The sequence below is a fragment of the Melanotaenia boesemani genome, chromosome 12 (genome assembly GCF_017639745.1).
Source record: "Melanotaenia boesemani isolate fMelBoe1 chromosome 12, fMelBoe1.pri, whole genome shotgun sequence".
Classification (NCBI taxonomy): domain Eukaryota; kingdom Metazoa; phylum Chordata; class Actinopteri; order Atheriniformes; family Melanotaeniidae; genus Melanotaenia; species Melanotaenia boesemani.
The window spans coordinates 9712863-9826834 of NC_055693.1; the positions used below are offsets into that span (position 1 = coordinate 9712863).

At 38.5% G+C, this 113972-nt stretch overlaps 5 protein-coding genes across 23 annotated transcripts; 3 read left to right on the top strand and 2 right to left on the bottom strand.

Moving 5' to 3' along the window:
- The first annotated feature begins 822 nt into the window (after positions 1 to 822).
- arl5a (ADP-ribosylation factor-like 5A) lies at positions 823 to 10147 on the top strand. 2 transcript variants are annotated; one of them, XM_042002314.1, is made up of 6 exons: positions 823 to 1162; positions 7338 to 7398; positions 7551 to 7698; positions 8347 to 8430; positions 9568 to 9719; positions 9903 to 10147. In XM_042002314.1, the coding sequence occupies exons 1-6, from the start codon at positions 1117 to 1119 to the stop codon at positions 9949 to 9951; spliced, it is 540 nt and encodes a 179-aa protein (XP_041858248.1). In that variant the 5' UTR covers positions 823 to 1116; the 3' UTR covers positions 9952 to 10147. The 2 variants fall into 2 exon arrangements, with proteins under 2 accessions (XP_041858248.1, XP_041858249.1); XM_042002315.1 differs by having other exon boundaries at positions 825 to 938.
- A 6513-nt stretch (positions 10148 to 16660) lies between these two features.
- On the top strand, positions 16661 to 74199 carry neb (nebulin). 17 transcript variants are annotated; one of them, XM_042001278.1, is made up of 139 exons: positions 16661 to 16730; positions 19717 to 19758; positions 20534 to 20641; positions 20747 to 20854; positions 21087 to 21191; positions 21305 to 21409; positions 21525 to 21629; positions 22735 to 22839; positions 23372 to 23476; positions 23569 to 23676; positions 24122 to 24238; positions 24492 to 24593; positions 24686 to 24793; positions 24893 to 24997; positions 25110 to 25208; positions 25701 to 25805; positions 25892 to 25999; positions 26088 to 26201; positions 26283 to 26480; positions 26594 to 26701; positions 26814 to 26912; positions 27007 to 27111; positions 27334 to 27441; positions 27593 to 27904; positions 28026 to 28232; positions 28335 to 28439; positions 28527 to 28634; positions 28721 to 29032; positions 29137 to 29343; positions 29449 to 29553; positions 29693 to 29800; positions 29940 to 30251; positions 30394 to 30600; positions 30697 to 30801; positions 30917 to 31024; positions 31121 to 31432; positions 31523 to 31729; positions 31839 to 31943; positions 32037 to 32144; positions 32322 to 32633; positions 32748 to 32954; positions 33060 to 33164; positions 33359 to 33466; positions 33552 to 33863; positions 33953 to 34156; positions 34512 to 34616; positions 34734 to 34841; positions 35024 to 35335; positions 35425 to 35628; positions 35983 to 36087; positions 36206 to 36313; positions 36496 to 36807; positions 36920 to 37123; positions 37290 to 37394; positions 37599 to 37706; positions 37915 to 38226; positions 38414 to 38617; positions 38805 to 38909; positions 39011 to 39118; positions 39222 to 39533; positions 39617 to 39820; positions 39956 to 40060; positions 40154 to 40261; positions 40365 to 40676; positions 40768 to 40971; positions 41084 to 41188; positions 41314 to 41421; positions 41571 to 41882; positions 42138 to 42341; positions 42460 to 42564; positions 42705 to 42812; positions 42893 to 43204; positions 43351 to 43455; positions 43573 to 43671; positions 43813 to 43914; positions 44047 to 44154; positions 44243 to 44554; positions 44644 to 44748; positions 44852 to 44956; positions 45050 to 45154; positions 45259 to 45366; positions 45463 to 45573; positions 45800 to 45997; positions 46162 to 46266; positions 46352 to 46456; positions 46573 to 46677; positions 46785 to 46892; positions 47006 to 47119; positions 47260 to 47457; positions 47758 to 47862; positions 48042 to 48146; positions 48271 to 48378; positions 48574 to 48681; positions 48770 to 48877; positions 48985 to 49089; positions 49178 to 49282; positions 49378 to 49476; positions 49562 to 49666; positions 49808 to 49912; positions 50001 to 50105; positions 50196 to 50300; positions 50489 to 50593; positions 50701 to 50805; positions 50906 to 51010; positions 51130 to 51234; positions 51507 to 51608; positions 52105 to 52209; positions 53641 to 53742; positions 53838 to 53945; positions 54043 to 54147; positions 54245 to 54349; positions 54435 to 54539; positions 54646 to 54750; positions 54839 to 54949; positions 55043 to 55153; positions 55277 to 55378; positions 57156 to 57260; positions 59326 to 59439; positions 60763 to 60867; positions 61387 to 61491; positions 62015 to 62119; positions 62760 to 62870; positions 63506 to 63616; positions 64360 to 64473; positions 65116 to 65220; positions 65300 to 65404; positions 65752 to 65856; positions 66292 to 66384; positions 68010 to 68102; positions 68942 to 69034; positions 69359 to 69451; positions 69846 to 69938; positions 70686 to 70778; positions 71251 to 71358; positions 71926 to 72112; positions 72387 to 72479; positions 72800 to 72940; positions 73072 to 73175; positions 73335 to 74199. In XM_042001278.1, the coding sequence occupies exons 1-139, from the start codon at positions 16665 to 16667 to the stop codon at positions 73506 to 73508; spliced, it is 19095 nt and encodes a 6364-aa protein (XP_041857212.1). In that variant the 5' UTR covers positions 16661 to 16664; the 3' UTR covers positions 73509 to 74199. The 17 variants fall into 17 exon arrangements, with proteins under 17 accessions (XP_041857212.1, XP_041857196.1, XP_041857197.1 ...); XM_042001262.1 differs by lacking the exons at positions 16661 to 16730; positions 19717 to 19758; positions 20534 to 20641; ... (9 more) ...; positions 24686 to 24793; positions 52105 to 52209 and adding an exon at positions 57775 to 57864 and having other exon boundaries at positions 24925 to 24997; XM_042001263.1 differs by lacking the exons at positions 16661 to 16730; positions 19717 to 19758; positions 20534 to 20641; ... (10 more) ...; positions 51507 to 51608; positions 68942 to 69034 and adding an exon at positions 57775 to 57864 and having other exon boundaries at positions 24925 to 24997.
- Positions 74200 to 75084: 885 nt separating this feature from the next.
- On the bottom strand, positions 75085 to 96266 carry LOC121650470 (TBC1 domain family member 8). The gene is made up of 20 exons (XM_042002005.1): positions 95908 to 96266; positions 91321 to 91431; positions 91087 to 91205; positions 90786 to 91014; positions 90308 to 90548; positions 86385 to 86592; positions 85655 to 85852; positions 83908 to 84057; positions 83657 to 83807; positions 81549 to 81763; positions 81201 to 81318; positions 79706 to 79991; positions 79402 to 79537; positions 79127 to 79225; positions 77945 to 78013; positions 77590 to 77860; positions 77415 to 77480; positions 77234 to 77317; positions 76174 to 76283; positions 75085 to 76082 (listed from the first exon to the last, which is right to left on the bottom strand). Exons 1-20 carry the CDS (start codon positions 96032 to 96034, stop codon positions 75678 to 75680), a joined length of 3393 nt encoding a protein of 1130 aa, XP_041857939.1. The 5' UTR covers positions 96035 to 96266; the 3' UTR covers positions 75085 to 75677.
- A 3091-nt stretch (positions 96267 to 99357) lies between these two features.
- On the top strand, positions 99358 to 105426 carry pdcl3 (phosducin-like 3). The gene is made up of 6 exons (XM_042001729.1): positions 99358 to 99462; positions 100962 to 101082; positions 101326 to 101416; positions 103349 to 103492; positions 103790 to 103998; positions 104864 to 105426. The coding sequence occupies exons 1-6, from the start codon at positions 99457 to 99459 to the stop codon at positions 105007 to 105009; spliced, it is 717 nt and encodes a 238-aa protein (XP_041857663.1). The 5' UTR covers positions 99358 to 99456; the 3' UTR covers positions 105010 to 105426.
- A 58-nt stretch (positions 105427 to 105484) lies between these two features.
- Positions 105485 to 110771, bottom strand: nms (neuromedin S). Of its 2 annotated transcripts, none has more exons than XM_042001731.1 (7): positions 110684 to 110771; positions 108973 to 109019; positions 108487 to 108543; positions 107120 to 107146; positions 106971 to 107024; positions 106580 to 106651; positions 105485 to 105823 (listed from the first exon to the last, which is right to left on the bottom strand). In XM_042001731.1, exons 1-7 carry the CDS (start codon positions 110754 to 110756, stop codon positions 105794 to 105796), a joined length of 360 nt encoding a protein of 119 aa, XP_041857665.1. In that variant the 5' UTR covers positions 110757 to 110771; the 3' UTR covers positions 105485 to 105793. The 2 variants fall into 2 exon arrangements, with proteins under 2 accessions (XP_041857665.1, XP_041857664.1); XM_042001730.1 differs by having other exon boundaries at positions 105485 to 105826.
- Between the last annotated feature and the right edge of the window lie 3201 nt (positions 110772 to 113972).

A 113972-nucleotide genomic window follows, 5' to 3' on the forward strand; every position in this document is an offset into this window, starting at 1 on the left:
GGCTTCCATATGTAAATATTGTCAAAATAATTAAAGAAAAGAAACTTTAAGTTAGGTGAAGTTTCACTCAGTTAAACAAATAACATTCCATTTATATAAAAGGGAATCTTGCATTACATCAAACAAAAAAGATGATTTTCATTCATTATTAAACTTTTATAAAAGAAATAAAACATTTTCTTAGTGTAGCACCTGATCATGCACCTCCTCCATCCTTTCATCTATAGCCTCTTTGTTAATGTTTTTATTTAAATTTATTTAAGGACTCCAGATTTACTAAAAATTGTCCAAAAGCACTTGGCTGTACTGGGTTGCCTTTGACACATCTTTTTCATGTTACTTTCACGTAAATGTAGACCACTTTTCATATGTATGCTGCCAGCTAGTTAATTGATAAAATATTACCTCTTAGTGAAATGTTATTGTATCTTGTAATTTAATATACATTTGTTTTCATTTCATCTGCCTTAGTGGTCTCAGTGTACAGGGATTCTGGAGGAGATACTTTTGTTATTTTTTGGCCATATACAGTAGCTTTTGTTGTTTCAAAGCAGTGGACTTTTAGCACCAATCTAAAGATCTGAATACTGTCTGTGAGAGAATGATGCATTTATTAGGAGTTTGTGTGCACTGTCATTTACAGCTCTATTGAAATAAATTACTCTGATGCTGTTAAGTGGATATATTTGATGTTTTTTGGTTGTTTGTTTTTTCCAAACCATACATACAATTTTTTCATTTTTCCTCTATATTATATTATATTATATTATATTATATTATATTGAGGCATATACAGGTCTGATGCGCATGCGCACGTTTGACAGTGCAGACAGCCCATAGCAGCCAGCTGGTATGAACCACTTAGCCAGTGGTTAACATTTCTTATTTTTTCATAGGAACATATTAACCGCCATTTACATCCACACCCTCTTTGACAGGTATAGTTCATTTTCATTTATATAGGTATGGCGGTTATACGCTTTGACAGTATTTTGTCGGCGTAGCTAGCAAGGTAGCTAGTTAGGTGAAGTTGATAGCACTGAATATCATCAACGCTAGCTAGCTAAGTTACAGCGGATTCTTACAAGCTGGAATCAAACAACCTCACCGTCAGCCATGGGAATACTGTTTACAAAGCTATGGAGGCTTTTTAATCACCAAGGTAAGAATGGTGCCGTGAAAATTTCGACGACAGTTGAGCTAAATGTGCTTGGTGGGTAGAGAAGGCCTACCGATCTGCTCTTTTTTATTATTAACCTAGAAATCTGCTTTATTTCCATTTGGGTTTAAAAGTTTTTTGTTATTCTAATGTCAGCGAGTGTGTGTCATTATACGACGCTCAGTCCAGGTTTATAATGTTAATGTTCCACCAATTACCTGCTAATAAACACGGTTTTGGACTAACTCAGGGAGCTGCTTGTAGATTAACTTTGTGTTAGATTATTTATGATCTCAGGTTTTTGGGCACAGGTAAGAGAATCCACGGCTACCCACGGCTGGTGATGTTGAATCAGCAAATAGGTCGTTTCGAAACCCTTGTAACATGAATCCTGACGTCCAGCGTTCAGCCCGGGTGACTGGTATTATGACTGGAGACGGCAACACTAACAGAGCACTCTGCAGTCTAATCAGCAGAAAGCTCACACCAGTAAGCATCAATGAGTGACTTTATAATAAATCACCCTGGCTTTGCACCGTCAGTATAATCTCATCATTTTATCACTGTAATGTCAAATTACAGATTACCCAAGTTTCATTGGTTTGGGCTCTTGAAACAAAAGAGTCAGATGACTTGGAACATTCATGCTCAGTGGTTGTCCACTGAACAAAACTGCTCGCAACTATTCACAATGCTACGATATAATACTTTTAAGATATAATGTTCCTTTTAGTACTGTGATTCATGCATGCTAAACGGTGCAATCACTCAACTGATATTACCAGACAGAAAGATCTGATCATCTTTGAACTTTGCCCCTTTTGATTCCACACATCCTGTTCATGAGTCTTAAGGTGTTAATTGTCACATTTCTAGCCCCAGTTGCATTTCCACGTTCCAAGATGCCGTACCCAGTTGAAGCCCTAGACAGAAGTTAATTAGAAAAAAAAGACATGAATAGGCTTTACAAACTTGGTTGTCCTGATGATGTTGGTAGCAGAAGTTGGGGCACACTCTTTAGATACAAGCTTATTTATTTTAAACTTACATTTGTCATGTTTTTAGTAGTGAATTGTTTTGCTTTGCACTGTTATCCTAAAAACAATCTAAAGAGTTCTTCCTAAACGCTGAGGAAGTGTGATGCATATTTTGTATTATTTTTGGAGATTCTGAAATAAACTAGTTAACATAGATTTGACAGAATAATTAAGAGAATAGAAATTGGGGACCCACTAGGGATGATGAAGAAATCAATGAAACCACAGTATAGCCCACATTTAAAGATGTTGACAGTTGCTTCACACTGCCTGCATGCAAACAGGGAAGTCACACCTGCATGGCCTTTATGTTGTACACAAGTTTTTTTTTCCCCCTTCAGATGCAGTTTTGCAGACAATGTCATAACCTTTTTCCATTTAGTCTGTTTTGTTTGCTAAAACTAGATTATGTATCTTTTTATTTAAAACTGTTTAATTTTGTCAAAGGTTCACATGGTAGAGTTGTGTAGGTAAGGCTCCTATTATGACCGTTAGTAATATGTTTGCAGCTGCTTTTGCTTTCTGTTCTAAGGTTAGGTTTTCTTCTACCAACTACAGCTTCACTTTATGTAGTAACATAATAGAAAATTGCGTGAAACAACAGTTTTGTTTTTTAAGGTGGGTGGAGAGAGGGGGAAACATGTAGGTAAAGGCCACAGGCTGGGACTCCATCCTGAGTAAGGTCCATAGATGACATTGAGTCTTTCATGCATGGGGGTGGCAGCTCTACCAGTTGAGCTGCCACAAAAGCTCAGCTGGTAGAGCTGAGCTGGAGACTTTCCATTTTTCTCACCTGATGATTACATCTTCACTTTTAGCCATATAAGGTGCTCCTTCTGGGTGGAATGTGCAGAGACCTTCAGGCATTTGGGACAGTTTGATTCATAGTGCAACCCCCAATTTCCACCGGGTGCGTGTGCGCCGTGTTCTGGCTGCGCTGTGTTTTCGTTCTGACCTCCGTGGCTGGTCAATTCACACTGGGAGCATGTCAGATGCGAAGCACACTTCGAGTGCAGTCCACCAAACATTGTCATGCATCATTGTCCTCATACTTCCATGTGTGTTTTGCGTTGCCATGGTGAAGTTAATTATTCCACTAGTGGGCAGTACTAAGTTCAGAGTTCACTCCCACGAGCCGACGTGAGTTTCAGACACTGTTTGGTGGCAGTGGTGCACCACTAACTGCCCAACACACCCCAAACACTGGCATACAGTCTTTATTCAAAAGCTCGAGCAATTTCCAGAGTTGCGTTCATCTTCATTTTTCTTCTGCTTTTTTGTTCCCTTCGCTGGTCGCATGTCAGCTATTCTGCTCAGCACTGCCTCCGCAATTTCTGGTGGTATTGCTTTGTCTTCTGCATCAAGTGATGGATAGCTAAGCCCCTTGAAAATGGACCAAATTACAAGCGTAACCGACAAAGAGACGGCTACACGAGCATAAATGGACCTTAACATGGCGCCTGCACCTGGTGGAAATTGGTCTTAAGGCAGCTGGAACGAGAGTTAGCACCTCTATATGTCTGACGCCATTGTCTGTTAGAAAAGGGTGGATACCCCAATTTGCATAGGCGGTGAGTCACTGCCTCAAGGGGTGTAGTTGAAGTATCTTAGGGTCTTATTCACAAGTCAGGGTAAGACAGTGTAGGAAATTAACAATCCACTTGGTACAGTATTTACAATGATATGGACATTATCCCGGTCTTTTTTGGTTAGCAGAGAATGGAGTAAAAAACCAAAGCTGTTGATTAATTAATCAGTCTTAGACCCTCCAGGTTTGTTGATGAAAGATTCTGCTGCTCAGCAGCTTGGGAACTCCTTAGTGTTTCCCTAGAAGATGAAGGTGATTGCTGAAGGTGTTGCTTGGGAGATGGAAGTCTGGGGATCTCTGCTCAGGGTGTTATTCTGAAAAACTCATCCTGGATGGATGAATGGATGGATGGATAGATAGATCGATCTTTTAAGAAGAATAAACTGGCTGATACATGGAGAGAGGATGGGTCCTGCTCCCCAAGCTCTCACAGAGCTGGTTTACAGAGGGGCCTGGCAAACAAGCTCTCGGAAGATCCCACCTTGAACATGGATGGAAAATAAGGCTGATCCATTAGTAAGTTCTGCTATAGCTTGTGTTAGATTTAAAAACTGACACCTCCTTTCAGTCCTTTGTTTATTTTTGCAGCCAAATCTTTCTTTTAAGAATTTTTTCTGTTGCTTGATAATTTTGCTATGGCATACAGAGCTTGTGCCCATCTTAATAGCAATAAACTGTTTACTTAATAAAGCTAAAAAAAAAAAAAAAAAACTCATTGTATATTACCCATTAATTCTGAGTAAATAATGAAATATGAGAACCCTTCCACTTTTCTCTTTTGTATCACACAGGGAAAAAACTCTTATCATAGCTCAGTGGGTATTACATTGCACTTACTACTCTGTGACTTTACCTCGTATACAGAGTTTGGTGTTAATATGAATGAAGACGTCATACCCTCTAATTTATTTATTTATTAATTCAGATTTTTTTAACTGTACCCCAGACAGGTAAGCCAAGGATTCATTGGTAAATTTTGCAAGAGGTCTGGTAATATTAATTGTGTGATTTTGTTTTTTAGGGTTAGGGTTCTCAGAAGCTAATGAATAGAGATTTGGCAGGCTGTGAAAACAATATGTAAGGAATTGCATGACATTATTAGGGAAGATTTTACAAATTAAATATCCAGACAGAAAATTATTGGTTTTAAAGGAACATTATGCTGTTAAAACCTTTAAAAATGTGAAAACAAAATAAAAACTAACAAAAAAAAATTTAACTAAAAAGTAATAGTCCTCACTTTTAGTAAAGTCGCCGACCTGTTGTCCCTTTTTCCAGACATAGGGCGCTATGATTTCTGATGCGGAAAACACAGACAGAATCATGGAATTTGTCATTAAAAATGGAATCCGTTGTAAAACATGGATACTGTGAAATTTGCTCATATGAGGCTGAACTGTTTGTTTTTCCTACTAAAATGAGTTTTTCACACTGAGCCAAGTGAACAAAAAAAGCAGAACGATAAACCACATCTCCCCTTTTCTCTATACTAGCTGTGTCATAAAGACCTTTAGAGCTAAAATAATACCTTTAGGAAAATAGTATTTTCCTATTGGAACTGTTAAAATTTTATATACATCCACCACATGATTAGACACATTCCCCATGGAAAAAGTTAGGTTACAGACTAAAACACAGGTGGAAACAGAATCTGGAAAAAAAATAACAGATTTCATAGAGCCCTACTGACAGTAGCTGCAAATGTGATGCAGGTAAACACAGAAAATGGGTTGATTGTGACAAGCAGACATGACTTGTAGCTGACCTGCCTGGGGTCCGTTTGTAACAATCCTAGCAGCAGACTAACAATGACATTTATTTGCCAAGCATTTTTCTCATGCTTTTGCCAGCCTCAAGAAAACAAATGGCTCTGTTCCTCCCTGGTTCAGTCGTCAATGAGAGAAACATTTCATTTTGCAGACCTTTTTAAGCTTCTACTGCAGATTGGTTTTTACCGGCTGAGTAGTGCTCTGCTTTGTGATTGTTTTCTGTCTGTGATGTGGAACAGGAGACATTACCAATCCATTTTAGACTTTTCCTTTAGTGAACAAGTAAAAACCATTGGAATTTAAACATTCTAGTAAAAATGTATTTAATTTAAGTGGTAAGAGTGGAGTCCTTTATTTCAAAACATGCTATTCTTGTATATTTTTAAAGATAATATCTTTACTATAGATGTGACTAAAGTGGCTCCATAAATGCCCAATTTAAAATGCTCTTTTGTGTGTTGTTTGTTTTGGTTTTATTTATTTATTTTTATCACTAAAGCTCCACTACTGAACTTTACCAGATGTTCACACCGAGGCTTCCCCTAATGAAGGCTGATTTGGCTGATTTGACATCCGTCTTGCATTCTGTCTCCTTTTCTGAGCTCTTTCTAGCCAGTAAAAGTCAGTCTGAGGTTGGCTCTAGTCTTATCTCTTGCTATATCACTTTCTTTTCCTTGTTTCCTCCAATAATGTCCTATTGGGTTTCTTTGCTCAATCAGCCATGATGTGCATTCAAAACAGCCAGTGTGTTGATATGTAGTTGCTGGTGTGTGGATTACAGCTGCCGTAAAGCAACAGGCAGCTGTAATGGGAAGCTTGGAAAAAAAGTTGTGGCTTCTCAAGCTCGGGACGCTCCAAGGCTATGACGGTCTCAGGAATGTACATAATGAATGTCAGTGTGTGATCATATAAAATTATAAATTCTTTATTGCTACTTTAACACAACGACTGTATGGTTGCAAATTGACATGTAATGTAATAAACCCTTTGCCCTATAAAATCATACTGTATTTGCAGAAGATCAAATAAATCTGTACTGTGTATGTCTTTGTGTGTTAAATATCTGCTTGCTTTTTACTTACAAACTTAAAGATCATGCCAGCATCATACTTAAAACATGTGTAGGACCAGAACAGTGTACGTAGAATACACGTTTTATCTCTTTTTATGCTCCACTTTTTCTTGATTATTCATTTGGGCATAACTAATAACTCCAACCAGTCTTTGTTCGTCATTTTTGCTAATCTTGTCACAGGATCTGAAATGTGGCAACATAATTAAGTTCAGCTTTTGAAAAGAGCCCATGACTCTGTAGATGCTTAAAGCTGGGTATTATGTTGAAAAAGATTTATAGAAGCACAACCAGCACTTTCATCCCTCCTGCTGTGCCTTCTTTTACAATGGTAAGACGTTCTATTATTAACACATGAAGCGAGCAATCAATCCTAGTCGTCACATCTTGTTTGTGATGTTTATAGGTGAAACTTTCTTGTGTGGTCACTGTGTTGCCTCCTGAACTGCTGCAGGTTATGGCTCAAATGTATGAGCTTGAGAAACTATGCACTTTATCTGTGACACTACACTGTCTGCAGCACCACAACGCTGCATCTATTGTAAATGTGTGAAGCTTCGCAGTTTGCCACCAAAGAACAGGGCTAAACACAAAAATGCTGTTGTTTGAGTTGCTCAGTGCATTTCCGAAAATTACACAAGGGCCATACAACAGTCACCAACGGCTGAGCCCCGTCACTGTCAGTGTATGATCTATCTTTTGTGTTTTTCAGAGCACAAAGTAATTATTGTGGGCCTGGACAATGCAGGAAAGACTACAATTCTTTACCAATTGTAAGTATCCAAATGTAGCACTTTCATCTAGCTTCTTTGTACTGGCATCATTTTAAGCAGTATAAAGGTTAAGAAATATATAAGACAATTTTGTGTCTCTTGTTTATACTGGGCACATCCTAAAGGCATTTTTTTCTTTTTATATTTTTCAGTTCAATGAATGAGGTAGTACACACGTCCCCTACAATTGGGAGCAACGTGGAGGAGATCGTCGTCAATAACACCCATTTCCTCATGTGGGACATTGGGGGTCAGGAGTCTCTTAGGTCATCGTGGAATACATATTACACAAACACCGAGGTGATTATTGTTCTATCTTTGACTAGTTATACTGGCTCACTGCAAAAAGCAGACTGTAGCAAGTCCTTTGCCATTATCAGCAGATATTAACTTCTCTCAGATGTTCAGCATTCGCATTTAGCCATTAAACCATGACCACTGATCCTGGTACAATGCAGTGCTTTGCTTGAAAAACCAGCATTCTTGCATTTACATGGATGTTACTTTGACACTTGCCGCCTACTCACATTTCTGCAGACCACTGATACCCACCATCTCAGCCTTCCTCTTTATAAGACATTTATTATCCTGGTCAAAGGTGTCGACTGTCATCATCATCATGCTGTAAACATAGAGCTGGATCACAGTAAAGACCTGCAGAAGTTAAATGCAGGCAATGTTTGATTTTTTTAAGTCTTTGCTGTAAAATTGCTGCCCAAACACTTCAGGTCATCTTCCAGTTTTTATTTGTCCACATCCTACCCGTCAGAGCACGTTTGGCAGCATTGAAAGGACCTTTTCAAAATATTGACCTAAGTTAGTAGATGTCTGTTTGACGGTAAGTGAGAAGTTTGTCGTTACTGTGACTGATTTTTGTTGTGCATTGACTGGTCTGGAAAGTTAAGATTAAATGCTCTTTTGTCATTTTTCCTTATCCTCTCTGACTAGTTTGTAATTGTGGTGGTTGACAGCACAGACCGGGAAAGAATCTCTGTGACTAAAGAAGAACTCTACAAAATGCTAGCACATGAAGTGAGTGAAACTGATCATGGTGTTTGCAGTTGCATCATTCTAATATTATTTGATTTACTTGTTGTTATGAGTATATTGTTGTTCATGTCAACAACTGGTGATCACTGTTCCTTTCAGTAGACAGTCACCGGTTTTTGGCAGGGCCACACATGAATGCTGCTGGCTGGTTACAGTCATAACAGTGGTCAGCCATTCAAAAGTTTTTTCTGTTGCATTTTCAAAATTATATTGTGCAGTATCTCCTTTAAAGAATGCTGTCTGAGGAGCAGTGCTCTCTTTAGCTCTGTTTCGGACATTATGAGTCATTACTTTTAGTTTCACTTTGGGAACTTTTTTTTTTAAAGGACCTGAAAGATGTGTCATAAACGCTGCCTGAAGTGATGAAAGCTTTATCTGAAGAACAGAGAAGTTAGTGATTTTTGTGGACTGTTTGTGTCATTTTCAGTCCTGGCATCGGCAGATATAGATTCATCAAAAAGTTCTAAAGTAAAATTATTAAGAATTAACAGTAAAAGTAAAATCAAGAACTTGTGTTTAATTAGAGCAACACATTGCATTTGGCTTGGTGCATAATCTTTGGTAAAGTGGATTTTTGTTTGTCATAATGGAGTCCAGTTTTGATTAATTATATTGTGGGTTTTTTAATATATTGTGGAGGCACACCTCTAAAGTTACAGATATGCATTTATAGGCATCAACTGAATTTGAGTTATACTGATCATTTTTTTTCCTCAAATTATTTCAAATTATAGGTGCTTGCTGTCCCTGTTATAGTTTGCCTCTTCTTTGGTATAGTAAGCAAATTCACTTAAAACCTAATCTGTTTTTACCAAGTTACACTTGAAATAAATAAGCTCAAAACTCTTTTAACCACACAACTCAGAAGATTTATACTGATTTTATTTGTTTAATGTAACCTTTTAAAACATTGATTCAATATATACCAGCATATTGTCAATTTATAAAGCATGAAAAGAACAAGGAAGTAAAAATGTATTAATTAAAACCCACTAAAAGGGGACTCATTATGTTCTTTGTTGGTAAATTCACTAAAAATGTTAAGAAAAAGAAAAATCATGCTGTTTTCATGTAGTCATTATTATGTTTTTCCTTACTCTGTTATTATTTCCCTTCCAGGACTTAAGAAAGGCAGGGCTGTTGATTTTTGCCAACAAACAGGATGTAAAAGGCTGCATGTCTGTGGCTGAGATCTCCCAGAGCCTCCAACTTACCTCCGTCAAAGACCACCAGTGGCACATCCAGGCCTGTTGCGCCCTCACAGGAGAGGGGTGAGAACTGCATTTCCTACTCAATCTTAACCAAAAAAAAAAAAAGTCAAATTATTTTTATTTAGCTATAAGAGCAGAGTTTATATCTTAACACTTATCTGTCTGCCTTTTGTCACTCTTTCTTCTACTTCCCCATTCCTCTACGCTGTCTTTCTGATCTCCTGATGTCTTCTTTACCTCCAGGTTGTGCCAGGGTCTTGAGTGGATGATGTCACGGCTGCGTGTGAGATGATGACCTTGATGACTTTGTTTAGGACTGCACTTTGTTTTTGTTTTTTTTTCCCCCTGCCTCTTGACATAAGAATGGAGGTGAGGTCAGGTGATGGACGGCCCTCTCCTCTTCATTCTTTCACGTACAGCTGGTATGGGCAGACCGCTGGCAGGACATATTCTTTTGTGATAATTTATTTTAAAGAGACATTTGAACTCTAAACAAAAAAAAAAGATGATCTTTCCAGAAAGACTGGACTACAAAGTGACTGAAATTATTTAAAGTGAAATTTCTGCACGGTTTTCCTTACAGCAAAACACAGAGGTCAACACTGTCTTGCTTGGAACTGTATATGGACTTATACTTCAGCTGTGTGTGAGTTTAGCCCACTGTGGCCTTGCAGTATTGCCGGACTGGCTGTGGTGGTTTTTATTGACCCCTCCCCACCCTATGTGTACAGTCCAGTATTCTCGTACAACTTGGTGCCTGCAGCATAATGTTCAAGCGATGATGGTCAGTGGTGACTGAGGCATGCTTGAGGGAGGGTAAAATCAAGGTATGCCCTCTTCCCTTCAGTCCCAATGAGTAATCACTGAAATAAAGTGTTTTTATCTGTTTCAGGTGAATTGCATCGTGTCATGAATGAGTATTTCTTTCAGCTGACTCCCTGAATTCTTCCAGATTCCTCTTTACTTTTCTAGCCACAACTTTGATCTATATCGAGTTTTGGGTATGTCACTGCACTTATTCTTTTTTTAGTCCTTTAGGAGGCAGAATGTGTCACCTGAGCTCACGCTCTACAGAAGAAGAGTGGAGTGAGGCGTAGCACAAGAAAGCAGATGGATTCAGGAAGAGATAAAGAGACCAGATATAAATGTAAGGAGCACACAGTGAGTGATTAAGAGGTGCAAATTCATCAGAAAATTAAGGACTAATGAGGACTAGATTAACAGATGTGTCTCAAAGTGCCAGTAAATATATATTGGAATGAGTCCTCATGCTTTAAAATGTTTTCTCATATCTGTTTAAAATGGCTCAAATTTATCCATTTTCATTGAGGCAGATAAATTGAATATGCCATCATTCCATTGCACCAAACTTGGTCTGGCAGTGTTTTGTAATAAACTAGCACATTATCAGACTGAGGACATTGACTTAGTTATTTATTTTAATTTAAAGATTTTTTGGCCCTAGTAGCCTTTATTCAACAGTAGCTTGATAGGAAAGGGGGTCAGAGAGAGCAGGGAATGACATGCACCAAGGGGTCCCAGGCTGGGGCTCGGGCCTGGGCCGGCTGCTCTGAGGAGCTGTGGCCTCTGTACATGGAGCAGCTGCTCAACCAGTTGAGCTAAACACCATCCCGACTTTAAGGATTTTTATTATTTATTAGCAGTTAACTGAAAAAAATGCCTTCCTTCCTAAGTGAGAAAAACAGTTTCATTCTATATTATGCAATAAACATGTGCAGAGTACAGTATGTGTACTCTTTAGTTTTCAACTTGTTAGACACTGTAGTCACCATATTTATTGAAACACAAACACACACACACACACATACATATATATATATATATATATATATATATACATATATATATAAATAAATGTGTGTGTGAAATGGGTCCGCCTGTGGTCATCCTCTAAATATAAGGATTCAAAATTATCAGAATCTGTATAGATAAAGAAGGTAAAGGGTTTTTTAGTGCATTATGTTCACAGCTGTGACAAGGCACCTATATGCCATAAATCAGCTTTTGTCACCGATGTAATGCCAAATTCAGGTTTTTTTAAAATAGTATCAGTAATAACTTTGTTTCTGGACACCTGATAATAAATATTCTAAATGTAAGTCTTAAAAACTATGAGAAACTTTATAAATAAGAAGGATAAAGTGGTTGTGGTGGTGGGCGTGGCTCCAGCTCAGCTGTGGGGAGGACGATGAGACTGTGGTTCAGGGAGCAGCAGGTGAAGCAGGTTGTGGCACAGCTGTAAATGTTTAATCAAGAACTCTATCTGCAGTAGTGTGCTGAGGCCTCGGATGGATGAAGAAGGCAGAGTGGAGAGATGTCCTGGTTTTGCTACCAGATGTTTGACTAAGCAGAACCGAGCCATCATGTTTGCTGGGACGGGTGAACCCTGACGTAGCGACATTGCTACAGTGGTTTTTGGTGGATTCGGTTCACCACTGTGACAAAACACCCACATGTCCAAAATGAGGTTTTCTCAGAGATGCAAAATTGGGATTTTTTTTTTTTTTTTTTTTACATTGGTATTGAGCTCTGTAGTATTGAAACACTTTTATGAATACTGAGTATGAGTACATGCACACAGTATTAGGTCAATACTGGTATTGGTATCTGTTCATCCCCAGTGATTTGCAAATATTTTTCCTCTATTATAGATTATAGCTTTTGATTAAATAAGGTTTATGATTATCTTATATTTATTCCAAAATGATGAAACTGAAATTTAGTAGGTTTATAGGTATTCACTCTTTGCTATTAAGTCCTTAATTACAACCTGGTCCTGCCAGTTGCTTTAAAAACTTACAGGATTAGTTAAATTCACTTTTGTGCAAAGTGTCACATGATCTCTCTATATCTGTTTACACACACAATGAAGACGAGGGAGTTTTTCAAACAAACAAGAAGAACAAAAAAATAAGGAAGTATGTCTGGAGTTAGTAAAAAAAGTACCTAGGTTTCAAACGAAACTGGTGTTGAAATTTCTGGTCATGGAAGAAAATGTGGCATCACCATCCTACACAGAAGCATCATGATGGTGTCATCATGCTGTGTTTTCATCACCAGGACTAAGAAGTTAGAATAAAAAGTTTTCTGTGTGTGTAGTAATTCTTATTTCTATTTTAACAATTAAAAATATGTTTAACTTGGTAAGAATGTGATGCTGATGAAATGAAAAACAAGCAAAAAAAAAGTGAAGGTGGTGAGTGCTGTTTGTGATGAAAACAGTGAAGGTGTGTTATTGTAGAGACTATTTGTCAAAATCTTGCAGTAATGGCAGAAATGATCTTTTTTTTTAAGTTACTTTCATTTTTATTTCATTCATTCTTGTGACAAAGTAATAAACAAGATAATCCCAATAAAAGAATTAAAAGGAGCTGAATACCAACTTCTAAGTCCTGACAAACCCACGTCACAACTTTGCTTCTCAAAGACTTGAAAAGGTCGGTGGCAGCTGGTTAACAACAGCTAATCCTGTTCTTCTAAAGTTGCTCTTTGGTTGACTAATTGATTTAATTTTAGGCTTCTTACCTCAGTGGAACTATTTTCTTTTATACAGGTTGACGGACTAAGACTGGCAGTTGGCAGTCCTTCTGTTTTGGTTGCCATAGCTACAGCTGTTGTTCTGGTCTGACTGGTCATCACTCATTTTTTCCAGTGACTAAGCATCATGAACTTTGCATATCTCTCTCTTCCCGCTGTCATTGTTTTGGTTGCTACAATCACTCAATCAACAATAGGGATAAACTACAACATCTCAGTTTGAAATAATATTTCTAAAAACCTTTTAAATGGACTTTTTAATATTAAAATATTTTCATGTCAAAATGTTCCTCTTAATTTTGGGGACAGCAGAAATGTGTGTTTAAAACGGAAACCTTTATCATGACCGATATTAAGTTTCCATCTCAGTATAGATTGTTGGATTATAAACAGGGAATAAATCATGTCAGAAGTAATGAGCATATTACACCAGGGTAAATGGCAAAATAATGACAGAGAAATCATAAATGATAGTTTTGACCAATTTAAATGTTTCTTTTCTAGTTTTTCAGGTCAGATCAGAACTTCAGGGATGTTTTAATGTGACCAAGCAGCAGTCATCTGGTTCATGACGGACCTGAGCGTCATTACAAGGTTCAAGAGGGGAGAGCGAGAGAGAGAGAGAGATTCAGCTGCTGCTGTCCATCTTTTTTCCCAGGTTGCACCCTTAGTGCCTCTGACACAAAAAATGAAAGTGTAGACATGCCACAGAAATACAGACACATCATTCAAAGGAAAAATGTGCATCTATTTTATATTCACACTCTTAATCTTGTTTGTAGAAAATTACAAATATTGACTGCACACATCTTTATGAGGTACATTAAAAAAACAACCACAGTCCTTAATATATTTATTAAATTGAGATGCTTTTTACGTACTTGGGTCATATAAAACATAAATGGCTGGCTGCTCAACCAGATGTAAAAAAAAAAAAGGATTTTGAACAGAGTCTCGGCCTCTTGTTCTTTGAAGTGTTGAATTGTTCGGATGTATTTTATATCACACAGATAAAATACATCCATAGCTCATCTAATAATGCCAAGCAGTGTCTTTTCTTCTCCATTCAAACTTTGTCAATGCCCTCAAACATTTATATACATTTTCTTTTTGCTTTTCTGAGGTATGGGAGCCAGAGGGCAAGAGGCTACGTACACCCTGGACAGGTCACAGTTCATCTCATCACAGGGTTAACATCCCTGCATGCTCACAGTCAGACCCTCTGCAACATCTGATTCATTCATTCACCTAAAATGCATGTGTTTGAACAAGAAAGATAACATGTAAAGAGAGACTTGATTCTGGCTAAGCCAACAAACCTGACAAGTTTTCAAATTAGGGTTCACAAGTTTCCTATGATATGAAATAAATTAAGCTGAATGTTGGTGAAATGGCTCAGAACTTGCATGTTCACGGTTTGTAAATACAATTTAAATGCTTAAGTAATAAAAATCTTGATTTGATGATGTGTTCTTGTAAAGTCAAAACAAATAAAAACAACCTAGAATAAAGAATAAATAAAAACAAACAATTCTTAAAAATAAAACAAATAAAGCTTCAATGTTCAAGACGACTCATTGATCCTCAAATGTGTAATCTATATCCGCTCGAAGAGACACATTTACAAGAGCCTTATCTCAAATCTAAAGGGTTTACAAGATAAATCAGACTTAATCTTTTTTTCTCTTTCAGATACTTTGAAAGCATCAGTTGATTTACATTAAAATGAATGGGGGCTTATACGTCCTTTTAGTCATGTTTCACAGAGTCTTTAGTTTGTTGACCTGATTTTTGACAGGACGTAGCCGGCTCAGGGTCAGCTGACTGACAACCTCCGCAGGGCCAACACAATCATTCTGGCCCTGAAGCTAGCCGGCTCCTTACAGACCACACCCATATGTTTAGCTGCTGACAGAAATATTTTCAGATCTTTCATTAGAAAAACGGCAAAAAAACAAAATGTCGCTCGTATCAGTATCATCTCCACAAAGACATTTGCAGTGGGTGGTATTGTTGTCATTTGGGTTTACTCTTGTGTTCCTAAGACCTCACCACTCACTTCCCTGGCTTCCTCATAACTGTACCGCGAATGTGTTAGCCTCAACAGGTGCTCCCTTCTGAAATGATCACTTAGGTATATTTAGATGTTGAAACCTGAGAGCGCTGGCTGCTGATTGGCTGTTTCATCCACATGATAACCTGGCTAGAAAGTGCAGCTGTGTGCTGTCGCCCAGCGTTTCTCTGGAGGGAGGCTGGGGAGGCTTTGGCGGCTTGGGAGACCTTTAAACTTAAAGATAACTGGTAAGCAAGGAAAGGATAAAACCCTCAAATACCCATGTTTTCTACATCCTGCATGGCTTTCCATCTGCTCGGACATCCTTAGTCTCCATCCTCTGCTGCCATCTGGATCTGGGAGGAGCTGACTGAGGAATAAAGAGTTTGGACGCTTTGTTGCATATTAAAGGAATAACTAAACGATCTAAAGCTTCAAGACTCAAGTTGAATCAGACCAGACCCGGCTGCTGTGGATGTACCTGAAATATCAGGACCAGGCATTTAAACCTCAGCATCTGTCTTGACTATTTTATCCCTCTGTGTCAACTTTTCTGCATATTTCTTTCATTGTTTTACAGATTAAATTTTATTTTATTTCAAAGAAAAGGGACTCAAGTGCTAAAAAAGGTAGTTAGTATGCCATCCTATATTTAACCTGCAACCTCAGAAGGCATTGCACCTCCATTTGCTAAACAGAGTCAACCAATCAGGCTGTGGCATTAGCTTTCATGTCAAATAGCTGGAGCACTGTTGGGCAGCTGTTGCCAACCTTCAGCCAGGAGGCACAGTTCACTGAGCTGTGTTGTGGCATGTAAGGGGGAGGGGTTTCTGTCTCACACTCAAAGTCAGGGGCCCATTATACTGCACTCAGCTTGTTAATCTAATTTTTCTATTATTCTTATTCCATGTTTTAGTTATTAATAATGTGGTGTTTCACACATGTTATGTTGTTTAGGGTTGGGGCAGATTGAGACCCTAGTGGATGGCAAGTGAAGCTTCCCTACAGTCGGGAAATACTGCGGGGAATCTTTTGCTGGTATGGCAAGCACATTAGTCAAACATCAAATTGCTGGTGTTACATTTTTTTTGCATAATGTTTTTTTTTTTCTTTTTAAATAAGGTAATTGGGTTCAACAGGGGATGGTTGGAAGCATCCTAAATTAACTGTGGTGGAGTTGTTCTTTGATGTCTTGCCTAAGTCTCAGTATATGCTGTTTGAAACTGTATTTTGATGTTAATGATTAAGAAAAGAACATTCAGAGCTCTGTATGCTTCCCTCTTTAGATATGCCCTTCAGTGTGTGAAGCCGAATAATGCTTGTTTGGTGTTAGAAAGAAGGATGCCTGAAAATGTAATCTCTGTTTTGTGTAGAGCGTTTAAAGCTGTGCCAAAATGGCAGAAATTGTAGAAGAGTATGAAGAATTTGAGGAGGAGGAGGAGGAGGAGGTCGTAGAGGAGGTAAGCAGATGTCTTCTCACCTGTCTTGATATGATTTAGGTAGATTAAAGATTTGAATCAGTAAGTAGAAATTATTTACTGGCTCTACAGGTCCGGCAGCAGAAGCCCTATGAATAAGTTAGTGATGATACCCAGTCTAGTTAGCAGTTCATGGAATTGGCCCCCCAACTGATATATCCATTTTCAACTATCTAATCAGTTTAAGTCCTCTTTTGCTCTTAATGGACTATAAATCAAATGATATTTTATTGTACTTGTTAAAGTGTAGATATTTTGCCTTTGTTTTATGGCAGACAGCCACACGACATTTGAAAAATGCAATCTAGTGATGTTATTATTAAACAGCTGACGTCATTTTTTTTTGCCCTGCAGACCTCTGCATATGACCCAAGAGTTTAAATTAAGTCCATCAGTGGCATAGTTTCCCAAACCACTCATATAGGAAGGTGGTATCTTTCCTTTATAATTAGTGCTAAGCTTGTATTACAAGGATTCTGGGGCTCTGCCATTTAAAACGACCCATTCAAATTCTTCATCAGTGACTTTGCAGTCATATTTTCTCCAGATTATTTAATTGACCTTCATTTCTTGTGATGTTTCAGAATATTTATGTCTTATTATGATTTTGTGTGTGAAATGTTTTGTTTTAAGATCTCCGTGGCAGTGTCTGATGGAAGAGTGAAAGCAGAAGGCAAACATTTAATCCCATGTTTCCTGGTGAAACAGGGTTAAAGTTAGCCTTGTATTTGTTCGTACTGGTGATATCTTATAGTGGAGCTTGAATGATTGTTCTTCACCATATTACCTTAACATAGAAAGATATTTTTTGTAATCATTTAGCTCCCATATAACATATCAACAGTTTAAAGTAGATTTGCCATCTTTACTGCAAAGATGCAAATCGTTTGGGAGGTGGGACTGATGAATAGATACCACATCAATACACTCTGATTTCACTAGTACTTTCATCTGTACTGTGGAGAAAAGTTGCATTGTTTTTCAGTAAAAAAGTAAGATGGCTTGTTATCTATTCTACAGAATGGGGAAAAACATAGTGCTTTTCAGGTAACACATATATTACATAATTGACAAAGTCCTAGTTTATATATATGTTATTTTTATGAAGTGTGTTCTTATTTTTATCTGTAAACATCAGTGATTCAGATTTTCCGCATTATTCCTTTTAACTTAAAAGTTACTTGACTTCTTTGTCAGTAATGAGAGGAGCGTAAAGTTCTGTCTGGCATTCAGACAAATTTAGAAATTGACTTCTACAGCACATAGAGAGATGGAGGGGAGGGGGAGGTAAAGAAGGAATGAGAGATGGAGTGAAAATGAGACGAGCCACTGTGCTGTAAATCACACTCCAGTACCCTCGAGCTTGTTAAATTTACATAGCTGGAAATTAGCTTAAGGGAGGCAGATTCATGGATGAAAATGCAGTGTAGAGAGGGGTTGTTGTGCACTACATTGTAGGGATGTGTAGTTAATACTGACTCAGTGCTCATCTACACCTATGGTTCTCTCCTGTCTGATAGATTTGGATATTAAAGCCTCTTACAAATGTTGTTTAAAGTGATTGAGATGTTCTTTCTCTCAGCTCTGGCTAGCATACTTTTAGATTTTTTTCAGGCTTAAAGGATCTTTGTAAGCTTCTGGAGTTTCCTAGCTCATAATAATCACCTCTGTATGATTCCCAAGAGTTTCATTGTTCTATTAAGAAAATTGAAGTGTATTTTAGATATTCTGTGTGTAAGAAATGCTATTGAGCAGTACATATGTAGGAATGTGGTTGGTAACTGTTATGTAACTAAAAAGAACAAGTTTTATTATTTAGGTATTTTTAAAGATCTATAGTAGATTATCTTTTCTTAATTATACGTCTTACAATATGCTTTTCCTCAGTAATGTGACATTATCTTATCTTACCTGCCTTTATAGCAGTTTTCAAAGATTAATTTTTAAATGCCCTAAAGTTTATTTTCTCCCAAAATTAAGGTTTTATTTTACTAGTTTCAAAGCAAGCCTAAACAATTTGAGGCCAAAATAGTCTGGATCTTGATGGATGAGATTTGAAATATATAATGATTTGGACAACCTTTATAATAATAAGATAATAAAAAGATAAAGTCACTCCCTTTATTTAAAACAGTTCATTATAGAGCCTTTAAATAATGGAACATTTTGATAATTGCACACTAAAGTTGTCTACCTAAAATCTACTTAATTAAATGAAACAGAAATGAAGCTCAACTGATGCTGCAATGCATTATAGCCTCTGCAGCCACATCTGTCACATGAACCATCCTGAACTTTGTTGGGCTGAAAGCAAAAATCGAGAAGCCAAGAAAAAAACAATCAAGCCAGACCTACCTGAAAGTTTAAGTTTTACTAAAGAAAATATATATTTTTTTTATTTGTGTGAACCAGTCCTTTAAAGCCATGAAAGCTGCTTGTGAACAGACATGGGGATCATGAAGCTGTCTAAACTGCTGTTTACTGCTGTAGCAACTGATAACAGCAGCAATGGTGCATGAAATGACAATAAAAATAGAATTATTGTCATCTGGTGTTTATAAATTTAGTCTGAGGATCAAAGATTCTGAGCGGCCTGGTTCACATAGCACTGAGGATATTAATGCTTCTTTATCCTCTGTGAAATACAAGCTCAATTTAACTGCTATCACAATGACATCATAGTGTATTCCTGTCTGGAGGTTTCACCCTTCTTTTTAGACACTGATGAGAAAAGTCTTCCAGTTTTAGGAACTTATTGGATTGTTTGGTCATTTTATAGAACAGATGCTAATCAGGCGCATTGCAGAGTGATACCTGATTTTACTTGAGGAAGAGTCAGTGGTAGTGAAACCAGAGCTGAGGAAAAATCACCCTCAATCTAAAAATACTGTGCTGTTTCTCCCGTAACGTTCTTTTTGGAAGTTCATAAAACCCAGAGTGTGTTTTATATTTGATATATGTTGAGCAGATCATGACGACTCACACTGAGCACAGGACTCAGTTCCTTCAGGTAAAGCACCTCCTCCCAAGGTACAACAGTTCAAGCAGGGCAGAGATCCTTGTGTCCCTTGTCTGCATGACTGAAATGATGATTTACTCTGTGAACACATTGTGTCTTTAGCTTTCTCAGCGGTGTATGTCTTCTTTTTCCACAAATAAAGCTTTGTGATGCCATTAGATATCAGTTTAACTCAACATAAAGACCTGTAACAAAAAAAAAGCTCATTTTTAGGCAGTTTGTGCCTTTTTTTCAACTTTGCCTCTCTGTAGCTTTAGCAGCCATTCCACAAATAGAGTGTAGTCTGTGTGTATATGTGTTGCTGAGCTTGCTACTGCATGCAGCAGAATTAACTCATGGATATTGTAGGAGTCTCTGTGTACTAAAGTCCTTTTCTTTGGTTGCCTTGGATTTGTCTGTCCTTTAGTTACCCTTCTTCCAGCATGGTTTAAGCGCTCACTGACTCACATGTAGAATAAATTAGTGCTGAATAAATCTTAACTAGCATCACATCAGTTATTGAAGGTGAGTAATTAGAGTAATGGCTGTTCTGCAGAACCACTATGCTTATCAATTTTGTAGGAGACTTACATCATTTTAAATGTAGTGTAATCCTTATTTAATAATAATAAAAAATTATGCTTCATACAGTATAATATGCTTTGTGTAAGCTCTTCATCTTGGTGGATGTATGCTTGGTTTCCTTCCATTATGTTTCTTGTAATCAGTTAACCTTTCTCAGCTAATTAATTGGATTGTTGACTGTTTTCTATCTGTCCATTTCCAGTCTGGCTTGCCCACCAGGAAAGTTAGGAAGAAGGTGAAGGTTGATACTTCCAAGTTTATGACTCCATACCTGGCCCACAGCCAGAAGATGCTGGAGCAGTTCAGCCATGTAAGAAACAAGAGTTTTGCTTTATGGCCAAATAAAGTCTTCTTTTTACTTCTGTTCTCCAAGTCATGTCTGTGTAACTTTAAATAATGCTGTTGCCTGTGACAGAATAAGTACCGCCAGGCTTACGACTTGTCCAGAGGGACGCCTCCTGCCATTACAACTGAAACACCCGAAATAATCCGCATCAGGAAGGCCCAGGAGCAACTTAGTGAGGTAATGCTGAGAACTATGGTTCTAGGGTCCTAAGAATGAAGGTGGAGGGCCTATGAGATTGGAAAATTGCTGATTTTAATCCTTTTGTTTTGAAATTTGTATGAATTCTGTATGAATGTCAGCATGATAAATTTGAACAAAATTATGATGGAAAACTAAAGCTCACTTTCTGAAACTTGCTTTGATCTTGTTGTCATTACGAGTAATATTAAATTACATATATTACCATTAGGTTAAATACCGCATGGAGGGAAACAAGGTCCGAACTACAAGCTTATATGATGGCGAAGCAAGAGAGGTTGCTCACGTCAAGCGTGTGTCAGATCTGATCAGCAAGGTAAATTACTTAAGCTTTTACTGATAGGGAAACATTTTGAAATAGATTATTATCATCATTATTGTCATTAAATCTGTCTGTTTACCATCAATGTTGTTGTTAATCTCTTGTAGGTCCTGTACAGACAGAAGTGGGATGAGACTAAGGACAGGTACCTGCTTCCTCCTGATGCTCCTGAGCTGGTCCTGGCTGTAAAGAATGCTGCTAACTATAGCAAAGTAGGTCCAATGTGGTATTTATGTATTGAATTTCATGACCAAAACATGGATAAACATAAATAATTTTATAAAAAGAGCAATAGTTAAACACTTGTTGTACATCTTTCCTTGTCAGAAACTTTACACAGAAGCCTGGGATGAAGACAAGACCATGTACTACCCTTACAGTGATAGCCCTGAGCTGCGCAGGGTGGCCAAGGCTCAGGAGGTCCTCAGTGATGTAAGCTGAATAAATTATTAATACTCATTTATCAGCTACATAAGAATGTATAGTGTACTAACAATCACTTTTTGAATGTAAGTGAGACTCTAGGTTGGGTAATGTGGCACATTACACAAGGGCTTTCAGGGGAGCCTTATTATCAGCACACAAATGTACAAATCACATGGATGCACATATATATATATATATTAGGGCACGTAGCGAGGTAAAAAATATGGTTATTACCAAAAAACCCTTTGCTACTACTGTAAGCAAAGCAAGCATATCAAGTGTTGTACAGCTGTATAGACGCCCACAGCACACAACAAACGAGCGATGCTCCTGCAGGAAACAGGACAGATCACCTGCGGCGTTTGGAAGATTTTATTAATTAGATTAAATAAATGAAAAAAACAACGCTAACAAATTAATATCGTTCTTTAGGAACCTTATTAAAAATGACATATAACCTCAAAGTTTATTACTTTTTTAGGGCTTTCCCCCTTAAAGTAACAGCTGAATGTTTTTAAAACAAACTTTGCAGAGAGATTTTTTTTGTTATAATATTACACTGTATGATGTAATAAATATCAGGCATACAAATATGTGAACAAGATTCAACTTATGAGACAATGATTACAAGCTAAATGTGCATTCTGTTATTTGGCTATTTTTTAGGGTTTAACAAGTAAAAAGCTCCATAGTATAATGCAGATATAAAAATTATTCGATTGTGATTTTAAACTTTATATGTAATATAAGATAAGTAGCAGGTATTGCTAAATTATCCCCCAAATTACAGTATATCGTTCATCCGTAAAGCATTGTTTTCTTTGGAGTTAGTTGGGTGGATTGCTTGTATACATCAGTCACTTCTGAAAGAAAAAAATACACCTTTTATTTCAAAGTCCACTTGTTTGTGTTGAGACAGATGGATAATCAATAATTAATCCCTTTAACTGTTAAAATGAACCTTTTTCCTCTCCCTCTTCTTGTGGCCCCTAGTATTTGACTTTCTGCTATTGTAGGTAAATCCCAGTGAGACTGTGCATTTAAGACAACTGATGCTAAAGAATTAACTACACCAATGAATTTTATTGCTTCCTGTGTTTTCCTTTAACAGATTATCTATAAGAAGGGTCATGATGAGCGCAAAGCCAAGTACACATCCTTGCCTGATCCTCCTGAAGTGGAGCTGGCCAAGAAAGTGGCCCATCAGCGCAGTGATGTAAGTCAAATTGTCTTACAGACACATTCTTTAATGCCTTCATGCTTTCAGGATGCATTAGCCAGACACTTGAACTTATGAATAAATATTTACTGAAGGCAATAGAAAATTAGAATTAGTGCATATGGTGTTATCATAAGTTCTCACTTTACATATTTATAAGAGCACAATAAAATGCTTCATGGACAGCAAATTCTGTCTAATTGTATGGCCTTTCCTATCTTCTAAAGCTGCATTTTGAATACTCTAATCTGCGTACACAGTGCGCTTGTAAAAAAAAAAAAAAACCCACAAAAACAGTGCCCTCAGACACCAACTAACCCCAAGCAACTGCTAGGAATAACTCACCACCTGCTCTGTGACATTATTGGCCGCACTGAGCTGGAAGGGACATGCTAACAATAGGTTCAAATTACTGGGATTCTAAATGTGTGCTGATAAATATGTGGAGATATTAATGGACTGTCATCCATTTCTACAAAAAACAACAAAACATGTCTATTAATGTTTTCACTTCTTTAATTTTCCACAGCTTAAATACAAGGAAGATTACAATAAAAATGTGAAGGGTCAGTGGTGTGAAACACCCTACTTTGATGTCGCCATCGCCAGGATGGCAATGGATAACCTCAGCGATGTAAGGGCTAACTACCACCAAGCACAGGATTTTCAGATTTATAGGGCTGTGTGTGGTTGCATCTGATTATTTTGTTTTTTTTTTTCTTCCAGAGAAAATACACTCAACTTTATGAGGATTCAAAAGACCAAATTTATTTCATGCAAACGGACACACCCGTTTACAGCACAAACAAGAAGGCTCGTATTGCTGCTAGTGAGGTAAGCACACTAATACTTAAATACACAAAAGGTATTAGAGCTTTTAGAAGACCTGTGTCATGTGCATACACGTCGGAGCAAAAAAACATGTCTCAGAGAGCAATGTGTCTGCAGACTGAGTACATGGACAAAGAAACTGTTTTGTGCTCATACTACATCACTGCTGCTGCAAGGATTCAGTGTGTAGTGTCAACAGTACGCAGTAAGAACAACATATGAAACTGTTTGAAGAGGCTTTTCAGTTCCTGTATCCCTCATAGCCGCCCACACATTCACACACAAGGAAAACATGCATCCTGTTAGAAGACAACGAAGATGCACTTCTTTCATCAACTTAACTTTGTGAATAAACCTCTTTTACCCATTTTCTTAAATTTTGTTTTGTCTGTTTTTTTTTTGTTTGTTTGTTTTTTTTTTGCTGATACTGATCTGTTTATGTGTTCAGGTCCAATACAAGAAGGAATATGAGAAGTCAAAAGCGCAGTGTGACTACAACACACTCCCTGCCACAGAGAATCCACTCCTGAGACAGCTCAGATACGCTGGCACCATCCTCAGTGATGTGGGTGTTGTTTTACATTTTATAGAAAATATTATTGCTATGCTGCATCAACTCAGAATAACTGAGCTATGTAAGAGTTTGTCTTAATCAAAGAATGAGGTGACTACTTCAGTGATTGAAGTGGGTGTAATATATGATGTTTCCCAATGTGGGTTATTGAATTAGTGGCACTATTTGTTTATTTTGCTTTTTTAAATCTGAATTACTGATCAGCCTTTTTTCCCCCCATTACTTTTTTCCTTAAATCTTGCAGAAAGTGTATAAGGCCAGCTATGAGAAAGCAAGGGGTTCCAGCATCAACTACTGTGACACACCAAAGTTTCAGATGGATTCAGTCCTCAAACAGTTCACTGATGTAAGAAAACGAATTCACAGGTTCTCACTTAAAAAACACCTGTTGTTTTAATTTTTAATAATACATGCATTTTATTATTTTAATATCTTTAGACACATTACAAAAACAAGTATGAGAATGAGGTGAAGGGCCATTACATTGGCAGCTATGAAGACCTCTATATGCTTCACTGCCAGAAAGTTGAGGAAATGAAAAATGAGGTAATTCACAGCACACAGTGGTTTCCTTTTTCAAAATTTGTGTAATTTCTTATTTTCTTTATCATATATTAATCAAAACTTGTTCTTGTCTTTTCACAGCAAATGTATAAAGCAGATTATGAAGACATAAAAACCAGATGCTTCTTTCCTCAAACTATGACACCTGAATATGAAGCAACGAAGAAGCTTCAGCAGTGTAAAGATGTAAGTTGTTATTGCCAATTAAAATATCTGTTTGCTGAACTGACCTGCCATCAATGTTATTTTTACATACTTATAGGTATGATACATTTTTTTTCCATTTTATGTTTTTCAGACAGTTTACCGGCACCATCCAGACACTGTGAAATTTACACAAGTTGTGGATTCGCCAGTCCTCGTTCAAGCCCAAATCAACGCCAAACAGCTAAGTGACGTATGTATCTTTTTTTTTAATCACCTTTCCACTGATATGCATTCAAACTCCCACTGTAATATGATGTAATAATAACCCACACCAATATATCTGTTATTTGGTTATTATGACAGTGATTTATATCAGCTTCTTCATAGTGAAATTATGTTTTGTTTTGGACATGTGTTTACTGAATTTGCTACAATCAGCAACTAATCCTTCAGATCAAATTCTCCTAGAAATGCAGATCACTAGTAAATGTGCCCAATCATCCACGCAGCCCAGCTGTCTTTCTATGGGCTCCATGGAAACTGGAGAACCATTTCAATGCGGTATAAATAGAAACAAGCATTCAGTTGGCCCAGAATAAACCTTGTGATCAGGCCCAGGGAAGCCGAGAAAAGGTTTAGTCAGAATTTCCAGCCAACACACTGCTGCCCTCTGATGTCAGGAAATCAAACAGCACTTTACCAGAATATTTTAAAGAAAATTTATATTTATTTTTTTTTGCAGTTAAACTACAAGGCAAAGTATGAAGAAACAAAGTTCAAGTGCAGTCTGCCCCCAGACTACCCCTTCTTCATCCAGTCCAGAGTTAACGCTTTTAACCTAAGTGACGTAAGTACTGATTTCTGTCAACCTCTAACATTTGACTGAACTTGATTCTTTACAGTTACACGAATGACATAATTTTCTCATTGCAGAATTGTTATAAGTATGATTGGGAGAAGTCTAAAGCGAAGAAGTTTGAGGTCAAGGGAGATGCCATATCAATCCTTGCTGCTCGTGCTCACACAAACATTGCCAGTGATGTAAGTGTGCTAGGCTTAATAGACTTAATCATTCTTTGCCAGCTTTTTGTCTACACAATTTAATCTAAACTTTTCATCCTCTTTGCAGGTCAGGTATAAAAAGGAGTATGAGAAGAACAAGGGGCAGATGGTCGGAGCCCTCAGCATTAATGACGATCCCAAGATCTTGCACTCTGTTCACGTGGCAAAAATCCAAAGCGATGTAAGTTGTTGGCTCCTTCATATTTTTTACAGCTGAGCGAATAGGGCACAACTGAACAATATCTCACTGATATCTTCACAGCGTGAATATAAGAAGGACTATGAAAAAATAAAGACCAAGTACCATACACCACTGGATATGGTTTCAGTCACACTAGCCAAGAAATCCCAGGCAATTGCCAGTATGGCTGGGTACAGAAAGATCAACCCCAACTACTTCCTTCCTTATGACAGTGTGCTGCTGGATCTGGCCAAGAAAGCCAATATCATCCAGAGTGATGTAAGTAAAGGCCAAGAAGCTTCAATTTTGTTTTCAATCATTTTATCAAGACACATTCCATGGTTATTATTTTAATTGTCTATACTCTCTCAATATGTTTTCCTTTCACAAAGAATGAGTACAAGGCTGACTACAACGCCAACACTAAAGGTACTCCATGGGTCCCCTTTGGCTCCATAGAGGTAGAAAAGGCAAAGAAAGCCGGTGAGATCCTTAATGAGGTATGCGTGTAACTGGATCACATTACTTTTCCTTTAATCATAAAAAAGGTTATATTTGATGGCTTCTGAGACATTTAACCGAATAATGCATTCATTTCATTGCTTCCTTTAGAAAAAATACAGACAGAACCCAGACACAATCCGCTTTACATCTATTGATGACCACCCCGTTATGCTGCAGGCCAAAGTCAATCAGCTTCAGAGAAGTGATGTGAGTTCACCGTCATTCTCACCATCAGTCATGTTGAGCTTATCAGAAAATGTTTTCGTGTGATTTTTTCTCCTTTGGCTTTCTGTCCTCATAGCGGTTCTATAAGAGAGGTCTTGAGGAGATCCATCAGAAGTACTCTCTGCCTCCTGATGTTCCTGAGCTGCTCCAGGCCAGGTGCAATGCCTACAATGTCAGCCAGGTGATGCATACAAAAACTGAGAAATGATATGTTTCTTATTTAAAAAAACTAAAAAAAAATTCTTCTGGCTCACTTTGATACAGTAACTTTCTATAGCTTTTTAAAGTATGCCCCCATACTGTTGGTGCAAAGGTGTACATAGAAATATAAGAGATTCATGGTATTGTATAATAATTTTTTTTTATTTGTTTCTCTGTTTTTGTCTGTAAACTGTGATTTCAGAACTACTACAAGCTTGCCTGGCATGAGATCATTGCTAAAGGTTATGACCTGAAGCCTGATGCTATCTCTGTTCTTGCTGCTAAAGCAGCCAGACATGCTGCCAGTGATGTAAGTCTAAGTGATGTTTGCCCTGTGATGGAGAGGCATCCTCGCAATCCATTTTACCATACAGTTTGGTCTATGTTGTTCTGCTTCACATAATAATTAAAACTCTTTGAATGCCAGACAATCAGAAACCTGTGTGTGTCTTGACCACCAGGTCCAATACAAAAAGGCCTATGAAAAGGCTAAAGGTCACCACGTTGGCTTCCGCAGCCTCCAGGACGATCCTCTGCTGGTTCACTACATGGCAGTGGCCAAAATCCAGAGTGACAAGCTCTACAAGAAGGACTACCACAAGGCCAAGCTGAAGTATCACTCTCCAGTGGACATGTTGAGCTTGGTTCAGGCTAAACATGCTACAAAAGTGCAGACCTTTGCTGGCTACAAGCAGCATCACCATAATTACTGTCTTCTGCCTGACGCTATGAATCTAGCACTTGCTCGCTCAATGAACTACAATTCCAGTGATGTAAGTTGAAATAAACCCTTGTTGGGATGTTTGTGATATATAGTAGGTAAATAATCATAGAATTTGTCTGAACAGTCCCAAATGATCTGGTGATAATTCTTTGGTAATCCTTGTTTTCCAGTACAACTACAAACTGGATTATGAGACCGGAGTAAAGGGAATTGGCTGGGTCCCAATTGGTTCCCTGGATGTGGAAAAAGCCAAGACGGCAGCAAAGGCCCTTGATGAGAAAAACTATCGGCAGCACCCCTCCACGATCAAATTTACCAGTGTCACTGACTCCATGAACATGGAGCTGGCCAAGGCCAATGCCAAGATAATGAATGCGGTGAGGATGGGAAAACAGACAAAAGCTTTAATTTGGTCAAAAAAAGTCTGATAATTTTCTTCAGCATAGTCATAACTCTATCTCCTCATTGTAACTACACAGAAAGAATATAAAGCCAGTGGAGAGAAATTCATGCACACTTACCATCTTCCACCCGATGCCCCTGAACTGATGCAAGCCAGGTATAATGCTGTCAACATCAGCCAGGTTAGTTGCATACTTTTGTGTTTATAAACAGTTATAGAGAGGAAAGTATTGCTATATTCGTGAAATAACTCATTCACTTTCATCTAGAATTACTACACCCACTCTCATCGTCAAGATTTGCTAAAAGGACATCACGTGAAAGAAGATGCAATTCCCATTATTGCTGCAAAATCTTCAAGAGACATTGCCAGTAATGTAAGTTGTGATTGTACTAATGTAATTCAAATTACATTTAAAGAACATTCAAGGATGTTATTTATAATACTTTATCTTTTATACAGTACAAGTATAAGCTGGCATATGAAAAGGCGAAGGGCCACCACGTTGGCTTCCGCAGCCTTAAGGATGATCCTCTGTTGGTACACTACATGGAAGTGGCTAAGATGCAAAGTGACAAAAACTACAAGAAGGACTACCATAAGGCCAAGCTGAAGTATCACACCCCAGTAGACATGATGAGTGTCGTACATGCTAAGCATGCATCTACCGTGCAGACTATGACTGGATACAGAAAGATCCCCCACAGCTTCTTCCTTCTTCCGGACAACATGCACCTGCAGCTGTGTCGCGGCATGATGACCATTCAGAGTGATGTATGCTTTCACTTGTCGCTCACATGTTACCAAAATATAATGCTAACACAGTACAATGAATAAAATGTTAATAAGCATGTTATTTGTTTTCTATATGCCCAAAGAATGTCTACAAATCAGATTACAACAACTACTGCAAAGGTTTAGGATGGGTTCCCATTGGTTCTGTGGATGTTGAAAAAGCCAAAACTGCCAAAAATGCATTAGATGAAAGGGGCTATCGCCAGCATCCCAGTACTTTCAAATATACAAGCAAGACTGATGCCATGAACATGGTCCTGGCTATGGCCAACACAAAGAATATGAACCAAGTAAAGAAATCCCCTTTGTCCTTAAGTATATTATAAAATTTATGTATGTCAGATTAAATCTCATCTTACATTTTTTTTTAAATGCACTTTCCTTTTCCCCTCTAGACTGCTTACAAAGCGTCTGGTGAGAAATTCATGCACACTTATAATCTACCAGCTGACAGTCCAGAGTTCCTCCAGGCTAAATTCAATGCTCAGACCATGAGTGAGGTAAGGGCACAGATTATTTAACTGAACATTCAACTTTGACAATGTTTAATAACCACATATGCAAGTTAAATATGTAAATATGTGTTTATGTGAATTACTTTTGTACAAAAATTGTGGTAACACTGTTTTTTATTTGCAGAGTCACTACAAGCACAAATGGCTGGAAGACATTGCCAAGGGATATGATATGAAGCCGGATGCTATTTCTATTCTGCATGCAAAACAAGGCAGACATATTGCCAGCAATGTATGTAATATATATATATATATATATATATATATATATATATACATGTTTAACAAAGAATGCCCTTCTGCACTTTTTCTTTTTAAAGGATGACCTAAACTGGCTCCTCATAGCTACCTCATTTCCTTTTTTATTTTAGGTCCAGTATAAGAAAGACTATGAGAAGGCCAAGGGCCACCATGTTGGTTTCCGCAGCCTCCAAGATGATCCTTTGTTGGTTCACTACATGGAAGTGGCAAAGATACAGAGCGACAAGCTCTACAAAAAGGACTACCATAAGGCCAAGCTGAAGTATCACACCCCAGTAGACATGATGAGTGTAGTTCATGCTAAGCATGCATCTACCGTGCAGACTATGACTGGATACAGGAAGATCCCCCACAGCTTCTTCCTTCTTCCGGACAGCATGCACCTGCAGCTGTGTCGAAACATGAATTTCCAGTCAAGTGATGTGAGTTTTAGTGACAGTTATAGGCATGGATTATTCTTGGATCAAAACCATGTTTGAAATGTAACTAAATTAGAACTAATTGACAGATTCATTTTAACTTTGAACCTGGTGTGTGATAATACTTTATTACTTTGCTTTTCAGGTGAATTACAAATCTGATTGGAACAACTTTGTCCGAGGAATCGGTTGGGTACCTATTGGCTCAATTGGGGTTGAAACAGCTAAAGTTGGTGGTGACATTCAGAGTGAGAAGAAGTATCGCACTCATCCATCAACATTTAAGTTTAGCAAATTGATGGACTCCATGGACCTGGTTCTGGCTACTGCCAATAACAAGATCATGAACAAGGTGTGGCATATTCAAGTATATAAAGTTACAAAACATGAATAGTAAATTTGAATACATGTGATAACTCATTTGTTTGTTTATTCTCCCTATTGACAGCAAGCATACACTTCAGCTTGGGAAAAGGACAAATTGACGGTCCATGTCATGCCAGATGCTCCTGAGATTGTGTTGGCCAAGGCAAATGCACTTAACATGAGCAATGTAAGACATTCCATTGTATTATGCTGCATTAAATAAATATTTGGTATTTATATAATTTTTTTCCATATATTGATGTTTCTGTTATAATGGTCATTTGCATTTTTTTTTCTCACAGAAACTTTACAAAGCTGGTGTTGTGGAGATGGCTAATAAGGGCTACCACCTCAAAGCAGATGCCATCCCAATTCTGGCTGCAAAGTCTGGTACCACTATTGCTAGTAATGTGAGTTAGCAATAAATTCCTGTACCTAACGAAGACTTTTATTTTATACTACAAATCATATACAGTTTGGTAAACAGTTAATTTCTGTTATTACAGTACAAGTACAAACTGGCATATGAGAAGGCAAGAGGCCACCATGTTGGCTTCCGCAGCCTCCAGGATGATCCTCTGCTGGTTCACTACATGGAGATCGCCAAACTGCAGAGTGACAAGCTCTACAAAAAGGACTACAACAAATCCAAGCTGAAGTATCACTCCCCAGTGGATATGATGAGTGTAGTCCATGCCAAGAAGGCCTCTGTTGCTCAAACTATGGCTGGATACAGACAGATCCAGCACACTAATTCTCTCCTCCCTGATGCCATGAACCTACAGCTTGCACGCACCATGAACATGCAGTCTAGTGACGTAAGTTTGAAATTGTGAAAATATCACCTGTTAACACTGCTGCATAATTGTTGCATAATCCTGATTCACAAGGTCTTACTTTCATTTCAGTGGAACTACAAGTCTGAATGGAATAACTATATTAGAGGCATTGGATGGGTCCCTATTGGTTCACTTTCAGTTGAGACTGCTAAAGTTGGTGGTCAGATTCTGAGTGAACACAAATATCGCACTCATCCATCCAATTTCAAGTTCAGGAAACTGATGGACTCCATGGACGTGGCGCTGGCTACTGCGAACAACCAGATCATGAACAAGGTGACACATTTTTTAAATGTGCTCTGAAATGCAAAGCCACAAGAATGACAGTATGACACCATTCAAAACAATCATGATTCAACTGTTTTTCTGTTGTCCTCATTTACAGAAAGCATACACTGCAGCATGGGAAAAAGACAAACTGACCGTCCATGTGATGCCAGATGCTCCTGAGATTGTCCTTGCTAAGGCTAATGCCCTCAACATGAGCAATGTAAGAGGAATCAATAACAACTGATTAATTACTTTCGTTATGGCTAATACTGTAAATGATTTGTAAAAACTGTTTTATTTAACTTTTTTGTAGAAACTTTACAAAGCAGGTGTTGTGGAGATGGCCAATAAGGGCTACAACCTTAAACCAGATGCCATCTCTATTCTGGCTGCAAAGTCCGGTACCACTATTGCCAGTAACGTAAGTTGTGAAAAACTTTGTTTTTTAAGCCAATATACACTACCAATCAAAAGTTTAGACACACCTTCCCATTAAATCAAATGGGAAAGTGTGTCCAAACTTTCGATTTGTAGTGTACATACACACATATCTGACAACAGTCTTTGTGAATGACAAGATTCATATTTGCTGTCACAGTACAAGTACAAACTGGCATATGAGAAGGCAAGAGGCCACCATGTTGGCTTCCGTAGCATCCAGGATGATCCACTGCTGGTTCACTACATGGAGATCGCCAAAATGCAGAGTGACAAGCTCTACAAGAAGGACTACAACAAATCCAAGCTGAAGTATCACTCCCCAGTGGACATGATGAGTGTAGTCCATGCCAAGAAGGCCTCTGCTGCTCAAACTATGACTGGATACAAGAAGATTATCTCTCACTACACTGTACTTCCAGATGCCATGAACCTAGAGCTGGCTCGTAACATGCAGTTCATCGCCAGTGATGTATGTAGAATATATTCTTCAAGTTGTATTTATTTGTTAAACATTTAATTGTGGTCTTATGTAATTATGACACACTAATAAATAAATGAATCTTCTATTGTTATGCAACTTCAGAACCAGTACAAGAAGGAGTATGACAGCTACATTAAAGGAATTGGTTGGGTTCCTATTGGTTCGCTGGATGTAGAGAAAGCAAAAACAGCAGGAAATGCTCTCAACGAGAAACTGTACCGTCAGCCTCCCAGCAACTTGAAATTCACCAAGGACATGCAGTCTATGGACCTGACTCTAGCCACTGCCAACAATCGCATTATGGATAAGGTAATGGACAGGATGTCTTATAGATGTAGCTAAAATATTTCTATATCTGTATATATCTGTGGATTTTTTCTGAAATCCAACAGTCATCTATATTTTTGCTTTTAGCAATCCTACACCAAAGCCTGGGATAAAGACAAGACTTCAATCCATATCATGCCAGATGCAATGGACATTGTTCTGGCAAGAGATAACAAGAAAAACTACAGTGAGGTATGGTATATTGCTTGAATACTACTGGATGCATTTTTTCTGTCAGATCTGATTTTCCTTATATGCTTGGGCAACATCTATGGATTTTGTTAAATCAGAAATGTGAACATTAATTCAAGTTGCTGTATATTTTTATTTAAAAAAGACATGCTTTCCTTTGTAAAATTGTACTTTGCTCTTCTCTCCCTCATCAGAAACTCTATAAATTGGATAATGAGCTCTCAAAGAAGAAGGGTCATAATCTTCGTGCTGATGCCATTCAAATTCAGGCAGCTAAAGCCTCCACAGTTATTGCTAGTGATGTAAGTGTCTGAATTTCTGCACCACATTTTGTACCATCATTGGTTTGTTGATGAAAAGTCTGACTAAAACTATTACTTTCTTTAGTTCAAGTACAAGACAGGATACCGTAAGCAGGTCGGACACCACATCGGGGCCCGCAGCATCCAGGACGACCCTCTGCTCATGCTGGCTCTGAACTCAGCCAGGATTGCCAGTGATGCTCTGTACAAGAAGGACTTCAACAAGTCCAAGACCAAGTTCCACCTGCCAGTGGACATGCTGGCTTTTGAACTGGCCAAGAAGAACCAGATCCAAGTCAACCACGCCAACTACATCACTCGCCTGCACAACTGGACTTGCCTGCCTGACTCCAATGATGTGGTCCAGGCCAGGCATGCCTACAACTTGCAGAGTGATGTAAGTAGTAGTCCTTAAATTTAATATGAGAAAATCTTTTTTTGTCTGCTTTTTAACATTTTACTAATAAAATGCTGTGTTTCATCCAGGCTGTGTACAAGGAGGATCTGAAGATGTTGCAGGGTGTTGGATGGGTACCAATAGGTTCACTGGATGTTGAGAAGGCAAAGAAAGCCGGCGAAGCCCTGAGTGAGAAAAAATATCGTCAGCACCCAAGCAACTACAGCTTCAAAATGACTACTGAGGACATGCCGATGGTGCTGGCTAAGGCCAATGCTCAGGTTATGAACAAGGTATGAAATAATCCATTTTTTTCTCCACAGTGTTTCACTTTAATTTATTTTATCATTTTGATTGTCATAACTTTTCTTACTTATTTAACAACATAAAAAGGGTAGCTAATATAGAAGAATCTGAAAAAGACAAATTTATTAAGGTGAATGTTAATATTTATTAAATTCTTTATATGCATACAAGCAACAATGGTGAAGTCTATCCTTTTGTTAACTCAGATCTGGCTTTATTCAAACAGGCAGTACTATTTTGCTATGTTCTATGGTTAAATTCATCATTAATTCAAACAAAAAATGTTCTAAATGCCATTTTTTTAAAATTATGTCTGAATAAATTAAATTAATAACTTTACAGTCAGCTTACATACAAGCCTGGGAGAAAGACAAGACCACCATCCATGTCATGCCTGATGCTATGGATGTTGTCCTGGCCAAAGCAAACAAAATCATCTACAGTGAGGTAAGTCCCTTCTGAACATAATCAAAAAGTTGCTGACGTATTTTTTTTTAAACAGCATACCCCACAATATATTCCATAGTAGATAAATAAAGACATTTATTTTATGTTTTTGTACAGAGCAAGTACAAGCAGGCATATGAAGAGGCCAAGAAGAAGGGATATGACCTACGAAATGATGCAATTTCCATTATTGCAGCAAAGGCCTCCAGGAATATTGCCAGTGATGTAAGTGGTTCAGTTTCAACTCTTTGCATTAATCATAATTTCTTTAAAGAATACACTTAAATGGGCAGTTTATTACATACTGAAACTTACATTTAAATGACTAAAATTCAGCAATGTTATTTTTATTATTGGTTTACTGTGTCAGTAATATTTTGCTATGTTGTTTTGCTTTTCATTTGTAGTACAAGTACAAGACAGGATACCGTAAGCAGGTCGGTCACCACATTGGGGCCCGCAGCATCCAGGACGACCCTCTGCTCATGCTGGCTCTGAACTCAGCCAGGATTGCCAGTGATGCTCTGTACAAGAAGGACTTCAACAAGTCCAAGACCAAGTTCAACCTTCCAGTGGATATGCTGGCCTTTGAGCTGGCCAAGAAGAACCAGATCCAAGTCAACCACGCCAACTACATCACTCGCCTGCACAACTGGACTTGTTTGCCCGACTCCAATGATGTGGTCCAGGCCAGGCATGCCTACAACTTGCAGAGTGATGTAAGTTGGAGTCCTTAAATTTAATATGAGAAAATCTTTTTTTGTCTGCTTTTTAACATTTTACCATTAAAATGCTGTGTTTCATCCAGGCTGTGTACAAGGAGGATCTGAAGATGTTGCAGGGTGTTGGATGGGTACCAATAGGTTCACTGGATGTTGAAAAGGCAAAGAAAGCTGGCGAAGCCCTGAGTGAGAAAAAATATCGCCAGCACCCAAGCAACTACAAATTCAAGATAACTACTGAGGACATGCCGATGGTGCTGGCTAAGGCTAATGCTCAGGTTATGAACAAGGTATGAAATAATCCATTTTTTTCTCCACAGTGTTTCACTTTAATTTATTTTATCATTTTGATTGTCACACCTTTTCTTACTTATTTAACAACATAAAAAGGGTAGCTAATATAGAAGAATCTGAAATAGACAAATTTATTAAGGTGAATGTTAATATTTATTAAATTCTTTATATGCATACAAGCAACAATGGTGAAGTCTATCCTTTTGTTAACTCAGATCTGGCTTTATTCAAACAGGCAGTACTATTTTGCTATGTTTTATGGTTAAATTCATCATTAATTCAAACAAAAAATGTTCTAAATGCCATTTTTTTTTTAATATGTCTAATAAATTAAATTAATAACTTTACAGTCAGCTTACATACAAGCCTGGGAGAAAGACAAGACCACCATCCATGTCATGCCTGATGCTATGGATGTTGTCCTGGCCAAAGCAAACAAAATCATCTACAGTGAGGTAAGTCCTTCTGAACATAATCAAAAAGTTGCTGGCGTATTTTTTTTTTAAAACAGCATACTCCACAATATATTCCATAGTAGATAAATAAAGACATTTATTTTATGTTTTTGTACAGAGCAAGTACAAGCAGGCATATGAAGAGGCCAAGAAGAAGGGATATGACCTACGAAATGATGCAATTTCCATTATTGCAGCAAAGGCCACCAGGGATATTGCCAGTGATGTAAGTGGTTCAGTTTCAACTCTTTGCATTAATCATAATTTCTTTAAAGAATACACTTAAATGGGCAGTTTATTACATACTGAAACTTACATTTAAATGACTAAAATTCAGCAATGTTATTTTTATTATTGGTTTACTGTGCCAGTAATATTTTGCTATGTTGTTTTGCTTTTCATTTGTAGTACAAGTACAAGACAGGATACCGCAAGCAGGTCGGTCACCACATTGGGGCCCGCAGCATCCAGGACGACCCTCTGCTCATGCTGGCTCTGAACTCAGCCAGGATTGCCAGTGATGCTCTGTACAAGAAGGACTTCAACAAGTCCAAGACCAAGTTCAACCTTCCAGTGGACATGCTGGCCTTTGAACTGGCCAAGAAGAACCAGATCCAAGTCAACCACGCCAACTACATCACTCGCCTGCACAACTGGACTTGCCTGCCCGACTCCAATGATGTGGTCCAGGCCAGAAAGGCTTATGACCTGCAGAGTGATGTAAGTATGAGTCATTGCATCTACTCTGTGGAAAGTTTCTACAATTTTAAATATATATTTTTTTTATGTTTTGAGCATTTTTTTATTGCAATGACCACTTTCCATGATCCAGGCTGTGTACAAGGAGGATCTGAAGATGTTGCAGGGTGTTGGATGGGTACCAATAGGTTCACTGGATGTTGAGAAGGCAAAGAAAGCCGGCGAAGCCCTGAGTGAGAAAAAGTATCGTCAGCACCCAAGCAACTACAAATTCAAGATAACTACTGAGGACATGCCGATGGTGCTTTCTAAGGCTAATGCTCAGGTTATGAACAAGGTATGAAACATGTGTAAAAGCAAACAGATCAACTAAGTTTAATTGGACATCATATGAAAAGTTTTTAGTTATTATAAAATGCAAACTTGCCTGATTACAGTGTTTGTATATGATCATGTGTTTGTTTTTTAATTTATTAATATTTAGTATTTTTTTGCGACTGCAGAAAGCTTACATTGATGCCTGGGAGAATGAAAAGACAAAGATCCACGTCATGCCCGATGCCATGGACGTACTTCTCGCCAAGGCAAACAGTGTCATCTACAGCGAGGTAAGTGAAGACTTAAAACAGTTAACCATGTCTAAGCAACTGAAATACCATATATGGATCATTATCAACTAGAATTTAATTAAATAATTATAGCAAACAATGCTAGCATCAGTTTGGTATAGAAAGAAAATATAGTTATTGTAAACACATGTGTGCTATACTTTCACTTGATAATACATGTATGTCATCTGTGTTTGCTTACAGAAAAAGTACAAACAGGCGAATGAAGATGCAAAGAAGAAGGGATATGATCTTCGCAATGATGCAGTTTCCATCATTGCTGCCAGAGCATCCAGGGACATTGCCAGTGATGTAAGTGTTTTACTGTACTCAATCAACTGAAATGTGACAGTTGTTTATAATTTATTTTATAATCTGCTGGAGTTTTAAATGGAACATTAAAATACTCCAATGTCTCTATAGAGAATTCCTTATTCTACAAAAGAATTTATTTAATTCAATCTGTTGTATATTCTGATGTTAATTATCAAAAAAATAATGATTTTAATTATTTATCCAGTACAAGTACAAGACAGGATACCGTAAGCAGGTCGGTCACCACATCGGGGCCCGCAGCATCCAGGACGACCCTCTGCTCATGCTGGCTCTGAACTCAGCCAGGATTGCCAGTGATGCTCTGTACAAGAAGGATTTCAACAAGTCCAAGACCAAGTTCAACCTGCCAGTGGACATGCTGGCCTTTGAACTGGCCAAGAAGAACCAGATTCAGGTCAACCACGCCAACTACATCACTCGCCTGCACAACTGGACTTGTCTGCCCGACTCCAATGACGTGGTCCAGGCCAGAAAGGCTTATGACCTGCAGAGTGATGTAAGTACACCGAGTCTCTAATTATATATTTTCTGAACACTGGATTTTTTTATTCCTTTTAAGAATTAAGGCATGCCTACAACTTGCAGAGTGATGTGAGTTTCATTGTCATATTTGTTTATAATCATCTCTTTCTATGCTACAAGGTCTTTGATGAATTAAAATTCTGTGCTGCTGTGTTTCACAGGCCATCTACAAAGCTGACCTGAAGTGGCTCCAAGGTTTGGGCTGGGTCCCCATTGGCTCGCTTGATGTAGAGAAAGCCAAGAAGGCTGCAGAAGCTTTGAGTGAAAGAAAGTACCGTCAGCACCCAAGCAACTATAGTTTCAAAATGACTACTGAGGACATGCCCTTAGTGTTGGCTAAGGCCAATGCTCAGGTTATGAACAAGGTACAAAGCATTGTTCCCTTTAGTCGCCCCATAGATGCTTTGAACATTGTACTGGCAAAGAATAATGCCTTTACAATGAACAAGGTTTAATTTGATTTTTATCTTGATTTCCATGGAAATTTTCCTGTGTTATATCTCAGGTGAAAAGCTTCAGTTAACAGTGTGGTGTTCATGTTGTTTCCTTTAGCGCCTCTACATTGAAGCATGGGAGAAGGACAAGACCAAGCTGCATATCCAACCTGACACCCCAGAAATTATCCTTGCTCAACAAAATGCTGTCACAATGAGCAAGGTTTGTCTAAATATTTTTGCACATTCACAGGAGATGTTGCAAATGTTAGAAGTATGAAACTGGGTGCAAGTGCATCTAAAATATTCATTTATGTCTTGCAGAAACTATACAGACAAGGTTTTGAGGACACTATCAAGAAAGGCTACTTCTTGCCTGTGGAAGCAATTTCTGTCAAGTCTGCTAAAGCCTCCAGAGACATCATCAGTGACGTGAGTTTCTCATACTACTCTTTATAGAATTAATAGATTAATGTTGTGTGACAGAAGTTATTGGTGAAACAAAAACTATTTATTTATTTTTTGGTTTCATTAGTACAAGTACAAGACAGGATACCGCAAGCAGATTGGTCACCACATCGGTGCCCGCAGCGTCCAGGACGACCCTCTGCTCATGCTGGCTCTGAACTCAGCCAAGATTGCCAGTGATGCTCTGTACAAGAAGGACTTCAACAAGTCCAAGACCAAGTTCAACCTTCCAGTGGACATGCTGAATCTTGAACTGGCCAAGAAATGCCAGATTCAGGTCAATGATTTCAATTACAGAACTCACCTTCACAACTGGACCTGCCTCCCAGATTCCAATGATGTGGTCCAGGCCAGGAAAGCCTACGACCTTCAGAGTGATGTGCGTACTCACACCCTCTGTGTATTATGTCATATGCTTGTGTGAACAAATGTGTTATTACATTTTTACACTTTCTCTGCCAGGCTGTATACAAAGCTGACTTATCTGAGGTTGTTGGTGTTGGGTGGATCCCCATCGGTTCACTGGATGTCCTGAAGGCCAAAAATGCTGCAAAAATTCTCAGTGAGCATCTGTACAGGCAGAAACCAGACACACTGAAATACAAAACGGACATGACTGCCATGCCCATAGTCTTAGCCAAAACAAATGCTGAGATCATGAATAAGGTAAAGATATTTAATATTCTTGTTTTCATTATTAGACCGATTTATTCAGGATCTTACTGGTGATTTGAGTTTTTGGTTTGTTTTTTTTAGTTTTTATTTTTATATGTATTCTTTCCTTATTCTATATCTCCACAGAAAAATTACATTGCTGCATGGGAGGCTGACAAAATTAAGACCCATGTGACCCCTGATCTTCCTGAGTTGTTGCTCTCCAAAGCTAATGCTTACAACATCAGCCAGGTATGTTTGGTCTCTTTGTTATTTGATCTTGTTTGTCACTTCTATGTTTGATTCAGTAATTCATTTGTTGTCATGTATTCTCTTTTTTTTCAGAAACTATACAGGGAAGATGTTGAGAAGATGTTCAGAAAGGGCTACAACCTCAAGCCTGATGCTGTCGCTGTTATTGCTGCCAAACATGGACGGGAAATTATCAGTGATGTATGTAACGCAGCTCAATGTTTTTCTCTTCTACTTTTTAAACTTTTTACATGTGCTTATATTCATTTTGTTAACTACAACTTCATTTTCTGTGTCCTTACAGTACAAGTACAAGACAGGATACCGTAAGCAGGTTGGTCACCACATCGGTGCTCTCAGCGTCCAGGACGACCCCCTGATCGTGCTGGCCCTGAACTCAGGAAAGATTGCCAGTGATGTTCTGTACAAGAAGGACTTCAACAAGTCCAAGACCAAGTTCCACCTTCCAGTGGACATGCTGAATCTTGAACTGGCCAAGAAATGCCAGATTCAGGTCAATGATTTCAATTACAGAACTCACCTTCACAACTGGACCTGCCTCCCAGATTCCAATGATGTGGTCCAGGCCAGAAAGGCTTATGACCTGCAGAGTGATGTAAGTACACCGAGTCTCTAATTATATATTTTCTGAACATCGAATTTTTCCTTTTTAAGAATTAAGATGATTATTTTTCCTCCTCTTATAGGCTGTGTACAAGGCCGACATGGAATGGATTAAAGGAACAGGATGGGTCCCAATTGGTTCAGTTGATGTGGAGAAAGCCAAGAAAGCAGCAGAGATTCTAAGCGAAAGGAAGTACCGCCAGCCTCCCAGCAACTTTAAGTTCACCGCCCAGACAGTCGACATGCCGTATGCTCTCGCTCAAGCCAATGCCCAGATTATGAACAAGGTCCTGAATGCAGTTCTTATTAATTATTAATGCAGTGTATGAGAGCTCTTGTTTTATGCCAGACAGGGGAACTTGAAAATCTTGATTTTGACGATTAATCTGCTGTTTACAGAAAGCATATGTTGCTGCCTGGGAAAGTGATAAGACCAACCTTCACGTCATGCCTGACACTCCAGAGATCGTCCTGGCCAAGCAGAACAAACTCAACACCAGTCTGGTAATGCTGCATCTTTTCATGTGGTTTTATAACCAACCATTGTATTAAAGACTGTCATCATATCAGTAACTGCTGACTTTATGTCTGTTGATAAATTAAGAGTGTAATTTTTCCTTTTTCGTCAGAAATATTATCGTGAAGGTTATATGGACACCATCAACAAGGGCTACTTCCTTCCCAAAGATGCTATTTCTGTTTTAGCAGCCAAGACATCCCGCAACATCATCAGTGATGTAGGTTTATATCCATTCCTAAACATTTTACACTGCCTTCATTTTACGGCCTGCTTTCTATTTGTTGTTTTTCTTTTATTTCCCTGCAAATATATTATATGGAATTAAGAATCTGATATGACACTGATTAAAATTGTTATTATTTTCAGTACAAATACAAGGCTGGTTTCCGCAAGCAGTGCGGCCATCATATCGGTGCCCTCAGTGTGAAAGACGACCCACTCATTTTGCTCGCCGCTCATGCAGCCAAGATCTCCAGCGAAAATATCTATAAAAAGGACTTCAACAAGTCTAAGACCAAGTTCCACCTTCCAGTGGACATGCTGACCCTTGAACTGGCCAAGAAATGCCAGATTCAAGTGAATGACTTCAATTACAGAACCCACCTGCATCAGTGGACATGCCTACCAGACTCCAATGATGTGGTCCAGGCTAGAAAGGTCTACGACTTGCAGAGTGATGTGAGTATATGTTAAGTTTTTTGAGTTAATGGAGAGTTAAAAAACTGAAGATTTTCTTTTTTACCGTACAGCCTTTATTATATAAGAATCAGTGGAGCAATCATTTAGTTTGAAATGTATTCAGATTATATGCAACATTTTCCTTGAGCAGCATGTTTGATGAAATAATCTTCATTCTTTTTGAGAAATACTTCAATCAAATAACAACAATCGGATTCATTAGTGAGGTTAACTTTTTTTTTTGTTGTTCTTCAGGCTGTTTACAGAGCTGATTTGGAGTGGCTGAGGGGATGCGGCTGGTCCCCCCAGGACTCTGTGGATGTCATCAAAGCTAGAAATGCCCAGGCTATCCTCAATGAGAGGCGCTACCGCCAGCCCCCAAGCACAGTCAAGTTCACCAGTGTCGTCGACCTCCCGGCTATCGTCTTATCCAAGCAAAACGCTGACAACCTTAGCGAGGTGAGTAATAACAAACGAATGTGAAATGAAACTATATTAAATGTTTGATACAAGAGTCTGTACAAATGAGCACAGCAAAACAAAAGCCTTTACATTGTTATTTGTGTATTTCTAACAGAGGAAATATCGGGAAGTCTGGGATAAAGACAAGACTTCCATTCACATACCACATGATGCCCCTGCCTTTGAACTGGCCAAAGCAAATGCTGTCTCTATCAGCAATGTAAGTCTGTATTATTTCTTATTTACAAGTTCCGTCCATACTGGAGTTCTTATTTATATTGAATGTACTTAGTTTGTGTATTAAATGTATATAAATTAACCACATTTGATTTTTTTAATTATTTCTCTTGTTCTGAACAGAAACTGTATACAAAGACCTGGGATGACCAGAAGTTTAAAGGCTACCACATCAAGGAGGACGCCATCTCTGTGTTGAAAGCTAAAGCTTCCAGAGATATTATTAGTGATGTAAGGAGAAAAACAATCCTCATTTTAACCAGTAATCTAGGTAATGGATTTTCATTAACCTTTTGTCTTCTCCCTGTCAGTACAAGTACAAGACAGGATACCGTAAGCAGGTCGGTCACCACATCGGTGCTCTCAGCGTCCAGGACGACCCTCTGATCGTGCTGGCCCTGAACTCAGGAAAGATTGCCAGTGATGTTCTGTACAAGAAGGACTTCAACAAGTCCAAGACCAAGTTCCACCTTCCAGTGGACATGCTGAATCTTGAACTGGCCAAGAAATGCCAGATTCAGGTCAATGATTTCAATTACAGAACTCACCTTCACAACTGGACCTGCCTCCCAGATTCCAATGATGTGGTCCAGGCCAGGAAAGCCTACGACCTTCAGAGTGATGTGAGCCCCTTTGTGATGTATTCATTGTGTCTTATCATGTGCTTGTGTGCGTATATGATTACAATGTTTCTGTGTCATTACAAGATTCTCTCACAGCTTTGAGTTATATACTTTTTTAAAGCAAATATACCCGTTTTTCTCCCCAGGCTGTCTACAAAGCTGATTTGGAGTGGTTGCGTGGCTGTGGATGGATGCCACATGAGTCTGTGGGTGTTATGAAGGTGAAGCATGCACAGAAGGTCCTTGCTGATGTAAGTTTGACACTTGGCAAACCTCAAATGAACATGAATATCCAATGTTCACAGTTGATTTAGATAAATAAGAGCATATTGTGAGTGACTTCTACTTTATTTTTCTTTTGCTAACAGAGAGGCTACCGTGTGAAGTTGGATGAGCAGAAATTCACAGTTCCTGCAGACAGAATTGACATGGTTCTTGCCAAGAATGCTGCTGAGGTCCTAAATGAGGTGAGCATGACTTTCTGCAACGATGAAGCTTTTTGAGTACATTTCAAGTTCTGTTTTAAAGACACATCCTTAGAATAAAGATTATGTAGGCAAGTTTTGGATGTTTTTGGTAACTGAATTTTATATTTTTAATCTTCTTAGTATAAATATCGTGAGGCTTGGCACCAGGACAAGACCAAGTATTCGATGATGGACACTCCGACACTTGCCACAGCCAGAGAGGTGGCTAAAAACGTTCACCCGGTAAGACTGTCTCCTTATTTATTACATATTTAATTTAAAGAAAAAAAATAGACTTTAACCAATGTTATCCTCGCCGACAATCAGCTGGATAACATAATAACTAGTTATAAGAAATTATTATGTGTCTTGTAGAAACTGTACACTGAAGCATGGGACAAGGCAAAAGCCACAGGATACTTCATGCCTGGAGATGCTGTACCAATCAAACAGTGCATCCATACTACCAAAGTGCAAAGTCGAGTAAGTAATTTCATACTGAAAGCTTTCAATATAGGTTTTATCCTAATTATTGATCTACCATGAAGACTGATTTTCTTATATCCTGTAGCATAAGTACCTGGAAGGATACCGCAAGCAGGTCGGTCACCACATCGGTGCTCTCAGCGTCCAGGACGACCCTCTGCTCATGCTGGCTCTGAACTCAGCCAGGATTGCCAGTGATGCTCTGTACAAGAAGGACTTCAACAAGTCCAAGACCAAGTTCAACCTGCCAGTGGACATGTTGCAGTTTGAACTGGCCAAGAAATGCCAGAAGCAAGTGAATGATGACCTCTACAGAACTCGCCTGCACCAGTGGACTTGTCTGCCAGACCAGAATGATGTCATCCAGGCCCGCAAAGTCTACGATCTACAAAGCGATGTAGGCCAACAGATTAAGAATTTATTTAGCAAAGTGTGAGGAAGTCATGTCTTCACTTCCTAACATGTTATTTTGGTCTGTGTCAACAGCACGTGTACAGAGCTGATCTGGAATGGATTCGCGGCTGTGGCTGGGTGGCAGCGGACTCTGTTGATCACGTCAAAGTCAGGAAGGCGCAGGAAATTCTCAATGATGTATGTTCTGTGTATCCCTCTGAGTTTTTCTGTTTTTATTCTGGTAAACAATGCATACATTGCCACATTACGTCTTACCTTGATGGTGTAATTTTATCTGCAGAGGCATTACAAGAAGCATGCCATAGAACAATTTGGAAAATTCTCCCTGATCGTGGACCGTCCTGAGATCCTCTTGGCAAAAACAAATGCTGCCAACCTTAGTGATGTAAGTACTTTAAGAATTGTAGGGCTGAATTTTAAAAAGAAGAATAAATCATAATATAAGAATTCACATTGTCTTTTCTGCTTTCTACTCTAGCTAAAATACAAAGAGACTTTCAATGCAGAAAAGGGTCATTACATCGGCTCAGAAGATACTCCTCAGCTGGCCCATAGCAGAGAGGTGGCTAAAATCATCAGCGAGGTAATGTAAAACAAAAATCCATTTCTGTATCGATTTATGTTTTTGTATGGTATATCACATGTTAACTTATTTTAAACTGTTCTGACCTTTTTTTGTGTTTTCAGAAATTCTACAAATTGAACTGGGATGAGTCTAAGGCTACAAGCTACAAACTGGACCATGAATACATCCCACTGCAGTCTGGCAAGAAGGGCAGGGTGATTGCTAGTGATGTGAGTGTCTAAACATTTTTTTCTAGTAGTAACCACATGTTTCTTCTGATTACATGTAAAAAAAATTAAGACATTTCTAATTTTTTTAAATATAAGGTCAAATACAAAGAGTCCCATGAGAAAGCAAAGGGTCACTACATGGCTGGAACCCTGGTGGACTTCCCTGAGGTGATGCGCTGTGGAGCGCAGGAGAAGAACAAGGGACTGGTAAGAGATCAAAATATATAATTAAATAATTTGCGGTAAAAGGATAATCTTCAGTCTTTGCTCACAAAAATCAGAGGTTGTATATTTGAATACAGAATATAACAGTGTTAATGGATTACCTTGCAATTTTACCCAAGGAAGCAAGTTTTCCTAATACTGCATTTTAAAACCAAATAAATAAATAAAACTTTCTTTGGACTTATCTAAATAATGAATGTCTCTACAGAGGGTCTACCAGAAGAATTACCATCAAATCAAGACCAAGATCCATTTGCCACCTGACATCATCGCTAACCAGGTTGCTAAGCGTTGCCAGGACATGTTGAGCAATGTCCTCTACCGCACATACCTGCACCAGTGGACTTGCCACCCAGAACAGGAGGATGCCATTCGTGCCCGCAAGACCAATGAGATTCTCAGTGATGTAGGTCACTCCTCTGCACACATGGTCTACTTAGCTGTTGTGCAGGATCTCTTTGCAAACTATTATCCCACAAAGATTCACCTGTCTGTAAACAGGATGTGCAAAAATAAAGATGTTCTTATTAGTTACCAAACTTTCTTTGTTTTACTGTTATCATTTGGTAGGTGTTCTACAAGGATGATCTGAACTGGATGAAGGGTATTGGTTGCTATGTCTGGGACACACCAGAGATAATTCGTGCCAAGAAGTCCTATGAGCTGCAAAGCGATGTGAGTAACAAAGATAATCTCGCGTGTACAATTGAGTTAAGATTAATTTATCAAATAAATTGGATCCTACTGTGTTCCCATGTAGCTTAAATACAGAGCTGAAGCCAAGAAAGACTTCAACAATTACTCCATCGTGACAGACACCCCAGAGTACGTAACCGCTGTCCTGGGTCACACCTGGGCCAGTGAGGTGAGTAAGCTGCATTTTAAAAAGAAACATAAATAGTGTTTGAGTTTAGAAAAAACAAACTAATTAAAAAAGAAACAAAGAAAGAAAAATATTAATCCAACAACCATCATCAACAGCTCAACTACAGAGAGGCATATCACAAAGAGAAGCACTTGTACACCACTGTTCTGGATACCTACGATTACGCAAGATGCCACAACTTTAAATACTTCTTCAGCAACGTAAGTAAAAATTAAGGTTTATCTTTCTTCAAGTATTAGCATTTAAAATAACTGTTGTTTTCTGTAGCGGCAATATGTTGATAATATTAACCTTCTTCTACCAACAGAAAAACTACACAGCTGCCTGGGAAAAAATCAAAGCGAAGGGCTACCAAATTCCACATGACTCCAATGCTTTGCAACATGCCAAAGTCCAAAAGGTTGTCCTCAGCCATGTAAGTTCAGCTTCTGTTTATTTATTTATTAAGGAAATTCTTTATTATATCTCAGTTGAGATTTACTTTTGATGTATATTTAGATCTATGTATGAATCTGCTTGCTTCTTTAGGTGAAGTACAAGGAGGATTATGAGAAGTACAAAACCCTTTACAGTCTGCCAAAGTCACTTGAAGATGATCCAGCCACCGCTCGTTGCGTCAAAGCCGGAAAGCTGGTCCTGGACGTAAGTGAGATGTGTATAGGTGCTTCAGTCTTCCACATGTATTTCTTTGATGAGGCAGTCATAGCAAGATCAGCTTTGTTTTATTTTGACAAATACACAAAGCAAGAACTGATAGAAGGATCTGTTGTCCATCTACATAGCGTCTGTACAAGGAGAACTATGAGAAGACCAAAGCTAAGAACCACATTCCCCCAGACATGTTGGAGATCCTGTCTGCTCGCAAAACCCAGTCCACCGTCAGTGGGATCAACTACCGCAAGTATCTGCATCAGTGGATTTGCCTGCCTGACATGCAGATGTACGTCCAAGCGCGCAAAGTCAACGAGCAGCTCAGTGATGTAAGTAACTGCTTTACAACCACATCACTGCTTTTTATTTCTGACTTTTCTGACTTTCTGTCAAATACAAATTTCTATATTTATAAAACTGTTAATTCAGTTAAACCAAATTGAAGGAAGTTTAGGCTACATAGTGTATAGGGTATTCCAATAATAAGGAAAAGGGATTTTAACCTTTTTGTGTGTAAATTAAAAAAAAACTAATTACAAAATGTGACAGCTAATAAATATTTCAATCCTTATATTAGGAAAAATTTTGCACATTAAAAAATTTTCTTAACTTGTTAAACTTTTCCTCAGATCTTCTACAAGGATGATATGAACTGGCTGAAGGGAATCGGCTGTTATGCCTGGGACACTCCAGAGATTCTCCGCGTCAAGCATGCTGGTAACCTTCAGAGTGAGGTAAGCCCATCTAAAGCAGTATATTTATTCTTTATCATAAATAAATTGATCATTTTCTATTCTTTTTACACTGGGAAACTATTCACTGTGCAGTTCTGTGATGTACAGTAACTTATTTTCCCATAATGCTGCACAATTTTGCAATGAAAAGCAACGCTGATTGCTTTTTTTTATTCCAGACCAAGTACAGAGCCAAAGGTATTGAGGCATTCAAGGAGTACTCTGTGGTGACGGAGACTCCAGTGTATGAGACGGCAAAGCAGAACGCTCAAAACCTGAGTGATGTGAGTACCTTTTTTAAAATGTGTCCTATTTCTAAATTTAACGTGTACTTAAAATGTCTTTAATTAACTACAAAGTAAAGAATCAAGACTACATGTTGCATCTTCTTTTCTTTTTCTCTTTCAGCTCCACTACCGCTATGATTACAACACCAATGTTAAAGGCACCAACAGCTCCCCAGCTGTTACCATTGAAACAGAAAGAGCTCGCATGGCTAACTACATCCAGAGTGATGTAAGTTAATGCTGTAATATGTAATATGATGTACAGAAGTTTTTCAGCTTTATAGATCATCCATAATTCTGTTCAGTTTTAACAAATAGTTGTTAGAGTTTTGATTTATTTTGCTCATTTATTGTATGAGTTTCTGTGTAGCTATTTGGAAATTGTTTAAGCTAAAAAAAAATCATTGTTCGCATCTTCTCTCAGAACTGGTACAAGGAGGCCAACAAGAGCTTTATGCCCACTGGTTACTCCCTGCCTAGCGACACCCCACTCATCAAGCAGGTTAAGATGAACAGCGTCATCAGCAGTAATGTAAGTTTTTGTCTCAACAGCAATTAATCATTGCTTCTGATGTGTTGTGATGTAACCGAATTTCACACTTGTGCCCTTATCTGCGCAGGTGAAATACAAGGAGGCCTACGAGATGATGAAGGCTAAGGCTTATACTCTTCATCCAGAGGGTGTCAACTTTGTCAGCGCAAGAAAGGCTAACAAGATCATCAATGACGTAAGATAACAAACTGTTGACGCAGACACTGGCACATTAAGCATTGAATAATATTGTTTGGATACTTTAATGTTTAATAAATAAATCTGGCCTCTTTGCTTCTCCAGCGTCTGTATCGTGAGCTATACCAGAAGCAGAAGGACAAGATCCACACAACCTATGACACTCCTGATATCAAACAAGTCAAGATGAACCAGGAGCACCTCAGTGATGTGAGAAACTATTTATGCACAAGTTCCCTCACTAATTATACAAATGATATGCTATTCATGCTAACTTTTTCTCTCCTTCTCATTCTAGCTGTGCTACAAAGAGAAATACTACAACAGCAGAGGCCAGCTGATCTCCCTCCCCATAACGCCTCAGCTCATGCATTGCTACCACGTCAAAGAGATCACCAGCGATGTATGGTTAAAGCATGCACAGTCTTTGCACAAATATTCACGAAGAGGTCAGAGCTTTCGTTAAAAATCCATGTTGAAATCAATTTGTGTTTTTAGCTGAGATACAAAGAGGATCTAATGTGGCTGAGAGGCGTTGGCTGCTTCTTGTATGACACCCCAGAGATGGTCAACGTCCGCAATATCACCAAATTCAGGGTATGTGTTTGCTCTTTAATATGTATATTTTACTTCCTCCTGTGTCATTACCATTATTTATTTCACCCATTTTTAACTTTTACAGACAAGCTATCCAGTGGAAGCTAAGAAGAACCTCTCCAACTTCTCTGTGGTCCTGGATACTCCAGAGTACCAGCGTGTGACTGAGCTGAAGAAACACATGAGCAACGTGGGTTTTTTCTCAAACACAAGACTTTATTACACTATAAGAATAGCTTCACTCGATTAGGGCTTAAAATCAAAGTAATAATGTGCCCTTTTTTCCAGAAAACAACTTTAAATTGATTTTTCTCTGCTAATCTCTTTTCAGATGATCTACAAAGCTCAGAGCAAGGAGGACATGGCCAAGGTTACCTCCACTGCTGATTCTTTGGACATTCAGAGAGTCAAGTGGGCCCAGCAGCTGACTAACAAGGCAAGCTGAAACACAAGATTACTCATTGAATAAACTAAACTACAGCTTTCTCTGTGATATAATCAATATCTTTTCCCTTTTGATGCAGTACATCTACACAAGTCTGGCAGCCAAAGAGAGACCTCATTTTACTGCAGAACGTGAAACTCCCGTCATCCAACATGCTAGGAGGATGAAAACGGTCTTCAGCGAGGTGAGTCTTCCGCTTCCTCATTCCTGTGCTATTTTACTTCATTTTCTTCAACAAACACCTGATGTGTTGAATAATTATCTCCTGCCTTAGAATAAATATAAGGATCAGTACGAGAAGATGAAGCACAGGTACACGGCCATTGCTGACACACCTATCCTGATCCGTGCCAAGAAAGCCTACCTGCAGTCCAGTGATGTAAGTATGCATATGGCTACTTATTGAGAATTTCAGTAAGAAGTATTTTACTTTATAGCTAAAAGATTTCTGTGCAGATAACTCCAAAATATAAAGGAAATAGCCTTTTTTTAACCTTTGAATCTTAGTGACTAATAAAAGGAAAATGCTATAATATATCTCACATTTTGTCTTCTTCTTGCTTTCAGCTGCGTTACAAGGAAACCTTTGAGCGTTCCAAGGGCCACTACCACACAGACAAGGATGCTCTGGACATCATCTGCCACCGCAGAGTCACTGATGACATCAGTGAGGTTGGCAGCTTTTCATTATTACTTATAAAAGTTCTTCTACATTTCTCTCTTTCAGGGTCATATCTATTTGACCTTTTTTCATTGTTCTTCTCATCTCTGAACCACAGGTGAAATACAGACAGAAGTACATCGACTCTCTGGGTACGTGGAAGTCCATACCCGACCGTCCTGAGTTCTTCTTCAGCAGAATTGTTAATGATAACGTCAGCAACGTGAGTAACCTTGTTTTACCCTCCACACAAATTACTGGTGATGGGAAAGCACATGTTATTGAATATTCGTCCTAAATCCTTTATTTGTATCTTGTTTTAGATCAAGTACAAGGAGGATCTGGATTGGCTGAAGGGTATTGGATGCTATGTGTGGGACACTCCTGACCTGGTGCAGGCTGAGAGGAACAAGGCTTTGTACAGTGAGGTGAAGTATCAGTTTAGTTCATGAGTTTCATCATGAGGTGCATGCTACAAATTTATTCAACATTTAATTATAGCATATGTTCATTGCTTCACTTTTTTCTTTGTTTCTTTTGACTGCAGAGACTTTACAAAGCTTCCTTTGAGAAGAACAGAGGAAACTTCAAATACACTTGCGACACTCCATTCTTCCAGGCTGCCAAGAACGCCTCCATTCTCATCAATGATGTGAGTCCTTACATTCTTTAACTCGATGCGGTATGAAAGATTTTCATTTATTTTATTGGATATCCACTGAAATTGTTGACTATGTTTATATGTCTTATATGCTTCTCTACTTGACTCCCAATTTAAAGGTAAAACTGTAAATTCTTGCTGTTTTTTTTGTTTGTTTCACTTGAACTTTATTTAACTTTCTTTTCTTTTCAAAGTCTCCTCCGATGTCAGAGTCACTGTTTTCTAGACATTTGTTTTTAACTACCTTCTAAAATTCTGAGCAGAGGCACTACAGAGCTAATTATGAGAAGACCAGGGATAGGTTCACCATTACCACAGATGACCCTAGATACCAACTGGCCAGGGAGAACAGGAAGATGAGCCAGGTAAACGTCCTGGTTGCGCTGTATGACTGGCCCGCCTACTCCGCTGCTACCTCCAGCCTCCCCCTCCAGACCTCTCACACTGGTGCATGAGGTTGTCGACAGACCTGTTGGTGGACATCGCATGGCTGTGATAGTTATTTTCTACCAGTCTCTTTCTTTTTATCCCCTACAGGTTGTCGTTAGTAGTGCCACTCAAATAGCAGCTGGAGAGCTATGTTGAGTGAGCATGGCTCTCCTGTTCCATCAGAGAGACGGATAAATAATTTATTTATTGAAATCATCTTATCTAATACCAGTCATGTCCAAAAAGCAACTGAACTTACGACTGAGAATGATCATTTCTGTCACTCTGTGGGTACAGAAGAGCACAAATAGCTCCATCAACACACTTGGATCTCCGGAGTTCTGCTCCAGTCCTCCCAGTGTTACTACTGTTTTTCATTTTTGTTCTCAACTCTGGCATGCTATGTGTGTATGTTGTTGTGTGTGTGGACAGAATATGTATAAATCCAGAGCAAAGGATCTACTAAAGAGTGGCTGCAATGAGCTGCTCCGCCCTGACATCCTCACAGCCCTTTACCAGTCCATTGCGGGCAGTAAGGTAAACAGCCAAAGACCAGTAAACTTTGGTAACTGATCTCTGTCCAAAAACACCTGAAAATAAACCCTGTGTAGTCTCATGACTGAGATCATAGATTACGGGTGTTTCTGGACAAGATCTTATCATATCAAATAATCATCATGTAGATAATCTTTCCATTCATTCAGTTCACTTAAAAATGGTTTAACTTCTTTATATTCCATCCGTTTCTTTCATGCTCTAATCTGTTCATCGCTTAATTATCATGTCTCATTGATTAATTAAACTCTAACTCATCTTCAGATGCAGTGCAGAAGTTTCCAACTATGTGCTGACATAGCTACAGTATAATTAAAAATACAGCAAATCTCAAGTTAAATTTTTCATTAAATTCAGTTCAACTCAATTCTTTATTTCAGACTTACAATTTGGTTCATATAAAAACAGAACAAAACATGACAGAAAAAACAAATATAAAACAGAAAGACAAAAAGGCAATACAGAGAGACTATAAATTTTTATCTATAATCCATACAAGCACTTAATGCAGTGCCTCTAGAGTCCAAAGTTATATCGTACACTGCTCTTCTTAGGCGTTGTTAAAACCATAATAATATCATTTTTAGAATTCTCCAATCGCACAATGAATTTATACACAAAATTTCTACTAACAGCGTGTAAAGTGGGCACAACATTCTGCACAAACAGCTGGCAGGCAATTTATTATATTATTAAATTTAGCTTTACTATGGCTGCACCACAAGTGGGCAGTGTACAGAGGTGTGCAATAAGCTTTAAAGAATGCAATTATAACATAGAAGCACATGCTAAATTAATTCATTAAGCATGTATGTAGAGTTTAGTCCCCCTACACAACACAGTTAATCATGCCACCTTAATTCCAGTAAGCAACAAATATGATAGGATGGACTGTTGGCCATAATGAACTACGTGGGCACTGTGGACTTTCACGATCTACAAGTGGTATTACATATTGTCCTCATACTCATCTTGAAAATAATTCATCTGTGTCTGTGTGTTTCATGAAGCATGTTTTTTCTGCATGTCACCATCTCACTCACTGGACATACTATACCATTTTTAGACAGTAATAGATGACATGCTACATTCTAGTTGCTTCTGACTTTGCTCTGAAACTATTCAAGAAAAAACAGGCAATAAAAAAAGAAATAAAAACAATTAAGTTAAATTGTTTTATTTAAAGTCAAATAATGTTATCAACAGAACCGCCTCTGTGGACGACATTATTTGATGTAAAAAAAAACCCCACTTATTCACGTCTTTTCTTGAATAGATATACTCTTTATCTCCAGAAATTAAAGTAAAAAAAAGTTGCAAGGAAATGTGTTAAAAAACACTGCATGATTACAGTGGCAGTTTTTATTATGAGTTACACTGACTTTCTCATTGTTATGCATCATCATCCATCAGTGGAAGTACAGGGAGCAGTATGAACGCGCCAAGGACAAGTTTACATCCGTCCTGGAGACCCCTGAGTACGAGGCCCACAAACGCAGCAAGAAGATCAGCGATGTAGGTTTTGTTTGTCTCACTATTTCCTTTATATATGTATATATATATTCTTTTTGTTTTAAATTTTACTGACCATGCTGTCATCTACATCTTAGATCATCTACAAGATGGAGTACAACAAAACCAAGGCAAAGGGATACACCCTGCCTTATGACACTCCATACCAAAACCACATGAAGAAGGTCAAGGAGATCACCAGCACTGTAAGTCCCGCTGTGACACCCCCGCACTTTTGTATGGATCCAAATCATTAAAAAAAACTAAATGTGTTTGATGGTGTGTTTTTAATTTATCCTGCAGCTGAAGTACAAAGAGGTGTACGAGAAGAGCAAGGCCCAGATCAACATGGACCCCGAGGCTCATGACATCCGTGCTGCAAAGGAAGCCTACAAGAACATCAGCAATGTAAGCTGCTTCAGGGACAGCACAAGAACTTTTAATATTCTGACTGAACTCATCTGAAAAGAATGTGATACAATTTTTAATTTCTTTCCATTTTTAGCTTGATTACAAGAAGAAGTATGAAGCAACCAAGAACAAGTGGATCTGGACAGCTGATAGGCCTGACTTTGTCAATGCTGCCAAAAACACCCTGCAACAGAGTGATGTGAGTTGATGCTGCTTCTTTAAAAATGTGACTTTCATTATTGATTCTGCTCTGATTATTTCCCCCCACATCGTTTCACCCACAGGTTGAGTACAAGTATGACAAAGAGCAGCTAAAGGGCTGTGTGATACCTATAGCTGACGACAAGTACACCCTCCTCTACAAGAAGAATGCTGAAATTGCCAGTGATGTAAGTTTTCCTTTTAATAGGAAAAAAAAGCTCCTGGTCTAAAAGAAGGCTGCATCAGAAACGCTATGCAGCATGATGTTCACTTTTTTAATTTCCCCTACTTCAGGTGAAGTACAAAGAGAAATATGAAAAGGCAAAGGGCCACTATGTGCCTGTTCTGGATACTCCTCAAATTCTCCATGCCAAGGCTGTACGCACTCTGGTTTCAGAGGTAGGAACCAGTCAGTAGAAATCTGAGCATTATTTGCACATCCTTGAGTAAACCTTTGACCACAAAAAGCTACGACTTCCTTTCTCAGAGCAAATACAAGGAGGAAGGTAAGAAGATCATGCAGTCTGGCTCATTCACCACCCTGCGTGAGACTCGCGACACTGCCCACAGCAAGGAGGTCAAAAAGCTTGTCAGCGAGGTAAAAACTGTCTCATCTGTTATTAACAAAATCAGTTTAGCCATTTCTCCATCCTGTACTGTGTCTACTTGATTCTTTGTTCTCTCTTTATAGAAATTGTACAAAGCAAAGTTTGAGAAGGAAAAGGGCAAGTCTGTGTATAACCACATGATTGTGCCACCTGATGTTCAGCATGCCATGGATGTGGCTAAGAATCAGAGCAACGTGAGTCATATACACCATTATTCTTGAGAGAGATCCACTTCCTCTATTTTTTAAAATAATGTTTATATATGCTACTCGGTTTTTGGCTTGCACTGTACTCTGTTCCTCTTCATAACTCTTCAGGTTAACTACAAGAAAGATGCCAAAGCCAACCTGCACTACACTTCTGTAGTCGACCGTCCCGACATCAAAAAGGCCACCCAGGCTGCTAAACTAATCAGTGAGGTAACCATCAAATATATGCAGAAAATGTTTTGCATAAGAAGAGAGCAATTGAAAGGATGAAGATGTAGAGAGGATTAGTATACAAATGAATGACTATTAGATGCCGTCATGGTGGAGCATAAGATAATTAAAGAAAGAGGTAGGATGGGATTCCAGAAATGTAGACGCTTGTGGATTCAGGAGAGGGCAGGCATCAGATGAGTCTCCTTTTTAGACATTGGGAGGAAGGACAGTGGAGAATTGCAGTCTGGAGGCAAGTGACAGAACAGAAGTTTAAAAAGGACTGGGAACATTTTGATTGGCTTAACGAGTTGCAGACAAGAAGTTGACTGGAGCAGTGGAGTGAGGTCAGAATAAAAAATAAAAAAAAACGAGAAAAGTTTAGCATCATTAAAAAAACGGGTGATGACGAGTGACTGAGGACCAAAAGCCAGATAATAAGAGCAGATCTGAACACAGATCGTATTAAACATACACCAAAAAGGTTAAAGTAGCAGTGTGTACCAGTAACTGGTAGTCAAGTTGGAGGTAGCAACTATCTGAGATACCATCTACACATTCTTTAGCACAATATACATCTCACATAACTCCATCTACAACTATATATACACCTTCACATTTTCCTTTCTTCTCATTGCAAGATGGGACCTCAAACATTATTGCTATCCAGTATAGAAGTACTTTCTGTTGATATTTCCAAGAAAATTAAAACATAATTTTGTTAAGGTTTTTCAGGCAGAAGTGGTCTGGACCCCTAAATGCAGACACAAGATGACCCAGAAGTCAGAGGCAGAATTGATTAGTGACAGTTTATTTGAACGTGAACAGGTGCAGTTTCTGAAAACTGAACAGTCCGGTAGTCTGAGTCCAGGATCCGATGGCTGCTTGGAGTCTGATCAGACTGATCAGAGGTTGAACAGGCAGACAGGCGGAGGGTGGGAGACCTGCAGGGCAGGAGCAAGCAGAGAGCTGGGGTGGAGTGAACAGGTCCAACAAGGTGGGGACAGAGCCAGGAGGTTGGTAAAGCACATTAGGCCGGGGAGATCAGCTTCACCAGGAGTCTAAACACAAACAGGTCTTGTTAGCACAAACGACAATCTCCAGAAGGAAGGATGAAGGCCCCAAAGTACCAGACAAAATAACTGGACGATCTGGCAGAGGATGGTAGAATGATCCCGTGGTTAAATACTGCTGGGAATGAGGGTGGCTTGATTGCAGGATGAGACTCTGGTGTGGTGATCAGCCCAGGTGTAGTAATGGCTGCCCTGGACCTTCTGGCCAGATACAGGCATGACACACAAAAATAGATAGAGGGAGACAAACGCACACACTAGGGCAACTGAGGGAGCAGCCCACAGGGGAAACAGACAGGGATCCTAACAAATTTATTTAGCAAAGCAGAAGACACAAACTCTTTAGGTTTAGGTCTGTTTTCCTTATAGGCCTTTGTTATTTTGTACACTGTAACCTTAAATACTAAAACCTGCGCACAAAGACAGAAAGATGCTCATTCTTTTTATTTATATTTTGTGTTTTACAAGCTTGTGTGTACACAAGCCACATGGCACACAGATTCAGATGCACACTCCTGCAGATACTGTATTTGAGTGTGAATATGTGCTAATATTCTGCTGCTTATCGGTGGATAAGCAATGAAGAAATGTGGATGTGATGTATTGGCATTAACCCCATCATGTGTGCACCACAACAAACCACATACCCAACGGTGTAGTTTATGAATAGTTTACTGATTCTTGTTTGCTCTTATGTTCATCAGATTGGCTACCGTGAAAAGGCCCGTGAAGAGGCCAGCCGTGGAGGTTCTCTGGCCCACCGTCCAGACATCGCTTTGGCAACTCAAGTGTCCCAGCTGACCAGCCAGGTACAGCAAGCCAAGTAAACTGTCCCTTGACACTCAGTCAGGCTGCTTTTCCACTGACCTTCTACAGTTATGTTAAAAAATGGTTCATCATATTTATTTATCCACTTATTGAAGACTTATTGAAGACAGCTGGAGCTACATTACACCAGCTGCCCACTTTCATTGTCGGATCAGCTTTTACAAGCTATTTGCAGACTAGTGATGCTATAGTAGATGCTTAGCAGCAGTCCTGCTGGCCTAATTATAGAACTAGTGGCTCTTCTGTATCGCTTCCTTTGCCATCCTGCATTATAATCCACGTCTTTGTGACTTCATCAAAGAAGTTGTTCATGTTTAACTGCTCATATCATTATATGTGTTCCACCCCATCTTTAAACATCTCCTCCTACATTTCTCCTCTTCCTCCATCTTTCTTCTCTCCTCCTTCCTATTCCTAATCTCTTTCCTCTAAAATCTGATTCCATAATGTCCTTGTCTTTGTATTCTCATCCCTCGATTACACTGCGCTTTGTAGGTGGAGGACAAGCCCTCCCTCCATGGAGCAGCTTCCTATGATACCCCCCAGATGCGCCACATTAAGAAAATGAGTGCGGTGACTAGTGATGTAAGGAGGCTTATGCCCTGAAATTAAAGGGCTGCTGCTATTTGTTTGTCTGCTCTGTCTTTCTGTCACCTTCCTACCAACCCAGAGACTGACTGAATGTTAGGTTTTGGTGGGTTGACCAAGCTTATCAAACTAAAAGGGGCTGAAAATTGGATCCCAATATTCTTACTCCTGTGGTTTATGTCATTCAGTACTGTGTGCCTCTTTTTTTCTTTGCTAACAACCTGTGGCTCATTGCTAAGCATAGATAAGTGCATCACTGCATTAGCTGCACTTGTGTCATTATGACATAATTGTTTATATTCTCAGAATTTAAATACTTCTTTTTTTTTTTGAGAAAAACTCAGTTTAACATGTTTATTTCTGAACGTTTAGAGAGGGTGACAGAAACCCTCCAGGTAGAACTTCAGTTTGATTTTAACACTAGAGGGCAGTGTAGCCTCTTAAATATCTGCACAAATTCACAAACGTGTTAACTCTAAAAGTGAACGATCTCGCTCTGATTGTTAAATCTGCATTTTAATTTTTCTGCTAAATTTAGAGAAGAGTGGTTTCAGTCATATAGCCCTGATTCATCTATATATCTTTTATTGTATATAAATGTTGTATTCAAGTATCATCACTATGAAATGCAACCTGTTTGATTTGATCAAAGGTAGAGACCTTTAAACAGATGTATGAATCTACCACAAAACATTCAGAATAGACTGAGTTGATTAATAGAGAAGCTACTCAGTGTCCATGTTGTGTTTAAGATTAAATTTAAGGATTTCTTAGTTACTTTCCAGGAAATAGGCTCTGCTTTCAGAGCTTTATTTACATTTCCAAAGTCAAACCATGTCTGATAAGTGAAATATATATATAAATATATTTGAATGCCATTTATGAATTGCAACTGATCTCAAAGGAAGGTGTACACAGTGAGTATGAACAGACTGTAACTGCCCCAGTTTGGTTTGACTGAGAACACCACCAAATTTTGGCATTGGGATGTGGATATGTGACATGCCTGAATAACTCTGATAATGTACAGAGAAGTTATAAAAGTCTCTGGTAATGAAGATTGAACACTATGCACAACTTACAACAGGAGCTTTTCTCTCAATATTGGACCCGAACTGCAGGCCTGTTAACATACCTCCCCATCTAAGATCGATTAACATGAGTGCTGGATGAAAATGAGAAGCATGAAAAGTATAATCATATCTAAAAGCCACAATGTTTGACTGCAATCAAAGTTGCATGTCCAAAGCAAAAAAGAGAGAAAAAAAGAGAAAAAGAATAAAATATCTGCAAGGAATTTGAATTACTAATCCTTTCATATTTTGTACACAAAATCATAAGACAACATGCAGTACTTTTGTCGTTTTCACTCTGATAGTGTCTGTAAATATGCGACTACAGTTAATCTCTCCTCAGAAAATACATCCTCTAACTTCTACATATAATCCGCCCTACCAGGTGAAGTACAAGGAGAAGTTTGATAAGGAGATGAAAGGAAAGAAACCACAATTTGACCTGAAGGAGAGCAAGATTTACAAGACACTGAAGGATGCCAATGATCTGGCCAGTGAGGTAGGTGCCCACAAATCTTCCATCATTACACACTCATCCATTTAATCTAACTTTTTTTTTACTTGCACAGAGCAGGACAGAGCTATAGATTCCTTCTGATATCTACTTGCAGTGTGAGGGCTTGTTGAATGGAAAGATAATCCTGGTTCTCTGCAGATCTGATCAAGAAAGCTAGACGTACCATGAGTTTGTTTTTGAGCCCTGTGCCTATGTTTTTGGCCTCTGCATAAAGTAATGAGTATATCTCAACAATTTATTTACTTTTGGAGTGATAGTAAAGGGAACACTTTGTTAATATTGTAAATAACAGTATATGTGTTAGTGGTGAAGAATAAATGAAGGTGACACATAACACAACTGAAAAAAGTTTAAGTAAAACCAAACAGACACTTTTAGGATAGATAAGAATATCTCTTTGGAATGATTCAGCTGTAGCTCTACACCTCTTTTAAATCATGGTACAATCTGTGAACACCATCTCTGCAAAGGTATACTCTGATAAAGTAAAGCAGAACAAAACCTTTAGTACAGATAGATAAGGCAAGGTCTACAAAACAGCCATTTTGGCACATTTTTGCACCATCTGTTCTTAGTGTCTCCCAACGGAGGGACCTCAGGTTTCAGAAGTCTAAGATACAAACAAAAATCCCTCAAAATCTGCTCTTTGAATTTAAGTAGTGTCAAAACATTTATGATGGGTCATTTGGTGTTAGTGGCTTCATTACTTATACTAGCTGTTTGTCTCTTTGTTATGACAATTATGCAAAGTTTGCACTGGTTAGTTCAACTGGTTGAATGAAAGTTCTGTTCACAGTAGGTCCTTGTATGATTTCCATACCTTTTTCTTCTTGGCTATTACTGTTCATTATAAACAAAAGCCACCTGAACCCAAAAGAAAATTTAATTTGGACAATAATAATAGAAATTGTTTATTTAACAAATGAGTTAACAATATGTAACAAAAGTGAAATAGTCAAAACTTTAAACAGTAATGGATTAACAAACAATGTTGGCATTACATACCAAAACCAGGTGGTATTTAGCTCAGGCAGGTTTATTTCCACTCATTTCTAAGAAGATTACTGATTTTATTGCTCTGCCAAACAATAGAGCAGGCAATTAAAGGGTTAAAGCACTTTTGGTTTATTTTTTTATTTTTTTTTATTTTTTATGTATTTGTGCATACTGTAGTTAGGGTAGGGTTAACTAAGGTTTTTTTTAAATGTAATGAAATCAGAAACAAATTCCTCGAGAATCCAGCGAAACTATCTTATCCTTATCAATAATCAATAATCTTACAATCACACTGGCATCATCCCACAGGTGAAGTACAAGGGTGACCTGAAGAAGATCCACAAACCTGTGACCGATATGGCCGAGTCTCTGTCCATGCAGCACAGTCTGAGCACCAGCAAACTGTCCAGTGACGTAAGATATCGTCAGAATTTAACCTTCTCACATTCCCACCCAGGCAGCTGCTGTGAGTCGGTTTCAGTTTCAGTGCACCCTCCATGGTTCATTGAAATGAGCCTGAACTCCATCAGCATAGTGTAATAAACCATTGACCATCTCATGGATTTATACACTAAGCTCCATCATCCAGGCATCCATTATCCTGTGACCTCATCTGGTAGTGATCCTTACCCGTCTCACCTTTGACCTTCTCATGTCATCTAATATAACGTCTAATGTTTCACCTCTTGTAATTTGAAGAGAAGTAGTCTTTTTTATTAATGATCACTTAACACCATTAATTTATTTTTAGGTAGTTTTCACTTAATTTCTAACTATCTTTTGTAATAAAGGTATAGTGTTAATATTTTTCTTTTCTGTTACAAAGTGTGAGGCATTTTTTAATGTGTAATGTACAAGAATAAACGCCAGACAGACACTCTTCTTCTCATTCGTTGTACTGAGCTGCCTTACTTTACTGGGAACTCCCTGTAGTACCGCTACAAGAAGAAATTTGAGGAGAGTAAGGGTCACTACCACATGATTCCTGACACACCAGAACAGCTCCATCTCAAGGAGGCCTCTGAACTTCAGAGTAACGTAAGTGGTACCGATTCTGGGGTCAGCAAACACAAAACAATCTATGGGTTTTGACTGTTGACCACTTTTCTGCTAAACAGCATTTTCTGCAGCTTTTCATTCAGAGGACAGTATTGCATTTCTTTATAATGTGATTACGAGATGTCATAACTTAGCTTAAAGCTAGCTCAGGCACAGTACATGAAATAGTAACATATACTGTATTTAATAGTTTACATTTTTCTTTCCTGTTGTTTTTTTTTAATCTGTTAAAAAAATCAGAAAATCAGCAATAAAATCAACAAAACATTGAAACAACACTGGTCAGACAGTGGAGGCTTTTCCTTCTCCATTACATTTACATTCATTACACCAATGAATCTTTGACAAACATGAATTCAAATTAAAATTTTGTTTTGAGAGACTAAATGACTCAAACCAAGATTTTAAAATTCCTGGGAACCAGAACACAATGTGCCTGCATCATATTTCTTAAACCTTCTACTGAAAAATGTTGACTTTAAATGTGTGTGGGCTGTTCCAGGTTAAATACAAGGAGAAGTATGAGAGGGAGAAGGGCAAACCCATGCTGGACTTTGAGACACCCACATATGTGACTGCTAAGGAGGCCCAGCACATGCAGAGCCAGGTAAATACTGTTCTTCCACCTCGGGGCTAAAAATGGCTGCAGGGGCAGGTTGCTCTTCAGCTCTAAAGAATCATGTATTGCTTTTTGCTGTACATTGATATGTTTGTTGGATGTCAGGTAGTTGTTTATGTAAACTGACAAAATATGCCAAATAATGTTTGAAGAAGAACATTTTACAGTGCCTATAAATCTAATTTAGTGACTAGTTTAATCACTTTAAAGCTGCAATATGCAAATTACTTGAACTCCTTTTGGTAATTTAAATAACATTTAATTAAATTTTAACCAGTTTTTATAGTTAATGTGCTATAAATAAACATTAGTAGAGGGCAGTGTGAAATGTATTGATATTTAACTTACCCAGTGGCTTGTATAGTGTTGCCTGATATTGTGACAGCACAATCTTCCCTGCATGATGCAGAGGAGACAAAAGGTATAGTGTTTGTTTGCTTTAGAATCTGCTTTGAAGCTTAAAGTTTAGATCTCGTTATGGTTCAAAACAGTTTATAAAATGCACATTTGAAGACTGCACATACATGAATTGGCCTCATTAGGTTTGTAACTGCATTGTGAACTAGCACTGCTTGCATGTGAATCTCTGAGCTCTGTCTGTGCCTTGTCTTATCTTTGCGGCCAATAGAAAGACTATAAGAAGGACTTTGAGGAGTACATGAGGGGAAAGAACCTCTCAGGCTTGGAGGTCACCCCTGCCATGATTCATGTCAGACACGCCACCAAAATAGCCAGTGAGGTAACTAAAAGATAATTTATCCCATTGATCTCCCACATTTTACCTCCCCTGCTCTTTATAATCGTACTAAGACTACATTCCAACCACAGTCCCTCTTTCTCTTTCCTTTCACCACTTTATATCTTTGTAAGTCTTTTTCTCTATTTTGCCTTTTGTAAGCCCACTATCCCAGTTTAGTTGTAGCTACTGCACGATTTATAGTCCTGAACTAATAATGGTGTGACATCCATCCACCGTCCATCCACTGCATGTTTAGCTGCAAGTAACCATTAAATTCTTGACATTTTTATTCACTTTTAACTCTTTATCTTTATGCAGCAGCAGCTTGCAGGTGCATGCAACAGTGTCTGTGTGAATTGCTGGCTTGGTTTCTTGTTGTTTTGATCTTGTTTTTCATGCTCTGTCTGATGAAATGTGGTTCACTTTGTTTTTTTTATTAGGAATCCTGCCAAAGTCAACAATATCTCCATAGTCCGTCTGAAAATTTAAATAATTCTTTTTACAGTAGGAGGTTTGGTGACTTTGAGCTTAAATGGCAAGCAACAGGACTTGCCCACTGTACTGTCTGTTTGCCCTGGCCTGGCCTGCCTGTGTGCTCTTCTCTGCAGTCTTTCTGTTCTTCTTCCGTCATGTAGAGAGAGTACAGGAGGGATCTAGAGGAGGGAGTGAAGGGTAAAGGGCTAACTTTACTGGAGGAAACTCCGGAGCTTTTGAGAGCAAAGAATGCTACTCAAATCCTGTGTGAGGTACGACTGACTGAGAGGTGATAGGATTGGCATCACTTGTCATCTGAGTGACTTCCCTTAATCCCGCTCTTGGTGAATCCTCTTTCCACTTAACCATGCCTCGTCATTGCACTAAAAGGGTTTGGCTCTTACTTTAGTTTCTGCTTCATGACATCACTAATTCTCCTTGTTAGATTTCTTTTTTTTTTTAAATAAAATGTTATCATTAGCATACCTTAACTATCCCCCCACCTGTTTAATTTTCCATTATTTTCTCTTATACTTCTGCTACTTTATGTTAAATCAACCTCAAAAATACAGAAAGCATCTATTTTTTTTTATTGAACGTACAACATTACAGTTTATAGGACTTTTTAAAAACCTGACATGAGAAAAATCTATTTGTTAGTTTTTACACTGGTTTCCTTTGAGGTTGATTTCTTAGAATAGAAGAAATGCTTAGATTTGCCACAAGTTTTCCCCTCAGTAACATAAAGGACAAACACATTTTATATTCTGTCTTTAACTGCTGACTATCGTTATTATATTTCACAGTTTTGAGAGGAGTTTCATACACAGTCTGCTGCCCAATCGTCTTAACTGATCCTAAAAAAGGAAAAATAAATCCCTTGTTTCTGCTAACCTGCTCTGTTCCCTGTTCCCTTAGGTGTTGTGATTTTGCAGCCTTCCTTTATATAAATAGGTAGAAATCCTTCTGTTTGCAATAATGTGCTATGTATGTAATGACGTTTCACTTTTTCCAGAGAGAGTATAAGAAGGCACTGGAGCAGGAGATCAAAGGCAAGGGAATGTTGGCTTTGGCTACAGACACCCCAGACTTCATGAGAGCCAGGAATGCCACTGACATCCTCAGTCAGGTATGAATAAAAGACTTGAACACCTTGCAGTCATTGAGTCAACCATGAACTCCTCTGTATACCAAAGTATTCCTGAGTTAAATGTGAGGCCTTCTGTCTGACAGCTAAAATCTGGCCAAGTTATATAACAAGACAAAGATCTCAAACACAGCAGCAAATCTGCAACAGAATAACTGTAAAAACTAAAAAATAATAATAAAGATTCAAGGTGTTGCAATGACCCAGTCAAAGGCCAGACCTCAGCTTGATTGAGATACTGTGGCCGGACCTTAATAGAGCTATGCATAAACAAATAATTACAAACCTCAATGAGGTAAAAATAAGGAGAAGTAAAGAAGAGAGGGGTTGTAAAGAAGAGTGGACCAAAATTCTTCCATGATGATAAAATGACTGATAAATGATAACCTCAAGCTACTGCTGTTAGAGGTGATCTTACAAGTTATTACAATAGTAGAAGTCCTAAGCTTTTCACACATCGCTTCTCTATTTTGGATTGGTTTTTCTTTAATAAAGGGGTGTACTTTCTCATATTATCGTATGCTTTTAGTTGCAATTAAAAACCAGAATCATAGCTTACTGTTTTTTTTTTTGTTGTTTTGTTTGTTTGTTTTTTTTTTTTTTGCTTGCTTTTTTAAACTTTAGACTAAGTACAAGCAGACCGCTGAGATGGACAGAGCCAGCTACACGACTGTCATCGACACCCCCGACATCATCCATGCTCAGCAGATGAGAAACATTGTCAGCCAGGTAGATTAAACTTGTGGACACATTTGAAACTAGAAAACTGGGGAGAGTCCTGTTAACTCTGTCAACGCTGTTCAAACAGAAAAAGTACAAAGAGGAGGCTGAGAAGACCATGTCTCACTACGTGCCAGTCCTGGACACTCCAGAAATGCAGAGAGTCCGTGAGAACCAGAGGAACTTCAGCACTGTAAGTAGAAAAAAAGAGTTTTGGGTTGTGACTGCTGTAAAACATACAGTAAGAGGTTAGAGGTTCTATATCTGTTAGTGGTTCTATGCATGGTTCCGTTTGCTTTAAGACATCATCTTAAATACTTCATGTTTTTGCACTGTTAGTCCAGTGTCTTCTGTTTGTGTTGAGTCAAGTTAAGTGTTTGCTGTCAATTTCTGTGCTTAAATCAGGGCAGGATGTTTTATTTGGGGATATAACTGCAGAATATAGCTGATTTTTTCCTCTTCTAGCTTTCTCTCCTCTTTTGTTTTACCTCTTTATCATGATGAAACATTTTAACTGCACTCTTGTTTTTCTTCTTGTAGCTTCAATACCAGATTGACCTAAAAAACATAAAGGGCAAAGTGTCTACTGTAAAGGACACTCCTGAAATGCTCCGCGTTAAAGAAAATACAAAGAATTTCAGCTCGGTATTTACTCCGAAATATTTTTTAACACATTTTTTAACTTTTTTTTTTTTTTTTAATGGTGTGTTTTTCTTTCCTCATTTTAACAAACTATCATTCCTTTGGACAAAACACATTTTTTAACTTTTTATTTATTTAGTTTTTAGATATTCAGCATTTTACTTGATGCTACTAACACTTGAAATTTTGTTCTGTAGTGTAACATTTATATTTGTTAGTGCAGAGCTTGTGTGGTGTAAAAGGTTTTTGTTCAAAGTTGTTCTGTGTGTTTAAGTAATATACCTTTTTTCATATTTCTTGTTGATTTGTGCTTATAAGGCTCTTACCACCAAAATAATTTATAATTTACAATCAAAATCAAACACCTAGACATTAGTATCAAAAAGTAAAATTTAGGCTAACCTCTTATTCATGCTTTCATTCCTCATCCACACAAAGATTCATTACAAAGAGGATTTGGGTGGAGGAACTGCTTTGCCCGAGACCCCTGAGATGGAGAGAGTTAAACGTAACCAGAAGAACATTAGCACGGTACTCCACTGAGTGACCCTGCCCTTCATCATCTTCTCATCCTCAATTCTTCCTCCATATTCCCTCATTGTCTAGTATCTGAGAACAAAAGTAGACCTGACTTCACATGTAATCTCCTCCAATAACCACTTTTATTTTCAATCATTCCAATACTTGCTTCACATTACTTTACTTATTGGTTTAATGATCTGTACTAATTATGGAGTTGAAGCTTGTAAAAGTCTGTGTTACTCTCTGAAACATTTAGATGTACGAGCCCAATTTTAAAATGAAAAACAAAAATATAAAAAAAAAACAGTTTGAAGACAGAAAGCAATGATTTGCAAATCTCTTAAACCAATAAATTATTCACAACAGAACATAAAAAGAAATCAAACATTAATGATGAGATTGAATTTGATGGCAGTACGATGTTTTTAACCAACCCTTGTCTGATGTTGTTCAACAGTCCTGTGTGTTCTTGTCATATTTTGCATTTCATGATGCACCAATCTTGTCAGCTGGTGAAAAGTCTGGACTACAGGCAGTCCAGTCCACCACCTGGACATGCTGCTATAATTGATGCTGTTTGTGGTTTAGCATTGTCTTGCTGGAATATGCAGGGCCTTCTCTGAAAAAGAACTGTGCATATTTAACCTGTTGATACCTTCCAGCTTCGATGGTGTGCAGGTTGCCAGTTTCCTGGCACTATATGGCACCCTTGTACTACCAGAGATGAAGGCTGTAAACAAATTGGGCATGTCCTCTCCCCTTTAATCCAGAGGATGAAGCATCTTGCCCAAAAAGAACTCCAAATTTGAATTCATCAGCCAACAGAACAGTTTTCCATTATGCTTCAGTCCATATTAAAAAGCTTTGGCTCAGAGAATATGGTAGCATCTACGTATGGTTTGTATTTGCATATGGCTTTTGCTTTGCATAATAGAGTTTTAACTTGCATTTGTGGATTGCACAGTGATTTCTAGAAGTGTTCCTGGGCCCATGCAGTGATTACTATTACAGAATCATGTCTGTTTTTAATGCAGTGCCATCTGAGGGCCTGATGATCACAGGCATCAAATACTGATTTTCAGCCATGTTCCTTGTGCAGAAATGTTCTTCATATTCTTAAAATCCTCTGGTGATACTACGAGCAGTAGATTATGGAATATTCAAAGTCTTCACACTTTTACAAAGTTAATTCTAATTCTAATTCTGTAATTTGTAGGTGTAATCTGACCATGTTTATTTTTGAGAGACTCTGCCTCTCTAAGGTGCTCTTTTTATACCCAGTTATCTTACCTGTTGCCGTTAAACCTCATTAGCTGCACCATGATTCTCCAGATGTTCTTTTTAGTTTCATTAGCTTTTGTTGAAATAGTAAAATGTCTTACTATCAAAGTTTCTACGTTGTGAATAAATTACTGGTTTATGGTATTTGCAGATCACTGAATTCGGTTTGTAATTATATTTTCCCCAGCATCCTAATTCTTATTTGGAAATTGGGTTGTATAACTTAGAAATGATCATTATTATTTTTATTTATTTAATAATAATAGTTCAGAAATTAAATGAAGCATTTAGTTAAAAGGAGTAAAAATTATGCTAACCCCTTATTCATGCTCTTATCCTTCGTCCACACAAAGATTTGTTACAAAGAGGATTTAGGTGGAGGAACTGCTTTGCCCGAGACCCCTGAGATGGAGAGAGTTAAACGTAACCAGAAGAACATTAGCACGGTACTCCACTGAGTGACCCTGCCCTTCATCATCTCCTCATCCTCAATTCTTCCTCCATATTCCCTCACTGTGTAGCATCCAAGAATGAAACTAGACCGGATTCGTGTAATCTCCTCCAGTAACCACTCCTAATTTAAACTTTTCTAGGACTTGATTCTCATTTCTGTTATTTTACTCATAAGGCCATATAATTTCCCCTAATTATAGTACACTACAAAAGTCCATGTTAACAGATAAAATGTTTAGATGCAGATTCTTCTTTCATTTTCACTCCTAAAAGATAACTGCTTTCCTCATCAACACACTATACTGCCAAAAGTTTGTAGAGCTACCATCCACTATAGATTATCTTTAAACTTGTTTTTCATTGTTTGCTTAAACTTTGTATTTATGAGTAATTCTTAATTTCCTGAGAGAAGAGACATGTCCATCAAGAACTTGACTTGCTTGCAGAAAGTTCTGACTTTATTCATCAAAGCTTCATTACTCAGCTGCAGCAGTCCATCACTTACATATAAATTATATGCTCAACAGCATACGTGCATATTGCTTCAGTACCTGCAGACTTTTGGCTATATAGCATAAACAGATCTGTGACATCGTTAGTTTCTTCAAGTTAACATTTCCATCATCTGCTGAGACTTTGAAGCACTGATGATAAATTGTAATCAGTTTAATTTAAACCTAAAAGTAATAAACTAAACTAAGTATCACACACTTTGGAAACAACCTGCATATTTTGGTGTATTCGGTTATTATGAATAAATTAGACATCTCTGTGTCTAAATTTCATACCGTGATGTCTTATTCTGTACTTTTGTGATGTTTGCAATGGCCAGATACAGTACAAGGAATCTTTGGGTCAAGGCACAGCCATACCAGATCTTCCTGAAGTGAAGAGGGTCCGAGAAACCCAGAAGAATATCAGTCTGGTAGAGGAAAAGAACTGCAGTGACCCACCTCTTTACGATCATTCCCCAAGTTCTAATTATCAGCTAAACATCTCTATTTTTAGTGTTGCTTCCCTTCCTCCATCCTAACTACCTTCCATAAATCATTCCTTTTTACCAAAACTGGTTCATGACTTGGTTTTGAAAACTTTTTCCTTCCTCTTCCTCTCTCCTGAATACTCTGCATTTCCAGGATCTTTATATTTTACCCCCCCTTGTTGGCATTTCCTTACCTCCTGAATTGAAAACTAATCTACCATAGAGTATGTTACCACTATATGTCACTGTTTTGTGTCTCTTTCAAAGCATCAATACAAAAAAGGAGTGGGACAAGGCACGTCATTATCAGAAACCCCAGAGATGGAGAGAGTTAAACGCAATCAGCAAAATATTAGCACGGTACTCCACCGCAGTGACCCTGTATTCTCCTATCCTCCACCTTTATTTGCATCTGTCTGCCCTTCTGCCTCACTCTTCAAACACAATTTCATAACAAGTCTCCTGAGCGTCCTCCTGTCATTTAGATATTAGAACCTGTCCCATCCAACCCACCATTCAGGTATAACACCAGTGACCCTGTGGGGTGAGCTAGACTTCACAGTTTCTAACACAATCTGCTTTTTCATTTCTCAGGATCAAAGTGTGTTTAATTTCTCGAGTCTGCTGTGGTTGTATTTTTTTTCTTTTGGTGCTTTGTGTCTCTTTCTAGCTTCCTGTAATTGTCTGTTATTCATTTGCTTCTTTTTTCCTCCACTTTCTCTGCTTGAAACCCCCAATTTTTTTTGTCGGGTAGATAAAGTACAAGGACTCTCTGGGTCGAGGCACAGCTATACCGGATCTCCCTGAGGTGAAGCGGGTCAAAGAAACTCAGAAGCACATCAGCTCGGTAGTGAAACAAAGCCGGACCACGCGTGCTCCTAACCGTTCAGAGTGGACAGTAGTGCCCATCATTAGCCCCTTTGCTACTTTTTCTTCTCTCTTGCCATCCCTTACATTCTCATCATCTCTCACTCAGACTGCAGTTTCCTGAGCTCCATTCCTGCCACCATCTCCATTTCATCCTAATGAAGCCCTAATATCTATCCATTTTCCTCTCCTATTATCTTATTATACTTTCATCTTTAATCCTCTACATCACTTTCTTCCCTTTTGCCTATAAATAATATATTTTCTAACCCGCAGCCCAGCTTTCTTTCTATAAATCTGCTGAGTGCTGCTAAGAAATTTTCCATTTTACAGCAAATGTCATGAGGAGTGTTTGTCTACATGTGTTGTCTCCTATGACAGAGATCCTGGCTGTTCAACGGGAGCCACCAGGATGATTAACTCTATAGGACCAATTTCTAAGACTCTGCTTAAATATATGCCAGTTAAAAAACATAATAAGAATAAAAAAATAAATAAATAAATAAAACAGTCTCTTGTTTAATATCAAACAAACCATGACAGTAAAAAAAATAAATTTTTAAAAATAAATCACTCTTTTTTTATTTTTTTATTTTTTTATTTTTTTATTTTGAAGAGCTCAAGCCTCAAGACTCCAAGTCTATGAAACCAGTCCTATAGCTGTGTGGTTTTAATGGTGTAAGAGTGTCTGACTGGCCCTCTGGGGCGCTGTGCTTCTGTCCTGTAGGTGTTGTATAAGGACAGTTCAGCCAAAGGAACTCCTGTGGTGTTTACTCCAGAGATGGAGCGAGTCAAAAGGAACCAAGAAAACATTAGCTCGGTACCTTCAGAACCAATACGAACATATTCTCCTTGAGAAATGTTCGACTCCTTCCCCTTCTTAACCTTTTTTTCTAACTGATTTGTCCACTGCTCTGGTTAATCGTATTAATTATCCTGACTGCGCTCTCTTTTTAAACATCTTTAATCCCACCAGCTGTGGTGTGTCTGTTCACATCACCAATGCTAACCTCGCCTGTTGTTCAAACTGCTCCTCTTCATCTTCTTACTTTCTGTTTTCCCTCTGAAGACTGAAATATAATTTCATGTCTAACTCTTTGATCTCTTTTTAAAAATCTCTCTGCTAATTCATTTGTCTGAAATGTCTGTCCTGCCAGCAGCTGTGTGTGTCCTCTTAGATTCCCTCTCTTTGTGCTGTGGTTGTTAATAATTACTGAATAATGGTTTCAGGTCTGAAATATTTCCAATGTTTATTGTAAAGCTGTGTTTTTCCACCTTTCTATCCTGCCTAGGTGCTGTACTCTGACAGCTTCCGTAAGCAGGTCCAGGGCAAGGCCGCCTTTGTTCTGGACACACCTGAGATGAGGCGTGTCAGGGAGACCCAGCGTATCATTTCTGGCGTAAGATTTCATTGTTTAATGAATAGTTTAGTTCATTTATCTGTCATTTGTGTACATAAGTAGCAAAGATGGCTGTTTGCATCTTTCTGGTTAACAAATCTCATCAAGTGATGAGATTATTATTATTAATAGGTCAAGCCAGTTTCCTGTTATTAAAGACAATAAGACGATACTGCTTACACTGGCAATAATATTAAAGATTAAGTCAGAAATGTATATAATTCATTGTTGGATAGCTATAAATTGGCGATCATTTGACCAAAACAGTGTAATTTTGTGTAATTTTGTAATCACAAGGATTATAATGTACACCTGATGAAATTTGCTCTAAATAACTCACTAAGGTTTGTGTACGTAGATAAATGTATGTTTTATAGTACATTTATATCTTTGTTTAGATGTTAAAACAGATCAACAATTCTTATTGACACACTTTGCGTGCTTAGGATCGGCTCCACCTGATAACACACACTGAATATTAATAACATAATTTGTCTTGTGCACAATCTGAATGATTAACATGTAATTCCTTGCATGTATAAACTCACTGGGATTTTAACTCTTCAGGTGAGATATCATGAGGACTTTGAGAAGAGTAAGGGTAGCTTCACTCCCACCACCTCTGACCCAGTGACTGATCGCGTGAAGAAGAACACACAGGACTTCAGCGACATCAGCTACCGTGGCATCCAGAGACGCGTGGTGGAGATGGAGAGGAGACGTGCCATGGAGCATGACCAGGAGACCATCACTGGTACTTTCATGGACATTCGCACAGCCCAGTTTTAAGAGTTGTTAGGGTCTACACCACCTTTATATTCCATTATTTAGTATTTTATAAGTGGTAGAGCTGTGTTTATCCACTTTACAGAATAAAAACAAAAGCATTGTTATTATACAGTCCACTTAATACTTATTACTTAAAGAGAAGTCGTTTAGCTTTACAGATACATGACGGAAACAGGTGGAGGTTCTGTCGCTTCAGGTGTTTTGTAATCTTTTGACTGATCCAGAAATGTGTTCCCCAGATCTGCGTGTGTGGCGCACCAACCCCGGCTCTGTGTTTGACTACGACCCTGCTGAGGACAACATCCAGTCCAGAAGCCTGCACATGATGTCAGGTTAGCTTAAACTCAAAAAGATCACCACACAGAGCTGACATTTTTTTTTATGTATTTTTGATAAAATCCATTTTAAGTTCATCCTTACATATTCAGCAAATGTCTTAATTATTATTTCTCTTAATTCACTGGGAATTGGTTCCCAAAATGATCTGATTATTATCTATTGCAGCTAATAAGAAAAGCGGACATGTTGGCCTGAGGGGTTGAAAATGCCCTTAGTGTGTTATTGTGTCACATGTGTGGTGTCACAAAAAAGCCACAATTATCGCTGACTATATGTCACATATACCTTTACTTACCTGAGACTATTCTGACAGTGCAAGCCCAGCGTCGCAGCAAGGAACACTCCCGTTCCACCAGCGCCTTGAGTGGCATGGCTGACGAGAAGTCAGAGGTATCCCAGGATGTTGACCACCACCTGTCCCTCTACAGCAACGGCTTCATGGCGAACTCTATGGGTAATAATAAAAAGACATCATACTATCAACAGTGCAGAGCATTGTAATGAGACGTTTAACCAAACAAACTACACGGATCAAACGTGTCCTGGTAAATGTGTAAGCAATAGGACTTTTTGTAATGTCTGCAGGCTACCAGCAGACTAGGACTGTGGAGCTGCAGCAGAGGTCCTCATCTGTGGCCACCCAGCAGACCACCGTATCCTCCATCCCTTCACACCCCTCTACCACCGGGGTTAGTAACACACACTCAAAATACACATTATTCCTGCATCTGAAGAGATTAAATAGACAAACCTTTGTCTCATCTGAGCTAGTTTCTTGAATGAAGTCTTGTTTCGGTCATTTAACCTCACAACACACACTCTGAGTCTGACTTCTTTATTTTCTCTAGAAAACTGTGCGTGCCATGTACGACTACGCTGCGGCCGACAGCGATGAGGTGTCCTTCAAAGACGGCGATGTCATCGTTAACGTGCAGGCCATCGACGAGGGCTGGATGTACGGCACTGTGCAGCGCACCGGCAAGACCGGCATGCTGCCCGCCAACTACGTTGAAGCAATTTAAAGACAGAGCCCGCCCATTGTCCTTCCAGAGTGGGCGAGACACATCCACAGGGCAAGATGACTTCCTGGTCTTCCTGTGATCACCACTGTGGCTTAGTGCAATCTGTAGCTTTTAGTTTTCTTCCTGCCTGTTACTGTTTTATTTGTGTTGAAGATGTCGTTGGTTTGTCTGTTATCATTCATACGCTGCTGCCCCACTACCTGTGGATGTGACATAAAATATTATGACATGACACATATAAATACTTTTAACTACACACAACATGCCTACCCTGAATAACAGATTGTTGAACCATTTCAAGACGCTGTCGTAGAAAAGAACAACTTACTTAAATACAACCTGACCCACTATTTTGTACATTTCAAAAATTTGATAACATAATTTAATATACTGTTTTTGTCCAAGATGTACTAAGAGTATTTTCTCCTAATAACAATGGGCTCGATTAGTTCCATTTATGCCTCTAATGGAGAGTATAATAATTAAGAAATAAGGAGTCAGTTACCATCTGCCTTCTCCATGATTAAACCACTCCTGAAGAGTTGAATAAGACAAGCTTCAGTCTTCCCTTCTTTAAGATGAAGGCTGACCACTAGTAGAATGTGTGTTTTGTTTCTTCAGATTTAGGTCCTGGCAAAGGCTAGTCCTCTACCTTTAATCAGTAGTTAATAAAGCACACTAAGCTCCTGCAGAACTCTGCCTCCTTTTCTTTATTATCATTTTTTACTGTGTGCAGTGCACTTTATTTTTTACAGTATCTTCTAAGCAGTCACCACTGAAAAGTGTCTTATTCATTTACAGCACCTCCTCTGGAACAGCTTTCCCCAATCAATTATAGTACCAGATTGGACCCCTTTTTTGCATTATCCTGCTGGAAACAGCCATCAGAAAATGGTACATTGTAGTCATAAAGGGATGAGCATGTTCAGCAAGAATACTCAGGTAGGCTGTGCATTCCCTTTCGCAATTATTTTAAAATGGTCACACAGATGAATGAGTCAATTTAGCTAATTATGACTGTGGGAAAAATTAAAAAATGACAGCATTTCTTTAGAGAAGTTGACTCTGGGAATCAATGGAAGACAGATGTTTTTAAGCCTCTTGTGGTCGTAAGTGCTATTACACCCAAAGTTGAGGTCTGTGCCCATCTTTTTATATTCAGTATACAGGTTTATCATCTCCGAGTGCTACGACAAGAAGATTCAGATGTCCTGTATTTACAGTCACCTACTGGTGGGACAAGGAGGTTAATTTAGGTGCATGACTGTACTACTGATGGCTGACAAACAGTGCTGCTATAACGTAGAAAACTAGCACATTGGTGAGGCCTTCCTCTATGGAAGTCCTATTAAACATTTTCCATTTCCATGCACAATCTATCACCAATATTTTCCAACCATGTAACTATAAAGCTGAACTCAGATTTAAACTATTTTAGGCTGCCATATTCAAAGATTAGTCTTTTTAAAAATAGTATGATCGTTTGGCTTGAGACATTTTAGAAAATAAACTTCATAGGAAGGATTTCAGCATCAGATCCACAAAACTAAAGTAGATTAAAAAAAAACATTTGAAAGATGAAATTCATTTATTTATTGAACAGCACTGTTTTGATTTACCAGAAAAGAAAAATCAAAGAGTGAACATGTGAAAATACTTCAAATTAAAACAAACATTAGTAATAAAATTATTACAAAAAGAACATGTAGCTTAATATTTTTTGTAAGGTTTACTGGTAAAACGTTCTCATAAGGCAGTCTCCTGGAACTTGTATCATAACCTGAAACATTTTATTGTGGGTATCTGATGGTGACAGATTATATCCAGTATAAATGCAAGTATCCTTATAGTGAAAAAAGAAGGCAATTTCTCAAGGTTCACAGCACTAAATGAAAAATACAATTTGATATTAATGATGTCTGATCCAGCGAGGTGACCAATAAATGGACTGCTGCTAAGAGGTGGTGTCAAAGCTGAGTGTTTTGGCTCAAAAGGTTCTAAAAAAAACAGATTACAGGTTAAAGAAGTTTTGTGAAATTCCAGCGTAATGTTAACATGTCACAAATAAGGTTAAGGCTTCTGACGCTGACATCTTAATAATTTATACTGATACTGTTAATATTCTTCATTTTCCTCCTGATATTTGGCTTGTGTTGTAGCTCACTGGAGTCACCTGGTCCCTTCCTGCAGAGAGAGTAAACCCGCCCGCTGCTGGTACTGATTCTCTTTGGCCTCTGCGATTTTTGCTGACAAATCCAATGGCTTCTCAAAAAAGTTCACCAGCGCCTGCTCGGTCAGCAGCGACGCCAGGATCTGAGCGTAGCTGATCGTCCACTCGTTGTCTGCCGCTAGACTCCCATCACTTGTGTTTCCACCGATCCTGGCATCCGATTCTGCTGCTTTTGCTTCCTCTTGGTTGGTAACGCCTGACGCTGAGCTTTGGCCTCGGTGGCCGGCCTCGCCAATCTGCAGCACAAGACTGGTTACCGTGGCAATGGCCTGGAAGAGTTCATTTTCCTCCGGGTCACCGTGGAACATGCTGTAGAGCGTCTTACAGAACTGGATGAACTCTCGCTGTGGAAATGGAGATGAAAATGGTTTACATAACTACTTTCTACAAATGATAAATAGCATGCATTTGTCAGTGAAAAGAGACAAGCACTACCTGATTCATGAGTGGCAGCGGTTTCTCCACATCTTTCTCCTTCTCATTGGTCAATTCCTGCAGCATCTGCTTCAGCTGCTCCTGGTAGTCTTTTACTCCACCCTCACTGTCTGGAAAACAATTGCATATTCATAATTTTCTTCAATCAGCCAAAAGATTCGTCAAAAATTTCTGCTACTTTCAACAGCTAAGTGAGTTAAAGATGAACAGAAGTCTGTGAGTGCGCCTAAAGAACACGTTAACACTGTGCATGACTTCATTTATGAGATGGATGGATGGATAGATGGACGGACGGACAGACAGTCTGTCCCAAGTGGTGATATAAGTTCTTTTTTGACTGGCTCAAGGGTCTATGTTTAAAACATAGCAAAAAGTGAAGAAAGAGCAACACACGAGTTGTGCCTATTTAATGTTATTCAGAATAGTTATGGCAGAGGGAATGAAGGATTTCTTGTAGACGTTTTTCCGGGCCAGTGGGATGTTTGAAGGAACACTTATGCAGAATTTCATGAAAAAAAGACGCCATTCCAGCTGTCAAGCGTAAAGTGGGAACAACAGCTCAGTCAGTGTTCACAGGGTACAATGTACTTACTGATAGAGGTAAGAATACCTTCAGCTTAATACCATTAAATTCTAAAAACAAATATCCTACTGTCTGTATGAAAGACAAGAATGAAAAAAAGGACAGTTTCTATAATAATCCTAGAATCCTGTTGTAAAAATTACTTGGTGAAAATCCCTAAACTAAGAAATGAAGGACTTTGCTTTTGCAAGCTGTGATGCTTGCCTAAAGAGGGGTACCTAAACTTTTCTTTTCTTTTTTTCATTTTAAAACAGTTAAAGTTAAAGTTGAAACGTAAAAAAAAAAAAAAAAAAAATCTAAAAATAAACATTTCTAAACTTCATTACTTTTGCAAGTCTGTTTATCTGTTTACAGGATTAAATTCCATATAAGGATGGTCAAATCTTTATATACTATAGGAAGCATTAAGATATTGTCCAAATTGCTCAATGGAGCTGATATACAGCAGCTATTAAATCAAACAGTGTTTGGACCAACCAGAGGGCAGATTGACATAGAGAGGTCTGTTTGTGGACAGCAGGGGGCTCCTTAGAGACGGGTCATCCTCACTCTCTGTCAGAGCTGCAGACATGTAAACACAAAGTGTGAAGTTTATCACTTGTCGTCCTGACAGCAGCTTTAAGGTCTGATTCTGTTTACTATGTTTGGACTGAAGAACCTGGAGGGATGTGAAGACGGTACAGCAGCCTTATTTTTTCATTTAGCTCCTCACAGTATAAAGTGTCTGAAAGAGGAAAAAAAAAAAAGGAAGAGGAGAGAGTTCAGTTCCTCTGTGTGGTTTCTATTAAAAACAAGCTGATCCAGCTGTAAACACGTGTCCTCCCTCCACCTACCCAGCCAGCTGGCAAACTCTCTGAATGCAACCAGATTATCACGGTCCTGGTCCAGCAGGGTAAAGGTGCGGTTGGCCAGTGTGTCTGTGTGTTGGTTGGCGCCGGCAGACCACGGCGCCAGCAGCTCATACAGGCTTTTGAACTGGGGTCGGTCCAGCCGATACTGCCGCTCCATGAAAGAGCGATTAGCGTCGCTGTACTGCCACGCTGCTGCTTCTGCTGCTGCTGCAGAGCTGCTGTCGCCCCAGTACAGACTGATGAAGTGCTCCATCTGCAGAGGGAAGAGAAATGATCAAAATATGATTTTATGCATAAAATCTTTGGATAGCAATAAAATAGAGGACTGAAGAAATACCTTGAAGAGGTCGTAGATATCAGACAGATTCTCTGGAGAGATGGAAACATCTGAAGTCACGAGACGCAACTGAACACACAGAGAGAGATGAGTTACAAATGTTTCATTCAGAGCACAAAGCCATGCAACTATTTACACAATCTGGATAAAAATATGCAGCTCTAGAGGGCGTAAAGCATCAGGCAAGAGCAGTGTGTCACATTTGTTAGAGGCAGCAACAAGCAAATGCTTAAGCAGACAAAACTTTGTGCTTTTTCCAAGATCTCAACCCCAAATGAGCTGGTTAGGATTGTGCACTAATTACAGTAATTGCTTGAAAAGAGTAAATGATGTGCACATTTTTAACAAAAAAAAAATATTATAAACTCTGAAAATTCAAACCTTGTTCCAACAATCAGCAGTCATAAGCTCCACTAATCAGCTGCTGAGAATTCTTAATTTTAAGAATTTTTCTTTTACCCCTGGAAAATCAGATAAGGCTGAGAAAGGCTGTTTGGAGAAATTCTTAAGGATTTAGGAAATGAAATCCAAAAATATTCTCACCACACTCACATAAATCTCTGAAAGTACAGGAAATTATGTATTGTTGCTTCACACATGCTTTATCAAATATATTCCCTTTTATGGAGGATGGTGTTTACGATGTTTAAAAAAGATTATAAAGGATGTAGTAAAGCTCCTTTTTATCATGCTTAGCAAATTTGATCAGCTTTTTTTTTTTTTTTTTTTAAATTGTATGTCATTTATTTGGGTTGTTTCCTTTTTTAGCCGCTGCAAACACGTTCGATTTCATTCAGTCTTCCCAAGTAAAAACAAAGACTTCTTGACTGGACCACAGAAACTTTTCTCTCTGAGAGAGCTGCTTGTAGAATTGCTAGAAAAGTAAATCAAGCCACATGTTTTCACTCTTGCAGCAGCTGTTACTGACAGTGGAAAAGGACCAAGAAATGGATTTAATTCAATTTCAGCTAATTCTGGATCAAACTTCACACTGAGAAAGAATGAATAAATAAACTGTAGTGGCTCATATGACAGCATAATGATCCTAAATATACCTTTTGCTCATATGAACCCAAACTCATGTGACACTATTGATATATCCAAAATATTTGGAAATGGATTTGGAAAATTATTCTTCCATTTAAGCTGCTTTTAAATAACCCATAATGCTCAGATTCTCACTGTATTTTCTTTGGTGGTGTCCTCGTGAGCCTGCAGCACTTGGATTCTGTGTAAACACCGAAGACGCTCAATGTGACGCACCGTCAGGTCTCCGAATTTCTAACAGAACAGAAATAATAGAACAACGTCGTACTGAAGGCAACAGAAACATGATGTTTTCCATCGATTATCTACAGAGACTACAGAGTCATTTTAGGCAAATTTGCTTTTAAAGTAATTTACCAAAAACATAGATAAAAATAAATAAAGTGTGCCTCCCGTAGAATCACAATCACCTCAAAGGATTCATTGATGAGGTCGGTGATGTTTATGTGTCCCACAGCAGGAATATCCGGGTCACTGCAGCTGCTCTCCACAGCTGCAGGCGGGGAGGACGGTGGTAACCCTTCACTTCCAACCTGCTCCAGAAAACTGCAGAGCAGAGGGGAGAGTTCACATATCATCACTGTATATGATTAAAAAAAAAACCTAGCCCTGACAAGCAATAAAAAAAAAAAAAAACTCAAAACTTATCACTATGTAGTTACAAGCTGCAGCTGATTTAGATTTACTCCTGCTTTACAAAGCGCAGAAATCTACCTGGTGAGAATCATGAGTGCCTGTCCGTCGTCCGTGCACACAGAGAGCTGTGCAGCGTTGGCATCCAGTACAGCCAAACCAAGCTGGAAGATGGCTTTGATTCCCATGAAGAAGAAGCAGTCCACCACGCAGATGGCGCTATAGAAGGGCAGAACGCTGAGGAAGAGGGTGAGGAACCAGGACAGGGAGACAGAGGAGAGGGTGGAAAGGTCTGGGACCTGTTCAGCCAGCTCTGGCAAACGCTCCCTGATCAGCTCCTCAAACACTGACTGGTCCACCTGAGCTCCTGCAGGGGGAAATTACAGACGTATCCAGCACTGAACAGGTGTTTGTGTGGTTCATGAAGGGAAACATATATACTCCGCCCAGACAAGCTGCTGTGTTTTCTGAGGACCTGATCATCTCAGACAGTCAGAGAGACAGTGGACACATGTCCTGTGGTCAGACAAAAATCTACGTTTCAGCATTTTTTATACATTTTAATCATTTTCATTTTTGCTTTAAATTTGCTGAAAATGGGGCGTGTGAATATCTTTAACGAGAACATTTTGTCTAAATCAAAGAGAGTCTTACATTTATCACAATTACAATCAGAAAAAGACCAAAGTACCACCGGCTGTTAGTGGTTATTTTTATTTATTTATTTTACATTTTCATCCACTAGATGGCAGCCAAACCTTGATTTTCACTGATAGAATATAATCTTGTTTGTTCCCTCATGCAAACTGGTGCAAACTGGAGTCTGTGTGACCACTTATGTCACTCTGAGATTATTGCTGCAATACCAACAAGAAAATACCCCAAATCAGGCAAAGAAAAGTGCTGCATGTGTAAACACAACTTCATGTGCTGTGCCTTTCCCAAATTTAGGATCTTTATTAGGGCTGTCAAAATTATCGCAATAATGCAGAGAGATTAACATTTGAAATTAACTTTTTTATTTTTTTTTAACACATTAATGCTTAAACAACTAACGTTATTACTAATATCAAATTAAGAATCTGAAATGCTAACATATGTTTTCTTTGGGGTTGTTGCTCAAAAAGTTTGTGAACCACTGCTATAGACAACGCCATTAAAGATACTAACAATGCTGATGCACGCTCTACTTGAAAAGTTAAACCAGCAGCTTTTTAGAGGTGATTATCAGTACTGCTGACTGTTGTTTTGTTTATCTAGAGTGAGAAATTGGGAAAACTGTTAACGAGAAGATCAAAATGACTCTATTTATCTTCGAAGTGTTCAATCATCCAAACCGCTGTTACAAAGATGAAAGCCACCAACAAACGTGGACGTTAAGAGAAAATTGTTTCTAAAAGAACCTTGCGAAAATAAATGGTGCCACAAACACAGGAAATAAGACCTTATTTTAGAAGCTAAAAACAAACCTTTTGAGTTGTTTGGTGTCTGAAAAGCAACGACTCAGATCATTTAACCAGATGTGGTTGAAATAAAAGGGTCCCTGCTCTCCCTTGTCTGTTTTCAGGCCTCTTACCTATGACCCTGCGGTTGAAGTAGTCAGGCAGCATCCTCTCACAAACAGCCACCAGCAGCCAGAAAGCTTCTTCTTCTTTGGCATAAAGCAGCAGGACAGATGCCAGGATGTTCATTGACTACAGAGGGAGGGACAAAAAGAGGCAGATGTAAAATTCTCACAATGATCATAAGCTGTAGAAATAAAATGCCCTAATATCCTTAATTACAAGAAGACGTGGAGTAAATTTTTAACATATTTAATAGTGTGACTGTCCAGCTTAAAGTGCAGAAACAGATTACTTCCCAACACTACAACTACTGTCCTTGTAGGATTGTTCGATCATTGACGCTGCTCAGATCAGCTTACCTGACAGTATCCAATCTTGGGGTTGCGATGAGCGTAGGCAGTGAGGACGCGCCTGAGTGCAGCAATCCCGGTAGGGTTTTGGAAAGCCGGATGGTCTGGCAGGGAGCGGTGCAAATCGCGCTCTATCTCCTCAGTGGCCAGGCTGCTCTGGCCCATTGACTTCTGCACCAGGCTGGCATAGTAGCCCTGGTGGGACTCCAGCTCAGAGGATGCATCTGCACAAACCAGTAAGTTGAGATTATTTACTTCTTAAGGTACGGTTAGCAAAAAAGAGCTGAAAGTAGTAAAGTTTTCTTTTCTCTTCAAAGCATAACTTTAAGAATGAAGGAAAAACAAGAGAACAGATGTTATTTACAGTCTCAAGAATTTAACTTCTTCATCACGAGGCCTATTTTTTCTGCCTCGTGTCTGAAATGACATCCCCAAAATAAATTAAGTATTTCTTCACAACTATAAGGCTGTATGTATAATCTTAGTCTAAATCAAGATATGTGTTACTGTGTCAGAGTAAATTCACCTGGAGCACAGTAGAAAATGTAAATGGTTATAACACATTACTTTCCGTGGCAACCAGAGGATAGCAGTCCAATTCATCCAGGAATTAGTAATGTCTGATAAGGACCTGTACAAAAATAGAAGCTAAAACAATTAACCTGAGCAGTTTTCCAGATGTTTTAATAGAGGTGTTAAACAGGTAAATATGTCAGGAACCCTTCCGCTGATGTTGTTGGTGGAAACCTCTATAAATGGTCAGAGTCAGGAGAATCCAGGGATAGCCCCCAAATTCACCTTTAAAACATAACAAGGATCCAGAAAAAAGTAAAGCCCAAGATAGTATAACATGGGATGAGAGAATACTTCACTATAAAACCCCCTTTATCTTCATGGAAACTACCAGGATCTTCATAATTCACTTAAAACAAAGGCAGAGTCATAGGAGAACACATTAGCAGTGTAAGCAAAAGTTAGCAAAAGTAAGACATGATTCATGGCTATTTGCTAGTCTGACTGCTAGTTTGTGGACTTTTTGTCCCACCGTAATGAGACAGACATTTTTGTAACCAGCAGAGTCTCTGCTTTCAGACGACACCTTGTTTGTGTGGTTTGCTTTAGTGGAGAAATTAGCAGAAGCTCTAAAGTGGACAGCACTGTTCATGAACATATAATTGCCTGAGGTTTGAACTGTGTTTCATTTGGATGCCAGTACTTGGTAAATTATTCTAGCTGAGTTTCTACCCATCATTTAGGATTGGTGCTCCCTAGTGAGTGCAAAGATGTTCTGTAACGCACGTATCTCACATATTTTCATAGGAGAGCCATTCAACAGACATTATAGAACACGTCTCTACTTTCAGTGCCCACTCGTTACCCTGTATCAAACCAGTCCTAAGCGAGGCCGGTTCAATCCTTGTGGATCAGATTCATCCCTTGGCTGAAGAGTCCCTGCTGTTTCTGTCAGGGCACAGGTACATCCTGCAAAATGCAGGACAAACAGACACAAATATTCTTTTGTCCCTGCAGCTCTATTTTCTGTTTTTATTTACTGATCATAGTCTTTTTAGATATTTGTTTGTGCGATTGTTTGACTGATTGTTTTTACTGTCTGCTGCACAGCAAATTACCCCCACAGGGATAATAAGATTCCTTTAACCCTAAACCTCTCTTTTCCATCCACGTTCTGTTTCAGTTGCACAACAGGTCCTTTGACTCAGTTTCAGTCTTTCTGATCCAACAACCTGTTCTTCTTCATAGCAGACAGCAGTTGTGGATGAGGAAGTGAGACTGAGCAGAGGAACTGACAACAAACTAAAATAAAAGTGAAAACTGGCCCTGGTAGAAAAGGTGTTGCTGTAGGAGTCCCAGCAGATGGACAGAGGAGGATGTGAAGCCTGAGTCGACTTCAAATACACACCCACACCCTCCTCATTTATTCCACTGTTGAATGGTGCATCAGCGTCTCAAGCGTAATTCTACAATATACTGTATCGTTTTCACAAGTGTAACTCGAAGGAATTCACTGATTTTGAGCTTCGCCTGTCAGGAGTTTTAATGTTGTGGCTGAATAATGTAAAACCCTGAGACTGTCTCATTTTTCATATTCTTCTCACCAGAAAGCGCCATCCACAGCTCGCCTCGCAACGACTCCGGTATCCCCATGGCAACCAGCCTTTGGATCTTCTCTGTGCGAAACATGTGGACACCGCGGCCATACTCTAAGAAATGATCCTCCCACAGTCGCTCCTTCACCGGTTCCATACTCTGACAAATACAGGCATAAACTCACAGGTGAACGTGACATCTTCAGATAAGCCCGACTCAGAGAATTATGGCTTAAACTGAGCTGTGAGACTCCACTTACCTTGTTGCCATCGGTTCCCATCTGGCTTTGGTGGAAAGCCGTCATGAGAGCTTCGCTGTTGACCGTGTTACGCAGGACCTGCTCTTCTATCCCCTCTTCATCAGAGCATCCAGTGTCATAGTAGAAGGTGTAGTAAGGTGTTGGAGATTTCTGAAGGAAATTTGATTTAAATATAGATAAATCCTGCCTGAAATATGTGTCAGTACTGAGTAGTGGTGTTTATTCTCAAAACTAAACAGGATGAATAGAGATATGATAATGATCCTCTCAGGTAAAGTGAGGTGGTGGGTTTATTTTCCACAGTTACAGATAATCTAGAGCTTAGAATGCATATTTTATTTGAATCTATTTTATGCATACACAGATTGTTGATGACTCATTCTGCAAATAGATGCATATGCATTTTTTTACTCCTGATGACTATCTAACAAAAGCCATGAAATACTCTGTGCAAGTGATGGAAACAGCAGGAAAACAGCAGTAGTGTGCAATATTTGGCATTTGTGCAAGACAGGACATTGCATGAAATTCAGCACAACAGTCTTTGTAGAGTTCTGGTTGTCTCTGAACATTTCATATCTCCATTACAGTTTATACTAAAACCCAAAGCTACACTGTGTTTGTGTAAAACATAGTGACTCTACAGTCACGGTGCAGATGTGTTCAGCTTGAGAAAAAAGGGATATTTACGTCATCTCTGCACTAATGGGAACAGTTACTGGCGTAGGGACCAAACTGAGCAGAAACTTCAGCTGTGACTCAGCCATATTTCTCATTCATTTGGCTTAAACTTTGAGAAAAAAATGACAGCTAATTATCGCAGGTAAAAACCACAGAGGAGGAAAGTGTGAACACCACTATCATTTATTTATCTAACAGTGCAACCTGTTAAGATTGGTCTAAACATCTGCTCCTACTGTATGTCATATTAACCTACTGCTGCTGTGTGTGTCTGCAGCAGTTCGCACTTGTGCCATGTTTAAACTACTCAGAGCTCAGTGTTCAGATTAATGGAAGGTAATGCATGTGAGAAAACACCCACAGAGCTCTCGTAGATCAATGAGCCCAATTTGACAGTCACAGCTGACCAATCAGGGCAGAGTAGGCTTTTCTGGGAGGAGAGTGTGTGTTTTTAGCTTCTATATTTACATTAATAATGTCTATTTTAAACGCTTAAGCAAAGTCTATCAGAAATAATCATGTTATGGGATATTAAATAGCTACTTTATAGAGTAATAATAAGTATTACAAATGTCACATGGCTCCCTGTACAATACCTGCAGCTGTGAGCAGATGGTTTATCCATTAGCCACATTCAACATTATCACTCTCTACCTAGTCAGCCAACAAACCACAACACCACATTTAGATTATACCAGAAAACATAGCTAAGACTTTGCAGGTCCAAAAGAAAAAAGAGAAACTTTTGAATAACGTTATTTAGTTTAACTCAAGCTTGATGAGTAAGTTTAACCATAACAGCAAAAGATGTAGCAGTGTGTTAATCATCAGCCCTTTTAGACTCTTGGTTAATAGGATAATCACTGCTAGTCCTGGAAAATGAAAATTTCCAGCAGGATTTTTCACCATTAAATAAAAACTAAATATATTTCCAGAGTCTCAACACATATGCACAGCCAAGCATACATGCAGATGCAGATTTTTCTAATGCAGTACGATATACAAATGGGTCATAATGCTGATCTTGTGCAGTGACACCACAAAAAATCCAATAAATTATATTTACCACACTTCTCCTGCCATCTTTCTTTCTGCGGAACATTGACTGTTTCCATTGCAAAGCTCGAAGTCTGGAGTTCATGTTCTCCACCAGCTCGTCTCTGTCCTGCAGCTCTATCAGCTGGAAGGCCTTTTTAGTCCGAACACTCACTATTACTGGGTTTGGGAGGAGGGTGGTGCTCTCTGCTTTCTCTATAGACAACACCTGATGAGAAAATAGCAGCAAAACTCATGACATATTACTCTTCCTGCTAAACAAAAACAACGAATGTCGTCATTGCCAGATGAGCTTCAGAATTCACACCATCAAATAATATTTACTTCTTTATTCACCTCTCGTTACATGTAAGTGGACCGATAGGCCAATGTTTTTTTTTATTTTTAGACCTTTACAATCTATTTAAATAAAAATAAAATCAGACTACTATATGACACCAAGCTTTCTGTGCCATGTGTCACTTTATGTGATAAATGTTTGATTTGAAGGTGTAACCTTAGAACTTTGACACTTGATTAAACCCACCCAAATATACTTTTAGCCTTTAGCTTTAGCTTTTATCTTGTTGAAAGGTAAAAATAACCTCATTTGCTTTTGTATTTTCCTCAGATTTGCCAAGAATGCGTATACCTTCAGTTCTCCCAAAGTTACAACTTCATTCAGATTTTTGTGTCTATGCCACAATCATTCACAGCTAATTATTTTCTTAAACCTGGTGTAATCTCTCAGGTTAGCGCACCTCTGATAGGGGTATGAGCAGAATGCAGCTGCCTTCCTCTCGGCTGGAGAAACACAGATTGCTGTCGGTGGTGTAGAGGCTCCCGGCTGTGTGGCAACGGGCATGCGGCGTCCACACCGAACACGAGGCCACTTCGTAGAGTTTCTCTGCACGAGGGAGCCGAAACAAAGCCAGGATGTATTCTCTTAATGCTTGTTCCTCAAGGATCCTAGAAGAGAATAACGAAGAGACGAAGAGTTAACAGGGGCAGCTTGATGAAGGAGTACATTTTTTATACGATCATTAGGAGGCTAAATAAACAAGAGACCTGACTTTTTACTATTAAGAAAACTTGAGGCCAAGTCAAGCAAAGTGTCAAATATATTACTTCCAGCTGAGAAACACATTTGTATTAGGTCATAATGTTACAGTTCGGGTAAATGGATGCAATAACAAACTATGGTCTTTAACCTGTTAACATTATTTATATTATAATATATATATATATCAAATGTTATTTGATACATACTATTTCTGAGAACTATCCATCCATCCATCATCTATAAAGCTTTTTCCAATGAAGGGTCACAGGGAAGCTGGAGCCTAACCCAGAATTTAGCAGGTGAGAGGTCACTAGGTCACCAGTCCATTGCAGGGCCTTGTGGGAACTATTGCATTATTTTAGGGCAAAAAAATTGCTCAAAACCCTGTTGCAGTCTGTACATTTGGCACTGCAATCATTCATCCAACAGTAATAAACAAATATTATTATCCTATTATTTCTGTGGTCAGGCTGTAAAGGCTTAAAGAGCAAACTATTCTACAGTCATTTAGCAGACGCTTTTATCCAGAGCAACACAAGCAAGAATTCAAACAAGATGGGACATCATAATTAAGTCCTAAAGGACCAATAAAGGATCGGAGTGCTGTAACAAACTTATACATAAACATACTTACATCAACTATGTCAAAAGCTCAGTATTTTAAAACTAAAACTGAGCTCCTGTGAGGAGCTAGAACATTAATTAAAGCATGTGTAAACGCTACAGCCTTAAGAATTCTTCATCACATTGATTTACCTTGTCTCTCTGCATTTCCTTGACTTTGTTGAACACAAAACATTAACAGTGTCTTGATGGAGACACGTGTTGAATTTCCTGTTTTGGCATCCTCTTGACTATTAGTGGTCACTGTGTGCAGCCCGTTTTATTTTTACTTCCATTTTTCAGTTTTCATTTCATGCAGCCTGAGACCAACCTCCCCCATCACATAGAGGTTATTTTAAAAAAAAACTCAACATTTATTTATATATACATATACACACACACACACACACACATATATATATATATATATATATATATATATATATATATATATATATATATATACACACACACAGCCAATAGCATGAAAAATGTGACAGGGGCGCGCCCATCACTATGTTGAATAATTTATTCTTTTAGGATTTTATTCTTAAAAAAAAAAAGAAAAAAAAAAAGAGGAGACTAAGTGTTGTATTTGAATAAAAAAAATAAAAAAAAAAACACAAAAAAAAACAACAAAATATCTTATTGAATGGCTCCACATTATTATTATTCCTGCTAACCAGCAATAAGAGAGACATATGATTACGCTAGCAAAAGAAAAAAAGAAAAAAAAAAAAAGCTGAGTCTCATGAAGTAATTTTACGAAGGGATTTCCACTCTGTGACATTAAGATGAGCTGAGCAGAACTGGGAAGTCTCGTGACTTGAAAAAGTCATAAAAACCATCTGGTCTGATATCAGCATATAAACACCTCCACAACTTTTTCCAGGTTTTGGAGCAGCGGGTGCTGCCATCCAAACCGCCTTACATAAAACAGGAGGCAAACTGACCGTCTGCCACACAAAACAGAAGTGAAGATTTACCTTCAATTTCCAAAGAGCAGATTTGTATAAAACAGCTACAAAAGTTCTCAGCTGTCTTCATATCATGTCCAACATTTCAATAACAAAGGATTTATGGATTTAGCCAATTCCTGCTCTCTGTTTTATTTTTACATTCAACTCAGCAAACAAACTCAGCATTCAAAACAAACTATTGTTCTATGTTGTAATTATCTGCTGTGTCACACTTGGCTTCTGACTTGACTTCCTGTTACCGTTGAGGTACTGCAACGTATCACAGAGGCTGTTAAGGAAGAACGTTCTGAGCCAAAGTAGCATGCTGTCTTTTATCCAGTCAGAGCAGTCATGTTTGCTGGAAAGTCCTTCACAGAAAACAGAGAACTGAAAACCTCTGTGTGTTCATAAAAAAAAGCCTGCGTTACCACAGATGTTTGTGGTTTTAAAAATGCTCTTGCACAAACAACAATCTTGTTTTATTCTGTTTAACTGCTGTAAATCTTTGGTCATAATTTAACACACATCTGTCATTTTCTTCTTGTTTGGAATTATAAAGCTTTCAGTTTTATGAAACTAATAACTACTGTTGCTCCAACTGACCAACTACTTCAACGGAGCAACCTGGGTTCAAACCTCTTGTTTTAAGTTTTCCTTTCCACACGGTTACAGCAAATTAAACACCTTTGGGAAGTCATTCAAAGTTTAACCCATTCCTTAATTTTTTATTTTCAGTTAATCATCCTTTAGTGTGAAAAAAATGCATCCTAATTTTTTTTCTTGTTTTTTGTAAACAATATACTGTAAATTACTACATTTATGATCAATAAACACAAGGACAAAAAAAAAAAAAATGGCCAAACCTTAATTTGATGCTTTAAAATGTCATATTCAAATTTGATAAAAAAAAAAAAGAAAAGAAAAAAAAAGCATGGAAAAAAGAATATATTTTACATTTGTATCTAAAGGTAAATCTTTTTTTTTTATCTGATATTTCCTTCCCAGAGTCTTCCCTGTCACATCAAGCACATGTCTCTACTACAGCTTGTAGAGTAGATTTAGTTTCTACATCCGTTGCGCCACATTTAAACCTCAGAAACAGAAAAAAAAACAAAAAAAACAGCTTATTTATGCTTCCTACACATGAGTACACAAAGGAGTGGCTTTAGCTTTAACCCTTTACACTGGACTGTTCTCTGTTGGCAATTACAGTTGTGTATACAAAAGACAAATTCACATTTTCAGGATTTGATTGCGTTTTTAACAGATTCGTCTTCAACAAGCTAACGTACAGCTGGCTCAGCCAACTCACTGACAAATTCAGCAAAAAAAAATGACATTAAAACTTCAATAGTCTCACATGAAGTATCAGTCGAAGACTGAAGAAGGTGGCCTTGGTCCGACATCATTGTATCAACAAAATTTATAATCTAATATTAATCATAAGTTTAGCTACAGCTGCTGATTTAATGGAAATGGTGCAACAGCAGCTTGTGGGAATGTTTTGCAGAGGTAGATTGCCTGAACTCTTGTCAATGGAAACATTTATTTAATATTGATTTTATAAAGCATTAAAAATACTAATAAAATAACTGTTTTTTAGTCTCTTAGAATGCGCAATTTATATCCACTTGCCGTTGGTCCACATACATGGCAGATGCCATAATTATGCCATCATTTTTACTACGGTGTCTCTGAATGGACAAAACTCTGTACAAACCCTCTGAGCTTTAAAACTGCAGTAGTGGCTTTGTTTGATAGGTGCTAGAGCACCGTCTGCGATAAGTAACACCTTAAAAGGCACACAGAAGGCGATGATAGATATCAGCAATTCTCACACACTGTACCTTTAAAGTCAGATCACAAGAACCAGAGCTTCCAAATGTGAATCACATGTGCAGCCATTCATAAACAGCATTTCTAACACAATAAGTTACAAGTTCTGGCAACAGCTCACCAGTTTGGCGTTCATACTGATAAACTGAAATGTTCCGAAACAAACATGAGAAGAGGATGCTGTCAGGTAAAACAGGTAAAAAGCAGCAGAAGCAGTGCTGACCTCTTGGTGATTCGTGTTGGCTGCTGCAGTGCTGGGTCCAGCTCCAGGCCTTCGCTGTCCAGCAGGCGCCTGAGGGCGATGTCAGCCAGCTGACCTATAACCCCGAAGGCTTCATCCAGGTTCAAAAACATGGAGAACTCCCTCTGCCGCTGTCGTGTGTTGACCCGAACAGCCTCTGTCATAAGCGCGGTGGAGACCCGCTCCAGCCGTGTGACCTCTGCCCAGGGAATCACAAACTTTACTGTAAAAGAGAAAAAAATTCAAAATGTTAGCGTTTTTATGAGAGACTGAGAAACTGAAACGGATCAAGACGCTGCTTCTCTAATACAATTAATTAGATAATTGGATTAAAATTAAAAGCCAAACACAAGCAAAGCCTAATTAATTATGATAGAAGCATCAATAAATTACAGTTTGACTTGATTTTGCTTTCAGGGTCATGGCTTGAAAATCAGAGCCCTCACTTTGGTGTACAGACCTTCCTTCCCCAGCAGGAAGGAGTAGAAGGCCATGTGGTTGATGCTGAGGTAGAGGAAGCCCTGCCGAGGCACCCGGCCCTTCCAGCAGCAGCAGGAGTAGTATGTCACCAGTTTCTCCGATGAAGGGAGGCCAAAGTGCCGCTCAAACTTCAGGAGCGCCTCCCTGAACTTCTCCGGTTCTTCTTCCTGGGCAGCCTGGCGACCCCGGACATCCTCTGCAATAAGGCCCTAAACAGGACAAGATTTAGGTTTTAAATTCTGCAGTGTGATCAGGTCAGCCTGTACTGTAAGATTTAAGACCTTGACTTTTCCTTTGACAAAGCTGGCAGCATCCCCCTTGTTCTCAAACACAGACAGTGAGTGAAGCAGGTTGTGGACCAGCCAATCCCAGTGCTTGTTCACCTCCTCTATGGCAGCTCCTGGAAAGCACAAACATAAAACAGAGAAGAACCTATGTTGGCCGATTATAAATAACCAGTGCATCAGATGGCAAAACAAGCTGACAAACAAAAAAGCCATGCCAGTTCAGCTCACCACTGGCGATGACCCAGCTGATCTGGGAGCCAGGAACCTGCAGGAGGATGCGGAAGGGTGTGACCCTGGCATTGGAGTCCAGAACTGTGTCTAACGCCCCCACCAAGAGACCTGCGGAGACAGGAAAATACAGGCAATTTTAGTCATTTCACTATAGTTATACACAACAGAAATATTTCAGAGACAGAGTTCAGGAAGGACGAGGATGATGATTACATTATTAATCCTGATTTGGAAACTGGGCTCTGCATTTTACCAGTTTCTAGTAAATTTACTAGTGAGCAGTGGGCTACCACATCTATAACTAAATGTTTTTACTACTTTTAATATTTTAAAAACACACTTTCATTAACATCAATAAACACAGGTGCACAAGTTCATCGATCAGCTCTGACATTTAAATTAGCACCCCTCTCTGGCTGCCAAAACGGCCCAGTCCCTGTGAGGCATGGACACTAAACCACCTCTACAGTTATCCTGTGGTGTCTGGCACCAAACCGTCAGCAGTATTTCCCATTAAGTCCTGTAAGAGAAAAGGTGGGGACTCCTTGAATTGGGCTAATTTGTCCAGCAGATCCATGGCTGGATTGAGATCTGGAAAATTTGACCTCATTGTGTTCCTCAAAATATTCCTAAACTATTCTTCTTCCCATAGTGCATCCAGTTATCATGTTTTCTATGTATGCTTCATCATCTTATAGTGGTTCTCCATCCTTGTCTGTGGCTGCGCTGCATGTTTTAGATGTTTCACACATCTGATTCAGATGAACGGACCTCTTTAGACGGTTGTCATCACGTTTTTCTGCAGGCATGCTGACGGCCATTAATTTGAGCCAGGGGTGTTGAAGCAGGGAAACATCTAAAATGGGAATCCTCAGTCCTGGTCCTTGAGGGCCGTCATCCTGCAGGTTTTAGAAGCTTGATGTCAATCTCTGCACAAGTCTTAGTCAGGTGTGTTGCAGCAGGGAAACATCTAAAACTTGCAGGATGCCAGCCCTTAAGAACCAGGATTAAAGATCCCAGATCTAAAACATGTTGAACAGCGGGGGTCCTAAAGACCAGGACTGAGAAACGATGTGTTAAACCACAGCTAATCTACATCATGGCTTTTCCAACTAGTACCCTCTCGATTCTTTGTTCGTTTCCTTTCTGAATAAAAAAAAACATCTATAAAACATTTAGCATCATTTTAAATATGGTGACATTCTGAGTGGGAGTGACAGATTTTTGTTGGCGTGCTTGATTTTGCCATAACCACAAAATGCTAACATAATATGCTTTTGAGCAAAAAGATTTGGACCAGCATGACTAAGCAGGTACCCACATTTCCTGTACCACATGAAAAACACACAAAAAGTTAAAGACCAGCTGACAAAATAAGATTTATTCTACTAAAAGTTCAAAATAACCACATAAATAAAAAAAACTGCTGAGCTGCGACATCTAAGAACTCTGGTAGATTTAGAAGGTATATAAGAAATGGATTAATTAATATGTTTTATTTAATTTTAAATATAAAGAAAACACTGTAAGGTTATCTTAAAAAGTCTTCTACTTGTAAAGTATAAGACTGAGTAAAATGCAGGCCTGCTATTGGCTGCCTGAGGGCAGACACTTGTAGCTGGATTTAACAGTAATCCTTTTGTTTTTTATTTCTTAAACTCTTAAGTGACGGTTTAATGATCACTTAAAAGCTACACAGACTCGGATAAAAGGAACATTTATCTTCTTTATACAAAGATTTAAGTCCATGTTTTGGTTTGCTACATGCCAAGCTTTAAAACAAAATAAAAGGAGGTTCCTACATACGCAAGTTATAACCCAAACCTAAGATTTTGGGCTGCATAAAGCAGTGTTGTCAGCCAGATCCACCCACATCATCACAGCCAAGCACAACCCTGCATTTCAAAGTCCTGACTACACCAAATGAACACGGTCAGATCTCTATCTTTGTGTCCTACTGCTTTCTTTGAGCTGGTTCACAATGTAAACATCTACATGTAAAAAAGAAAATGACATAAGAACAGAAGAGGATCAGGAATATGTGGCAATCCACTTGCATGCCAGAGGCCTGAGTTGATTTATCTCAACAGCTTCCAGCCATGAGCCAGTAAAACTGTCACCGAAAAAGTACAACTACCCCCTGCAAGACTCGCACAGACTCAAAATATTGCTCAAGACATTTTCCTGCTTAAAGATATATACTTCTCTAATTAAATAATAATGCACCTCAGTCATTATCAAATTATATTTTCTATCATGATTCAGAGTCATATTTGTCCTATTACAACCCCCAGCAGGTGAAGTGTGGACTTTCCCTGCAAGCAGGTCTGGCTTTCAGCCCAAAGTAAACCAGACCTTAAGATTGAACGCTGACATGTCTGAAGCCGCAAACCCAGCAACCTGGCAACACAAAACCATCCGTCTGTCACCACAAACCCAGAAAAGCTTTGGTTTGGTAAACCTATCAGAGGAACCATACTGGATCATCCCCTTTTCTGTGCAAGACAACTGCTGGGTGGGGGGGCTACAGCCAACCCGTGTGAGGCTTAGAGACAAGTTGAACAGACATCAGGTCTGGAGATGTGAGACAGAGACCAGGCAGCGTTCCTCTGGCTTTACAGAGAAGCGTATTGGTTGAAGATGAACACCTACAGTGCTGCGAACAGGCTGATCGGTAGCAGATGTTCAGTTTCTCAGCCCTTCTCAGAAATCCTCCTGTAAGTAACCCTAGTGATCAGGTCAGGATGCTGTGTTTTCACAGCTTTGAGACCACACCAAATTTCAGTTTCTGCTTTCATCTAAACAGCTGCAAAAAAAAAAAAAATCCAAAGTGAGCCATGAAATAAAAAGTGCTCCAGTTCTTTTCCTCCTCCACTGTGCCAGGTCAATGAATTAGTTAATGGTAAACAGCATGCCAACAGGACTTGACCGTTTAACCCTTCTTGCTATGGGAACAGCAGGACCAAACACACAGAAAATAAACCTCAGACCAGGAAGTTACCACTATAGATAATTCCACTACTATAGATGGGTTGCTCCTAAAAGAAGAAGACAAAGAGAGCACTGTATTAACTGTGCACCACGTTTTGGGTCACTCTTCGGACTGTACGGATTACTTCCAGTTTGTCAGTGAGGACTGTTGTTGTGCAGACAAAAAACACAGAGAGGAAGCCGGTTAGAGGAAACAGCAAACAGGCTGCACTGTAACTCAGCGGTGGGAAGAAGTCAGTCCGGCTACAGCTGCAGCAAACACCTGGTCAGACGTTTGCATCCTTATCACAGAGTTGCTGACAGACCTATTCTGAAATATAAATCAAGACTAATTAGTAGGAGCATTTCAACCACCTTCAAAAACTCATACAGAAGAATCCCACAGCATGACAAATCTTGTTTTCCTCTAACAGGAAATTACAGGGAAGGTCCGTTTTCATGACAAAGATATTCAGCTGACTTGTTTGTGTTTTTGCTGAAAGTATGTCTGAACAATGACCGTGTGATGTTTATGCCAATGAAAACGTCCTGGATGTCATAAGGACTCAGTAGTTTACAAACTTGTGATTTCAGTGCATTGAAAAAGTTCAGATATTGTATGTACATATCAGAGAAAATTAAATGTTACTATCTCATAACTTCATTTGGGAAGACCTGATAGAATATATTTACATGCTTTAATGGTTAAAAAAAGTCTCATTATTTTTCTCACATTAAATACAGCTGCTGCACCTCTTGACCCCTTCTGTCTGAAATGCTTTGTTTTAGCTCTTTAGGGCCCCCTTGCAACACGGTCCCAGCTTAACTCTGTTTGATCAGCTGACTACTTAAAAATGGAGGAGTGTGAGGATATATATATATATATATATATATTTAGGTGTGACAAATTAGTTCCAATGCAGGCATTACACAAGTATGTTAGGCTCTTAAAGGTGTGTTAGTCTCTCTGGTATGGGCTTTATAATTTTGAAGGCCTTTTACACACTCAAAAACAATTCATCACAACTATAAGGTGAGAAAACAAAAAGGTGTAACATGATCTTAAGATTTTGTCAGACTACTTTTCTTTGCCAATTTTAAGCAGTAACAAACTGGAAATTTTACTTTGAGACCTGTGAGAAACTGTCTTCACAGGACTCAAGAAAAAAAAAAAAAAGGCTTTAACTTAACTGATTACTACAGGTTTTATTCCAAATGGTGTGTATCTGATCTTATCTTGTCACAGGAATTAGTTAACCAGACTCAAGGTCAAGTTTTGTATGGAGTTAACTTGTAGTTTATGTGGTAGCTTCAGGCAAAGTTATCCATAGTAACACACGAGACTGCAGCCCAGGTATGAAAAACAGGGTTTCCTATAAATCCTGGAACTTCCGAGTCTTTCCCTGAACTTTGACTTAACAGTTACAGTTGTAGCTGCTGTACAGTTTTGGACACACACCTTTTCATTACCTCCCTGTTTACCTGTGTATCCTGCCTGCGGCTCTTCCTGTGTTACAGTTGTTGTCGTTACCCTGGCAGTTGGCTTTCTCTGGCCTCTGGTGGACCTGATGACTGCTTAGTTATTTTTCTGGTGTTGTAGTTGTTTTTGTTTACCTGTGATCTTGCTTGTCGCCCCTCCATGGCCTCTCCTCCTCTGCAGAAGGAAGAAATCGTTGCTCCTCTCGGTAACCCAGAGCTTCAAAGCGTTTTTTAGCAGAACTTCCTCCGGGTTCAGCCACATTTCTTCCAGCAGGGAGGGACCAGAGGAAGCCCCCTTTCGCCTTCTCGGTCTCTGCTCAGGCGGGATTCAGTATTTATCTCCCTGTCTTCTGGTTCGGGTGTGGTCCGATTTAGCCTAGAGCGGCGGGTTTTCGGGTTTATCCATGATTATCCTGCGCTCCTGCCAGCAGCAGGATTCAGACTTCCTCCCCTCATACGCGACTGCTGCCTCACGCCCGATTTGCAGCAGCTGTACACACTTTACAAAGATCGTCTGTATATGAAGATGTCTTACTCTTAGCCGAGTCGTGTGTCCAAACTAAATAAAGATCACACAGTCACAAAGAACAGTGACGAAAATGTAACTTTCTTGAATTTATATGTTAATGTTGGGAGGAATTAGTTACTATGGCATGAACCTATAATTATTATAATTTCAGGTTGACGCTGTAGTGTCTGAGTATTAGCATTATGTGGGTAATATAATCACATTTAGATGTAGGCATAAAGGTCTGTTTCTGTAAGTGTCACATACAGCAAACACGACCTTCAGAGTAGACAGTATCATATGAACTCTAAAAGTCTATCAGTGATTAACCATAGGAAACGCTCCATTTGTTTAGGTTTGCTTCAGGGAGGTGTCAGAGGTGAACTTGGGAATGTTCTTTGTCTGTGAACAAAGACCACTGGTCAGTAGGATTCTCTACAGTTGGTCCAGGCACCTCACAGATGCTGCAGATCTATTTAAGATGTCACGTTTTGAAATAAACCTTTTTTTTTTTTTTAATTATTATTATTTATTAAGTTGTAGTTCGGAGCTCTTTTTACCTCCAACTAATTTTTGTCACACCATCACCTACTTCAAGTAGTTCACATTGACATTTTTGTTTATGTTAGCTTTTTTATTTGTAATTCTTGTTGTTGTTGTAGTTGTTCTTGTTTTTGAATAAATAAAAGAAAGATGTAAAACCAAAACTTTATAGTAGGCGATCATTAAAAACCTGAATTAGTAGACCTGATCTGTTTTTAAAAATTTGCATTTGAAATATTGAAAATATACTAAAAGCTGATATTATCAGATTGTCTGCTCCCAAGGCAAATACAAATGAAAACCTACATTTTATTTTCACTTAACTAGATTTACCTAATAACCATGTAGGCAACAGTTTCTGCATGAAAACGCTATAAATTGTTACTCATTAACAATCAGTCAAGTAAAGTTAGAAAAATTAATCTTAACAGTAAATTATGTAAAAACTCATTAAAAAAGTTCCGATTTGAATCTTTTTCGATGCAAAAACTAAAAAAGTCCTCTATAGAAAATAGTAAAGAGTGAGAGCTCTTCGTCTTGTTTTCTTGTCTTCCCCATTTTATAAACTTTCCCTTCCGCCAGTTCCGGGAGAGATTCACGGGCCATTCACTTAGCAGAAGTTCACCTGTCAAAGGGTAAAAGTTCTCCAGTTGTAAAGATTATCACACAAGGCTCTCTATACGAATTAATTGGCTGAACTATACCTGAAAAAGTCAGTTCTTTAAATTTCTTGTTAACGTTTATATTTAACAATGGGTGCAGATTATCATCATATAGACTACTTTAAAAGCACAGAGTAATGTAACAAACCTAGATATATAGAACACAGACTAACAAAAGATTTCTGAATATCAATATATTTATGATATGACACACTGTTTTTCTTTCTATACCAAGGCATGAAGTTTGAGTCTTTTTAGTGTCAAATTTCCTGTTTGTGCTGCAGGTCAGCAAGGATCAACTGTTATGGAAACACAAAAGGAAAAGAAAGAAAGAAAGAAAGAAAGATGGTTTAAAAGTTTGGAAGGAAACCACTTGATCAATTTGAAAACAGGATGCTGGATCTTCTGCTATTAGAAAGATAGAAAATATTTTAACAGAATTAATACAAGAAAATCCAGTTGTTATGTCCACACAGGCATTTGTCTTGTGACAACATTAAGGGACTCATATCAATCATTATATCTAGTTAAATAATCTGTGTGTCACAAACAAACTGCGTGCACTTACTAGTACTATTAGTGAAAATCAGAAACAACATTCTTCCAGACTAAAGTCAGCAGTTAGCACTGTCAGCTTGTAGCCAATACAATGAATCTCAGTAATGTTGAATTCACATGTTCTCTCAGTGTCTGCATGGGATTCCAGCAGTGGCTTTCTCCCATAGTCCCAACACATGTATGTTAGGTTGATTGGTGGTTCTAAACAGTTTAGGAATAAGAATAAGGGCATCCTGCATGTGGTGGGACTCATGGTCCAGCATGGATGTTAGTTTTGCCAGAACTCTTTTGTCACCTACTTCCTGGACTGAGTCCAGAGAACAGCCCAGGACAGAGCTGGACCTCCTGATGACTTTGTCCAGCTCCTTCCACCCCCTCTCTTTAATGCTGCTGCCCCAGCAGACCACACCATACAGGATGGCTGATGCCACCACAGAGTCATAAAAGGTTTGTAAGCATCTATGATTCTTTATCTCCTTGCCGACCCTTTGATGGATTTGCATCTTGTCCAGGATGTTACTCTTAACTGCTAGGATGGAGTGCATACACAAAATGGATGAATAAAAATATAATAACAACAATGGTTAAATTTCTGCCAATAGGTTGTCCTAAATTTTACACAATGGCACGTTTCACACCCATCCTTGTATTTGAGGAGCACATATTGAAGCATATTTTTCACTTTATTAGATTAGATTTATTCTATGATTGATGTTAGCACATGTTCATACAATAATTCAAAGCATCAACTTATAAATTCATTTACACCAGTCAACATCAAACAAAGTTGAAAATATACATAAACAATTATATTTATTTATTAAGTAGGCTAGTAATGACAATATCTGTACTTCATGCTATATTTTTGGACTTTTTTAGTGTACCTTTTGATTTCTAAAAAGTTTTTTGTCATTTATTTAATTCTTTAATAGATTTATTTATTTATTTATTTATGTAATTAATTCATTTATTTATTTTTATTAAATAGAGTTTAAAAAGACCACACAGATGACGTGTGCGTGCCTGTGTGCGCGTTGGTGGGCGAGTGCCACCTGTTTGGTTTCGCTCTCAGCAGCTACAAATGGAATGCTACGCTCCCACGCCTTATTTGGTCATATTGTGCCTCAAGAGGAAGTTGGTGTCACTTTTATTATTGTCGTATACATTAAGTATACGTTCCTAGTCTTTTAAGCCAACATTCATTGTGTTTTTTAGTATATAAAAATTATTTAGATATTTTTCTAATTTCTATAAAAAATATAATAATTAAAAATGTTTGTAATCTATTATGTACTTATTTGATAGAATCGCTTGATTCTAGTTTCTGCCGGAATTGGTCCCTCTCCGGTCTTTCTGTTTCCGTGTCTGTGAAGACAGCAGTGGTGTGATTTCAAGGAACTCTAACTTACCAAGATGCAGGTTTGTACAAGTTGTTTGTCTATTAAGAGTTTTAATTTATCGCTGATGAATGAAGCGACTCAATATCATCAGTCGTTGGCGTATAGTTTTAATATTTTTAATGACATTTTTAGATTACTAGACGCTTAGCTAGTAGTTTAGTAGCTGGGCGTATCAACACAATACCTACCTACTCTTCTGCTATCAGACATTAGGATTAGGATATTAGGATTTTTTCTTTCTTTCGCTAAACTTGTAAACACTGACATTGCATTAGCTAAGAGCCGAATCGCTGGGTTGGAATATAAGTGATCTAGCTAGTCATTTGGTAGAAAGTTACATGTTGTGTTTCCATTTAAGGTTATATCGAAATGTTTTAGGGTTCGTCGTTATTACTTATCAAAAAAGCTACATTTCTAGGAACGCATGTTGATATGTAAGGGTTTTGCACAACATTTAATGTTCTTGGTATAAATATCAACGTGGCTTAAGTATGTGTTTATTGTTATCCATCAATTAAAAGGAATAGACGGGCAGATAAGTTTAAAAAAAAAAAAACTTATATCACTATAAAACAATGGAGATTAAAACAAATAAGGTTTGTATTACAAAAATAAAAATGTGTATGATTAAGTACTTTTATTTAAAATGCTTTCTACCTTACTTGGAGCTTATTTGGATACATTTCCAAAACAGAAATTTGAACATTGACTAAAGTTCATTAAAATTCTTTTTACTTTTTATTTACACGTTAGAACCAAAGGTTTCTACTGTCATAGCTAATGATAGCTAACTCTGATATATGATTTAACTCCTTGTGTGAAACCCCTCAGAATAAAGATGAGGATTTTTTTTTTGAAGTCACAATTTTGTGCTGAGAGTATAAAAAAAGATTAGAAAACACAATCAAAAATATGATTAGTCAATTGGAGACCAGTACTTTGGTAATTATTTGAAATACATTGTCACAAATCACAATAACTTGATTAAATTGGCTTTATAGGGTCTTTGAAGAATCAAATGAAAATTATCATTATTATTTATTATTTTGAAAAACTACTACAACATTGCTATTTCCCTCTGGGATTATTAAAGTACTTATCATTTCATTATCCGTTTAAATAAATTATATAAAAATGTTGTAAATGCATTATTTAAAACAAAACAAGCAGGTTTCTTATGATGTTTTCAGTTCAGGTCTGATGGGTTCCTGTAAACTGATCAGAAACTGTGACCATTTACTGACTTTTAAAAACAGGCCCACAAGACATGAACATACTAGAAGCTTTATTTACACATTTAAGATAAAATGTTTGGAGGTGCTGCTTAAGGAAGATCAGTGCCATGGGTAGACTGGAAAATTATATTCCGACTCAGTAATGTGGTGCTAATCTTCAAAAGTCAGCTGATTTTATTAACTTGATGGGTATTTCCCTGTAGTGTGTATAAAAGGAAACTATCACATGCTAGAGCTAAAATAATTCCAAGTTAACTGTATGTGTGCTTTATTTTTAACCAAGGACCCAAATGAAGACACAGAGTGGAATGATATCCTGAGGAGGAAAGGCATCCTTCCTCCCAAAGAGATTCCTCAGGAGGATGAGGCGGAGGAGGAGCTGGCCCTCCAGCAACAATCTGTTGGTATGAGAGACAACATGGAAGCTACCCGTTTTTACCTCACAAAGCATTTTTTAAAATCATCACCCCTAATCTTCCACTTCAGGTTTATTTCTTTAGCATATCCAATCAAAACATATGTTCTTTATACAAATAGTATTTTATATTTGAACTGTTCTGATTATGTTATTTTGACCCTATTTGATCAATGTCTGCTGGGTTATTTTCAGGACAAGGAATACTAACTATGGTTATTTCTTTATGTAGTTAAAACATATGAAAGCATGACACTGGAGGAGCTAGAAGAGAATGAAGATGAGTTCAGTGAGGATGATGAGGCTGCTATTGAGATATACAGGTAAGCAGGTAACACAGCTTTTGCTAAACTTTAGGTTACTGATGTAACCCTGGTTCTCTGACAAGCGAGTGAGATATCGCACTCTGGGAAGTTACTATTACAGAAGCTTCACTACCACCAAGTCTGTCAAAAATAGACCAATCACATGCCTGACATGGGAGCTGTCTGCTGCCATATTCTGTGTCAAACTTCACTTGGTAACTCATATAGGAGAGGTAGATGTATAACACCTCGACCCATGAGCAGGTCGATGCTACATGTCCTCCCCAAAGTTTAAGAGCCCACTCTAAGGGCTGAGTACGCCTGAGAGGAAGTAGTACATAATAAAAGTGTGTAGGGATGCATAATGAGCAGCCTTGCAGGTATCCTCCACAGAAACCTCCTCCGGGCAGGAAGAAACCCCTCTAAATTGTATTAATTACTGAAATCAAGATACTCTGCGCTTCGTCCAAGAAAGGCAATGGCTGTATCGTTGCTTCACAGCTAAAGGACATAAAACATGCAAAGAAATCAGAAAGATCTGGATCTCACTGATGGATTTCCACTTTTATTGTGCAAACTGAGTGCAAAGTGAGTTGTGACTGAATACACATAAGGTGTCGAAAGGTTAGTCCTCTGAAGTTTGCACAATAAACCTGTAAATTTGTCTGTAAGCTCCAGCTCTGTCAGCATGGGAAACACGCAGTGGCTGGCTCGCCCATGGATGTATCAGTACATCCACCCCCAAATATACACCTTTGTTTCTTAATGAAAAGACAAGCAGTCACTGCACTTTCTTGCAATATGAAAAGAAATCTCCGGATGCTCAGCTGAAACTCTCCCTCACCTGCTGGACCACTTCAGCGTTGAGCCTCCACTTCCCTGTAGAGCAAATCCACGTCGTCGTTTAACACACCGAAGATGTGCACTGTGTACAAAGACATCAGATGCTTACTGCCCCACATTATCAAGAGGTGGGCCAGCCTGTGCAGAGTCATGGAGCAAATGCCCCCCTGCTGAGTTATATATGCCACTGTTATGTTTGTCCTGACCAACACATGACAATGTGCAAGAGGGGTAGGCCTGTCAAGATAACAAACTTTGCTGTGCGATAAATTTTCTCAGAAATTATCGCGAGAAGTGATAATAATGTGCAAAGCTTTAATGTTGTCATTTTGAGACCATTTTCAATTAATATGACAAAGCCATAATAATGCAAGTACACCCTTTCAAAGATCAATAAACTTCATGTCTAAAGAACATTTTACACTGGAACTAGAAGAAATTTTAAATAACAAAACAATAAGATCACTCCGCCAGAAAAGAGAGTGTTTAGTGAGGATACTCCATTGTGAAACCTACTGTCATACACAGTCTACGGTAACGTGAGAAAGAAAAAAAAAATGATCGCAGCAGGCAAACTTATCGCGCTAATTTTTTTCTTACCGTGCAATTAATTGACTTATTGCTTATCGCAAGAGGCCTAAAGAGGGGTTCAGGACCACTTCAACACACTGGGAGGGTCTAAAATTCTCAATAACCAAATCTGAAGAAGTTCCTGCTGAGTCAACTTTTATAATCTTTATCTGTCAAAATCTTCTAACTCTCCACCTGAAGTAATAAATGGCTGGATGCTATTAGAGGTAGAGAACAAAAGAAATAATTATAATTGCTGCATATGTGACTTGCAAGCAGAAACTCTTTTTGTCTATTATTGCACAGCTGTCATTAAAAAACATTGTGATAGCAACATCCTTATATGTTTAGATTATTTAGAAAATCCACCGGTGATGTCTGAATATTGAATTACATTTGTATCTTTTCCCATTCGCAACACACCACCTATGGGAATTTTCTAGTCCCAGAAATTCCCTTTGAATTTGAAACTAATTGTGGATTCAGATCCTCGGTTCAGTCTTTCAGCGTACTGACGTGAGATGCATCTCCTTCTAGACAGAAGCGTCTTGCAGAGTGGAAGGCAACTCAGATGAAGAACGTGTTTGGGGAGATGGGGGAAATCTCCGGACAGGACTATGTCAAGGAGGTCAACAAGGCTGGAGATGGCATCTGGGTGGTGCTGCACCTCTACAAGCAAGGGTAAAGTTTCCCATTTGATCTCAGTTAAAAATCACAATCACGTTCTGTGTTGGAGAAATATTAAATTTTCTTGCACCTCATGAAACCCTGCAAGGTTAAAACAGTTGTGAAACATTTTTAACACTTTTTTTGAGCTGTAGCTGAAATTTAATCTAATAAGATAATGCGTCTGAAATGTTTTTGTAATAAAAACAAACTGTCGGTCTATCAATTTTTCTGTTTTGACCATTCAATCCCACAGGTTTTTTTTTTAATAGAATGATTTAATGTTTTCTCTCTGCTCATGTCTCACGCCAGCATCCCTCTGTGCACCCTCATCAACCAGCACCTGAGCTCACTGGCCAGGAAATTCCCTCAGACCAAGTTTCTCAAGTCCATCTCCACCACCTGCATCCCCAACTACCCCGACCGCAACCTGCCCACCATCTTCGTTTACTTTGAAGGGGAGATGAAGGCCCAGTTCATCGGTCCTCTGGTGTTCGGGGGCATGAACCTCAAAGTTGAAGGTGGGAATTGGCTTGATGACTTAAAAATGTACAAGAGTAAAACTTCTCTGTCCGTCCAAAGCTGTCCTCTGCTGTGTGGAAGTCCAGCCTTAAGCGTCTATTTGTGGATACAGTGTTTTATTAAAGCAGAAAAAGGTCAGGGGCCTGTACTGTGTGCACAAAAAGGTGGAGTTGCCACAAAATGAGGATCACAATGCTGGAAAAGGAGTAAAACAAAGCACGACCCTAAACTTATAGAAGAATTTAATACTTTTAGCATCCCAGCTGCTGCAGCTAAATGAAAAGTAAAATCCTGGCAAGAACGTAGAAATACAGACTCCATAACTTTAAAATCGGCAGAATCCAAAATTGGGAAATAGATTTTTTTTTTGTTTGGAGGCTACAAGTCTTTCCTGCCACAGAGACATCCCTCATGCAGAGGCTTTTGATGGAATTTTTTAAGAGATCTGATTGCCTTATTGTCTGTGTTGATACCTTGTCACCATAAGCTCCCATGGTGATACGCCCTGAAGTGAAACCCCAGAGTTAAACCTAAAGTTATCTCCTTCGGTCACTAATGCTGCTTTGTAGTAGAGGCTTTCAGGTATCAGGTGATCTAAATTTGTTTGGACTTCATTTTCATTTGTTTTATTTCAAGTTTCATCCTTGAGCTAAAAATGTTTAACTTTATTCTGTTTTCAGAATAAAGAGTGAATGTGACCTCATAATTTTTTATGTGACAAATAAATGGATGCATTAATTTGTAATGCTTTCATTCAGTTAGACCTTTGATATTTTACACATCTGACAGGGTGAGTGCAATCTTTATGTTTTCATAATATCATGATTAAAGTGTTTTTTTTTTTCCCCGGTGTGTCCCATCCAGAGCTGGAGTGGAGGTTATCGGAATCTGGGGCTGTGAAGACAGACCTGGAGGAAAACCCCAAGAAACAAATCGAAGACAAGTTGATGTCATCAATCAGAAGTTCACTTCCTACGAGAAAGAACAGTGAGTCTGAGGATGAGGACTAGTTAAACAAACTGGAGACCACTGGGCCGCTACACAGAAACTGAAGACCTGAAACACCCGAGCTGGGAGACGGAGAGGACGGCGTCTGCTTCATCAGCACATGCAATTCCTGTTTTAATCGTATAGGTGGCGCTCATGTGCAGAGCTCAGTCCTGCTCAAAGGCACTTAGATGGGACCACTCGGCTGGAAAGAATTAAACTCAGTGTGAATCGGTTGAATCCCTCCTGTGCATTTCAGAGGGAAAACAGTCTCTCCTTTTGTCATTTGAACAAACATTAAACGATGTCCTTGCAGAACCATGAAAGATAAATGTAAACTTTTTTTATTGTTTCATGATCATTGTCACAAAATGTACATTTAATTCTGTTTTAATTAAACGTGACTTAACCGCCTTGCCAAAGTAAATCAGTTTAATAAATCCTTTTTTGATGTTTTTGGGGGAATTGATGTCACTTCTGATTATAAAGACTTGAGGTCATTTGGAGTTCGTATCTCGTAGCCCTGTCTTGTGTTTTAAACATTATGCTAAGTATGTTCCTGGTAACAGTTCCCATCCAGTCAGAACAGCTAACATTTGGAAGCATCAAGACACATGGCAGCCATAGCAGAGTGGTTCTGTTTTTCCATCTTTTACATGTAATTTATTTTCTATTTACAAAAAAAGTTGTTTTCTAGATGGAGAGACAATCCAGAGGGGCTCAGAACAGGTTGATCCGTAGTCCAGAGATGGAGCAGCTGCTTTTCTTCCATGGGCAGAATTTCCTTCACTTTTCATTTTTTTTCTTTTACAACATCCCCTCTGGCAGACTTCGAATCTTCTGGGTAATTAGCAAGACAGGGAGACAAAGATACAAGTCAATGTAAGCAGTAAATCGAACATGAACAATGATGCAGTTTAAGTTTATGTATGAAGGCTCCCTCTTAATCACCCACTCACTATTTTCTTCTCTACCTGAAAAGCTTAAATCCTTGCAGAAGAGAAATAGTGGACAGTGTGTGCGTCTGTTTATCAATCTCCATTGTGTTACAGAATAATCGATGACAGAAGAGAGAAGGACTAAAATGTTCTGGTCCCCAGTCTTTCTTTCAAATGTTCAAGAATATTTCAAATCTAATTTATATATTTTTAGCAAGCAAGATGGAGAGCTGCTGGTTGATGCATTTCTCCCATCTGTCTTTATAAAGGCTTACCAACTTTAATTTAGAGATCGCTGCATTAGCAAAAAGGGAAATATTTCCCAGAATGTAAATTATATTTTAGATTCTGGATTATTTAACCCCATTCCTGATCAAGTAGCTCAAAACAAATTTATGAATCAAAAACGGCTTAATGTTAAACTTTTGAAAAAGCTGCTGAAAGGTAACATTAGAACATTTATGGTAGTTAAAAATTTCTTTTGCTTAAATAGAATTTTAGGTGCTGTCACTGTTTTTTTTTTAACACATTTCTGCAAGAAATGACCACCCTCTTCATGCTACATTTTCACATCCATGTAACTGTCTAGAACCACAGAGTTAATGGCTTAGTTTGTGTGTGTGTGTGTGTGTATGTGTGTTTAATCTTTTCTTACCAGAAGTACCACCTTCTTTCTCCTCTGGGACAGTTTGGGTGAAAGTCGCATCAGAGGATGAACTGAGTGAGACTGAAGGAGGAAAAGTGGAGTTAGAGATGTGGAAAATGACTAGTTCTAAGATTATGTTTAGATTAACACTTTATAAATTATTATAAGAGTCTTTGTTCATGTTACAGCTCATCTATCAAGTGTTGGATTATTTTTAATCTGATTAATTTAATACAACTCAGAAAAACACTGAGAATGAGCCAGTAATAAATGAGACAGTAATACAATTATTTTGATCCAGTCAGTTCAATTTGAATCCCAAATCATAAATTTATTACATTCAGAAGTAATTTTAAAGAGCCAATGAAACAAAAAGACTTCACTATCAGTGTTTACTCACTTCTTGTTGTACGGCTCCAACAGAGTTGCGTGCTTTGGAGTAATGAAACAGGAACTGAAAAAAGAAGCAGCCCCAGTCAGTCAGTTGCTGCTGAACAAAATTTCAGATGTTAGAAATAAATCTAAACACAACTTGAAAGGAAAACCTACTCTTTTGAAAATGTTCTGGACTTGCTCCTGTGGAGGAACACAATCTCAAGTTAATAATAGAAGTAATATTTAGAATTCATGTCATTCTTACACCATTACCCACTTCCTTCTGTTTTCAGTGCATTGCTTTTATTTATAACAGACAAAAAGATAATGGACCAAAAGAATAAGAAGACAGTTAATGAATTCAACAGTCATTTCTGAGAATTTGATCATATTTGAACACAGAGTTTAATGCAATGCTTTGTTTTAAATTAAATATACTGGTTCAATTTTTTTATACTAAAAGGTAACAGCTGTGTGCTAACAGTTTGTTGTGCTAAAGCTGCGTAATCCATTTCTCAACAATGCGATAAAAGTCTGTATCTATGTTCTCCTATTGGCCTGCAGAGCTCATCCAACAACAACTTCTCTACAAAGCAGGAGTTCTGACATCACTGGACTGAATGTCTTATGTCCAAAGCTTAAAAACCAAATGATAACTTCTAATTTTCTTTACTGAACTGCAACAGAAAGCAGCTCTGGCTGTTTCCCAGGCATCAAATCTTTGATTCTTTGCATCAGACCAGCATCAGGCCTTTGTTAGTATAGTGTTAGGTATGAGTGCTCACTACTCAAAGTGAGCTGACAAATTCTTGGATAACTCGTAAAAATTGTGCCATAGAGGGTTATATGAAAGATTTTCAAAACTAAATGTCTCTTACATGTCTGCACAGTTCTGCTTCAGGCTGGCCTGAGCATCGTTTACCACCATGTGTCTGCAGCATTGACTCCTGCCACGTTAGTCACATGAGTCACAGAGAGGGTTAGCACAAACCAAATATCTGGTGCATACACAATTTCTTGGTGCTTTCAGCTTAATGTTGTTTTTCTTTTTCCTCTTTTTATGATTGCACAAGCTTCTGCTGCAGCACTGAAAACTGATGATGCCTCATGCAATTAAATTTCATTCACATTTTGCAGGTGAATATTTGTTTTTATGTCTGGAGGCTTTGGGTTTTACATCACATATTGGACTAAAATTACAGGCCTTAAAATCTTATAGTCTTATTATTCAGCCTAATTTCCCTGCACATATGGAATTGGAGAGGATCTTAATTCTGCTTTTACGTACTGTTCAGCAGCATAAAAAAACAGATGCTTCCCATCAAATCTCTGTTTCTAGAAGCTGCCAACTGATTCACACAGCCTTCAACCTGCCACAGAAATCCTCTGTGTAGCATGTTGAATCAGTACATATTCTTCACATTTATTTTAAAAACAAACTCATCATCCTTGTTTGAATCTTGAATGTAAACAGTATCACAGCTCAGCCATAAAAATGATCAGTTGCCTCTATGCAAAAAGGGAATTTAATGTTGGCCTACCTCATTCTGATCTCTCCACAACACATCACTCAAATCATCATTTTGGACGCCTCGCACCTGCAGACAGACAACACATGTGTGATTTTGTAACAGACATTGAAGGCAACATAATGTCTTGGCTCAATGCAAATAACATAAACGAAGCCCTGGTGGTCTGGATGACCGTACATTACACTGACTAACAAGAAAAGCTAAAAGTTTATTCATCTTTACAGTTGAAGCTGTTGTTGCATTTAATATATGAGCTGAAAACATGCTACACAACTGTCCTTTCAAGTGGTGATGTTTACATTAAGGTATTGGGCCAGAAGGTTCTGTTTAGCCACTGAGTTAGGAAGGAAAAAACAATAGCAAAGATAGTTTGATGTGGGATGATGTGGGAATGGGATCAGAGAAGAGAGGGTTTCAGTACAGGTTGTACTTATAACACAGGTTGACTGGTTTGCAACATGAATGAATATGGATGACGAAGGTATATTTTCCTACCTTTCGTAACTCTAAGCCATCTTCCCACTGATCAAAAGGACTGGCATCTGGACAAAGAGCAAAAACATTAGGATATAATAATATTCTGTTATAGCTACTATACAGTCAACATCCTTTTTTTCCACAAAAAGTCAATAAAAAGACAAACAAGCTTTATTACAATGAATGAGAGTGATTGCAGTTAATTCTTGTCATATTTCATGCATTTCTAAATAAAGAGTGATACAAATAAACAGCACTTTTTTAAACAAGTCAACATATAAAAAATTCATGTTGAAAATGCTGAACTTTTATATGTTTGCTGCATCCACATTTCATATGACTTTACCAGAGATTGGCAAGAGATAAGAGTTTTGGTACAACATTTTTAAAGTCTTTGAGAAAAATAGTCTCAGATCCCGACTGAAGCACAATTGAAAGTCTCTAAATGACAATGTTCTTTTGCAGCTTGAAGCTTGAAACAATAACTTCACATCAGCAAAAAACAAAAGAAAAGAAAAGTATTTTTCCGGACCACATTTGGTTAAATTACATAATCTTTTGCGTTTATGTCAATGTGTTTCATGTGTCACAGCATCACTGTAGATCACAAACTGTTAAGAGAGAAGTTGTGCATGATTTTTACCTTCTAGACAGACTGGAATGGACATTTTCAGTTTAATCTGATTGCTTATGTAACTTTATGATAAGCTGCAATATATAAAAGGTCTGACTGATGATACAGTTGGTCCACATCCTCTTGTAAAGGAAACTGCTGAGCATATGGATTAAAATAAACTTCAATTAATGTACCACACCTGCAGACTTACAGTAATAACACAATGAGAAACCTCTAACATCTTCATAATGTAATGCAGATGTGGTGATGCAGCCCATTACAAAGTCAATACATCCCTGAAGGAGTTTCTCACTTCACCCTTTCAACTATTCGATAACGACTACTGGCCAAGTTAAAGGCAGCTTAAATAATTTTGCTTTAATAATGTATTCATTAAACCCCTTTTTTAAAACAAAATAGAATAATCCATTAAAAATGTATTCCAGGGTTTATAAGATGAATTTAGTAGATGACAAAGCTATTTAGCCTGACAGTTCTAAAGACAGGATATGTTTTTTAACCTTGATCATATAAATCTCTGGAAAATGTAAATTGAAAAAAACAAACAAAAAAAAAAACAAAACAAAAAAAAAAAACAAAAAAAACAAAACTGATAGCAGAGTATACTCTAATATATTGATTTACCATTTATAATTCAAATTCTTCTTAAGGTTCAAGGGGATTTAGTCTCTGTGAAGGTCATTCTAAATTTCTCTGAACTGGGAGAGACGTTGAATAAAATTTTACTCATCATTCATGTTCCATAAAGTTGAGCAAAATTGAATAAATTGTTTAAAATGTGTTGTATTTTAGTCAAACACTATTCCCTTTTGCACCCCCAACACTGAAATGTTGTCCATCCGTTAAATTTCTAAAAGCTACCAGCTTGGGTGGCAGGGGTTGCTCGTATCCTCCACTGCGGGCAGGTAACGCACCAGTTCAAGCGCATCCATCTGTCCATGTTATATTGGTGCCTGAAGTCATTCCAGTCAAAGTGATGTTATTTGTTTTTCATTGATTATGGTGAAAACAACCATTCCTTTGCCCCAAAAGTCTAATATCACATAAAAATCCCCAAACTTTTCCAAACACTGATGTGGATGTAGTACTCACCTGTTGCGCTCCAACATCCGAAAAATCCAAATAAACACAGAAGAAAAAGTTGTTGTACAGTCGGCAGCCTCATGTCTCTTGTTCTTTATCCTCTGTGCGCTTGGTTCGGCTCGGTTCGGCTCGGCTCGTTGTCCTCTGCTCTCTGCTCTGACCACCGTGCTCTCCGCGGCACTTAAAAAGCGCACAACTTTGCAGACTGACGGGCATCCTCACAGATGACCAATCACACACATCGATCGGGCCATCAGCGTGCGCACCTCCCGCGCATCTACCTCATATTCCCCACATGCTGACACGCAATACTCGCAGTAACGATCACTGGGAACCCTGGGCTAGCTGTGTGCTGACGTCAGGGTGGTAATATGGATATGACTGTTTTGTTTTAGCTTGAAAGGGAAATGGATCACAGACCTGATGAAAAACGCTTTATATGATTCAGGGGAAGACTGGATGGCAGCTGGAAAAGAAAAAATCCATAAGTAGAGTTCTGAGTAGGTGAGGTAGTATGGAACATCAGACATGCATCCACTTCCTATACCCTTGGGCTATCTATATATCTAGCTGCTTAGACATTAACAGCCAATGACCACTCAGGGAATGCAGACAAATAGTAACCTTCAAGGTCACATTACATGACAGTCATTTAGCTGACGCTTTTATCCAAAGGGACTTACAATGGTTAGTTTCTTGGGTCTTGCCTAAGGACCCAACTGGAAGGTGTTAATATTCATCCCCTAGGGGATTTGAATGCTGGTTTCCCACATGGGACACTGATGATCTACCAATTGAGCTAACCAGCCACTCTTATTGGTGAAAACTCTTACTGGTCCTAAAGAAAAAACTAGTATAAATCTGATTTTATTCCCCACTGATGAATTTATACAACTCAAATCTCTCAAAAATTGACACTGTGTCAAATTCAAATATAAACTGAATGCAATGATTTGCAGATTTCATAAATTTATATTTTATTACCACTAGAACATAAACAGATGTTGAAACTGAGTCATTTTACCATTTCATGGAAATAGCTTATTTTGAATTTGAGCAACACAACAAAGGCTAGAAAAGTAATTGGCAAAATAAAAACAACTGGTGGAGACTTTGATAAGTAATACCAATAGTGTATATTATTTGGCATCAGGTCAGGACTGGATATAAAAGGAGCATTCAGAGGCAGAGTTTCTCAGATGTAAAGATGGGCGGAGCTTAATGTGAGACAAACTGTGTCTCAAAATGATGAAACAATTTCAGGAGAATGTTCCTTAATTTAAAATTGCAAAGACTTTGAAGATCTCATCTACAGTGTGTAACATTATCATAAGATTCAGAGAATCAGGAGGAATCCCTGTGAAGGACAAGGATGAAGGTCAAAACTAGATCCTTGTGATCTTCATGATCCAGAAATGCCACCATATTCTCTGGGCCATAACACATTTAAAACAGTCTGAGGCAAAGCGGAAAACTGTTCTGTAGTTAATCTGAATTTTAATTTCTTTTACAAAGAGTGGACGCCACATCCCGAGGACAGACGAGTAGGATCATCCAGCTTGTTATCAGGTAATAAACCCGCATCTCTGATGGTATGACGTTGCATTAGTGCCTATGGCGTGTGCAGCTTCCACATCTGTGTAGCTCCATTAATGCTGAAAAGTACAGCAAAATCCAGATGTCTCTTTCAGGGAACACCTTGCATATATCAGCAAGACAAAGCTGAACCACATACTGCATCCATCACAACAGCGTGGCATCACAGGAGAACAGTCTGGGTGCTGAACTGGCCTGCCTGCAGTCCAGACCTTTCACCAAGAGAAAACATTTGGAGCAGCATAAATGTGAGAAATTCAGCACTAAAGACTGTTGAGGAACTAGCCCTGCATCAGACCAGAATGGGACAACAGTCCTCTCCTGAAACGCCACCAACTGGTCTCCTCACTTCCAGGCAGTTGTTAAAAGAAGAGGGGATGTTACACAATGCTAAACATCACCCTGTTCCAGCTTTTTTGAGACATGTTGCAGCCATAAAATAAACACAACAAAAAAAAAAGAAAATTATAATAATAAAAAAAAACACTATGTGTGATAGTCAGTTATCTGTATTCTGGATATCAATGATTCAACTTGCTGTCTGTTCTTCATCTTGACCTGAATGTGAGTTTGCCTTTCTGGTTGATTTGAAACCAACACAGGAGCTGAGATACCTTATTAACAATGTGCAGCCATTTCTGGATTTTGGCTTTGAGAATATTTGTAAACTCTAGATTATGTAAAAAAAACTCTTCTTATCTTTCACCACTTGTGTCCCCTAACAGATCGACTGAGTTTCTACACCATTAACCTTCCTTTCAGTTAAACCATTAGTGCTTAATAATGACTGATTAAAGAGGTAAACCAAAAGACCTTCACCTTCTCCATTAATGATTTTCCTCTTTTAACCTTAATTGCGTATTTACAAGGCTAAATCTGGCACATTTATATTCAGGAGGTGCCAGTTAAAATGTCCTGTGCTGCTGCTTGTGAATCTGACTGACCTGAGTGTTGTTTTATTTAACTGATCAGATGACAGACCTTCTGTCTGGTGTCTCTCTGATGTGGAAACTGTATGCTGTTGTGTTCGGGGATTAACTGCTCTGATCCAGTGAACCGTGGACGCAGAGCTTGACACTCACATTTCCTTTGCCAAAAATCTTTGATTTCACACCAAAACTCTCTCGTCAGTAAAGGTTACTTCACACTGTCTCAGGATTAGTATTAGTTAAAGATTATTGTGTAAAATTAAATAACAAATCACTGATGTATATTTTTATAAAAAGTTAATCGTAGACTGTGGTTTTTGTCTGTGGACTATTCAGCTTTCACAGATAGGATATTAACTGTCATGTTTTTCTGATAATTTTGGACAAAAAAAAAAAAAACCCAAAAAAACAAAAACCCAATTTGTTGTCTACACACCAACAACAAAACAATTTCCTGTAATAAGCTGTCTACACTTAATTCTCCAGACTCAGTTGCCTGCCATTCAGGTTCTTTTTTCCTGTTTTCCCTCTGGATTTGTTCATTAGTCCTGCATCATGTCTACCCTGGTCTTTCCTCCACTCAGCGCCAGCTGGTTGGGCATTAAACAGTGTTGCATCTTTCCTTGTAAATTTAATTTCTTGTTTAACTTACTTGAGTCTGCCCTGGCGTACTCGTGTGTGTTCATGTCCTTTAGAAATTCTGCGGAAGCAGCTGCTGTTGCCAAAGAGAAACCTTCTCTGGTTAATGACCATTGAGTGATGCCCATTCCTGG

Coding starts and splice junctions, on each gene's coding strand:
- LOC121650470 (XM_042002005.1), bottom strand. CDS start 96,034: ATGTGGCTGAACCCGGAGGAAGTTCTGCTAAAAAACGCTTTGAAGCTC. Junction 79,992..81,200: donor CTTCAACCGCAGGGTCATAG/GTAAGAGGCCTG, acceptor TTCCCCCTGCAG/GAGCTCAGGTGGACCAGTCA. Junction 79,538..79,705: donor GCACTCATGATTCTCACCAG/GTAGATTTCTGC, acceptor TCTGCTCTGCAG/TTTTCTGGAGCAGGTTGGAA.
- neb (XM_042001278.1), top strand. CDS start 16,665: ATGGCAGAAATTGTAGAAGAGTATGAAGAATTTGAGGAGGAGGAGGAG. Junction 27,905..28,025: donor TGAACTACAATTCCAGTGAT/GTAAGTTGAAAT, acceptor CTTGTTTTCCAG/TACAACTACAAACTGGATTA. Junction 33,165..33,358: donor ACAAGAAAAACTACAGTGAG/GTATGGTATATT, acceptor CTCCCTCATCAG/AAACTCTATAAATTGGATAA.
- nms (XM_042001730.1), bottom strand. CDS start 110,756: ATGAGGCTGCCGACTGTACAACAACTTTTTCTTCTGTGTTTATTTGGA. Junction 109,020..110,683: donor CGGATGTTGGAGCGCAACAG/GTGAGTACTACA, acceptor CTCTTTGTCCAG/ATGCCAGTCCTTTTGATCAG. Junction 108,544..108,972: donor ATGGCTTAGAGTTACGAAAG/GTAGGAAAATAT, acceptor GTCTGTCTGCAG/GTGCGAGGCGTCCAAAATGA.
- pdcl3 (XM_042001729.1), top strand. Junction 101,083..101,325: donor CCTCCAGCAACAATCTGTTG/GTATGAGAGACA, acceptor TTCTTTATGTAG/TTAAAACATATGAAAGCATG. Junction 103,493..103,789: donor CTGCACCTCTACAAGCAAGG/GTAAAGTTTCCC, acceptor GTCTCACGCCAG/CATCCCTCTGTGCACCCTCA.
- arl5a (XM_042002314.1), top strand. CDS start 1,117: ATGGGAATACTGTTTACAAAGCTATGGAGGCTTTTTAATCACCAAG. Junction 7,399..7,550: donor ACTACAATTCTTTACCAATT/GTAAGTATCCAA, acceptor TATATTTTTCAG/TTCAATGAATGAGGTAGTAC. Junction 7,699..8,346: donor CATATTACACAAACACCGAG/GTGATTATTGTT, acceptor CTCTCTGACTAG/TTTGTAATTGTGGTGGTTGA.